Below are 144,179 nucleotides of genomic sequence, written 5' to 3'. Positions count from 1 at the left end.
TTTTTTTTTAATGGCTACGTTATTATTTCTTTGAATGATGTTGAAGGTGATGATTTGCCAACCGTTGAGTCTCTGCAATATGATCTAGCAACGCTTCAGTCTGCAACAAATAACTTCTCAGATGAAAATAAATTGGGTGAAGGTGGATTTGGTAGTGTTTATAAGGTAAAGAACAATATTTTCTCATTAGATGATTAGAGGTTGTTGGTACAATGTGATAATTAAATTTAGACATACCGTATACTATTTCTTAGTATTATCACCTACGAATTAAAATGTTGAAATCTAATGTTACCCACGTGTGACTTGTCCTATATTGGAGAAATTATAGAGAAAAGAAAATGCATGCTACCTCTGTTTCATAAAGATCTTTACGATTATTATTTGCAAAAATATTAAGACAAAAGTAGAAAAATTGTTTAAATACAATAAATTATGAATAAAGTAAGAGAAATGTGTAAAAAAGTGGGAGGGTGTAAGAAAACAAGTGAATTAATTAAGAGAAAGTGAATGAAAAATTGTAAATATTGTGGGGTAAGAAGGGTAAAGTAGTAAATTTTATGTCCAAAATAGTATAAAATAAAATGTAAAGAACATTATGAAACGGACTAAAACGGAAAGTGTAAAAATCACTTTAAAACGGAGGTAGTACCAAATTACTTCCTTTGTTTAGAACTAAAATGCTATTAGATCCCATGTCTGTTGGGCCTTTCAAAGTTGGGTATTGAATTTGGATGTCCATTCTGAATGACGGATTATAATACTTTCTGGTGTGATCTAATTTGAGGAGACTCAAACTACTCTCACTATTGTCAATTGATTTTAACGTGAAACAACGTACAATTCATTAAGAAAATGACCGATTTAAATTTCTACGTATTTTCAACAGGGTACACTATCAAACGGGCAAGAGATAGCAGTCAAGAGGTTGTCTAAGAACTCTACTCAAGGAGTACAAGAATTCAAAAATGAGGTCTTAGTAGTAGCCAAACTTCAACACCGGAATTTAGTGAAGCTATTGGGATTTTGTATTGAAGGGAAAGAAAAGTTACTGGTGTATGAATATTTGCCCAACAAGAGCCTTGACTGTTTTCTTTTTGGTACAATATACTTCCTTCATTCCTTCATTATCATAAAGATTCGTCTAAAACTTTCGATAAGTCATACTGTGGTACGCGTAATGTGCAGATCTTGAAAATGAAGGAATACTTGACTGGGGTACGCGTTACAAAATTATAAGAGGCATAGCTCGGGGAATGCTTTATCTCCATCACGATTCTCAACTAAAAATTATACATCGAGATCTTAAGGCAAGTAATGTCTTGTTGGATGCCGACATGAATGCCAAAGTTTCAGATTTTGGCATGGCAAGGATTTTTGTTGTGGATCAAACCCAAGACAACACCAACAGGGTTGTTGGAACACAGTGAGTACAGTTCCATATTAGAAAGTACGAAGAAAAAATACTTTTACTACAAGAATTTGTATCTTTAATGAAAAATCCCTTCGCAGAAGGCAAGCCTTTTGCGATGGGATAACAACAAAACAAAGACGGGAACAACCGTCGCAAATTTCTTTAACGGCGGGTTAACGACGGAATTTCCAATTGATGGCGGCCCCATTTTATGACGGGTCCGCGACAGGAAATATTGTCGTTAAACAACGATTATTGCCCTTTAGCGACCGTATTTCCCGTCGTTAATGGTACAATTTCTTGTAGTGTTTCCGTTAATTTCTAAAGGCACTCCTATAAAACGATGTCTCTTGCAGTGGCTATATGGCTCCAGAGTATGCAATGCACGGACAAATCTCTAACAAATCCGATGTATATAGTTTTGGCGTCTTAGTGTTGGAAATAATTAGTGGCAAGAAGATTACTTCATTTTATCTATCAGGCGAAGAACAAGACCTAATAAGCTATGTAAGTATTTTTCTTTTTCTTTTTCTTTTCTGATCGAAACAACGAAATAAAATGTGATTTGGCCTAATTTTATAACAAAATCTGCAGGCATGGAGACAATGGAGAGATGGCTTGTCTACGGTATTTGTTGATCCAACCATAAGAGATTCGTGCTCAATGGACGAAGTAATGAGATGCATGCATCTAGGATTGCTATGTGTTCAAGAATCTGCAGATGATAGACCGACTATGGCAACAGTAGTCCTTACTCTAGACAGTTATTCGATTACTCTTCCGGTGCCTGAAGTACCAAGTTTCTTCACTAAGAGTAGTGTTTCGAATAAGGAGATTGGTTATGATCAATCATCAGGCAAATCAGCACCGTGGTCGGCAAATGACGACTCAATCACTGAATTTGAACCTAGATAGATAAAAATATATATCTTTAACGACAACCTAATCCTCGGGCAATGCCTGTGATGATATTGTAGCGTGTAGGCCAGTCCAGTTCTCCTTGTTTTCTAGAATCCGAGGCACATATAATAATAAGTTACGTAGTACTACCTCCGTTTTAAAATGATCTTTATACTTTTCGTTTTAGTCCATTTCATGCACTCCCAGAATTTGTATCTTTAATGACAACTTAATAATGACGGGTCAAATATCCGGTCGGAAAAGACTTTCGCGACGGGGAGAATAACCAAACCAACACAGGAACAACCGTTGCAAATGTCTTTTACAACGGGTTAACGACGGGATTAACCATTAAAGACGGACCCCTTTTGTGACGGGTTAATTCGCGACACCAAATTCCGTCGTTAATCAACGATTATTAGCGTTTAACGACGGGATTTCAACGCTTATTGGCGTACTCGGTACGGTCCCATTTTAAATTAAACTTTTGACTTTTCAAAGTCAAATTTATAAAATTTCACTTTACTATTTAGTTACAGTAATTACTTACGAAATACATGAAATTATATAAATCTACATTAAATTAAAATTAATAAAACCTCTATATAATCTTGTTGAAATAAATATGATACTTTAGATAGAGTCTAGAGCACATAGGTTTGTCCTCAACACCGTTTATTGACTTATATAATGCTCAATCTCCATCATACATTCATACTTCTGCAGATTATGTATTAAAAATACGAAGTGAGTATAATGACAAAAAGTGTTATTGGGAAAAGAAATAAAAAAGTTTTATACTCCCTTAATACTTGCACCGCTTTCTTTTTCGGGGCGTCCCTTAATACTTGCACCGCTTCTATAAATGGAAATCTTTACCAATATTATATTATTTCTCACACTTACCTACTACCCCACCTACACCCCTATTTCCTACAAAAAATCATTTAAAAATCAACACCCCTCACTCACCACTCCTCACCCCTTACACATTTCCCACTAACTATATTAAAAAAAATACCACACTATCAACAAACACCCGTTAAATTAATAAGTCAATTCAAATGTCTTAAGCTCCGGATCGGTCAAACCGGTACGAGTATTAAGGGACGGAGGGAGTATTTATTTACCTCTTGGCAAGTTACGCCTAAGTCTGGGATTGCAAAGCATGTTTCTAGCGTTGAGCAGCTCACTCAAAGCCTCAGTTATCTTCATTCGGTCGTGTGGCATATGACTTGAGCAAGCAACTCCAATATTTACCACCAACATCATGCACTCCTCTTTTTTTTGCAGCATTGCTTGGATCCTTGGTTCTGTTTCGCCAGCTACGTCGTCACTTACATCCTCCATAAGTGTAGAGTCAACAATTTGCAACACCTGGTCAGGCAATGCTACCTTTGCATACATATGGAGGTTGAAGTCTTCCTTGAACATATTATCAGTCGGTCTTTTTCTTGTCATAAGCTCAAGCAATAGAATTCCATAACTGTATAAATCAGCCTCGGGGGATGCTTCACCTCCCAAGCCATACTCTAGGACAAAGAAATTCTATCGAAAGTTAAAACTTAAGAATAAACAAAACAACATCGTGAACCGTTTATGTTTGAATGTAACTTTTAAATATGGTCTGCATATCACGGAGTATTTTTGTAATAATAATTAGATTAGTTATTTCAATTACTTCAAGCATGTATTTAAAAATTCTAGTTTTAGTTAGCATTTCTTTACTTGCATATAATTTGTTAGTTTCTATCTTTGAGTCCTTGTTTACCCTACAAGAAATTGTATCATTAACGACGTGAAATCTCGTCACTAAAAGCTAATAATCGTTGATTAACGACGGGATTTTCTGTCGCGAACCCGTCATAAAAGAGGGTCGTCATTAGTGTAAAATCCCGTCCTTAACCCGTCGTAAAATAAATTTACAACAATTATTCTCGTCTTTATTTGGTTGTTATCCCCGTCGCAAAAAAAATTTGCGACGAGAATTTTAACATATTGTTATTAGGTTGTCATTAAAAATATACACAATTTTCTTTTGAAATTCGATTTGACAAAGCAAGGAATCAATTGTGATTATGTTCGGGAGCTTTAACTTTTAAGTAATCCAAGTATCTAACAAAAGAAACTATTTATTTAATGACAAAAAAGTTTCAAGCTATATCCTAGAATTCTAAACAAAACGTTTCAGGTACAGAAAGAGAATAAAATATATTTTGGTTATCTAATGCGCTAATTAATTAATTAAGATAAAGTTACATGGTAGATAAAGCGCAATTTAGAAGGTGAACCATGGTGCACATAGAGCATGGTGCACCTTAAGAACATTAGTATATAATTAAAAGAACATCTGGTTACGTAAAAAGAACATCGACATATATTTTTTTTATATTTTTAATAAATTGTGATTTTTTATAACAAAAAAGTAAAACATTATATTGCATGTTCTTTTGTCGTAGTGTCATGTTCTTTTATTTATGCACATGTGTTCTTTTGGTGCACATGGTGCACCATGCTCTATGTGCACCATGGTTCATAGTCCACGGATTGATAGATAAAGTTATATTGGAGTGGTATATTACGATGTGAAAGGGTATATTTCCTCTGTTCTTATTTACATGATACAATGGAGTTTTAGACACTATTTACACAAGCTCTTTTGACTTCCTTTTGTGATTTAAACATAAGAAAAAACGTAGTTGTGTGAGGTCTTATTAGATTCGTCTGAATAAATATTTTTAAAATATCAACTTTTTATAATTTTTTTTGATCCATAATTAGAGATATTAATGTTTGAAATCGTGCATTGACAAACGTGCCTAAATAATTGTGTCATTTAAAAAAGAACGGAGGAAGTATATAGTTACCTGGAGCAACATAGCCAAGAGTTCCCCTGACTCCACTTAAACTTGAACTGCTTTGTTTTGGGTGGAGGGGTTGACCAAGAACCTTTGCTAACCCAAAATCTGCTACATAGGCGACCATGTCATTATCAAGCAATATGTTACTTGGTTTAAGGTCGCAGTGCACTATCGAGGTTTCACACTCACATTGAAGATAGTTGAGTGCCTGAGCCACGTCAATGGCTATACTCACCCTTTGGAGAAGGCTGGGGTTACCTCTTTCATATAACCATTTATCAAGACTTCCATTGGGCATGAACTCATAGACAAGAGCTTTGAAATCATTTCTTTGATAATCTTGACTTGAGCAAACTGTTAGTATCCCAACCAGATTACGGTGACGAATATATCTCAATGCCTCACACTCTGCCATGAAACTCTTAGATCCACCTCGTTGTTGCAAGTTGAGAACTTTAACAGCAACTGTCCTTTCATCAAGCATCCCTTTAAACACGGACCCAAAAGTACCTGATCCAAGTACATTCGCTGGAGAAAACCCATCAGTTGCTTTGAATAGCATGCCGTAAGACACTTTCAAAAATGGCTCCTTTACTAATGCGGCCGAAGAGGTAGATTTTCGTTTCTTGATACGACTTTTCAAGTACAACCATATGCATGTGACCATAGAAAATACTCCAATAAATGAACAAATTATTGGAATTATTATTTTCGCCTTGAAAGAACGGGACATGCTTTTGTTTCTCCTAGCTTTCTCCACACATTTTGGTAGATTTAGCTCAGGGATTCCTCCGCAAAGCCTACTATTGTCAGCAAGAAATATTGCACTTGCATTTGCAAATATTCCTTTTGTTGGAACTCTTCCCTCAAAATTGTTGTGAGATAAGTCAAGATATGTTAATGGAAATGTAGACAAATATTCTAGAACAGGGCCTGAAAGATTATTATGGGAAACATCAACTATCAAAAGGCTTTTTAAAGAGGCAACTGATGGAGGAATTGGACCATGAAAAAAATTATGACCCATGTATAAATATTCAAGAGAGGCTAAGTTGCTAAAGACATCTGGAATTTCTCCGGATAAATTATTTTTAAAAATACCAAAAAGTACTAAATTTATTTGTTTGCTAATCTCCAAAGGAAGTGACCCTTCAAAACTATTATAAGACAAATCTAATTGAATAAAATTGGTATTCACAAAGAGGTCACTAGGCAAAGATCCATTTAATTTATTTTGGGATAGATCCATAACTAATAAGTTTACACAATTACCAAGGCTTGGCGGTATGTTGCCTTGCAATTGGTTATTGTCTGAGTAGAGCCGTCCCAAACGCGTTAAATTACCAAATGAATTGGGAATTTCACCTGTTAGTTTGTTCGACTGGATAACTAAATTCTCTAGCTTCTGAAGCCTCCCAAAGTCACGAGGAATGGTTCCTGTGAGTCCACAAAACCCCATATCTAAATATTTGAGGTTTATGAGATGACTAATACCTGGAGGAATTACTCCGGTTGTTGGATTGTTCCCAATTGCGAGCCCGGTTAAGGTAGTGGAAAAATTGGCCATAACTTTGGGTACTATTCCTGTAAAATGATTCCCTCGCACGTCTAGGGTTTCCAATATACTACAATTAACAAGTGTACTAATAAAGTTGATGTCACCTATAAGATTATTGTAAGAAATATCGAGCAAATTGAGGTATTTGAGGTGTCCAAGATGAAATGGGATGCTTCCTCTGAAGTTATTTTTTGACAGGTTAATATATTCAAGACTTGTGAGGTTTAGCATGGAGATTGGAAAGGGTCCCGAGAAAGAGTTACCCCCTAAATCAAGACAATACAGTTGAGGAAGTGTGAAGCCTACATTTTCTGGTATGGTTCCTTGCAACTGGTTATCAGTCAACTGCAAAAGTTGAAGGGAGGAAATGTTGAATATGGACCGAGGTAGAATACCTGACAGTTTATTTTCTGCAATTGTAACAACAGCTAGGCTTCTCATTCTAGAAATATTGTCAGGAATAGTTTCCTTGAAAGCGTTATAGAAGCCAACTAAGAATTCCAAGGAGGTAAGATTAGCTACTACCTTGAAGAGAGGTCCCATGAAATTGTTGGAGTAAACATATACTCCCTCCGTCCCTTAATACTCGCACCGGTTTGATCGGTGCGGAGTTTAAGACATTTAAATTGACTTATTAATTTAATGAGTGTTAGTTGATAGTGGGATATTTTTTATATAGTTAGTGGGAAATGTGTAAGAGGTGGAGAGTGGTGAGTTGAGGTATGAATTTTTAAATGATTTTTTGTAGGGAATAGGGGTGTAGGTGGGGTTAGTAAGTAAGTGTGAGAAATAATATAATATTGGTATAAGTTTCCATTTATAGAAGCGGTGCAAGTATTATGGGACGGCCCGAAAAGGAAAGCGGTGCGAGTATTAAGGGACGGAGGGAGTAGCCCTTTAAGGCCAGACACCGCTCCTAGTCCCATTGGTAACCTTCCTTGTAATTTATTGCGGCTTACATAAAGATATTGGAGGTTGATGCAACCCGATATGTTGGCTGGAATTTCTCCAGTGAGGCTGTTGTAGGCTGTTGTTGTGGAGATCTAGTTCTTCTAGTCTAAACAGACGACCAATCTCAGGTGGGATTCCGCCATGCAAATTGTTGTCTTGTAGAACAATCCCCCTCAGGAAACTCAGATTTCCAATGAAGGGAGATAAGGTTCCAGCCAAACCTCTTGCTGGAAGAAATAACACATTCACCCTCTTATCTTTAGCCCCGCAAATCACTCCCTCCCAAAAACAATGGTGACGAGAGCGATTCCAAGATCTCAAAACTCCCTCAGGATGATCCATTAGTCCACTTCTGATTGCTAACATTGCCATATGCTCCGTCTCATTTTGTCGATAACCAATACTACGGAAATGCAAGGCACTAGTTTCTGTAAGATGTTGCGTAACAATTATAGAAAGAAAGAGGGCAAGGGCTGGTAGTTTGGAAGATGGGATGGGTGGTTTTATCTTAAATGTTTTCATTTTTCTATGTGTTTGTATAACTTTAGAGTGTGTTTTCGAGCTTCTATTCTCATTCCCTTTTTATATGTAATTCACTACAAGTATTAGCGTATCTTTTTTCTCTATATCAATTATGCACCGCGATTTGCTCATGGCGGATTGAGGACAAGTCTTTGACAGGTACGACATACGGGAGACTTCCCTAACGTATTTCATCTATATATTACGGAGTATACTAAAAGAGAGGAAATCAATGCAGTGATGACAAATGTCATTACATGATTCGCCTCTCTTTTAATATAAATAATTAAGTTTAATAAAAAATTAAAGCAACAAAATTTTCAAATACCAATAATATCACGTAATTTGTGAATAACTTCCCAAAAAATAGGACTGAGATTTACATATACATAAAAAAAAAATCTATTACATAATCTGTAAATTGATTGCGAAAATGAGTCAAACTTATTATGGAAAATTACAAATGAAATGATATTGTTTTATCTTAGCCATAAGTAGCCGCTAATCTTTAACATTGTTTAAAATTGCAACAACATTTGCCAAAAAAATAGTTTATGAAACTTGATTAAAATAAGAAAACTTTTATATACTCATATACTTCATCTCTTTTCCATGTTATGAAGTATAAGGAGTACAGTATATGCTAATCTACTTGTACACTTGCGATAACCTTTGAGATAAAAATATTCCATGTTCCAATAATCCTTTTCATAAAATATTATAAAAAATGTATATAAAATATCTCATGTATTACATGTATATTCACTATATATGCTGTCCCTGAGATCACCCCTTGCAAAATTTTAGAAATTAAAGCCGGAGATTGTGAGACTTTGATTGTTGACAAAAGTTAGATAAAATTAATGCTTATTACATTTTTGTTTTCTTCTAAAACTTGATAATACTAATGCTTTAAGAGTCAAAATTACAGTTTAAATAATTAAGGGAATAAAATTCTTAATTTATCTCTTAAATTCCGCAATTTAGAACGAAAAATAAATTTCAAATGACATGCAATCTGACAAAAAACAAAAAAAATGCAAGAACCTAATATGTATGCATTCAAGTAAATTTTGAATTGACTATTAATTATAATTGACTGTGAATGAAGCTAATTAAGAAAATAATTGATTATAAATTTCATTCAATAAAATTGTCATCTAAAACAAAATCATATTGTTAAGAAAGTAATTATTTATTTAAGGAATAGACTTAAAAAAAAAACAAAGTAAATAAGTTAAATTGAAAATTTAGAAAAATAAGAAATTAAGGAAATAATCAATAAATATAACTTATGATAAAATTTTCTAAAAAAATTTAGATTAAAATTAATGTTGAGATTCATCTCAAACTAAAAAAAATAGTTAAAATTGTGCAACTATTTAAAAATGGTGGTAGTATTGTAATAAAAATTAATATGTATTAATATGTTTGCAACAACATAAATATTTTGAATATGCTAATGTAAAGGATTTCAATATCACTTATATATAAATTTTCGTGCAAATTTAACATTTTGATATGTAAACCGTGCATCACACTTTATGATCGGACGATTTTGGTTTTAGGTTGGGCTAACGACGAAGATAGACATTGATGATTGATTAATAAATAGAGATTTTGTGTTGATGAGCGGGTTTAAGGATATCATGTACCCACCCTGGTGATGGAGCGAGTTTATATTTATTGGATTTGAAGACACTCAATAAATCCAAATTATGTATGTCACTTTTTAAAATTATTTTATCAACATAATCAGTTTTAATACCCTGAAATCAGCATATGTCAATTTATTCAAAAGTTAGGTGAAAAATAAAGTAAATTATCTACCGAATATAGGGATGTTAGATTGTTAGCGGGCGGGTTCTTTGGGAGATCCCTCACGGATTCGTCTCATGGCCTAGCGGGGATGGAGGATAGTTTTGGTGGGTAATGGGGTTAAAAAAATGTACTCTACACGGGCGATAAGGCGGTGATGAATTTTAGATTGGACCTGCCTTCCTTGATTATCCTTCATCTTATTCATTATAAATATATCAATATTTTTTTTTACTACTGATTCTATTCTAATTTAATCGTCACACTTTCTAATTCTTTTTTCGATCGCCCAATTTAATTTCCATTCTCCACTTCTTTTATGGTATGAACTCACTAATATATTACCTCTCTCTTCTCACTATTAAAAATTAAGGTTATCACTTATTCTCTCATTCAATTAAAATACTTTTGCCTTTGAATATAATAGATAAGCCAAAATCTACTTATCGTATAAAACTTCGTGAAAACTTAATGTGACAATTAAATTGAGACGGATAGAATACTATCCTACATATTATGTACTATAAATTTTGTTTATTTACTCAATTACTCTAATCAGATAACCGAATTGTCGAATACTCTAGAAAAAAGATTTAAAATTCAAACTCTCTTACCGAAAGTATAGGTGAGTCTAGGGGAGGGTTTGAGGTGGGTGTGGATGCGCTGGTGGGTGGTGGAGCAGGGATGAATTTTGTTTTCCTCCTCGAGACGGGGATTGGGAGGGGTGGCTATTGTTCCTATCACTGGTGGTGGGACGGGGATGAAATTTTTAGGCGGGTACGATGTAAAGGTCGCGCCTCGCCTCAAAGTGATCTCTAGCTAAATAAAGTAAATGGTGAGGTTACGTGTTAAGTGGTCGAATAATGTGGCAGATGAGGCGAGTATTAAGTAGATATGACTATCGAAGGGAATGGTGGATGTTTTTGTTTTATTTTTTAGACAAGTGATGAATTAAGATGAATATAATTTTGTCCATGTACCCTTTTTTGTTTTATTTTTTTAACAAGTAAGACGACTAATAAGGCAATAACGAAATTATCCATCATTAATTTTAATTAGGAGAATATTTATAACCTCTATTTTGATTATTATTGTATACCATTATAGTTTAGACTTCATATAAATTTATATTTAGATTACAAACCGTGATTTGCCTCTTTTGCATTATCTCAATAAGATTTGTTGATGATAATTGTTTATAGCTATAGTTTAGTAAAAGTTTAGATATGCAAATTTAATATTCATATCATAAATCGTGCATCGCACGGGTACTATACTAGTTTCTCACTAATCAAGTGGACGAGGTCATTGTCTATTATTAAGGACTATCTTTTCATGTTTGTCGAAATTTCTGGTCAATTTTTTCAGCTCAAATAATTTTCAACTTGATTTTTTCATTGCCATTGATGATTACATTACTTCCGAGATTTAGTGATAAAATATATTTATTGATAGAAAAATATAATGTTGTGTTGTTTGTTATTTGTGTGCATACGCCTCTATTTATAATAAAACTACCATAAAAATAGGCCAAAAGACCGTTAAGATCGAAAACTCCCTTTGAACAACATAACGGGTCTCTTTAGTATAAGAGATCTAATATTAATAACTAATCTTATATGCACGCGATGCGTGCATGAGTATAAAAACTATAATTATATTGTAATATTTAATTACCACAAACAGTAGGCAAGAAAACTAATATTATTTTTTTTGGTAAATTTTAACTTTCATGAACCAAATTGAGAACAAGGCTAAAACGCCAGTACAACTTAAACACTCCATGGGTTTAACATGTTGAGCCTAACATCCCCTCTAGGAGGGCACCCTAGGACAAAAACTCAATCAAGGCAAGCTATATTCCACATTTTGGAGTTTCATAAACAAAGAGACTCGTGCTCAATGGACGAAGTAATGAGATGCATGCATCTAGGATTGCTATGTGTTCAAGAATCTGCAGATGATAGACCGACTATGGCAACAGTAGTCCTTACTCTAGACAGTTATTCGATTACTCTTCCGGTGCCTGAAGTACCAAGTTTCTTCACTAAGAGTAGTGTTTCGAATAAGGAGATTGGTTATGATCAATCATCAGGCAAATCAGCACCGTGGTCGGCAAATGACGACTCAGTCACTGAACATTAACCTAGGTAGAGAAAAACTAGATCCAAAATTGCCCTCAAGAATCATTGACGCCACAATGCACGTTTGAGACACGTTTTAAAGATACTAAGTTGCGACCTTTATCACTTTCACATTACAAGAATTTGTATCTTAATGACAACTTAATTACGACGGGTTAAAAATTCCGTCGCAAAAGCCTTTTGCGATTTGCGAAGGGGATAACAACCAAACAAAGACGGGAACAACCGTCGCAAATGTGTTTTACGACAGGTTAACGACGAGATTTTCCATTAATGACGTCTCCTTTTATGACGGGTTCGCGACAGAAAATCCCATCATTAATCGGCGACTATTGACCTTTAGTGATGGGATTTCCCATCGTTAATAGTACAATTTCTTGTAGTGTCATTTTGAGAAAATTCTAATTCCGTTTCAGGTCTACGAGGCTTAATATAACTGTGTTTCCCAATTAACCACCAATTTTCTATTCCTGGACTATTTGTTCAAAATCCTATGTAAGTTTATAATGTACATTCCTATTAACGCAATAAAATAGTTCGTATATAGTTACGCCGCGACCAAGCTTGTTATCATTCAATCTTTTCAGCAAAAAAGGAGACCCAGCTCAAAAGAAAATGAACATATATTGTCTTTCTCCTCCCTCCATACATACAATACTTGTTCAATCTAGTTTTTTTACTTACGCATTCACCATAAAAAACTAATACGAAGGAGTACTTGCGCGCAATAAGAAAAGGTTAATTTCGTAAATATATATATAGTTATCGGATTACTATCTCCCTCTTATAAAGATTTTTACGGTTACTATTTGAACAAATATTAAGACAAAAATGGAAAAATTGATTGAATATAATAAAATATGGATACAGAAAAATGCGTAAAAAAGTGTGTGGATGTAAAAAAAGTTGAATAACGTAAGAGAAAGTGAGTGGAAAATTGTAAATATTGTGGCGTAAGAAGGATAAGGTAGTAAACTTTCATATCCAAAAATAAAATAAAACAAAGTGTAAGAAACAATATGAAACGGATTAAAATTAAAAGTGTAAAGATTGATCATTATGAAATGGATGTAGTACTGCTTGAAACCCTATGTCCCTAAAAAATTTCCCAGTTGTAATTTTTTGAGTCAAACTTTACAAACTTTTACTATGAATTCTCTTTAGCCTATAAGAAATAATATAGTCATGTGGACGTTGTTAGATTTGTTTCAACTTTTTATATTTTTTACGTTGTAAAATTAGAGTTATTTACGTTTTAAGTCTTGTCTTAGAGACCACGAGAAATCAAATAGACAATCTTTTTACGGACGGTGGGAGTACAATGAAATACGAAGTATATAAATACAAAGGAGTTGTTGAAGCAGGTGTACACTCAGGCTGAGTGCACTTCTACTACTCAACATTTTTTGAAGGCAGTGTATGGAAAACTCACAGGTCCTAAGGCCCTGGTTCATTGGGATAGTATGGTATGAAATAGGCTAAATACCCCTAGACCTAGATTCATATGTTGGATATCAGTTCAAGCTAGGTTGCAAACTACAGCAAAACTAGCTAAAATTGGTGTTTGTACTTCTGCAGCATGTTTATTGTGTGGTCAGCATGATGAAGATCACAATCACATGTTTTTGGCTTACCCTTAAAATAGTAGATACATCATATCTCATTGGTTAGGGGTATCTACTGCATCTTTGTAATCTGCATCAACTTATTAGAGGAATTGGTCACAGTAACCAGTCCAAATTTAGGAAGCAAGTGTGGTGTACAACCTTGGAAGCTGCAATCTATTTCATTGGGATCGGAATAGCAGTAATGGTAGTTTATGGGATGCTGCAATACCAACTGTTCAGAATGTGTTTTGCTAGCTCTTAGGTGAAGGGGTCCACCCTAGTTAGTTCGTTTCCCTTTAAGTTAGTCTAGGTTTTAATTGGTTTGTGTTTAATATTATTCTTACTTAGAAATAAAAAAAATGCAAGAAAAAGAATTTACGTAATTAGCATATGCGTCACTAGCATCGTAGCACGTTACTAAGGATCTTATGGTGCTAGTGACACATATGGCCATTGTTCATTAGGGTGCTAAGGGGAAGTTCATCCTCTCCTTTACTTAAAGCACTACTACAAAAAGTGGCTAAGAAACCATACCAAATAGGCCTAAAAGACCAAAAAATATATGGTTTATATCTCAATGGTCTCTTTGTCTAAGAAACCATGATTTTGGTGTGGTTACTTATCCTTGATAAAAAAAACCATACTTGTAATATATGTGGTTTCTTTGATACAGTTTTTTATTCACAATTTAAGAAGGCAAAGTAACCATTTTTTTCACAAAAAAGGTTTCTTTGATGAAAGGAAAGTCACCATTGTTGTATGAAATCTGGTTTCTTTGAACTATATTTTTTTCAAAAAAAAAAATTAATTCATGAAACATTGCAGAAAAGAAAACTAAAACCACCAAACACAGCAGAATCCTGAAACAGGGACAGGAGAAACAAAAACCCTCAATTAAAATAAAGTTCAAAATTTGAACAAGAATTATGCATGATTGATCCACCAATCAGTGCAATTACATAGTTTTTTTTTACAAAGGCAATTACATTGTTGGGCAGTACAAAAAAACATCAAATTCCAAAGTTATATCACTGTTCCTAAAAATAAATTAATTGGTTCCAAATCATTTAACTTGTAGAATTTCAACACTGGCCAACTTCCGGATCTTATTTATCACCATTGGATTCTTCATTGGTCGTCTATCAAAATCGAACTTGACGCCATTTTCACTTAATTGGCTGGTTTTCTTGCTATTAACCACTGAAGAAGAGCCGAGAATGACACAATTATCAAAATTAGACCCAAAATCGGCCCTCCATTTGAGTAAAACGTAACCCCATCACAATACCCAATTCACCACTAGGCAACTCGATCCTTAGAAAACGAATCTCCATGAGTTCTTTAATACTTGAGTTGGGGAATGGTGAGTAACACCACCCTGTTCCCCCTCTTCATCATCAACCCCATTACCCATCAACAAGGATGACGAGGCCGGCGACGACAATGACGAAGGGCCAATACCTAACACAACGAAAGACCCAGATCTTTTAGGGCTCAACAATTGGCCCAAAGCTTGTATGGGCTTAAAAATATTACCAAAAATGAGACGAAGTCGATTAGAGAATAGAGAAAGGGGAGCGCGACTTATCTACGGCGGTAGCTGCGGCGGAGGAATCTGTTAGGTTATGATACATATGACCATTCATAAATCATGCGGAAAAACCATTTAGCCAGGAATACATATTATTTACACATAATCATATAGCATAGTTTAGATGCATACTCTTTGTTGCGTGCCTTCCCTAGCTGCGCCCGAACCGAACAAGAACAAGTCTTTAGGACTCCAAGTGTCGTCCCTCCGTAGATAGTCCACAGCACGTCCGGATCCGCCTTAAGATTGACCAACTAGAATCGCCCTTAAGGTACTAAAGATTTTCGGCACTTTTTAGTCAAGGAATGTGTCTGAATTTTCTCTCAAAAACTCACTTTGAATACTTGAATTAATCTATAAAATATGTGACCCTAGGCACCTATTTATAGAGTTATGGAAAGGGTTTTGGAATCCTATTAGGATACTAATTTATTTAATTATAACCCTACTAGGACTCTAATTAAATAATCATTATCTAATAGTTTTAGGATTTAATCACACTTCGAATCCCGATTGCTTCAGGATTCCCGCACAAGCATTGCACGAGCACCGTACACCCGCGCAAGCCTTGCGGCCCACGCTAGGCGCACAGCACTCGGCCCACTGCTGTGCTCCGCGCGCGCGCCCAAGGCCTTGGCTGGGCCTGGCCTTGCGCTGGGCCTGGTCGAGCCTTGGCGTGCGCTGGTGTGCGTTGGCTCGTTGGGCGACGGCCTGGCTTCGTGCTGGGCCTTCGTCTAGCGGGCCTCGTCCGATGCTAATTCGTACGATACGCTTCCGATTAAATTCCGGATTCCGGAATTCATTTCCGATACGAACAATATTTAATATTTCCGATTCCGGAATTAATTTCCGTTTCGAACAAATATTTAATATTTCCGTTTCCGAAATTATTTTCCGATTCCGATAATATTTCCGATTCTGACAATATTTCCGTTTCCGGCAATATTTCCGATTCTGGCAATATTTCCATTTCCGATAATATTTTCCGATACGTACCATGTTTATGTTTCTGGCAACATCTACGACTTGGATAATATTTATATTTCCGATACGATCCATATTTCCGTTTCCGGCAATATCATCGTTTCCGGAGTATTCATTTCTTGCCTGTGACGATCTCAGCTCCCACTGAAACCAAGATCCGTCGATTCCGAATATCCATAGATGGAGTATTTAATGCCATTAAATACTTGATCCGTTTACGTACTATTTGTGTGACCCTACGGGTTCAGTCAAGAGTAAGCTATGGATTAATATCATTAATTCCACTTGAACTGAAGCGGCCTCTAGCTAGGCATTCAGCTCACTTGATCTCACTGAATTATTAACTTGTTAATTAATACTGAACCGCATTTATTAGACTTAACATAGAATGCATACTTGGACCAAGGGCATTATTTCCTTCAGTCTCCCACTTGTCCTTAGGGACAAGTGTGCATTTCCTAATTCCTTTGTCGCTCGATGCTTGCTCTTGAACATAAGGTAAGAGTTGTCATCCTTATTATGTCCAGAGGTGTTCCTCGGTTTCAGAGTTCAACTGATCAAATAAACAGATAATCATAGCCTATGATTCATCCGAGCACGGCCATGCATTTCACAGTTTCTAGCTCTCCGAGTGGCCTTGTACAACTTTTAAGCATCTCATCCCGATTTATGGGAGGACAATCCCAATCTTGCGATCTTGAGATTAGACTTCGTTTGATAGGTGATTACCTGAGCGTTGCCTTTATAGCCTCCTTTTACGGTGCGACGGTTGGTCAACGTCAAAGCAACCAGTTCTCAAACAAGTAATCTCAAATCACTCAGGTATTGAGGATTTAGTGTCTAATAATTTTAATGAAATTTACTTATGACAGATTTTCATCTCTTACAGTAAAGTTTCATAGGTCTTGTCCGATACTAGTCTTCCCAAAGTAAGTATCTATGCAAATGATTATGACATTGCCATGTCCACATAGTTCAAGAAACAGAACTACTAGTCATCTTGCATTCTAATCGTCTAACGTTTTCTATGCGTCCAATTTTATAGAAAACTCCGACTAGGGACCATTTTCAACCTTTGACATTCAAGTTCACTTGATAGACATTTCTTAGTCACATGACTGGTCCTGACAGTCTATCTTGAATATATCGTCAAATTTGAAGGGACTCATTATTTAATACTAAACCAAGATTAAATGGAATATGAAAATACATTTCATATATGATAAATGTTCAACCCCAATGTTTTATAACCATGGGCCTCAAACCCATCTTCTAAAACAATTCATGGAATTCAAAGCTATGCTTGATTTCCAGTGCTACAACGTGAGTGTTGCTTCTCACTTGTTGCATAGGTTTAGTTATCATGCTTTGCCAATCTTAATATCCTTTTCATCGAATGTTCTTCGAGATATGATGATAAGATCTTTTCGAGTTTGTTTATTATGTGATCTAGTCTTTCTTACTTCGATGGTGGTTTTACTCATTTTGCAATGAAGAACCATCAAGTTAGCAGACGTTTTTCTTGCTTCAAGAGTGGTTCTACGCATTTTTCAATGAAGAACCATCAAGCCAGCAGATAGGTGATCTACCCAAGTTCAGTGAAGAACTTTAAACAACCCTGTTTTATTGCTTCTTAGGCAATAATTACTTTTACTTCAACTGTATAGGTTGCTAGTGATGCTTTGTTTGGATTTACCTATCCAGGCAGTTCATAGATATGTGGAAGATTCTCCAACTATATCTTAGAACATAGAAATTATTATTTTAATTTCCCACGCAACAACTCATGGTCTCCAACCCATGTTGCCATTTTCAAAACACGATGCTCTATAGCTCGTCCTTATCAATGGTTAACTCCAAAGGGTCTTGCTTGATCCTTTGCCAGTGTTTATGCGTGTAGCATCAATATTTAGCATATCTTTATTTCCTTGAATCAAGAACTATTCCTATGTACCTTTTCAAGTACCATAAGTATTCTTGATCTCAATCTAGTTGATCTTTACTTAGATCAATAGAGATTGGTATATGTTCGTCATGGCTAAAGTCATACGATACGTTTTTGGCGATCCTCATATTATATCATACATGATAAATTCTTTTGCAGAATAATTCCCAATTGAATTCTATTCATGTAACTTTAGCTTATCTAGTTTCAGTAGATACTAAATTCAGCTAAATTCTTTGACATATAATATAGGTTAAGAATCTTATTTAGATCCTTTGATGTTTAACTTAGTAAATGCTTATACATAGTTCAAACATCCTTTACTTAGATTTATTCACATGGGTCCAATATCTCCAATGAAGACTTTCGTGTTTGATTTAGTAAATGCCATTACTTAATCCAAAACAATATCATAAGATCTTTGTAAATAGATCTTAATACCCAGTATGTACTAAGTTTCGCCATGGTCCATCATTGATGAATAATTTCAAATCTAAGTCATTAGCATTTGAATGTTATTTCACAATAGAGAGATATGTGTGTAATACACATAGGACCAATTAAGTTTTAAGTACTCCCACTAAACTTCTTATATATCTATAAGAATCATGTATATTTTATGAAACTAAAATGCTTATTAGCTTCACTTAAAATACAGTTCCAATTCCCAATTGCTTGCTTAAATCTGTACTTAGATTTTATAAGCTAGCTTTCCTTTTCAAGCATTTATTTGGATCCACAAATTCTATGACATACCATGTACATATTATATTCCAACATTTGATTGAGGAATACGTTTTGTCATCCAATTGCCATATGTACCAATATGCAATCATTGCTTGAATTATAGACTTAAGCATTACGATTTTGCATGAGGTTTCAACACAATCCATGCCATGAATTTGCTTTTAACCTTTAGCAACTAATCTAGCTTTGTGTGTGAACACAATTCCATGTTTGATGGTTTTTATCCTTAAAACAAACTTGCAACCAATAGGTGTGAAACTATTCTTGCAAATCAACAAAATTTCAATTTTGTCATCAAAACATTGAGTATGTTTTATGGCCTTTAACCAATTAAACATATAGTCTATATATGGCCTCTAACCATTTTAGGGAATCTGGGTTTCGTCATAGCTTTCTTACAAGTCACTTCTTTTAGTTTGACTGCAAGTTGTAGGTTTCTTTACTATCTAATAGAAGAATTGCATAGTTTCAGTGACTTGAATTCTATGCCTACTTGGGTATAGAACATCAAACAATAGAATATCAATAGCCACTTGAAAGTCCTTTGAATATTCTGTTCTCCTTGAAGCACTTGTAAAGTCTTCTAAGAGATGTCTATTCTTTAAAGCCACTTCTAAAGTCCTTAAAGAATAAGTTCGGTTTTTTTTTTTTGAAGCACTTCGAAAAGCCTCCGGAATGTCTGTTTATGTTTGTTGTTCGCCTCGAAGACTTTCGAGGTCTATTTTCTCCCACTTGTCATTTTGGAAACGAATCTCCAAAAGGACATTATTTCGAGCAAACAAACATTATGTTCTCAAAAATTCGTGGTAGAAACAATACCCTTGTGTCTCATTTGAATAAATCACAATGAAACATATATCTAGACTTGGGCCTTAGTTTGTTGAATAACAAACACTAAGCTCCCACTGAGTTTAGCAACTCTTTAGATATATATAATTGAAAAGATATCCTGAAATTACTTTTCAATAGCTTTGACGAATTTGGTTTAGTTTGGTGGTAGTTGAGCATTTTGTTTTAGAAATTATAGGAAAAGTCTTTATGATTCATCATTGATCGAATCAAGTACTAATTGACTTCGATTATTCCAACTACGATATGCCATATCTTATGGACCTAGATTGTGAAATTACAACACACAATCATTGATGATCATATTTGGTCTCAAGTAATCATCAACATGATCTAACCTAGATCTTTATGATTTCTTGCCAAGTGGATTTTATACTTCTGAATCTTGGAACTACCCAAACAGATTCAACTTATATCACATTTGAGTCAATAAACCTATATTCACTCAAATCCATAAAGTCATAAAATCTTTCTTTAGCTTTGAACTCTATCGTCTAGGCGTTCTAACAATAGTTCATATCTTTTGTTACTTTCAACAAGTAAGACTAGCTTGTCTTAAGTTGATCTAGAAATCAACCAACTTTCAAAAGTCCATTAAAATAGAGCTTTTGAATGTTAACTTGTTGATATGGTCTAAGCAACAATGCCAAAGATTAGTGGAACTCAAATCAAGGGGTTGATTTGAACCTAGTAAAGTTCTTTAAAGAGTTGTTTGTTTTAATCAAGCATATTGACTCATTCTGTAAATGACCATTTCATTCAAATAAACAAACAAACAAGCATTGTTTTTGTTCTTCTGAATGTGAGTCTTTCTGTGTTTGAAGCAGAAATTTAGGTATGCTGATTATGGAACAAAATAGCCATTTAGTTCCAGCCTTTGAAAGGACTTAAAACAAACTAGATGACCCTACAACTAATGTAGCATTGCCATGCTTCATTTCCACTTGTAGGTCATTAGTGTATCCTAGCTTCCATTGTTTGAGTTATTACCGAAGTAAGAACCTCAAGCGGTATATGATACCAAGGAAGTTTGATTGCTAGGTCACTTCTCTTTAAACATAAATTTATAGGTAGAAACGGAATCGTAAATTCCTTTCATTTGTTCCTCGTTTTCCTATTTCTTGTACCCTTTCTTATAGTCTTAAGAATTGAATTCTTTAGTGTTGACTTTTATACTTTGTTAGACATGTCCAATGTCACCAACAAGGTTCTTTACCATTTTAATTTATGTTGAATATTTTGTTTCAACTAGATGATCTTACCAGAAGCTTCTAAAGTTCTCTAAGCATCGATCTATTCGAATGTCTAGGGACTAGACTCATTCGAGAATTAAATGGACAAAGATATTAGGTTGTTAACCATTGGTAAAGCTGAGCGTATTAAACTCAATGCTTTATGATCTCAAAACTACATTGTATTTTGAATTCACAAGCACCAATCGGTTTGCCATTCGATTTTGATTCTCGAAAACAACCATAAAAGTCGATATAAGAAACGTACATTTTAAATTGCTCATTTTCTCTCATTTCCGTGAATCGTTCTTGGATTCACTACCAATCGAGGAAATTTACTGTTACCTTTCTAAAAGGATTTATTGCAGTGCAAGATATTTAATTATAAACAATAATTAAAACATAATTGAAGCATGCAAAGTCTAAACATTTATCATGAGTAATAACTTGAAAAGCAATCATGCAATTTAAACAAGTTATTAGCATTTTATTCGAATTTATTGTTCCGGCAGGTGTGAATAAAATGATTCCAAGATCCTAAAATCATTGAAGAACTAAGCACAGTTTGTCGACTTAATCCTAAAACATCTTAGGTAAGCAAAAGCCTTTTGCTAATAGTCTAGAAACTATTCTTGGTTGATAGGTACGTCTAAGAACTTATTAGGTAAACCTATCGATTTTGCCACGACATAAAAGGACTCCTTACTTATATCGTTGAGTTTCACCAAAACTAACATGTACTCACAATTATTTGTGTACCTTGCCCCTTTAGGACCAATAAGTAACACCTCGCTGAGCGAAAACTATTACTAGATTGATGTAAAGGATATCCAAGCAAGTGTATATTTTGGCATGGCACCTTATAACTCAATTTTTAAGTTTGGAACTTAAGGCTCTTACTATGTTGGTTAGATTTTAAGTGAACTAAAATCCTTAATCATGCAACATAATCAAGCTCTTGATCTCATGCATTTTAAGACATATTTAAAAGCAATAAATAACTTAAAACATGCATAAGATAAATGTGATCTAGTATGGCCCGACTTCATCTTGAAGCTTTAACTTCAAAGTCCGTCTTGAAAATCTCCGTGGGAGGCACCATTTTCTTCAAATAGGATAAGCTATAATTAAAACTAATTACAACTATTTGATGGTACGCAGACCATATTTGAATTGAAAAACGACTTTGGTACTTTAGACCAATTACATTCAAATTAATGGTGCGCAGACCATATTTTCTAACCTATTTGGGCCATACTAGTCACCTCATAACCTGCAAAACAGTACATATACAATATATACCATTCACCCATTCATTATCATGAATGGCCCACATAGCTGGTTAGTAAAACACATTATGCATCACGTAAACATTTGCAGCAATTAATCAAGGGCACCAATAATCTACCAATTATTCAGTCCTTATTAATTCTAATCAAGTTGTTTTAACCTTAAGGATTTGTAGACCTAATCAAGAGTTTATGACTAAAAGCGCTCCCACTTAAACCAATAAATTCATATGCTTTACTAATTTTAAACATAAAAATGTATTTCAAGTCTAACCGGAAACATACAAATTTAATTAAAATTTAAAGCCCATATAAATTTATAATTGAATCCAAAAAATTTTAATTTAATTTCAGTCGAATTTTAAATTAATTCATGATTTTAATTTTAGTAAAATAATTAGAATAAATAAAATTTATTATAATTACAATATTCAAAATTAAAATCCAAGAAAATAATTTAAATTATTAATTTTAAAATTAATTAAAATTACGTGAACTGAAAATTTCAAATTAAACATTCAAAACGATCTAATCGTAACGCAAACACCCTACGCATCGCACGCCCATGGGCCACACGCACACAGCCATCGCTGGCCATGTGCGCGCATCCCATGCGCTCGTCGCATAGCTGCTGCATCTTCCCATCGCAAGCCATCGCACAAGTGGTGCTCGCTGCGCGCGCGCCAGCGCTCGACGCACGCGAGCCATCGCTCGTTGTGCGCGCTCGCCAGCGCTTGCTGCGCGCGCTCCAGCGCTTGATGCACGCGAGCCATCGCTCGCTGTGCGCGAGCAATTGCGCGCGATCAACGCTGGGCGCAGCGCTCGTGGCACGCGAGCTTGGGCTCGCTGCGCGCGCTTGCGCGAGGCAATGCGCGTTGTGGCGCAGCTCGCTTGCTGCCCACACGCGACTGCCATGCCTTGCCTTCGCCCATGCCCATTCATCCATAGCTCGTGGCCCACGACACAAGGCAGGGCTGCTGCCTTGTGCTCGTGCACCATGCCCTTGCTCATTGCATTCGTGCCGCACGGGCGACGAGCTCCCTTGCTCGTCGTCGCATGCCCGCACTATACAACACCCCTTAAGGGTAACACGAAGAGTCCATTGCTTTGTGCGTGCAAGTTATGTGAACGAATCGCATAAAAAATTTAAAATTGATATTTAAAATTAATGACAAATTAATAAATAATATTAATTTCATAATTTTAGGGCGAAAAATCGAAAATTTATTATTCAATTGATTTCCGATTGTTATGGATTCAAGCCTAGGTCATAAAAATTTAAAATTTATCATAAATTTACAATTTTTATGGTGGTTTTTAATCATAGGTTTCTAATTAAATTATAATTAATTATGAAAATCAAATTAATTCTAAATTATTCTAATTTTCAACTAATTAATCATAATTACAAATTAGATTGCATAATTAACAAGGCTAGGCATTCAAACTTGGTAAACATATACAGTAGGTCAATCAAAAATTCAAGATTTATCAACAAGAATCGCAAATATTTAATTTAACATCTTAAATTTACGAAATTTTGCATTCGAAAAACTAAAACCTTCGAAAATTCATAGTTAGGCTTCGAATTTGAGAATTCTGGGTTCGGCAGAAAAAAACTATTTTTGTCAAAATTTTAGAATGCCTTTTACCTGCGGAATTGACACAAAAATCACTCGATTTGAGTAACGAAGAAACTGCCGAAAAACTGCGTACGTATAATTAAATAAACGCAATTTGCAATTAATTAACAATTACGAAAATTAATCACCCCTTTTAATTCTTGCAAATTTGTAATATTTAACCATGTTCATGCAATTTAGATTATGAAAATAATAAGAGGCTCGTGATACCACTGTTAGGTTATGATACATATGACAATTCATATATCATGCGGAAAAACCATTTAGCCAGGAATACATATTATTTACACATAATCATATAGCATAGTTTAGATGCATACTCTTTGTTGCGTGCCTTCCCTAGCTGCGCCCGAACCGAACAAGAACAAGTCTTTAGGACTCCAAGTGTCGTCCCTCCGTAGATAGTCCATAGCACGTCCGGATCCGCCTTAAGATTGACCAACTAGAATCGCCCTTAAGGTACTAAAGATTTTCGGCACTTTTTAGTCAAGGAATGTGTCTGAATTTTCTCTCAAAAACTCACTTTGAATACTTGAATTAATCTATAAAATATGTGACCCTAGGCACCTATTTATATAGTTATGGAAAGGGTTTTGGAATCCTATTAGGATACTAATTTATTTAATTATAACCCTACTAGGACTCTAATTAAATAATCATTATCTAATAGTTTTAGGATTTAATCACACTTCGAATCCCGATTGCTTCAGGATTCCCGCACAAGCATTGCACGAGCACCGTACACCCGCGCAAGCCTTGCGGCCCACGCTAGGCGCACAGCGCTCGGCCCACTGCTTTGCTCCGCGCGCGCGCCCAAGGCCTTGGTTGGGCCTGGCCTTGCGCTGGGCCTGGTCGAGGCTTGGCGTGCGCTGGTGTGCGTTGGCTCGTTGGGCGACGGCCTGGCTTCGTGCTGGGCCTTCGTCTAGCGGGCCTCGTCCGATGCTAATTCGTACGATACGCTTCCGATTAAATTCCCGATTCCGGAATTCATTTCCGATACGAACAATATTTAATATTTCCGATTCCGGAATTAATTTCCGTTTCGAACAAATATTTAATATTTCCGTTTCCGGAATTATTTTCCGATTCCGATAATATTTCCGATTCTGACAATATTTCCGTTTCCGGCAATATTTCCGATTCTGGCAATATTTCCATTTCCGATAATATTTTCCGATACGTACCATGTTTCCGTTTCCGGCAACATCTACGACTTGGATAATATTTATATTTCCGATACGATCCATATTTCCGTTTCCGGCAATATCATCGTTTCCGGAGTATTCATTTCTTGCCTGTGACGATCTCAGCTCCCACTGAAACCAAGATCCGTCGATTCCGAATATCCATAGATGGAGTATTTAATGCCATTAAATACTTGATCCGTTTACGTACTATTTGTGTGACCCTACGGGTTCAGTCAAGAGTAAGCTGTGGATTAATATCATTAATTCCACTTGAACTGAAGCGGCCTCTAGCTAGGCATTCAGCTCACTTGATATCACTGAATTATTAACTTGTTAATTAATACTGAACCGCATTTATTAGACTTAACATAGAATGCATACTTGGACCAAGGGCATTATTTCCTTCAGAATCATCATCGGAGATCACATTTCTACCGTGAGAGTGATTACATTTCTCAATCAACCCCTTCTTCGTCATCGTCGTCATCTCTATCGTAAGAGTGATTACATTTCTCAATCAACGGCTCCGATTGAATCCTGGGTTTCATACCCAGATCTGGTAACCTACCAAAACTATCAAACCCTTGTTCTTCGACAAAACCGTTCTCATCGTGAGAGTGATTCTTAGCCCTAGGTAGCAAGGACTTATTCTTCTTCTCAGAAGGCCTTATCAAATGACCCATAAATTGAATCTAGCTTGTTGAAAATAAAAATATGTCTAGAGATAGGTGTTGTTGACATGTTATTATTGTTCTTTAATATTGTGCGTAAATAAGGAGAAAAGGAGGAGTTTAGGGTTTAAAATATGAAAATTATAAAGGTTAGGCAGTTTATTAAGGAGATCAATAAGCCCATGAACTTGCAGTTACGGCAATTAAGAAAAAGGATTTTACTTCAAAAGTAGATTAATTCTAATAATTATTATTTTGAAAAAACCCTATAAAAAATATTAAAAAGTTCCCTAAAATAATTGAATTACGACAAAGAGGGTGACCATGTTTGTCTTGGATGTGGTTTCTTTAATGTCATCCATTATTTATTTAACTTAATTTAGATATAAGATACCATATTTCTTTAATTTATGGTTTCTTATTAATATTCCAAGAAACCATATTTCATAATTGTATGGTTTCTTAACCTAAGAGACCTATTAAGTAACTTATTTGGTTTCTTATTTGTGGTTTCTTAGCCTATTTTTGTAGTAGTGAAGGGTCAATAACTAAGGATCATAGGGTTCTCTTGCCTGACTAGTCATCATTCCATGGATTGATATGATTGTCATCCTATACACAATACAGTAAGTCTGTTGTATAGATCCCACCCTCTTCCTACATTCTGTCAGATATGGGAGCCAGTTTTTAATTAAGAAGGGTACAATCTATTCAAGACATACTTTTCCTTAACCATGCTGGTAGCTAGATTGAATTGAATTTCCAACACATTTTGGTCATAGCTACCTGATTCATAATCATTGCAGATCTGATGTTTAAGCCTCCAGCATTAGGTTCACTACAAATCTTAAGAAAGACTATTAAATTCACTTTCTTGTTCTCAGAGCCAGACTCCTATAGAAATTGGGCACAAGTTTGGTCTATTTCACGGAGGGTCTTTTTAGGAAGAGATAGGACTAGTAGCTTGCGATAGCAGTCGAGGTGGATTTGATCAACACTAACCAAGTTTCCCTTTCCTAGACTTCATAGAGTGCAGAATCTCCGAGGCTGCTATGTAATTTACATCACAACCCTTCCCTGGGAGGAAACTATTCTGATTTGGTGAAATAAGGTCCTTAAGGTAAGGTCTTATTCTATTCACCAGGAGCCTGGAGACTATCTTATACATGATATTGCATATACTGATGGGTCTAAGTTATTTGATTGTCTCTGGATTCTCAGTCTTAGGGATGATACAGATGGTAGTGTCATTCACTAAATTTGAGAACCTCTTACTTAGCAGGATCTTATCTACAAAGTTATATAAGTCCTTCCACATCACTCGCCAATGCCGCTGGTATTAATGGGCATGGAGTCCATCAATTCTTGGGGCTTTGAGGGGGCCTAGGTCAAAAATTGCCTTTCCTACCTCCTCTATTGTGGTTGGTTGATCTATTTTGATGGTGTTCAAATAATGATGATTGGCACACAAAGGTATAGTAGGTTCTGATGTAAACAAGTTTGAAAAATACTTCACTATGTGTAGGACTATAGCTCCTCACCTTTAATAGAATGACCCACTTATGAGTTTAGGGAGGTAATTTTGTTTCTTCTTCTCCTATCAGTGACAGATTTTTGGAAATAACTAGTGTTTTGGTCCCCACACTTTATCCAGTTTGTTCTTGCTCTAGTCATCCAGTATTCTTCTTCTTGTTCAGAAATGAGATACATCACCTTAGAGAGTTCCTCATTTAGATCAAGAAGATGCTTAGAAGTTGGTCTAGATTAAGACCTTTTTGGATCCAATTTAATCTAGCAAACATATGTTTTCTCTTTTTAAAAATGTTGCCAATGCTTTCCTTAACCCAAACAGACATAATTTTGGTTCAATGACTAAGTTTATCCACAAACTCAATGTTATCAGTGTTCCAATTTAAATCCACCATGTTTGAAAAGCCAGGCTGGGAGTATTACATGGGCTCCATTTTAAAAACATTTTGAATATCTATTGGGGCTACTGAAACTGGTTTGGACACCAGTTTGATGGGTTATGGTCAGATGTGTCTTTGTGAAGAGTATGGACATCAGTAGATGGAAAAACATCAAGCCAATGCATATTAACCCAAGCTCTATCTAACCTTTGGAAAATTGGTTTATCTTTTCTCTTATTATGCCAAGTGAATTTTTTTTCCAGCACAACCAACATCAACAAGACCACACCTATCCATGGATTCATTAAAATTTTCCACCCTTTTTTTGTTTAATTGGTCACCTTCTAATTTTTTAGACTGACAAGTTACTTCATTAAAATCCCCCATAACAACCCAGAGGATTAATATGTAAGCAGACATTTCAATCAAATCATTATAAGTTTCTAATCTAGCCTTAAACTTAGTACTAGCATAGATAGGAGATAAAAAGAATTGAAATTTTTTAGCCTCCACAATGCCATGAATAGCATGTATGTCTAACCCTATCATCTGAAAATTGATGAAGAGAGGATTCCACATGACTATTATTCCTCCTGCCAGCCCATAGGGTTCCGCCAAAACGTACTTCTCGAGTGGAGTGGATCTTTGTTTCAGAATGTGCTTAGTGTGGGCTTTATTGGTCTTGGTTTTAGTAAGTATGATGATGTCTGGTTGGTGTTCATTATACAAGTGATAGAGAATATCATGAAAACCTCGATTAGCAATCCCCTGCAATTCCAAGCCACTATAACCATTGGATCAGAGCTTTTGTGAGTCTTGGAGAACTCTTTGTACTTCCTTTTAGTTAGTGGATCTATCCTGTCCATGAACTCCTTGCTTCTCTTGCTCCACAGTTCTTGCTTCCGAGCCACAAACTCCAACTCGACTACCCAAGTCTCCTCCTCAATCTCCTTGACTAGCATTGCAGTTATCTCTACTTGGGGAAAACTCTCTGTTGTCGAGATCACCATTAGGCAATTTAAGGTGTCCCCAAACGTCCCCCTCAGGGGAGACTTGGATGACAATTGACAGGTCCTTCTCAATTGAGGTAAGACCGGTATGGGATCGCTCACAAAGTCTAACTCCGGTGGAAGATCAGCTTCCCCCTCCTTGCCTCTTGGCTAAACATCCACCAAGCTTCTCCAAAACAAGGCATAGCTCTTTGAGTGTGTTCAAATCTGGGAGGTGCACTGGATACATCGTACCTCCGCTTTTTGGAGACATACTCATTCTCAACCATACCCTTAGTGCACCTACTGTCTCCCACCATAGACAAAGAAATTCCACAAAACGCCAGCCTCGTCCTATCAACCACAAACACAGACAGCTGGACCAAACCCATTCTCGACTACCTCACACACGAAACCCTTCCCAACCAAAAGCTCGAAGCCAGAAATATCTTCACGATATGTTATTTTGCAGGACGTCTTATTTAAAAAATCAGCCAACGGGATGATGATGAGATGCGCAGAAAAGACAGAATGGGAAGGACTGCTCCACCAATACCAGAAAGGAGAATGCAGAGGACACGATGGAGGACGAAGCTTATCAACCAGGATTTAGAGGAACGAATATTACTGGCCAACGATGTTCAAAGACGCCATGAGGTACGTCTCCAAGTGCGACAAATGCCAAAGGCACGCAGGTATGACACATAAACCATCTGAATTCTTACATCCTACTTTAACACCTTGGCCTTTCATGAAATGGGGTATGGACACGTAAATTACCTGTCGCCCCAGGACAAAAGGTCTTTATGTTAGCACTAACAGATTACTTTTCTAAGTGGATAGAAGCAGGTGCGTTCCGACAAGTAAGGGACAAAGAAGTATGCTCGTTTATTTGGACTAACATAATATGCAGGTTCGGAGTACCCTCAGAGATCATATGGGACAATAGATCGCAGTTCATAAGCGACAAGACGAGAGCCTTCTGCAAAACGTGGAATATTGAGCTAAAGACGTCGACGCCAAGATACCCCCAAGAAAATGGCCAAGCAAAATCTAGCAAAAAGACGATAATCGGGTCGTTGAAGAAACATCTAGACGACAAGAAGGGACGGTGGACAGAAGAACTGCCTTCCATCTTATGGGCCAATAGGACGACGCCTAGGACGGCGACGGGGCATACACCTTTCTCACTCATCTATGGGTGTGAAGCCGTACTGCCCCCAGAAGTGAAACTGCCTAGTGCACGATATATACGGTCTCATGACACCAGTAGAACTAAGTGAGAACCTCGACAATACAAAAGATTTAAGGGAAGCAGCGTTGATAAGGATGGCATCGCAACAACAGATCGTCGCAAAGTGTTTCAACAAGAACGTTAAGGTGAAGATGTTCAAGGAGGGTGACTGGGTGTTGCACAAGGTATTTCAAAACACCAAAGATTTAAATGCAAGTAAATTGGCACCAGCTTGGGAAGGACCGTACTTGATCGATAAGATCATTGGAAAGGGGCCATACAGAATCGTCATAAAGTACGGCAAGTCGGTCCCCCGAAGTTGGAACGCCGCCCACCTTAAAATTTATCACTTTTGAACCTTCTTCGTTCGCAATTTTAACAGTTTTTACACTTTCTTTCCATTTTTCGTTTTTTATTGTTTTCTTTCGATTCATAACCTTTACTGACTTAGGCATCTGAGGGCCGTTGGAACCACCAATGGCCTATTTTCCTAGAGACCCATGTTCGTTTCGCAGGTCAAACAGTCTACGAAGTTAAAAAACAAAAAAGGGACAACGACGCATCCAGCAGGCAGCGGTGGACGACGTCGCTCCCAAAGGTCATGACCCTTAAACCAAATTGGATCCCAACAACGACACATCGCTCCTAAACGCGACGACTATAGACGACACAGGTACTATTTATGTGCACATAACTTCGTCTTTTGAGTACCTATTTTTGTGACATCTAAACAAACTATGCACAACAGTGACATCGAAAAACAAATCCATACAACATAAGTTACCACGTGTCCAGATATAAAACACACTCAAACAAACAAACACATTCATCATACACAAAGCAAAATGCGCGACCTCCAGGGCCACGACTTTCAAATCCAGTCTGGCACCTCAAAGGAGCGACAAAAACACACATTATCCAAACACCTCATCGCCGCCATCGACGACGAGTAAAAACATCCACAAAATAAACACAAAATAAAATAAGTTTAAAACTACACTATTACATTCACTCCTGGAAGGGGACAAGGCCTTCGTCCACGCATTCTAGGGGCGTCGGTGTCGACAGAAACCACCACTTCTGTCGTCTCTCTTTCTAGTACTTCCTCACTGTGAGGGGGTCAAAAAAGCACGAGGCTAATGCGTGACCTTGTCCCTCGTGGGTGTGAAGTTTCTTTTTTGTCAAATCAAGTGTAATTGGATTTCCTGTGAGTTTACAACCAATTGACTAGTAGTATAGGAGTCGCCATTCAGTTTTTAACGACAATGAGAAAAACTGACAAAACCCGGTTATTGTGACATAAAGGGAGTGCAATTATGTTTTACCACGACGGCCGTAGGTTCCCTTGTGATCCCTGGTGTGGGGATCTCTCAACATACACCCGCAAGGTAGAGATTGAGGGTTCGGGGGACTGTAACTACCGAGAGGAGTACTCGCTCTTCGATAACTCCAGAGGCAGGATATCCTTACTAGCTCAGCATAAATAATTGAAGGGACATGCGTTGACTATTAAACTAATCTGAGTTGATTTTAACAATATGCAACATATAATACTAGATCGATCGCGATTATCTGATTTAGATTGTTTTAAGGGACCTAGCATGATAATCCAATTTCCCAACATATTATCTTTATTAGGTGTGATAGAACAATCAGATTTAATTAGTTTAACAGTTCATAAAAGGGCGAGGAAAGCAATTAAACCATGGAAGAGGGACACATTACGACGCACCCTTGAGAGGTGCGTCACGGTTCTCAGAAAACTAACCACTTTGACTTTGCTATTTCTCCTTTTATTTAACGAATCTCAAATTATAGGACAGGATACGTTCTGTTCGATTTTTGGATCGAATGCGACAGAACGCGTGATCAGTTTTGCAGCGTGAGGCTTAGGCTTAGGGGTTTAGAGTCAATACTCAGAATAATAATTGTGTGTTGTTTTTTTCACGTCGAACTTGGGCTATATTTATAGAAAAGAGTTTGTGGAAAGATAATAAAGTAGAGCTCTAATCCACGAGGAATTAGGAAAGAATACGTCCCAGGTAATTTCAACGCCCAGGCCTGGGCGCCGAAGATTTCGGCGCCCAGAGCCAGGCGTTGAAAATAGGATCTGGGCTGCTTTCTTAGTCAGATTCGGATTCCTAGAATCCGAAGTGTTTGAGACTTAATCGAGTCTTTTAGTGCGTATTAACCTTGTGACGGAATGCGTCTGGGCCCGTTACGAACTCTAGGCTCGTTAGGATTTTAATTAATACGTGACTCTTATTTTCGAATCATATTAGGAATAGGATTCTCTCGTAATCTCCATCTCATTTAGGATTTATGTTGGAGTGCAACACCTAATTCTGACAGGTTTCTATCTTTTATGACTTGCCACTTTTAACAACTACCCATTACGGCAGTTACTATTTTTAGCAGGTTTCCATAAATAGCAGGTTTCTATAAATAGCAGGTTTCGGGTGAAATGAAAAGGGGTGATCGAGATTCGTTATTTTATAGGAGATGCGTTGTCAAGTGGAGATTTATGCTTTCATCATCGAACCTTCCCTTTCGGGAATGGGGACAAAAGTAGGTGTCTACAGTTAGCCCCCACTTTGACTGAGTCTTGGAGTAAGACGATGGTCAAAGTATTAGACGGAGTGCATCGCACAAGCCATGGTGACCTGTTTTTGCGAGGGTCTCACGAGCCCCCGAGTGATAACATTTGACTTAAGGGTCATCACTTGGAGTGTTGACATATCCCTCACGTGTCATTGGGATTTGTCAACGGATAGTATAGAATACTCCATCACTTTGTCATTGGAAGTATCTAAAGAGGCGTAGGAACTCCCTCACTTTGTCATTGGGAGTAGCTACAGATGTTTTCGAAATCAAAGATATAAAGTGTAATTGGGCCTGGACAAGCCCAATCACGAGGTAAAAAATGTTTTTAAAGATTCTCATTTTCAGGGTTAGCTAAATGAGAAAACCCCCTTGTTTTTATGGGACGTAAAACGAAGGAAAATCCAGCACATATTTCTTTTTTGGAAAAACGGAAAACCAATCTTTGGAAAAAGGGAAAGCTACTCACATCGTCCTTTTTTGGAAAAACGGAAAACCAGAAAAAGTTATCGCTGCAGCGGCTAAGGACCTGCGCGGTTAGTGACGCAGACCCCACCGGCTAAAGATGGCGAGCCTGTCCGCTAAGGGTGGACACCCTGTCCGATAGAAGTGGACGAATCTGTTTTTGAAATTTGAAAATAAGGACCTACGCGGTTTGTGACGTAGACCCTGCCGGCTGAAGATGGCGAACCTGTCCGCTAAGGGTGGACACGCCGTCCGATAGAAGTGGACGAATCTATTTTGAAATTTGTTTTGTGTTTTTTTGAAAATAAGAACCTACCTGGTTTGCGCCGTAGACCCCGCCGGCTGAAGATGGCGAACCTGTTTCATTTTGTTTTTTTTTTTTTTTTTTTTTTGAAGACTCTATTTTTCGAAAACTGAGGATCTGCGCGGCTAGTGACGCAGACCCCGCCCGCTGAAGGTGGGCGAGCCCTGTCCGCTAAGGGTAGACGCCCCGTCCGAAAGAAGTGGACGAATCTGTTTTGAAGTTTGTTTGCTTTTTTTTTTTGAAAATAAGGACCTATGCGGTTTGTGACGTAGACCCAGCCGGCTAAAGATGGCGAGCCTGTCCGCTAAGGGTGGACACCCCGTCCGATAGAAGTGGACGAATCTGTTTTGATGTTTTTTGAAAATAAGGACCTACGCGGTTTGTGACGTAGACCCCGCCGGCTGAAGATGGCGAGCCTGTTTTTGTGTTTTGAAGAATTTCGTTTTCTTTCGAGGGATGCTCGGATTTAGTTACAACCTGAATGTGGGTTGACAACGTGCTTAGACGGACCATTGTCTTGTGGTCATCATCTTTCATGGTTTTGAGCTAGTCTTTACGGCTCAATTTTGCCACTACCAGGGTCCTTGATTAGGGGACTATGTGTAAGTATCAACGGCGACCTTTGTCTTTGAGGTCGTAATCCGGTTTTAGTTTTTGAGTTTATCCAAACACGGGACTTCGTATAGCGTAGTCTGGGAATATTGTTTTAATTTTGCATACTCTCTTTTGAAATATATATTTTCCTTCGAGCCCCCAAGCACTCGTGCTTGACGGTCAGTTCTTGTCAAAGAGGTTCTTTGGAGATACGCATTTTGTAATGTCCTTGATCATGTTTGGGATTATGCTCGTAAGTGCGAGCGATCTTTGTAGTGGTGTGCTACACTTGACAAAGTCGTGAGGTGCGACTTTCAGAAATCGGTAATTTTCGAGTCGAACAGATACGGCAGGGCCCTATAGAAGTCAGGGGCCTTTTTGGGTCTGAGATCGTTTTCGGCGCCCATGCCTGGGCGTTAAAGATTTCGGCGCCCAGCACTGGGCGCTGAAAATTTTTTCTGGCGAGTTTTCCTGATGATACAGTTGGCCTCTTGTTCGTTCGTTCGTCTTCTTCACTTGGAAATTCTACGTATTCTCTTCTTTTTTTATTTTTTTCTTTATTTTTTGGAACGTAGAATTTTATTAGAGATTATAATGAGTTGAATGATCGTGATGATTTCTCGAAAAGCCGTAGCCGATTGGTGGACTACGGTGTTTGTCGCTTTGGGGCGATTATTTAAAGGAACTGTCGCTCTTTAAGGTGTACAGTTATTGCAATAGCTGGGCGAGTCTACATGGCTCGAGGAACATACCTTGAGGCGTATATTTTGATCGCTCGTATATATTTTTCTTCTGAACGCGTTCGTGAATGTTCGATGTATGTGCAAACGGGCGTTCATAGAATGGCCGTTGTGTGCGGTCCATTAATCAGTTCGCTTGAATCATTTTTTTTTTTTGAGCAATGACTGATTTTGAATAGTTTGTTTAGAAGCTTGATAGGGTTCAGGCCCATTCATGAAGTGGGCTCAAACATCGTGCCCTTTCGATTGTTCAAACATTTGCTTCGAGATTTTTTATTTTGCTATGATCGTTTCGTAGCTTGGAGCCCCCAAGTATGCATGTTGGGATGCTTCCTTTTGGCGTACGATTTTTGTAGGTTCTTTTCGAGAGAGATGCCTTGGGGTTCCGCTCGTGTAGGTGCGAGCTATCCCTTCCGTGGTAGGTAATATTTTGCTACCTTTAATCCTTAATGTAGAAGTCGTGTGGCTTGCATTTTGAATATGGGCGATAAGTAGTCTTTGCCTCTTTTACACATGCTCTTGGTCGTGCCCGCATTAGTGCAATATGCCTTACTCTTTTTTTTTTAGACTTGTACCGTGGGATGGTTGAACTTATGGTGCGACGTAGGCTTGTGTGGCCTAACAGCGTGTCTTAGAGCATTCCTCCAGGTGTTGGGATATCATTATTATTTTTTGCATTGGAGTACTTCATCACGCCTCGTTCAGGTCCTCGAACAAGCGTAGCACCTTCTGCGTGGGTTTGCACGGCTTATTACTTCGTTCGATGCGAGGATTCATAGGTGTTTCTTTCTTATTTTTATATCTGGGCAAAACTTGTTTAGCAGAAAGATTCAGCGCCCAGGCTGGGGCATTAAAGATATCGGCGCCCAGCTCTGGGCGTTGAAAATGATTTCTGGGTATATTTTGACAGTTCTTATCCTTGATTTTTTTTCTTTCTCTTTTGCTTTGGAACGAGGTAGACTGTGTAACGGGCGCTTGTAGGGCGAGCGTTATGTGCAGTAGTTTGATCGGAGTTTTGGTGACTCGCGATTTTCAGTTACCCTTGTTAGTGGGGTGACTTTATATATTCTAAGTAGTGCTTAGAATTTGGGAGGGGTTGTAGCCATTCTAAGGTTCGTTTTACACGATCAAACCTTAGGATTGTGCCCTTATGACGTGTGTATAGTATTAGCGTCGAGAATTTGCGATAAAATCGTCATTTCGAGCATTTTTAGAGTGTTTTTCTCAAGCCTCCAACTGTAGCTACGGGATGGGCTTGGTGCTATGATGTTTTGCATACGTCTTTATGCATTCATGGTGACATGGATCATGAATAGTTTGAACCAGACTCGTTTAGTGCGAGGTACATACGTTTGAGTAGTGATTTGCTACTTCTCTTGTAAATGTCGTATTGTGCGACATTGCCATGGTCAAGGTAGTCACATGTTGAAGTGTGCCCTGTCCAAAAGCTAGGTGCCTTTCTTTACCCATAATCATATTTAGAAATCTTTCTGACTCACTTGCAACATCGAGATAAATGCATATTTAGATTAAACCAACGACACTTTATTATGTTCGAAGAAATTATTTGAAAATTATTTGAAATCCGAGTCCTACTGTGTACAACCCGAGGTGTCCTAAGTAAGTTGATTTATAGAAGGGTTCGTACAGGATTACATGAGTGAATCAAAATACTGTTACGATTTTTGGAATGTTGTCTAAGGATTTGCTGGCAGCCAGGGTGCAGGCGTCAAGATAAACTTGTGCCCGTTTGGCATATGCTTTAGGCTTTTAAGGCCATCTTTTCCAGAATTGCGGGAATATAAACCGTTTTCAAATAGACTTAGATTTACTTGGTGTATGTCTGCACAAAAGGTCAAGGTATACTTAGTTCTTTCCCTAGCTCTTTCATTTCAATTTTTAGCCCCCAGTTGCTGTTATGTCTTCCCATTAACGATGCTTTCAGATTTCGATTTTAGATGCCCGTGTCATATGTCTGAGTAGGGTGAGCCTTGGTTAAATGCCAAGTCCTATTGACAATGTCTGATCTTTTTTCAAAGGGGATTAGCAAGCATTTGAATTACCATGAACGGGTGCCCTGAATTTGAAGGAACGATGGGGCGATGCCGTAGAACAATCCTCTTTATTGGAAGCTTACTGCCTTTACTACTTGTTGGCGATTATGACTGTGTCTAGTGGTGAAAGAAGGTCTTTAAGTGAGCGGCTATGTCTAATGGTGAAAGAAACTCTTTAAGTGAGTTAGTTCGCTTTAGGGAGGGTCAAGTCGAGTACTTTAGAGGTCATGGACGCTTGAGCTAGCCCCCATTCAATTGAGGCAAAGCGATCTTTTGAATCTTGGCTAAGTGCCTAGGAGTGTGAGTGCTCCTCCTGGCTAGGGTACGTGCCCTTATTATTTTTCGATGTATGCTCATTTTGGCATCTTGATGACTTGGATTCTTCTTTTGACTTAAATTTTTCTTTCGACTTGGATTGCAAGTAATTAAATTTCAATAAAGGTGTTATTCTTGTTATTCTGTAGGCTTTAACATTTTTGCAAATTGGTTGGACCGAATCATGGATTGCCTACGTATCCGCCTTAAATAGATTTAATTTGGAATCAGGTCTTGCGTAGTTCTTAGCCTAGAAAATGGTTTCTTAGAATGCTGATTTTAAACACGTACGTTCGAGTGGAATCGTAATGTTTGAAATAGGGTGAAATAAGTGAAGTTTATTATTTATTTTAATCTGCCGCTTTGCCGTAAGCCAAAATTTTGTTTTATTTTTTTAAGTACATGTATTTGCACAAAAATCTTTTCATGTGTTCTTTGGTACGTATATCTGAATACGTGTTGTACCCCTCCAAGTGTTCATTATTTTTCCGTGCATGTGCGGATAAAATGACGAGCACTTCTGGACAAAGTTTGGCAAGCAGAGAGATTCAGCGCCCGGGCTGGGGCGCTAAAGATTCCGGCGCCCAGCTCTGGGCGCTGAAAGTGATTTCTGGGCGGATCTTTTTTGGTGCGCTAAATGCTCCTTTTCTCTTTTTTTGTGCGCTTTGCAAAGTTTTATTTTTTTCTTTTTTTTTTTACGTTAAGTGTAGAATGTACTTTTCATTTGTCTTCTTTTTCTTTATTCGTGACTCAAGACGTCTTGATAGATGGGTTGAATGAGTTGTATAGGTATTAGTCAAGCACGAGGATTACATCAACCAAGGCCAATGAATAGCATGGGCACGGCTCAAGGGTATATCAACTGGATGTATCCAAATAAGTTATATGGTCATTATACTAATGGTGGTGTAATAATGGGTATGACGCACGTGTCAATGGCCGTACGTGGTTTGCAGTTGATAACAAGTTCAAGAACAAGAGTCGAGTTAATGGTTTCTTGGGTTATGGCGATGAGAACATGGATGGGTTAAATGAGCTGAACAGGGGCCCCAGAGCGAAGGCGTCTAAGAACATAAGGATTGGGAAGGGTAGACATCGTAGAACTTTATGTAGTTTTTGTGACATGATTTGGATTGGTTGAGTCAATTCTTTTCCTTCGTTTACTTGGGTAAATTTCGCACTTTGGGAGGTATGGGCTAAGTATTTCATGGCTGGCTCTCTTCGCTCTCCCTTTTCTTTTTCTATTTTCTCTTTTTGCTTGGGGTTTCTCCCCAACATAAATTTTTTATTTGGGCTAAAAGGTAGAGGGTTGTGGTCTTTGAGTCACGAGGCGAGACTGAGTGAGCCTCGTTTGGTAGGCCTATAGTGGACCTTTAATTTTAGCAGGCCTAGGGTGGACCTTTAATTTTAGCAGGCCTAGGGTGGACCTTTAAATTGTCTTACTTTGCAAGCGTATTTAGTCGTTTCTTAAAATGTGCGAATAGCGTAGATTCAAAATGTTGTTTTTACCTTATTGAAATTTAACGAAAGAATTACATCGAAAATATTATTTTACAGTTTTCGGGATTTAATTGGAAGTTGTGATTTAGACTCGAACTTTCATTAATCTTTCTGATTATAACCCGTGTATGAATACAAGGAGGTGGCCTAGACTCAAAATAATGACGTGGCGTAAGCCTATAATACTTGACCAAGAAACTCTCAGACTTAGGCTAATTGGACCATAACTTTCGTTGGTTGACACTTTAGATTTTAACCCTTGGGTGTTCATTTGTCATGCGCCATTTTGCTTAATGTTGGCAAGGTAGTTAGTTGGGGAGATCGAATTTTTATTTTTGCAAGACTAGAATCATTAGTGCGGCTTCCCTCTTAGTGTGTATTGCTTTACCCCAATGGTAGCCTTATGGTATGCCGATTTGGGTATTTTCATGGTTCGTCATGTTGCATTCATGGAAAATCTTTTAGTCCGTACTTAGGAGTATTTCAAGGAGCGAGTGGCTCGAGAGGACTATGATGGTCGTGACCCAATGTGATCATAAGCCTTGAGGCCATTAATTTTTCTTGCCAATGGTATTGACACCTTAGGTTCACTTTGGGGGTTGTGCGACTATGGGGGAATGATTTTCAGAATGTGACTGTTTCCATTTTGCAAATACTATAATATATTCTTTTTATTGGTGAGAGAGAGTATTGAGGCCGTAGATTCTTAGCAAGGGATGACAATTACGTATGGTTGCTTATTGATTTAAATGTTAGGAAGGGAGACTCGATATGGTTTAACCTTTTAACTTGCAGAACGACACCAAGCATTAGGACCGATTCTATGGATAAGACAACTAAGACTTAGGATTTAGATTGTACTTCGGCATAGCCTAGTCTAGACTCGGATTTACTTATTTTTTATTCGAACATTTGAAAACTTTATTTGAACATCATTTTTCGAATTTTTTTTCCCATTGTGACATTCAAGGTTATATTAATTAGCATGCTCGGTTTTGATGCCGAACATTGTCGTCATAGGAGGCCTAACGACGACACAAAGAGTTATTTATATTTTATTTTATTTAGTCGCTTTTAGAATCGAGTGCCTTTCATACGCCCTTGCAGCAATCTTTACGAATGGGTTTTTTTTTGCTATGTGTTTTTCGCGCGACCAAAAGGCCAGGCAGCAACTTCAGCGCCCAGCGTAGGGCGTGAGAAATTTTGGCGCCCAGCCAGGGGCGTTGAAAATGCGTCCCTGGCTGGTTCTCGTTTTCTGTTTGCGTATACTCTTGTTTTTGCGACTTTAATTTTGTGTGCTTGCCTTATAACGTCCTTTACGCGTTGTGCAACGTTTGTGGGATTCGTTACAGGCCATCCCGAGCGTCGCTTATTTTTGTGGAGATCATTCGGGTTTGTGGAACACGTATTTTGGTATAACTCTTTGGCCAATTGGTTTATGAATGTTTGGGCAATTTTTTAAGGTCGTTGGTTTTCTAGGATTGTTTTTCACACACAATCATACATTTCGCTACACATAACTAACATTACATCATGAGGCAATAATAATATGTCATGTAGTTTATGATAGGCTTCTATGGGTAGTATTTGCGCCTGGCTTGGTACCGCTTCTATCGCAGATCCAACACATGCCCCGGTCGAGGTAGTGCCTTCAACAGACGAATTTCGCCTAAGAGGCCAATCACGATGTAAGCCAAGGGGGCATGCACCAATGAGAGGGACTTAATGGGCGAGCGATTGGGTTTGGGACGAGTGTACTACTATCAAAAGTGCCGAGTGGACAACATTCGAAGCGTATGCACCCCCCGGTTGGCGATGGGTATCCTTAGTCCCAACTCCCGGGATGAAATATCCAAGGGAGCCAAGATTCGTTATGCGGTTCTGTCCGTTCACATTAATATGCTGATTTTCAGGTCGTCCCAACTTGATGGGGAAATAAACGCGGGGTAGGATCGTTTCACCCTTCGGCTATTTTGATTACCTACAAGCACGAGTATTTCCTTCACTATCCCCAGTTGAGTCGCCACTGTGAGGGGGTCGAAAAAGCACGAGGCTAATGCGTGACCTTGTCCCTCGTGGGTGTGACGTTTCTTTTTTGTCAAATCAAGTGTAATTGGATTTCCTGTGAGTTTACACCCAATTGACTAGTAATATAGGAGTCGTCATTCAGTTTTTAACGACAATGAGAAAAACTGACAAAACCCGGTTATCGTGACATAAAGGGAGTGCAATTATGTTTGACCACGACGGCCGTAGGTTCCTTTGTGATCCCTGGTGTGGGGATCTCTCAACATACACCCGCAAGGTAGAGATTGAGGGTTCGGGGGACTGTAAATACCGAGAGGATTACTCGCTCTTTGATAACTCCAGAGGCAGGATATCCTTACTAGCTCAGCATAAATAATTGAAGGGACATGCGTTGACTATTAAACTAATCTGAGTTGATTTTAACAATATGCAACATATAATACTAGATCGATCGCAATTATCTGATTTAGATTGTTTTAAGGGACCTAGCATGATAATCCAATTTCCCAACATATTATCTTTATTAGGCGTGATAGAACAATCAGATTTAATTAGTTTAACAGTTCATAAAAGGGCGAGGAAAGCAATTAAACCATGGAAGAGGGACACATTACGACGCACCCTTGAGAGGTGCGTCACGGTTCTCAGAAAACTAACCACTTTGACTTTGCTATTTCTCCTTTTATTTAACGAATCTCAAATTATAGGACAGGATACGTTCTGTTCGATTTTTGGATCGATTGCGACAGAACGCGTGATCAATTTTGCAGCGTGAGGCTTAGGCTTAGGGGTTTAGAGTCAATACTCAGAATAATAATTGTGTGTTGTTTTTTTCACGTCGAACTTGGGCTATATTTATAGAAAAGAGTTCGTAGAAAGATAGAATTGTAGAGCTCTAATCCACGAGGAATTAGGAAAGAATACGTCCCAGGTAATTTCAGCACCCAGGCCTGGGCGCCGAAGATTTCGGCGCCCAGAGCCAGGCGTTGAAAATAGGATCTGGGCTGTTTTCTTAGTCAGATTCGGATTCCTAGAATGCGAAGTGTTTGAGACTTAATCAAGTCTTTTAGTGCGTATTAACCTTGTGACGGAATGCGTCTGGGCCCGTTACGAACTCTAGGCTCGTTAGGATTTTAATTAATACGTGACTCTTATTTTCGAATCATATTAGGAATAGGATTCTCTCGTAATCTCCATCTCATTTAGGATTTATGTTTGAGTGCAACACCTAATTCTGACAGGTTTCTATCTTATGACTTGCCACTTTTAACAACTACCCATTACGGCAGTTACTATTTTTAGCAGGTTTCCATAAATAGCAGGTTTCTATAAATAGCAGGTTTCGGGTGAAATGAAAAGGGGTGATCGAGATTCGTTATTTTATAGGAGATGCGTTGTCAAGTGGAGATTTATGCTTTCATCATCGAACCTTCCCTTTCGGCAATGGGGACAAAAGTAGGTGTCTACACTCACGTGGGGCAACGACAGGGACTCCCTCTCCTTCGTGAGCAGCGGGGTAAACAGGAGCATTGTCAGCCAACTGGTCGACGACTGCTTCATTAACCTCCGTACTCGCAGTGTCGTCGACCTCCCCCCCCCCCCCTCCCCAAATCCACCACCGGCAATGCCAACTCCTCCACGGTACCACAACAAGCCAGATAGTTGTCCACCTCCTTCCGACATGGCTAGATGCTCGTTTCCCCAATCAAATGGGAATACATCATATGTGCCCTTGTCCTCATGACAGCCAACGCTTCGCAATCCTTAAACTCCTCTTGCAAAGCGCCGTATAAGCTCCTTAGCCCCTCCATTTCTGTCGCCTTCAAAGCCAGCTCCTCTTTCACATCCCCGATCTCCTTCGTCATGTTAATAATCTGATCGTCTTTAGCCTTCAATCGCTCGTCCCTTGCCTTTACGATCGCCGTTAGATCAGTCACCTTCTTTTCAGCAACCTTCCACTTCGACTCCCAAGACATGGATGCCTTCTTCGTAGACGCGACCAACTTGAGAGCATCAGCCAATTCGTCTTATAACTGCGCGTAATACTTGCGAGCAGCCAACGAGGCTTGATACACCTGCACATAGAGATGTCACGACAATCAGCGACACACGACCGTCATGCGCGTAATACAAACGACACACGACGATCGATAAACAATGTAAATACCATAAAACAAACTTACCCGTAATCTCAGTTTAGCAGAGTCCGACGCAACAGATACCGGCGTCGCCTCGCGATAGCGCCGGTACGTCGAAGGCAATATCAAACGACCCGCGTACGGCCAGACGACAGCAGTATCACCGTCTCCCAAAAAGTTCGGGGGCAGAGAGATATTTATATTCTCGACAGAACTTTTTTCAGCGGGACACTTCTTGGCCGACGCAGCAGGAGCCTTGCCAAGAGTAACAGAAGTAGACGACGCCTTGAATGGCCTAGGAGGCGACGACGAGGCGATAGGATTAAAGCCTTCGCCACCTATAACGACAGGATTCTCAGGCGACGCACCTATCTTGGAGTGACGAGGGACAATAGACAGACTTTTCCCACCAGAAGCACCAGACGACCTCAACCTCAACCTCTTCCTCGCACGCTCCATCATCTCACTCTGCGACATCCTAGCCACAGGCTTAGATGACAGAGTATGTTCTGTACCAGAAAAATAGCATGTCATTAAAAAACCTATACCAATTAAACACAAACACGACAAACACAATCTAAAAACACAATACCTGAAGTATCTGCCATATCAGCCTTCTCCTCTTCGTCAGACGACGAGTACGCAACGACCTCCTCAAGCAAGTCTAACCTCTTTCGTTGACGAGTCAGACGACCCGACTGCTCTTCCACTTCCTCCTCGTCGACGTCGCCTACCTGCTCCCCTTCTTAACCTTCTAAGCGACCCCCGTCATGACGAAATGACCTCTCCTCGACAGAATATCCCAAGAACTTAAGAGTCTTCTCGTGAGAATCCGAGTTTAAATCATCCAACGACGTCTTGAAAACTGCAAAACAACGCCAAGTAAGGCGACGTTCAGTAAAATAGCAAAAACCAAACTAAAAAACAAAATTACCTTCCGTCGTCCACCCTTCAACCAAGAAATTACCCAACTCTCCCAGAGAATCCTTATTCACAAAAACAAAATGACTCTGACAGCCTCTGTCATTTACACTCAAACCAACGCCCAAATTCTTCATCCCTTTCTTCATGACCAAAGTATAACGACAACACTCCTTCAACGCCAGGTCATAGGTACACAACAGATCGGCCAGATCGAACAGTACCTGCCAGTCTGAAGTGGTACTGTATGAGTAGACCCGCATCATCTTTCTCTTTGACCTCCATGGACTTGATAAACTCCTCTGAGCTTTCAACCGTAGAGTAAATCGGATTGAGCAAGCTAACCCGACTAGACCCGGCATCATCTTTCTCTTTGACCTCCATGGACTTAGATCTAACCATTATCTCTAAGAAATTCAACAGGAAAAACGAAGAAAAATGATCGAAAGTTACCTAAGTATAGGCGAAATCGAACAGGGAAACGATTCTACTTCTCTTTTTCTCTTTCTTTCTCTCTCTTGTTTTCAGATCTAGAAATTTTTCGAAGTTTTCTCCGTGAAATACTTATTGCATGCGTGGATTTCTATTAATTTGCCTTTAATTCATAGCGGTTCCCCACGACCAAAGCAGTTGAGAAGTGGCTTTTTTGAAATTTGAATTGTTTCTTTTACTTCGTGAACCTTCGCAAAATCACAATTTGGGGAAAACTGTTATCCCACATTTTGGACTAACGACTTAATTGTTTTGACGTTTGATCATGTCGTGTCGACCAGGTACTGTCGTGACACAGGTTGCGACGTGTCCGGTGAACAGATCGGACGTAACATCAGGCGACGAGGTATAGGCGACAAGCGACCAGCAACGAGAGAAAGGCGACAAGCGACCAGCGACGAAAGACAGGCGACAAGCGACAGAAGATAAGAAGAGAATAGGTTAAACCCTAAGCCCAAGGCCCAAGACTTGAAGCGCCGTCAGACAAGTAGAACAGGTCAAAGGAGCATCCGAGATCTTATGGGTCGTTGGAGATTAGCAAGGAACGTGGGGATAACGATAACTAACCGGTTCCTACTTTCTGGGGATCTCCTCAACGAACTGTGCCGTTGGAGCCAAGCTATATAAGCGACAAGCAGTAGCCCTCAAATCACAAGTTAACTAAAGCATTCAAGCAATACAACAACATTATATTTTCTAGCCATTAAACAACTATTGTACTCGTTTACTTATTCGCAAAGCACACTTATTTACTTAGTTTTCTTAGGATTACATAGTGGATTGATAGTCTTATAGCTATCCGCGATTTTTCTCCCTATTCATAGGTTTTCCGCGTCAACATCTCCTTGTGTCGTCTCTCCTTTTATCATTTTCTGCATTTATTACTTAGTTAGTGTCGACCGAAGTGAAGTATCGCCCCTAGACGAAATTTGACATACACAGTTATCTCAGTGAACTTTTTAATGGCGGCTATTGGTTTGAAAATTCTATTCAAGTAATTCCAAATGAAGACTAGTCAAACATGTAATAGTCATAAGTGAACAATGACTTGAATAAAACGTTAGAAAAGTTTGAAACCACACAAAACGTTGACGGCTTAACATTTTCTTTGTAGGACCAAACCCACAAATTGATCATTATTGTTTTTATTCGGAATTAAGATTATGTTTGCTATAGTGTGTTTTGCCGATAGAAATGGAACTATTTAAATATTTTCATTACCTAATGTTTGTTATAAGAGGTCTGGTAATACAATCTTTTTTTTAGAGGTGATCGATCGGCCATTACCATAATTTGTTACATCTTATAAATCTATGGTAATAAAATTGTTACCTTTATGAATCTCTATTTGTTAAAAGTGATTTCTTTCCCATTGTATATGAATCGACTTATTTTTTATTTTTGAGGGAATTGTTAAACAACTTGTAATGACAATATTTAACATTATTCTTTCTCCTTCTTATATATTTCTTTTCCATTTTCTTTCCTAAATTTATATTAAACCTACTCTAAGTTTGATCATGAAGGTATTGCTTTGAGTTGTAACGTTGACTAAACTATAAATTTTAATCATATACTCCCTCCGTCCCGGAATACTTTCAACGGTTTGACTTGACACGCTTGCCAATGCACAACTTTGCCCATTAATATCTTCAATTATATATTACAGAAACTTATAAAATATTAATATTTTGAAAATATATATTAAGATGAAGCCAACAATATATTATATGCTAACACTTATTTTCATATACTATAAATAAAGTAGGGTCAAAGTGAATTATGTGAATAGTGTAAAAAGTCAAACCGTTGCGAGTTTTCCGGGACGGAGGGTGTAACACCCCCAATTTCCATACTTGTTTAAGACTTATAGCGGAAGCATAAAATAATAAATTAAGGGTATTACCGCCACATTTAGGCTACAACCCAAATGTAAGGCTATATTATCCATCAATAATCCAACCTTTATAACACTACAAGAATTTGTATCTTTAACGACAACCTAATTACGACGGGTCAAAAATCCCGTCGCAAAAGCCTTTTGCGACGGGGCTAACAACCAAACAATGACGGGAATAACCGTCACAAAATGTCTTTTACGACGGGTTAACGACGGGATTTTCTATTAACGACGGCCCCCTTTTATGACGGTTCCGCGACAGGAAATCCCGTCGTTAATCAACGATTATTGGCCTTTCGCGACGGGATTTCCCGTCGTTAATAGTAAAATTTCTTGTAGTGTAAATAAACCCACATTGTCATAATTAAATAACTTAAACCAACTACCCAAAATATCGTCACAAACTGAATTAAATAAAACCAACTGATTGTCTTTAGGTGATCTACGTTCTTAATAACTTGCTACTAGTTGTTGTGAAACGGTCGCTCAGGACGTGCCACGCATACCTGTAAATTGGAAAAACATATACAGAAGGGAAACCACAAATCAGTGGAAATTGAGTAAGTACTACTTCACCCTGTAAAACATTTTCGAAAACCTTTTTCTTACTTTGGAAAACATTTTATCTTAAAAACATTTCATGCACAAATAGCACGTAACAAGCACACGCACTCAGTCCATAATTAACAGTTAATTAATTACTTAGAGGTAAGAGAACAAGATAATTCCACCATAAATGTAGTTCAAGACTACCACCCTAATGGGTGTAACCACCAAAATAGGTCTTAGTCCTTAAGTGTGCACACCCCCCAGTGAGTATTTTTAACTCAAAGGAGTAGAATAAGCCTAAGTCGTGCTAGTTAGCTCCGACTAAAATATTAAGACACGTTGTGTCGTACCACCAAATTGTTCCTCATCTTAGGGGATCCTGCCTAAGATGTCTTACCAACAAGTATGTTTTGCATCAAGAGATTAGTGTTTTATCACAACCAAAATCATTATATTGTTCATTAACAAGCTTAATTATACTTGTATTTAAACAAGTAGAACGTTATTCTTATATTTAACATTATTTAAACAAGTAGTTAAATAATATGAGTTCATACGGTAACACGAACTCAAAGAAACCAAGTAGTCAAATACATATATTTAACACCATTTAACATTATTAACATTATTCATACGCTAGCTCAAGGAAACCAAAGTTCCACATTATCACATGCATCCACAGTAATAAACATGAGTTCCATTTCACTGTTACTCGAACAATAGACAAAAGCGTAAAATATTAACCAGCTATAAAGACTAACTCTTAATCCAAATCACCTACTGTCTTCATGGATACATGAACATAAATTATCCAACAATTACCATACATGTATAGAAAACACGTTGCCATGTCAACTTATTTTTACAGGATTTAGTAAGACAGTGGACATAGTAACTTACCTTATTAAGTTTAGTCTTACAAATCACTGCACAAAACAAACACTAGTAAGTCTCTTCACGTTCTACGTACTCTACATACAAGTGTAAAATAATTTGTATTAATATATGCACGATCCGGGTATAGGCTATACCTATATATAACAAAATTCATATATTACATATATGTGATCGGTTATATTGATTTCTTACAATAATAGTTAGACTAACCGAGTAAATAAAGATCCTCTTCCAATCTTGTATTATTAGTATATCAGAATAGTGTGGTTAATAAATTATACTATCATTAAGTCTAAAAACCAATAAAATTAATTTATTTAAAACTATTTGGTTGAATAAGATAAGAAGAGTCCAAGTTGAATCTTCAAACTCACGTGACCCTTGAAGGGAAGCTAAAGAAAATGGTTTACTTTCCAAAAAATCAAGTAATAAAGAAGTAAGAAATCGAGTAGTTACGAAGGCATAAGGCTATCTTTGAGATGATATATTACCTTTGTTTATGATCGGTTTTTAGAGGTCGAAGATTGTAGTTGTAGAGGGACGTGAGGGCTATGAGCTGGTGTTTTTCGCGGTGGTTTCCGGTATAGTTTGATGGTGATTCGGTTGTGCCGAACGTAGCTGGAACCCAACTTCGGCAATTAACTCTATTTTCTCTGGTGTTCACACGAGTGTTTGAGGATTTTCCCAAAACTTGAGTTATGAGATATATGCTTTGTATTTATAGGAAGGGAATACCCTAGGGTTATCAATTTGAGTAGTTAAAGATTCTAATGAGATAAGGATGAGATTTCACGGTTGAGATTATACGGGTTGACTACGAAATCCTATAATCATGGTAAATTAGTTAGGATATTGTGCTTAGAGGTATATTCCTCCTAGATTTTTGCTCGATACGGGTAGGACGCTGCAATTGACGAGGATGATGATATTTTTTACTATATGATTTATTTATTTATTTGATTGGTAGAACTATACGTGGATATTAACAAAAGTATAAGTTAGGGCTAAGGCTATAGCTAGAACCAATGTATAATAGGCTAAGACTCATCAGTGCAGAGTTGTTTAGAGTTTACTTTCTAGCTAGTTAGTGTTATAAAAGTACTACTTAGATAGTTAGTGTTATAAAAATATTCCACAAAGTAAAAGCTAAGTTTATAAATTATACTATTATATATTATAAATCTATATTATTATATGACTAAGGATATAAATCTAAGGTTGTATATAGTATTTTCCTTAGTGAAATATGGGATATTACAGAGGGAGTACCTATTTAACATGAGGGTGTTTAATTAAAAGAAGAAACTAGTTATCAACTAGATTAATTTGATAATTGTTGGTAAACTCTTAAATGAACCTGGTCCACACAAAATTACTGTGGACCAAGCCCAAAAGAAGAAGCTTCCTCCCTTTACTTCTTATCTCGCACGTGTGAAGCATTTTAATTTTTACCAAAATCTCCTCTTCCCTGATTTCACAGAAGCATTTTCTTTTCTCTCTTCTCACATTTGCTTCTGCAATTCCTCTCTCTTCAATTTCAAAAGTAATGTTCCTCATCTCTTTGCAATGCAGCCGAAAGCTAGAGGAAGTATAACGATTTGAGCTCGAATAAGCCTCCCGAAGTTCAGAATTTCAGATGTTTGCAAGGAAAATTGAGGTCTATTTTCATCTTAATTTTTCTTAATTTTGCATTTGTTTTAGTTAAATTCGCTAACTTTAGTCAAAATTTCACTCCTGTTGTTGATATCAATGAGTTTCCGTGTTTAAAGTTTTTCCATTGATGTTTTAGTTGATTTTAATAATGTTTTTTTTGTTTGACTTCATGTCCTAGCCACGATTTAGGGGTTGATTTACTGATTCACAAAATAAGGGTTTAGATGTATAATAACAACTTTCATATTTTGTTGCGTTTTGCTAATTTTGATTTTGCGATTTTGTAGTGTGCTATAATGCTACTATTTTAATTGAATTGATGAAATTGTAATTGTTCATAATTATAAGGGTAGTTATCCCATCCATAGTTATGCAGAAAAGGACAATATGCTAAAATTTTAGTTACTAATGTAAAATGATTTCACTATAATTATTATTGACATTTCATTTTTCGTAGAGGTTACTATGATGCCAATTACAATTACTATGTCTACGGTTTTGAACTTTTAAACAAATTTTCAGTTTTAAGGGTGACTATTCAAACAAAATGGTCACTATATATATTGTAATATATTGAATCTTGTGTTTTCTTTTTAAGGTTACTTTTCTTGTTTATGATACATTTTTTTGATGAGTCAGTGAATTAGTTTGTCTTAGCTCTAAATCTTGATTGCAACTTGATGGTTTGAACTTAAGAGGGAAGGTGAAGTTTTTTTTTCCTGAACATAGACACATAGTTGACCATAGAATACCGTTTTGCTGCCTGTTTAAGCAAGTTTTTCAGTTGGTTGTATGGTTGAGTATTCATTTGAGCTGAGGTGATTTGTAATGAGAGGGATGTCTCGGTTTTGTAAAGCCTATTAGCTCAATTGGTAGAGCCAAGTGCAAGTGCACTATGATGTAGGTTCGAATCCTACATAGGCTAATTAATGGGTAACTCATATAAATATGGGTCACTATATATAAAATAAAGGTAAATACTATACCAATAGTTAGCGGTTGGGTCAATATGTGTGAAAACTCGGTAACTATTACAATAGTGACTATTTTATAAATAGGAGTTACTATATGTCAAAATTCCAAAGTATTTTTCCAAACTCAAATCCTTACAACAACTCAATGTTAAGGAATGTGTGAACCTGGGTAGAAGACATCAGCAACCTGATGGCGAAGATTGGCCTCTTATTCGGCACAAATATAAAGTATCACCTTGGATGAATTGCTTAAACTTGTAAAGTTTTTTTTCCCTTAATTGTTTCAGTTAATAATTCTAAAAGCTCGTAATCAGCAATGAATGTAGTCATCAGTTTCTAAGCATGAGATGTCAGCATACTGGATTAATGGATCATTACTTGTTCTGTGCAAACAAACAAAACATCGTTGAAGCTAGCAAAACCAAGAAGAGAATGAAACAGGGTGATTGGTGTAATAAAACTCAATATAATGGACTGACGTTGATCTTTCTTGACCTCATTGGTATCAATGTCCATTAGTAACCTGTGCGGCTGTGCGTGATTGCTTCTCTTAATCTCTAGTTTATATATGTATCAGCTCTCATGTTTTCTTGATTGGTATTTCTACCATTTTACTCTCTTTGATTAGCTTCCAAGATGCAAATATTCTTTTGCTTTCTGTTTTCCTTCTATGATGTTATCCAAGTCGTAGCAGTATGGTTGACCTATAACAAAATTACTTAGGGGCCAATCTCCATATCTGACATTGTGGGTAGGGTTATCTTCAGGTACCGAGCACTTGACGATCTCGGTTTTTTGGTAAACAAGTAAGCCTCTCTACTAACTTAGGTGTTTTTTCCCTCTGCAGACAAGCACTAGTACCTGACTCTCTTCTCTCCTGAATCTTGCAGTGAAGTCAATATGCAGAGTGACCGGCTAGTCGTCTTCATGGAATCTGTGGAGTTGATACTCCACAATGATAAAGAAAGTAAAGGCTATAAACCTGAGAGAAAATGCTACATACAGGTGTTTTCTTTTATATTCCCGTCGTAATTTCGTTTTACTATACTCCAATTCTCTTACAATAGTGATTATTTTTAAAATAGGAGTTACTATATGTTAAAAAAAAAGTGATTATATTTAAATAGGGGTCGCTATAATCAGGAGTATGTAAAAGAAAGGTCACTATTTGTTAAAAATGATCACTATACGTTAGCCTATGTAGGACTTGAACCTACATCCTCCGTGCCAACGAAAGTACACAGTGCTCGACCAATTGAGCTAATAGGCTTACAATTAACACAACAAAAAAAGTGACTGACTACCTTACTAATACAATCACATATTGTGCAACTTGATAATCTGATAGGAAGACAATAAAAGTACGTTTTCCTTCTTTTGTTAAGGCATACCTGGTACATATAGAGTGATTAAATGATGTTATCAAAATATGTGACACCAATTTGCTAGTCTTTAAGTCGGTTTGTAGCAGATAATTTCGGGTTCGGGTCTTATCGAGTCGGGTTTAAGTCGGTTTGCAACACAGTTATTTTCGGGTTCGGGTCTTAGTTTGGATCGGATAATAATTAGATCAAATAGAATTCAGGTCGGGTCACTCTCAGGGACAGGTCAAACTCGGGTCTGATAATTAACCTATACATTTTAATTATTTTATATTCTAAAAAATTTTGTTTAACTTATTTTAGAGTTAAATTTTTCAATATCTAGCAATAAATAATTAAAATAGATTTATCAATGAAGTTAATATTTGGTCGTGTCATTGATAACTCGGGTAAATCGGGTAGCGCGGGTTGTCACAGGTCGGGTCAATAGCAGGTTTCATCGAGTTACAATCGGTTTCTGGTTGACATCGGGTCGGGTATCGAATCGAGTTCGGGTCATGGTTCGGTCGGGTCAGTTCGGTTATCGGTCATTTTCGGATCGGGTGTCGGGTCCGGGTTCGGGTGTTACAACATCGGGTTAAAATCGGTTATCGGTTTTTTCGGGTCGGGTACAGGTCAGGTTTCGGGTTTCCTGTTTTACCGTAATTTCGGGTCATGGTCGGTTACGGGTTCGTGTTAGATTATGATACATATGACATTACATAGATCATGCGGAAACAACCATTAACCCAGGAAACATATTATTTACACATAATCATTTAGCATAGTTTAGATGCATACTCTTTGTTGCGTGCCTTCCCTAGCTGCGCCCGAACCGAACAAGAACAAGTCTTTTAGGACTCCAAGTGTCGTCCCTCCGTAGAAAGTCCACAGCACGTCCGGATCCGCCTTAAGATTGACCAACTAGAATCGCCCTTAAGGTACTCAGAAAATTCGGCACTTTTGGGGCAAGATGGGTGTTTGAATTTTCTCTCAAAAACTCACTTTTGAATACTTTGAAACTTGTGTATAAATTATGACCCCTAGGCCTTTATTTATAGAGTTATGGAAAAGGAATCGTAATCCTAGTAGGATGCGAATTAATTGGAATTAGAATTCTACATGAATTCTACTTAATCAATTTATCCAATAGGAATAGACATTTAATCATACACTGACTCTTGCAGATTCAGGAATCTCGCATGAGCTCAAACTCACACACACACGGCAGCCACAAGGGCTGCCCACGCATGCGAGCAGCAGCCCACGCAGCGCGGCCCACGCATGCGTGGCTTTGTGCGCGCTGGGCTGTGGCGTGCGTGCTTGCTGGGCGATGGCCTGGCTTCGTGCTGGGCCTTCGTCCGGCAGGCCTCGTCCGATGCTAATTCGTACGATACGCTTCCGATTAAAATTCCATTTCCGGAATCTATTTCCGATACGAACAATATTCAATATTTCCGATTCCGGAATTAATTTCCGTTTCGAACAAATATTTAATATTTCCGTTTCCGGAATTATTTTCCGATTCCGGTAATATTTCCGATTCTGACAATATTTCCGTTTCCGGCAATATTTCCGATTCTGGTAATATTTCCATTTCCAACAATATTTTCCGATACGTACCATGTTTCCGTTTCCGGCAACATCTACGACTTGGATAATATTCATATTTCTGATACGATCCATATTTCCGTTTCCGGCAATATCATCGTTTCCGGAGTATTCATTTCTTGCCTGTGACGATCTTAGCTCCCACTGAAACCAAGATCCGTCGGTTCCGAATATTCATAGATGGAGTATTTAATGCCATTAAATACTTGATCCGTTTACGTACTATTTGTGTGACCCTACGGGTTCAGTCAAGAGTAAGCTGTGGATTAATATCATTAATTCCACTTGAACTGAAGCGGCCTCTAGCTAGGCATTCAGCTCACTTGATCTCACTGAATTATTAACTTGTTAATTAATACTGAACCGCATTTATTAGACTTAACATAGAATGCATACTTGGACCAAGGGCATTATTTCCTTCAGTTCGGTCGGTTCAGGTCGGGTTTTCAGGTCGGGTCAGTTTTTGACAGCTCTACTTTGTAGCATTCAAAGTTCATGTCGTTGTTTATAAAAGGTTACAATCTTAAAGGCATTTACTTTCAAACTATTTGTATTACTAAGATAATCCAAACAATTAATTTCTGTATGACCAAAAAAAGCAAAGCAAACTGTAATACACTTGCAAGAGAAACAATGAAGATTCTATTTTCATCAACGACCATTGAAACAGGGTAGATATAAACAGAGTTGAAGGAACAGTTTGAACTCTTGAATTGCTCAAATACAAGATAAAAGGACAATAATTATGTTATTCTGAGTGCATTCAACAAGAAGTCAATAATCACAAGCCAAAATGTAAAATTAATCAGGTTATTAGCAATAGTGACTCTCATAAGCTTATAGTGACCTTTATTGGCTATATTAGGCAATATAGGTAATCTGTAATTACTCAAAGACTACTATCTAAGGTATTGTCATAAAGTTAGAGAAACAACAAATTTTAAACTACAAGCAAAACTCTCTTTCAATCCTCTCCTAACCAAACGCTTCCAATTAGCTTTTTCTAAAGGTCAAACCTCTAATTCACCCCAAAAAGCTCTTTTTCCCTCAAACCTCTCCTAACCAAACACCCCCATAACTTTAATGGGTCACAAATTTCTCCATTCCAAAGAACTGAAATGGAAGAGGAAGTTATACATGAGATAATAAGATTTATAATTAAATCCAAAAACTATGAATTTAATCGACGAAACCCTGGAAATTGAAGAACAAACCATGAATCAAATTATGAATGATTCGAGAAAAGATGAGAGATATTATACCTTATGATCGAAGAATCGGAGGTTAGGGTTTAGGATCTCTGAATTTCTCAAAAATCTACCTTGACTTAGCGATTAGATTTTGCATTTACAGGAGAGAGGAGAAAGGAAAGTAAGAAGGGAGAGTGACGAGAGGCGTGAGAAGTGAAAACAGAGAAGGTAAGGAGAGAGATGAGAAATAGCGAAAGAAGATAGAAGGACAATTTCCGCGGGTTGCACACTTGCACGTGTGGACTTCAGGTCCACACAAATTTATTGTGGACCAGGTCCACACAAGAATTTTCCTAAATGTTTGGGGTTAAAATATATGAGATCAATCTCCGTTTATTTTATTTTCCCATGTGACAGTACGTTTTGTACACCACAATATTACTTTGTGTAGTAGAAGATAAAGCTAGTCATAACCTAATTTCTTAATTATGCTTAGGATATTTTGGTATTTACTACCTTAAAATTACACCACTTTTTTATTAATTATTTTATGCAAATTTATTGTAATTTACTATACTTTAAAGTATATTTTTGTTTTGGAAGCACTACCACTTTACACGTTTCTTATTTTTATAGGTAAGATATCTCTTTTATTTCTTAATCATTTAAAGTGATTAAAGTCAATGCTCCTGCTTTATATACAAGGATACCGTGGATACCATGCTTTCGAAAATTTGTAAAAGATCAAACAAATTAAAAAATATTTGTTGACTTCAAAAATATGTGTGAAGTATCAAACGAGTTATTGTGAAATGTTATTCTCTACGAAATACTTATCGAAAAAGGAGAAAAATAAATTTTGAATCATAGAAACAAGACGGAATATATGGAGTGTAAGTTTAGTGGAGTCCAAGACAGAGAGACGGGGGCAATTTCCTTAGATTGGAAAATTGTCCAAGGCTCTGAAATGTTCCCTTATTTAGGATCTATTATCTAAAAGGATGGAGAATTGGATGGCGATGTGGCTCATAGAATCAAAGCAGGTGGGTTGAAGTGGAAAGGTGTCATGGGGTTTCAATGTGATCTAGGCATGCCCCAAAGATTAAAGGGAAAATTTTACCGCACGACAATTCGACCGGCTTTGTTATACGGCACGGAAGGTTCGGCAGTGAAACAATGTCGCGTGCATAAGATGAATGTGGCGGAGATGCCCATGTTACGTTGGATGTGTGGGCATATAAGAAAGGATCGTTTGAGGAATGAGATTATTAGGAAGAACGTAGGGGTTGCACCGATTGAGTTTAAGATGATGGAAAATCGTTTAAGATTGTTTGGACATGTAAGTAGAAGATCAAGTGATGCACCGATTAGGAGGATAGAAGGGTGACAAAGTGATAGAATTGCAAGAGGTAGGGGAACATCTAAGAAAACTTGGAGGAAAGTGATTGAGCACGATATGAGCTTTCTTGGGATTGAGGAAAATATGGTGTTGGATAGGATAGAGTGGAGGGAGAGAATATACATTGATGATATTCATTGCTGTGTGGAAAACATGTATGGATGGTGGCCACAAAAAAGGAGAATGTATGATTGAGGTGGGTTCACTCTGTGTACTTAAAAGGCAAACCCTGGTGGGATTATTCCCCTAAGAATAGTGATAGTTGGTACTGGAAAGCCATATGCCAGGTTAAGGAATTAATGAAGTCACACTTGTCTGAGAACCAACTTTGTTCAATTTCTAACTACTCCATTAAAAAGCCTTACTGTCAGTTGGTTCCTGCTGCTGCTAGGGTATACTGGACTACTACAGTTTGGGGTCGTCTAACTCAGTCAAAACATAGATTCATCACTTTGCTAGCTGTTCTAGAGAGGTTGATTACTAAAGATAGATTGATGCAGTTTGGAGTCACTACTGATGATCTGTGCTTGCTGTGTGGATTAGAAGTTGAGAACCACAGCCATTTGTTTTTTGGATGTCAGTACAACTCAAGATGTTGGCAGCAGATTGCTGCTTGCTTACACATCAGCAAAACTATAAGAAGCTTGCCTAATCTGATCAGATGGATACATATGAAGAAGATTACAAAACTCAGAAAAGGGGTGTTTTACACTTTTGTTTGGTGTACAGTATATCACATATGGAGTGAGAGAAATAATTCCTTGTGGAATACACTACTACAAAAACACCTTTTCGTGTCGCCTCTAAATTGCCTTTAGTGTCGCCTATGGTGTGACTCTGAAGCTAGGGACTCTAAAACTTTTTGGTGTTTTGTTGTCGCCCCTTTGAGGCGACACGAATATTATTATACATGTCGCCTGTTATGGAAGAAGTGACACTGAAGATATATTTTTCAAAAAAATTAATTTATTAATTAATCATTCGGAGTCACACCATAGGCGACACGAAAGGTACTTTTTAATTATTATAAAAGAATTAATTAACCTTTAATGTCGCCTCTAATCTCTATAGGCGACACGGAAAATATTTTTCGGAATTAATTTTATAATTTTTTAAATTATACGAGTTGCCTCTAAAGTTTGTAGGCGACACGAAAAATATTTTTCCGAACTTTTTTATTGAATTTATTTAATAATCGAGTCGCCTAACATACTAAGAGGCGACACGAAAGATGTTTTGCAAATTTATTTTTATTAAACTAATTACCTTTAGAGTCGCCTCTTAAGTTTCCAAGCGACACGAAAATTATTTTCCAAATTATTTTTTAAATGTTTTACCCATTTTGAGTCGCCTATTATACCAAAAGGCGACAAGGAAAGTATTCTTTTATATTTTAAAAAAAAAGTTAATTAACCATTAGGACTCAGGAGTCGCATGTAGTTATTGGAGGCGACGCCTAAAGTGTGTTTTTTGTTTTTTTAGTTCTCACTTAATTAAACTAGTTCTACGTACGTAATATAATAAATAATAAATTCACAAAATACATAAATAGAGAGTTGTAGAATTGCGAAAAGAATTTTCATTGATTCAAACAAGAAAGTTGGTTTAACAAGTATAAATAATGTATTCCAAAAAATTAACCTACAATTTGTTATAGTTTTCTATCTCTGAAACGAGACAATGACTGCAAACAACTACTAAAAAATATCTGCTCCATTTTTCTCGAACATCATCAATCTCCTCTTGAGTGTACGAGTTTGTAGAAAATATCTGTACTTCAACAAAATAATGTATAATTAGTAAAGTTAGGATAAAAGTTAGCGCATAGTAAAAAAATGAGATACACCTATAATAACAAAAATACACGTACCTCTTCCAGATTACCAATACTTTGTAATTCAAGTAAAACTATTTGATACATGTACTTCATGACGTAATAGCCACATTCAAGCATTTTCGGTTGGCGAGAACACTAAGACACTAACATAATACACATTAAATTAAAGATTAACACATATATGAATAAAATTACGATAAAAATAATGATCAAACTAATTAAATCTTACTATAATTTATTTCCATCTTAGATACTTGAAAAAACCTTTGTTGTTGGCTTGCCAAGTTCGATAAGTCCTAAACTTGAGAACAATTAATTTGTCACCGACAATAGTCGAGCATGTAACTCAGTAAGCCATAATCGTTGATTATAATCTAGGATCAATTCAACCTTTAAGAAGCAGAACAGAGAGAAGTTTATTCTATTACTTACACAGATATATGTCCTTTTACTTGCACGCTATCTAATCCACCACCTGCTGAAGCGAACAAGATTTTTCTGATACTGAATCCTTGATTCCTATATATATGATACAGAGTACTAATTTACTAATAATAGTAAATACTTCGTAGCAGTTTACTAATAATAGTAAATACTCCGTACCAGTTAAAACGCTATCTACATGGCCAATTTAATGTTGATACATATTTCAGCAATGCCAATAAGAGGTTAACCCATTGTTGTTGAGAAAAGAAGCTGTTTCCATCAAGTAAAAGAACCTTTCAATTATGTGGTAATCAGAGATACAGGATTCAGACCTGTTGCAGTGTACAAGCTGAACCTACGTACTGTTCAGTCACATCAATCTATATCAAATTGAGTCACATCAGGGAGAACACGAGAATCGTTAATACAAGATTCAAAGTAACTAGAACAGGTGGATCATAAATAATTAAACTATATAGGAGTCACATACATAGCAAACAGGCGACAACTATTTCATGGCTTCTCAGCAAAAACTTACTAATAATTGGACCAATCTGTAACATTACTGAAGGCATTGGGTTTTTAGTAAAAAAAAATGGTACAAAGCACTACAGATCTTACACATCAAGTCCTGATCTACTTTGGAGAATTAAGACAACAAAGCACTACAGATCTTACACATCAAGTCCTGATCTACTATAGAGAGTTAAGACAAAATCAAGAGTTATCAACACAATTCTTGATAGAGTCTGTTGTTATGCATCGATTGGCACTTGGGCAGTATAGCAGGGTATACAATTCCTACTATAAGGGTAAAACCAACTACATGCTTCGTTAACTTGTAAAGGTGTCTAATTATCTTAGCAAAATCTGACATACTCTTCCAAGGAAAGATATCGATGCTGCATGTAAAAAGCCAAATTTAGAGAATTTGATTACTGCATAGCCCTTGTCCAAAATTAATACTGAAGTTCAGAGTTTTGAGTTATAAACCATCTCAGTTAGTCATATCGCATTCACAAACTAAATATATGAGACATCATACTTTGAATTTTTTGTAATGTAAAGATAATCTTACTTGATCCTGTTTTGAGATAATTCTATATTTTGTGCTTTCAGACATTTTTTATCAGTACCATATACAGTTTTGGCTGCAGCTCCTTCAGTTGTGTTCTGGAAGATACTCTGATACTACATGGTTGTTGTCATTACCAAATTAGTTCAGCTCCTGAAGGGAAAATTCTTTCCTGTGATCAATAGTGTACAGATAAGAAGATTTAGAGGTTTAGTCCTACACAAAAAACATTGCTCTTATTTTTTTTTTAATAATTTTGAAGAACATTCAAGGAAAATATCAACGTGAGAAAGCAAAATTTTAGACATCAATTACAAAAGCTTTGTCACCTCTGTTAGATATAAACATCCGTTGAGGTTAACACAATAAGCTAACAGTGTAGAAATTCTGTTGTAATACTCTTCATGTCATTGTATTAAGTAAATTACTTATGCTCCACTACCAGCCACCCCGAAAATATGTAATCTTCATCTTCAGCGTCTAACGAATACCAGCCTCCTTAAAAGCCAATATCATACTAGGCACTACCATAACTCTTCTAACCTCGTCAAACTGTCTACATTCTAGGCACTACCATAACTCTTCTAACCTCGTCAATCTGTCTACATTCTAAGGACTACCATAACTCTTCTAACCTCGTCAAACTTTCTACATTCTCAAGCAATGTACAACTAGCACTTACACAAATCTTCCCCTAAAAATGAGCATTTTTTAACCCAAATCTATTCTTTAGATACCAATCCTATTACTACAACATCTGAAAGTTTTGATGGAAATGTTATTACTCTTACTATCCAAAATTAGTTGCTGAAGGAAATAATGCCCTTGGTCCAAGTATGCATTCTATGTTAAGTCTAATAAATGCGGTTCAGTATTAATTAACAAGTTAATAATTCAGTGAGATCAAGTGAGCTGAATGCCTAGCTAGAGGCCGCTTCAGTTCAAGTGGAATTAATGATATTAATCCACAGCTTACTCTTGACTGAACCCGTAGGGTCACACAAATAGTACGTAAACGGATCAAGTATTTAATGGCATTAAATACTCCATCTATGAATATTCGGAACCGACGGATCTTGGTTTCAGTGGGAGCTAAGATCGTCACAGGCAAGAAATGAATACTCCGGAAACGATGATATTGCCGGAAACGGAAATATGGATCGTATCGGAAATATGAATATTATCCAAGTCGTAGATGTTGCCGGAAACGGAAACATGGTACGTATCGGAAAATATTGTTGGAAATGGAAATATTACCAGAATCGGAAATATTGCCGGAAACGGAAATATTGTCAGAATCGGAAATATTACCGGAATCGGAAAATAATTCCGGAAACGGAAATATTAAATATTTGTTCGAAACGGAAATTAATTCCGGAATCGGAAATATTGAATATTGTTCGTATCGGAAATAGATTCCGGAAATGGAATTTTAATCGGAAGCATATCGTACGAATTAGCATCGGACGAGGCCTGCCGGACGAAGGCCCAGCACGAAGCCAGGCCATCGCCCAGCAAGCACGCACGCCACAGCCCAGCGCGCACAAGGCCACGCATGCGTGGGCCGCGCTGCGTGGGCTGCTGCTCGCATGCGTGGGCAGCCCTTGTAGCTGCCGTGTGTGTGTGAGTTTGAGCTCATGCGAGATTCCTGAATCTGCAAGAGTCAGTGTATGATTAAATGTCTATTCCTATTGGATAAATTGATTAAGTAGAATTCATGTAGAATTCTAATTCCAATTAATTCGCATCCTACTAGGATTACGATTCCTTTTCCATAACTCTATAAATAAAGGCCTAGGGGTCATAATTTATACACAAGTTTCAAAGTATTCAAAAGTGAGTTTTTGAGAGAAAATTCAAACACCCATCTTGCCCCAAAAGTGCCGAATTTTCTGAGTACCTTAAGGGCGATTCTAGTTGGTCAATCTTAAGGCGGATCCGGACGTGCTGTGGACTTTCTACGGAGGGACGACACTTGGAGTCCTAAAAGACTTGTTCTTGTTCGGTTCGGGCGCAGCTAGGGAAGGCACGCAACAAAGAGTATGCATCTAAACTATGCTAAATGATTATGTGTAAATAATATGTTTCCTGGGTTAATGGTTGTTTCCGCATGATCTATGTAATGTCATATGTATCATAACCTAACAGTGGTATCACGAGCCCCTTATTATTTTCATAATCTAAATTGCATGAACATGGTTAAATATTACAAATTTGCAAGAATTAAAAGGGGTGATTAATTTTCGTAATTGTTAATTAGTTGCAAATTGCGTTTATTTAATTATACGTACGCAGTTTTTCGGCAGTTTCTTCATTACTCATCCGAATTGAGTGATTTTTGTGTCAATTCCGCATGTAAAAGGCATTCTAAAATTTTGACAAAAATAATATTTTTCTGCCGAACCCAGAATTCTCAAATTCGAAGCCTAACTATGACTTTTCGAAGGTTTTAGTTTTTCGAATGCAAAATTTCGTAAATTTAAGATGTTAAATTAAATATTTGCGATTCTTGTTGATAAATCTTGAATTTTTGATTGACCTATTGCATATGTTTAACAAGTTTGAATGCCTAGTCTTGTTAATTATGCAATCTAATTTGTAATTATGATTAATTTGTTGAAAATTAGAATAATTTAGAATTAATTTGATTTTCATAATTAATTGTAATTTAATTAGAAACCTATGATTAAAAACCACCATAAAAATTGTAAATTTACGATAAATTTTAAATTTTTATGACCTAGACTTGAATCCATATCAATCGGAAATCAATTGGATAATAAATTTTCGATTTTTCGCCCTAAAATTATGAAATTAATATTATTTATTAATTTGTCATTAATTTTAAATATAAATTTTAAATTTTATGCGATTCGTTCAAATAACTTGCACGCGCGAAGCAATGGACGCTTCGTGTTACCCTTAAGGGGTGTTGTATAATGCGGGCATGCGACGACGAGCAAGGGAGCTCGTCGCCCGTGCGGCACGAATGCAATGAGCAAGGCCGTAGTGCACGAGCACAAGGCAGCAGCCCTGCCTTGTGTCGTGTGCCACGAGCAATGAACGTATGGGCATGGGCGAGGGGCGAGCCAAGGCAGTCGCGTGTGGGCAGCAAGCGAGCTGCGCCACAGCGCGCGCTGCCTCGCACAACAGCGCGCAGCCTCGTGCGCAGCGAGCGCAAGCTCGCGTGCCACGAGCGCTGCGCCCAGCATCACTCGCGCGCACCAGCGAGCGATCTCGCGCGCCAGCGCGCGATCTCGCGCGCCAGCGAGCGATGCAGCGCCCCAGCGAGCGATGGCTCGCACGCACCAGCGAGCGATCTCGCGCGCCAGCGCGCGATCTCGCGCGCCAGCGAGCGATGCAGCGCCCCAGCGAGCGATGGCTCGCGCGCACCAGCGAGCGATCTCGCGCACCAGCGAGCGCGGTAACGCGCGCGCGCTGCGAGCGATAGCTCGCGTGCGGTGGGCGCTGTGCGGAGGCTTGCGTATGGGACAGCAGCAGCTATGCTACGAGCGCATGGGCTGCGCGCACATGGCCAGCAATGGCTGTGTGCGTACGGCCCATGGGCGTGCAACGCGTAGGGTGTTTGCGTTTCGATTAGATCGTTTTGAATGTTTAATTTGAAAATTTCAGTTCACGTAATTTTAATTAATTTTAAAATTAATAATTTGAATTAATTTCTTGGATTTTAATTTTGAATATTATAATTATAATAAATGGAATTTATTCTAATTATTTTACTAAAATTAAAATCATGAATTAATTTAAATGCGACTGAAATTAAATTAAATTTTTGGATTCAATTATAAATTTATATGAGCTTTAAATTTTAATTAAATTTGTATGTTTCCGGTTAGACTAGAAATACAATTTTATGTTTAAAATTAGTAAAGCATATGAATTTATTGGTTTGAGTGGGAGTGCTTTTAGTCATAAACTCTTGATTAGGTCTACAAATCCTTAAGGTTAAAACAACTCGATTAGAATTAATAAGGACTGAATAATTGGTAGATTATTGGTGCCCTTGATTAATTGCTGCAAATGTTTACGTGATGCATAATGTGTTTAACTAACCAGCTATGTGGGCCATTCATGATAATGAATGGGTGAATGGTATATATTGTATATGTACTGTTTTGCAGGTTATGAAGTGACTAGTATGGCCCAAATAGGATAGAAAATATGGTCTGCGTACCATTAATTTGAATGTAATTGGTCTAAAGTACCAAAGTTGTTTTTCAATTCAAATATGGTCTGCGTACCATCAAATAGTTGTAATTAGTTATAACTTATCCTATTTGAAGAAAATGGTGCCTCCCACGGAGATTTTCAAGACGGACTTTGAAGTCAAAGCTTCAAGATGAAGTCGGGCCATACTAGATCACAAATATCTTATGCATGTTTTAAGTTATTTATTGCTTTAAATATGTCTTAAAATGCATGAGATCAAAAGCTTGATTATGTTGCATGATTAAGGATTTTAGTTCACTTAAAATCTAACCAACATAGTAAGAGCCTTAAGTTCCAAACTTAAAAATTGAGTTAAAAGGTGCCATGCCAAAATATACACTTGCTTGGATATCCTTTACATCAATCTAGTAATAGTTTTCGCTCAGCGAGGTGTTACTTATTGGTCCTAAAGGGGCAAGGTACACAAATAATTGTGAGTACATGTTAGTTTTGGTGAAACTCAACGATATAAGTAAGGAGTCCTTTTATGTCGTGGCAAATTCGATAGGTTTACCTAATAAGTTCTTAGACGTACCTATCAACCAAGAATAGTTTCTAGACTATTAGCAAAAGGCTTTTGCTTACCTAAGATGTTCTAGGATTAAGTCGACAAACTGTGCTTAGTTCTTCAATGATTTTAGGATCTTGGAATCATTTTATTCACACCTGCCGGAACACATAACTTGAATAAAATGCTTAATAAACATTGAATTATGCATGAATGCTAGAATTTAAGTTTATTAAGAGAAACTGTGAATGGTTATTTATTTGTTTATTCTTTTCAATTGTAGTTTTTAATATGGCAAACAACAATTCATTCAACATTCGATCAATTCTCGAAAAGGAGAAGTTGAACGGGAAAAACTTCCTTGACTGGCAAAGGAACTTGCAAATAGTTCTTATGCAGGAAGAAAAGGAGTATGTCCTAGATGAGGCGATGCCCGAAGCTCCAGGCGACGGGATCACTCAGGCAGCCCTCAATCGTTGGATTGATGCCAACAAGGATGTGAAATGTCTAATGCTCGCCACCATGAGTGCGGATCTGCAGAAAACGTTCATCAACTCAGATGCTTTCACAATCATCAGTGAGTTGAAGAACATGTTCCAAGATCTGGCTCGAGTCGAAAGATTGGAGACTCATAGGCAAATTCTTGAGACCAAGCTTAAGAAAGGCGAGCCCGTAAGTCCACATGTTCTCAAAATGATTGGACTCATTGAGAATATGAGTCGGCTGGATCAGCAATTTTCTCAGGAAATGGCTATAGACACCATCCTCCATTCTCTTCATAGCGGGTATGATCAGTTCAAACTGAACTACAGTATGAATAGTCTGGACAAAACGCTCACTGAGCTTCACGGTATGCTGAAGACCGCTGAAAAGACGCTCAAAAGTGATAAGCAGGATGTGCTTATGGTGCGTGGGGGCAAGTTCAAGAAATCTGGAAAGAAGAGGAATGCTAAGAAAGGTGGCAACAAGGCCAGCCCAACTAAGCAAACTGGCGCCAAATCTGCAAAGAGGAAGGTCAGTCAACCCACTTCTGAATCCGAATGCTTCTACTGCAAGAAGAAGGGGCATTGGAAGAGAGATTGCTTGAAGCTAAAGGAAGATCAGAAGAACGGAACAGTCGTTCCATCTTCAGGTATTTTCGTTATAGACTGTATACTTGCTAATTCAACTTCTTGGGTATTAGATACAGGTTGTGGCTCACACTTATGTTCCAATCCACAGGGACTAAGAAGAAGTAGAAAGTTAAGCAAGGGTGAAGTCGACCTACGAGTGGGAAATGGAGCACGGATTGCTGCATTAGCCGTAGGAACTTACTATTTGTCGTTGCCCTCCGGGCTAGTTTTGGAAGAATGTTTCCATGTTCCAAGTCTTACTAAAAACATCATTTCAGTTTCTTGCTTAGATGCTAAGGGATTTTCCTTTATAATAAAAGACAATAGTTGTTCGTTTTATTTTAAAGAGATGTTTTATGGATCTGCTAGATTAGTCAATGGACTTTATTTATTAGATCACGACAAACAAGTATATAACATAAATACCAAAAAGGCCAAAAAGGATGATTCAGATCTCACCTATCTGTGGCATTGTCGATTAGGCCATATAAACTTGAAACGCTTAGAAAGACTTCAAAGGGAAGGAATTCTAGAACCATTTGACTTAGAGGATTATGGTAAATGCGAATCATGTTTACTTGGCAAAATGACAAAGCAACCTTTCTCTAAAGTTGGAGAAAGAGCAAATGAACTATTGGGTTTAATCCATACAGATGTATGTGGACCAATGAGTACAAATGCTAGAGGTGGTTTCAGCTACTTTATCACTTTCACTGATGACTTCAGTAGGTATGGTTATGTCTACCTAATGAAGCATAAGTCTGAATCCTTTGACAAATTCAAGGAATTTCAGAGTGAAGTAGAGAATCAATTAGGCAAGAAGATTAAGGCACTGCGGTCTGATAGAGGCGGTGAATATCTGAGCTATGAATTTGATGACCATCTGAAAGAATGTGGAATTCTATCAGAATTGACTCCTCCTGGAACACCACAATGGAACGGTGTGTCAGAACGGAGGAACAGAACCTTGCTAGACATGGTCAGGTCAATGATGGGTCAGGCCGAACTTCCATTAGAATTTTGGGGACATGCACTAAATACAGCTGCATTTACTATAAATAGAGCTCCGTCTAAAGCTGTCGAAAAGACTCCATACGAATTATGGTTTGGAAAGCCTCCAAATGTGTCTTTTCTTAAGATTTGGGGATGTGAAGTATACGTCAAACGATTAATTTCAGACAAACTTCATCCAAAATCTGACAAATGTATCCTTGTGGGCTATCCAAAGGAAACAAAGGGGTATTACTTCTACAATACATCTGAGAACAAAGTGTTTGTTGCTCGAGATGGTGTCTTTTTGGAGAAGGATCATATTTCCAAAATGACAAGTGGGAGAAAAGTAGACCTCGAAGAAATTCGAGTCGAACAACAAACTCTAGAGAATGCTCAAGATGACATTCAGGATGAAACTCAGAGATCTTTAGAAGAATCTGGTGAGAATCATGGTCAATCTAGAAATGTTACCCCGCGTAGATCGCAAAGATATAGATCTCAACCGGAAAGGTACTTAGGTATTTTGACGAACGAGAGCTATGACGTTCTATTACTTGAAAGTGATGAACCTGCGACTTACAAGCAAGCTATGACGAGCCCTAGCTCCAAGCAATGGCAAGAAGCCATGCAATCTGAATTAGACTCCATGTCTGAAAACCAAGTATGGGATTTGGTCGATTTGCCAGATGGCTACCAAGCCATTGGAAGCAAATGGGTTTTCAAACTGAAAAAGGACAAGGATGGGAAACTTGAAGTTTTCAAAGCTAGATTGGTTGCGAAAGGTTACAGGCAAGTCCACGGTGTGGATTACGATGAAACCTTTTCACCAGTTGCAATGCTAAAGTCTATTCGAATAATGTTAGCAATCGCTGCATATTACGATTACGAAATATGGCAGATGGATGTCAAAACTGCTTTCTTAAACGGCGTTTTAACAGAAACTGTGTTTATGACACAGCCTGAAGGTTTTGAGGATCCAAAGAATGCTAAAAAGGTATGCAAGCTAAAGAAATCAATCTACGGATTGAAGCAGGCATCCAGGAGCTGGAATATACGTTTTGATGAAGCGGTCAGTGACTTTGGTTTCATCAAGAACGCAGACGAATCTTGTGTATACAAGAAGGTCAGTGGGAGCAAAATTGCTTTCCTAGTATTATATGTCGACGACATATTGCTTATCGGAAATGACATTCCTATGTTAAACTCTGTCAAGATTTGGCTTGGGAAATGTTTTTCGATGAAGGATCTAGGAGAAGCACAGTACATATTGGGCATCAAGATTTACAGAGATAGATCTAAAAGGATGATTGGACTTAGTCAAAGCACTTATATCAATAAGGTGCTTGATAGGTTCAAGATGGCGGACTCCAAACGAGGCTACCTACCCATGTCTCATGGAATGACTCTAAGCAAGACTCAGTGCCCAAAAACACTTGATGAGCGTAGACGAATGAATGGGATTCCATATGCATCATTGATTGGTTCAATAATGTATGCTATGATATGTACACGCCCGGATGTTGCGTACGCACTCAGTGCTACGAGCAGATACCAGTCAGACCCAGGAGAGGCGCATTGGACTGCTGCCAAGAATATTCTGAAGTACCTGAAAAGGCACAAAGATGACTTCCTGGTCTATGGTGGAGATGATGAATTAATTGTTAAAGGCTATACGGACGCAAGTTTCCAAACCGACAAAGATGATTTCAGATCACAGTCTGGGTTTGTCTTCTGCCTCAACGGAGGAGCAGTAAGCTGGAAAAGTGCTAAGCAAAGCACCATTGCGGATTCTACAACTGAAGCGGAGTACATTGCTGCACATGAAGCAGCAAAGGAAGCTATATGGCTAAGGAAGTTCATAGGAGAACTTGGTGTAGTCCCCTCCATTAAAGGACCAATAGCCCTGTATTGTGATAATAACGGAGCTATTGCACAGGCAAAAGAGCCTAGACACCACCAGAGAGTCAAGCATGTACTTCGTAGATTTCACCTTCTACGAGAGTTCGTTGAAAGAAAAGAAGTCGAGATAAGCAAAATTGGAACTGATGACAACATATCAGATCCATTAACTAAACCTCTGCCGCAAGCGAAGCACAACTCGCACACTGCAGCTATGGGAATCAAGCATATTGGAGAATGGCTTTGATGTCTCTGTTTAATGTTTTAAAGTTTTAGAGTTTAAACCTTTGTAAAACATTATTGGTTAATCATTCACAATAAATGAAAGGAATTCATTTTTCCATTTAATTTGTGGTTTATTAAATGATGAGTCCCTTCAACTTGACGATATATTCAAGATAGACTGTCAGGACCAGTCCTGTGACTAAGAAATGTCTATCAAGTGAACTTGAATGTCAAAGGTTGAAAATGGTCCCTAGTCGGAGTTTTCTATAAAATTGGACGCATAGAAAACGTTAGACGATTAGAATGCAAGATGACTAGTAGTTCTGTTTCTTGAACTATGTGGACATGGCAATGTCATAATCATTTGCATAGATACTTACTTTGGGAAGACTAGTATCGGACAAGACCTATGAAACTTTACTGTAAGAGATGAAAGTCTGTCATAAGTAAATTTCATTAAATTATTAGACACTAAATCCTCAATACCTGAGTGATTTGAGATTACTTGTTTGAGAACTGGTTGCTTTGACGTTGACCAACCGTCGCACCGTAAAAGGAGGCTATAAAGGCAACGCTCAGGTAATCACCTATCAAACGAAGTCTAATCTCAAGATCGCAAGATTGGGATTGTCCTCCCATAAATCGGGATGAGATGCTTAAAAGTTGTACAAGGCCACTCGGAGAGCTAGAAACTGTGAAATGCATGGCCGTGCTCGGATGAATCATAGGCTATGATTATCTGTTTATTTGATCAGTTGAACTCTGAAACCGAGGAACACCTCTGGACATAATAAGGATGACAACTCTTACCTTATGTTCAAGAGCAAGCATCGAGCGACAAAGGAATTAGGAAATGCACACTTGTCCCTAAGGACAAGTGGGAGACTGAAGGAAATAATGCCCTTGGTCCAAGTATGCATTCTATGTTAAGTCTAATAAATGCGGTTCAGTATTAATTAACAAGTTAATAATTCAGTGAGATCAAGTGAGCTGAATGCCTAGCTAGAGGCCGCTTCAGTTCAAGTGGAATTAATGATATTAATCCACAGCTTACTCTTGACTGAACCCGTAGGGTCACACAAATAGTACGTAAACGGATCAAGTATTTAATGGCATTAAATACTCCATCTATGAATATTCGGAACCGACGGATCTTGGTTTCAGTGGGAGCTAAGATCGTCACAGGCAAGAAATGAATACTCCGGAAACGATGATATTGCCGGAAACGGAAATATGGATCGTATCGGAAATATGAATATTATCCAAGTCGTAGATGTTGCCGGAAACGGAAACATGGTACGTATCGGAAAATATTGTTGGAAATGGAAATATTACCAGAATCGGAAATATTGCCGGAAACGAAAATATTGTCAGAATCGGAAATATTACCGGAATCGGAAAATAATTCCGGAAACGGAAATATTAAATATTTGTTCGAAACGGAAATTAATTCCGGAATCGGAAATGTTGAATATTGTTCGTATCGGAAATAGATTCCGGAAATGGAATTTTAATCGGAAGCATATCGTACGAATTAGCATCGGACGAGGCCTGCCGGACGAAGGCCCAGCACGAAGCCAGGCCATCGCCCAGCAAGCACGCACGCCACAGCCCAGCGCGCACAAGGCCACGCATGCGTGGGCCGCGCTGCGTGGGCTGCTGCTCGCATGCGTGGGCAGCCCTTGTAGCTGCCGTGTGTGTGTGAGTTTGAGCTCATGCGAGATTCCTGAATCTGCAAGAGTCAGTGTATGATTAAATGTCTATTCCTATTGGATAAATTGATTAAGTAGAATTCATGTAGAATTCTAATTCCAATTAATTCGCATCCTACTAGGATTACGATTCCTTTTCCATAACTCTATAAATAAAGGCCTAGGGGTCATAATTTATACACAAGTTTCAAAGTATTCAAAAGTGAGTTTTTGAGAGAAAATTCAAACACCCATCTTGCCCCAAAAGTGCCGAATTTTCTGAGTACCTTAAGGGCGATTCTAGTTGGTCAATCTTAAGGCGGATCCGGACGTGCTGTGGACTTTCTACGGAGGGACGACACTTGGAGTCCTAAAAGACTTGTTCTTGTTCGGTTCGGGCGCAGCTAGGGAAGGCACGCAACAAAGAGTATGCATCTAAACTATGCTAAATGATTATGTGTAAATAATATGTTTCCTGGGTTAATGGTTGTTTCCGCATGATCTATGTAATGTCATATGTATCATAACCTAACAGTTGCCACCAACGCTTTTTCAAGGTCGCCAAGACACAAAATTTGGGCATTAATTATAGAACAAATCAATGCTATACAAACTTTCACAGGACAATTATCTCAACAACAACAACAAAAAACACAACAACCTCTCACAAGCATTTCATCAAACACCTTATGAACAACAAACAGAATAAAAAAGAAGGCCAATTCTTCACCTCTTAAGGGTCTCAATTGGCTCATCCACCATCGACTCATCAACATTTATACACCCATCGTATACAAGATTATTCTAATCTAACACTTAATTCAATCATATCAATTCAATAAGTTTTAGATAAAAACGCCTAATCTTATAAGAGAGAAAAAAATAAGAATAACAGAAACACAAAATATTAAGATTAACACTTAAGTTCACGAATCAAAGAAATGCCTTAACTTTTTTTGTTGTGTTCGCTTTGCGTAGAAAACCAGCAGTTATTGTGCGTTTGTGAGATGATGAATTGCTGGAGATGATGAGCGTACTGCTCGAATAGATCTTGAGAGAGGATGACTGATTGTGACTTGTGAGAATTGCAGGATTACTTAGAGGTTTTAGGGGAGGAAATTGTTATGAGATGATGAATTACGGGAGAAAGATTGTTGAGGGAAGGAAGATGAAGACTGGGTTGTGTGAGAACCGCATGATTACGAGAAGCTTGAGGGATTGAGAGTAGGTTACGGCCGGTTCAATTCCTTGGAAATCTTTAGAAATTTTTTAGTTTTGTTATGGGAAGATTGTTAGGAAATATTCGTTCCTCAAATTTATTTTTTTAATTAGTTTTTCGGGTTTTAATCTCGTAATTTTATTTTTTAATTATTTTTTCTGATGAAATGTATGTTAGTAAATAGTAATTATAATATAGTCTCGCTTATATTTCAAAATATAATTAACAGGCGACACTAAAACTATTTCGTATGACTTTTAAGAAAAAAAATATCGAGGGATAGGTGTCGCCTATTTTGATGTGCGACACCTACGCTTTTAGAGTCCCATTTTATATCACAGACGACACTAATATTATTTCATTTTAATTTTTAAAACAAAAATAGGTGTCGTTTGTTATCAATGTGCGACACCAAAACTTTTAGAGTCTAATTTTTTAACACATGCGACACTGAAAGTATTTAATTTGATTTTTTTTTAAAATAATGAAAAGAAAATTCAGAAGAAATAGGTGTCGCCTGTTACTAATGTGCGACACCAAACCTTTTAGAGTCCCATTTTAAAACACAGGCGACACCCTAGTCTCTTTGAAATATCTGCTAGCAACTTTATGGGTCGCCTGTTTTATAAAATGAGACACTAGATGTTTTGGTGTCGCACATTAATTTGAGGCGACTCTAAAAGGACGACTTATATAGGTGTTTTTGTAGTAGTGATAGTCAAATTAGGTGCATTGATAAAGTGTGCATCCTTGTAAAGCAGAATGCTAGTGCTAGGATTAATTCAGTCTTGCCTAGAGAAATTAGCTCAAGTGATCATAGTTGGTTTCTCACCCTGTTAGATGGGTAGTTTTGTTGGCTTTGTGCCTTCTTTTGTGGCAGCAGTGGAGTTTGTTCCACTTGATGCTTAAACTGTAAATGATGCTGCATATATATACAATATTTGCTTATAAAAAAAAAACGTCCATTTCCTGTTTTTTAATTTTTTTTAATTTTTTTAATTTTACATGCTATTTTGAAATGTACTTATTTTACTTATTCATTTATTTTAAACTTTACTTATTTTTATTATCTCTTATAATATTTTTTCTGTAATATATATATATATACATGCATTTTCCTCTTATCTTAGTTTCATTGATTCCACTTTCTCTTCCTTGTTTTTTATTTTTTGACTTCCCGCTTCTTTTCTGGTTTGATTGGTGACAATGACGATCTCCTATGACGATTCATGTTAGCTGATCCCAAAACATTTTGGGACTAAGGATTTGCTATTGTTGTTGTTGTTGTTGTTAAAAGATTAATAAACGAAAGAGACATCTTAATTTTAAAATGAGAAAACCATAAAGTGATAGTGATTCCGAACTAAAAACATACTTTAATTAAGGTATTAAATTATAATAAAATTTCCAAATGGTAATTAATACAAAATTAGTGTATTTTTTCAAGTCAGTAAATACCAAAATTTTCCTATACTAAGATGGTATCAAGAGGCACAAAAATTCCAAAATCATACGGAGGATAAGGCTAGAATCCATCATCTTATTTATTGCGTCAACTATTAAACCAACACAAGTTGGTGAATTTGGTGGTCGGAAAATTAATCTTGTGACTTAGAGGTCACATAATCGAGCCACATCAGCTACAAATGTTAGAAACCCTGTGATAGTTGCTACACTTATCTTAGTTTCTAGGACTTTTTATATCCATACGTTGTAGTATAATTATCATGCTTTTGTGAATTTGTTATTTCAAGCCAGAAAATTAAAAAAAAATATGACTCCAAAAAAAAGTTGGTCTTCTGTATTGTTTTCATTATGTATGGCACTTACTCTATTGATGATTTCCACATCAACAAACGCTCAAACAGGGTTTAACCGTGTCTGCTCAAACAACACCTTGTTCACCAACAACAGCCAATATCAAGCCAATCTCAACACCCTCTTTCGTTACCTCTCCTCCAACGCCACCAACCCCTCCGGCTACTATCACGCCGTTTCAAATAACGGCACCTCCGCAAACGAGCCTGTTTACGGCCATTTCCTCTGTCAAGGGGACGTGAACGCCAGCGCGTGCCACGACTGCGTTACAACGGCCACCATCGACCTCCGAACATACTGCCCAATCCAAAAAGTTGCCGTCATATGGTACGACTATTGTATGGTAAGGTATTCAAACCAGTCATTTTACGGTACAATGGATGACACTATAGCGGTGATGGCTCCAAATATGTATAATATAACGGGTAATACAACCCGATTTAAGGAAATTCGGGATAATTTGCTGATCAATGATATTTCAGTTCGGGCTGCCTCTGGAGGGTCACAAAAGAAATTTGCAACAGATTTTGCAAATTATACAATTTTTCAAACAATATATGGTTTGGGGCAATGTACACCAGACTTGGGCAACGATGATTGTTATAGATGCTTGGAAAATGGTATTGCGCAGTTTAGGATGACTCAGGGTGCACGAGTTTTGCTGCCTAGCTGTGTTGTACGTTATGAGTTTTATCCTTTCTTTAACTTATCGTCGCTGCCACCAGCACCGCCAGCAGCAGCGCCACCAGCACCGCAACCTTCTAGTGATTCAACCAACTCTAGTGGTACGTCAATTTTTACCTAAATTTCGAACTTACAGCAGGTAGATGGCGTTTAGTTCATCCAATGTAAGCCGCCAATATTTAATTTTCCAAATATAAATGTTCCATTGTCCGAATAACACACATACTCCCTCCGTCCCAGATTAGTTATTACACTTATCTTTGCATAAAGATTTAAGTGATAAGTGGTTGTTTGGTTATCAATTGTTATTTTATTGAAAAAGTAGATGGGTTAGGAATTAGTAGGTATTTTCTTTTTAATTGAATGAGAGATGGTGTGGTGATAATAAAAAGTTTAGTGGGAAGAGAGACAATATAATAATTGTGGGCTCATTCCTAATTTAGAAATATAACAACTAATCTGGGACGAACGAAAAAAAAATGTAACAACTAATGTGTGACGGATAGTATAATGTTACATTGTCTGAATAAGACAAATATAAATGTTACATTGTCCGAATAAGACAAAAACGTAAGTAATATTTAATCTGACCAACAATTATATACGGAGCAATTTTTTTGGTAAGCAAGCAAGAATAATGTTAACCACCAAAACAATTACAACCATGGAGGGAGGCTACATCGCTGGTAACCAGCGGCACAATTACTCCATACCCGGGGCAAAATGTTAATTTCATCTCATGAGTTGAAAAGTCAAACAAAGTACTACATATGAGCAAAAATGACAGTAATTAGTACAACAATGACAGTATTTTAATACAACAATGACAATATTTATGCAAACGATGACAAAACTTATATAACACTTGTATACATACTTTTTTACCCATTCATTTAATATGCAACAATTTTATCCATTCATTTAAATGGTCTCTTTACTTTTTATATTTCATTACAGTTGTATACATAATTTCCTTTTTTTGGGTGATTGTGACAGGATTTTAATACAACAATGACAGTATATATACAACAATGACAATATTTATATTAGAAATGACAGTATATAACAAGTTCACAACACTTTTACACATTTATTTGAAGGTGGGCCATGTTTCCAATTTTTTTTTATTTTTTAAAGTGGGTATGGGGTGCTTATTTCGCTGGTCCTCTACAACCATGTTAACTCAACTAGAGACGAATCAACTATGTTGGACCCTCTCAAAAAAAGAGAAGACAAGAAACTACTTACAAATTCATAAACCACAATTGATCTTTCCTACTAACTGTCTTAGACATCAGAACCAAAATTCTAATGGTACGTCAATTTTTACATAAACTTCGAATTTACAGGTAGATGGCGGTCAGTTCATCCAATGTAAGCCGCCAATATTTAATTTTCCAAATATAAATGTTCCATTGTCCGAATAACACAAATATAAATGTTACATTGTCCGAAAAAGACAAAAACGTAACTAATATTCGGCATGTCCAACAATAAAGTTACTACCCACAATCCCACATAATATTCGATCTGTATGAATTAAGTATATCAGTGTATAGTTCAACGGTATGAATCGAGTATATCAGTGTATAATTCAACCTTTATTTTAGTGTATCGTTATTTAATGTCCGCATATTTTAAAAACGCCAATATTTAAAGGAGGAAAATACGATTTTTCCCTTTTTATTATTCCCCTCCATTGATAATGATAATAATACTAAATAATAATACTTGGTAATAATAATAATAACAGTAATAATAGTAATAACAATAATAATAATAATAATTATTATTATTATTGTTGTGTAAACGTGTTATATAAAGTTGGATGGGAATTAAAATAAAAAAAATAAAAACAACCACCATAGTAATAACAAATAATATTAATAATAATAAATAACAAAAAAAACTAAAAAAAACATATAGAAGAACATACGTGGCCACACACGGACATTGCGCCGACGACACAGCCTCCGCGGAGATCTTGTGCGCGCAATTGCTATGCACGGTGTTCTTAGCGGTTCTTGCCCTGTTTGTCGAAATTCTTTGTTACCTACGCTTGTTCCTACGTCGTTAGCCCTTTCCTAGGACCCTGATAATCTTCTTCTTTTTTTGACATCAACAGTACTGTTAATATTAAACCCAATATGGCAATGAGTTTCAGTTGTATTATATTACTAGATATTTATTTAGGAGATATATTATTGTATTTCTATTTTACGAGTTATATTTTAGGGATATATTTGTTAGTATATTGGTTTCTCCTAAATTGTAATATTCTAGTAATATTGTGTTTCCTAATACTAGAACTAGGGTTAGGAAGTTGGGGTATATAAGTAGGGACTTATATACCATTATAATTGATATGCTTGTGATCATAAGCTTGATCATAGTTTGAGAGAAACACCTGTGAGCTTGATTGATTGTATTATTAATAACGGTTTTGATTAATAATATAAGTTGGGACGTGGGTATACCACGTTATTTATATTGTGTGTGCTTTGTCTAGATTGTTATTTGTACTATTCCTAACAAGTAGTATCAAGAGCTAAGGTTCGTCATGGAGAAATTTGGTGGAAGGTTCGAGATTCAATTGTTCAATGGAAGGAACAATTTTGCCTTGTGGCAGAGCACGGTGAAAGATCTCCTAATCCAACAAGGGTTGTATGGAACCCTTGAAGACAAGAAGCCTACCGAAGTAGAAATGGCAAAGCGAGAAGACATGAAGTTACGTGCGGCATCGACAATCTAGTTGGCCCTTCCACCGGAAATTAAGTATGATGTTCTTGAGGAAGATAACCCTAAAAGTTTGTGGGAGAAGTTGACAAAGACATACCAGTCCAAGTCTTTGGCCAACAAGTTATTTCTCAAGAAAGATTTGTTTGGACTGGAGATGGAAGAAGATGGAGTTTGAGAGATCATCTGAATCGTTTCAATGGCTTGATCAACCAAATGAATAATTTGGATGAAAAATTAAAGGATGAGGACAAAGCTATATTTCTACTTGTGTCTCTACCAAAGAAGTATAATACTCTGATTACTTCATTGTTGGTGGGGAAAACGAAGTTGGCTTTGGAAGAGATTATTGTTGTTTTTCTAGAGAACGAAAAATTGATCAAGCAAGGACCGGGTGACTCATCGGATGGAGGACCATTCGTGGTAGATGCACGTGACAAGAGAAATAAATTTGGTAAGAAACATAACCCTAATATTAAGTGTTTCGATTGTGGAAAGTTGGGTCATATACAAACTATGTGTCGTAAAGAAAAAGAATACTTGAAGGATTTGAAGAAAACTTGCGAGAAGAGACGTGTTTCATATGCGGAAGGAGATGATAATGATGTTGGTGATGCTCTTTTGGTTCAAGAAGATAAGGGGCCAAAAAACGGTTGGGTGCTTCACTCAGGAAGTTCTCATCACATATGTGCTAGGAGGGAATGGTTCTCATCTTATGAAGAGTGTGAAGGGGAGATGGTTACTTTACCGGATGGTAAGAAGTTAAAATTTTACGGCATTGGTGAGGTTGTGGTAAAACTTTGCAATGGTCGTGTTCAGAAGTTAGGTGAAGTGAGGTACGTACCAAAGCTAGAAAGGAATCTAATTTCATTTGGTGGATTAGATGGTTTGGGTTATACTGTTATGGTGAACAACAGTAGTCTCTAGGTCACTAAAAAAAGGTTCGGTGATACTGAAAGGTTGGAAGAATAAAAGAAATCTATTTGTGTTAGATGGAGATGTTCTTGTTCGAGGGGAGGCATTATCGGATGGACAACGGTAATGGTGACCGCTAAATCAGTTGTGCGATCATATTGGGATGAAGGGGAGGAATTATAAATATTAAACCCAATATGGCAATGAGTTTCAGTTGTATTATATTACTAGATATTTATTTAGGAGATATATTATTGTATTCCTATTTTACGAGTTTTATTTTAGGGATATATTTGTTAGTATATTGGTTTCTCCTAAATTGTAATATTCTAGTAATATTGTGTTTTCTAATACTAGAACTAGGGTTAGGAAGTTGGGGTATATAAGTAGGGACTTATATACCATTATAATTGATATGCTTGTGATCATAAGCTTGATCATAGTTTGAGAGAAACACCTGTGAGCTTGATTGATTGTATTATTAATAACGGTTTTGATTAATAATATAAGTTGGGACGTGGGTATACCACGTTATTTATATTGTGTGTGCTTTGTCTAGATTGTTATTTGTACTATTCCTAACAAGTAGTATCAAGAGCTAAGGTTCGTCATGGAGAAATTTGGTGGAAGGTTCGAGATTCAATTGTTCAATGGAAGGAACAATTTTGCCTTGTGGCAGAGCACGGTGAAAGATCTCCTAATCCAACAAGGGTTGTATGGAACCCTTGAAGACAAGAAGCCTACCGAAGTAGAAATGGCAAAGCGAGAAGACATGAAGTTACGTGCGGCATCGACAATCTAGTTGGCCCTTCCACCGGAAATTAAGTATGATGTTCTTGAGGAAGATAACTCTAAAAGTTTGTGGGAGAAGTTGACAAAGACATACCAGTCCAAGTCTTTGGCCAACAAGTTATTTCTCAAGAAAGATTTGTTTGGACTGGAGATGGAAGAAGATGGAGTTTGAGAGATCATCTGAATCGTTTCAATGGCTTGATCAACCAAATGAATAATTTGGATGAAAAATTAAAGGATGAGGACAAAGCTATATTTCTACTTGTGTCTCTACCAAAGAAGTATAATACTCTGATTACTTCATTGTTGGTGGGGAAAACGAAGTTGGCTTTGGAAGAGATTATTGTTGTTTTTCTAGAGAACGAAAAATTGATCAAGCAAGGACCGGGTGACTCATCGGATGGAGGACCATTCGTGGTAGATGCACGTGACAAGAGAAATAAATTTGGTAAGAAACATAACCCTAATATTAAGTGTTTCGATTGTGGAAAGTTGGGTCATATACAAACTATGTGTCGTAAAGAAAAAGAATACTTGAAGGATTTGAAGAAAACTTGCGAGAAGAGACGTGTTTCATATGCGGAAGGAGATGATAATGATGTTGGTGATGCTCTTTTGGTTCAAGAAGATAAGGGGCCAAAAAACGGTTGGGTGCTTCACTCAGGAAGTTCTCATCACATATGTGCTAGGAGGGAATGGTTCTCATCTTATGAAGAGTGTGAAGGGGAGATGGTTACTTTACCGGATGGTAAGAAGTTAAAATTTTACGGCATTGGTGAGGTTGTGGTAAAACTTTGCAATGGTCGTGTTCAGAAGTTAGGTGAAGTGAGGTACGTACCAAAGCTAGAAAGGAATCTAATTTCATTTGGTGGATTAGATGGTTTGGGTTATACTGTTATGGTGAACAACAGTAGTCTCTAGGTCACTAAAAAAAGGTTCGGTGATACTGAAAGGTTGGAAGAATAAAAGAAATCTATTTGTGTTAGATGGAGATGTTCTTGTTCGAGGGGAGGCATTATCGGATGGACAACGGTAATGGTGACCGCTAAATCAGTTGTGCGATCATATTGGGATGAAGGGGAGGAATTATAAATATTAAACCCAATATGGCAATGAGTTTCAGTTGTATTATATTACTAGATATTTATTTAGGAGATATATTATTGTATTCCTATTTTACGAGTTTTATTTTAGGGATATATTTGTTAGTATATTGGTTTCTCCTAAATTGTAATATTCTAGTAATATTGTGTTTTCTAATACTAGAACTAGGGTTAGGAAGTTGGGGTATATAAGTAGGGACTTATATACCATTATAATTGATATGCTTGTGATCCTAAGGTTGATCATAGTTTGAGAGAAACACTTGTGAGCTTGATTGATTGTATTATTAATAACGGTTTTGATTAATAATATAAGTTGGGACGTGTGTATACCACGTTATTTATATTGTGTGTGCTTTGTCTAGATTGTTATTTGTACTATTCCTAACAAGTAGTATCAAGAGCTAAGGTTCGTCATGGAGAAATTTGGTGGAAGGTTCGAGATTCAATTGTTCAATGGAAGGAACAATTTTGCCTTGTGGCAGAGCACGGTGAAATATCTCCTAATCCAACAAGGGTTGTATGGAACCCTTGAAGACAAGAAGCCTACCGAAGTAGAAATGGTAAAGCGAGAAGACATAAAGTTACGTGCGGTATCGACAATCCAGTTGGCCCTTGCACCGGAAATTAAGTATGATGCTCTTGAGGAAGATAACCCTAAAAGTTTGTGGGAGAAGTTGACAAAGACATACCAGTCCAAGTCTGTGGCCAACAAGTTATTTCTCAAGAAAGATTTGTTTGGACTGGAGATGGAAGAAGATGGAGTTTGAGAGATCATCTGAATCGTTTCAATGGCTTGATCAACCAACTGAATAATTTGGATGAAAAATTAAAGGATGAGGACAAAGCTATATTTCTACTTGTGTCTCTACCAAACAAGTATAATACTCTGATTACTTCATTGTTGGTGGGGAAAACGAAGTTGGCTTTGGAAGAGATTATTGTTGTTCTTCTAGAGAACGAAAAATTGATGAAGCAAGGACCGGGTGACTCATCGGATGGAGGACCATTCGTGGTAGATGCACGTGACAAGAGAAATAAATTTGGTAAGAAACATAACCCTAATATTAAGTGTTTCAATTGTGGAAAGTTGGGTCATATACAAACTATGTGTCCTAAAGAAAAAGAATACTTGAAGGATTTGAAGAAAACTCGCGAGAAGAGACGTGTTTCATATGCGGAAGGAGATGATAATGATGTTGGTGATGCTCTTTTGGTTCAAGAAGATAAGGGGCCAAAAAACGGTTGGGTGCTTCACTCAGGAAGTTCTCATCACATATGTGCTAGGAGGGAATGGTTCTCATCTTATGAAGAGTGTGAAGGGGAGATGGTTACTTTACCTGATGGTAAGAAGTTAAAATTTTACGGCATTGGTGAGGTTGTGGTAAAACTTTGCAATGGTCGTGTTCAGAAGTTAGGTGAAGTGAGGTACGTACCAAAGCTAGAAAGGAATCTAATTTCATTTGGTGGATTAGATGGTTTGGGTTATACTGTTATGGTGAACAACAGTAGTCTCTAGGTCACTAAAAAAGGTTCGGTGATACTGAAAGGTTGGAAGAATAAAAGAAATCTATTTGTGTTAGATGGAGATGTTCTTGTTCGAGGGGAGGCATTATCGGATGGACAATGGTAATGGTGACCGCTAAATAAGTTGTGCGATCCTATTGGGATGAAGGGGAGGAATTGTAAATATTAAACCCAATATGGCAATGAGTTTCAGTTCTATTATATTACTAGATATTTATTTAGGAGATATATTATTGTATTCCTATTTTACGAGTTTTATTTTAGAGATATATTTGTTAGTATATTTGTTTCTCCTAAATTGTAATATTCTAGTAATATTGTGTTTCCTAATACTAGAACTAGGGTTAGGAAGTTGGGGTATATAAGTAGGGACTTATATACCATTATAATTGATATGCTTGTGATCCTAAGCTTGATCATAGTTTGAGAGAAACACCTGTGAGCTTGATTGATTGTATTATTAATAACGGTTTTGATTAATAATATAAGTTGGGACGTGGGTATACCACGTTATTTATATTGTGTGTGCTTTGTCTAGATTGTTATTTGTACTATTCCTAACAAGTATTATCAAGAGCTAAGGTTCGTGATGGAGAAATTTGGTGGAAGGTTCGAGATTCAATTGTTCAATGGAAGGAACAATTTTGCCTTGTGGCAGAGCACGGTGAAAGATCTCCTAATCCAACAAGGGTTGTATGGAACCCTTGAAGACAAGAAGCCTACCGAAGTAGAAATGGCAAAGCGAGAAGACATAAAGTTACCTGTGGCATCGACAATCCAGTTGGCCTTTGCACCGGAAATTAAGTATGATGTTCTTGAGGAAGATAACCCTAAAAGTTTGTGGGAGAAGTTGACAAAGACATACCAGTCCAAGTCTTTGGCCAACAAGTTATTTCTCAAGAAAGATTTGTTTGGACTGGAGATGGAAGAAGATGGAGTTTGAGAGATCATCTGAATCGTTTCAATGGCTTGATCAACCACCTGAATAATTTGGATGAAAAATTAAAGGATGAGGACAAAGCTATATTTCTACTTGTGTCTCTACCAAAGAAGTATAATACTCTGATTACTTCATTGTTGGTGGGGAAAACGAAGTTGGCTTTGGAAGAGATTATTGTTGTTCTTCTAGAGAACGAAAAATTGATGAAGCAAGGACCGGGTGACTCATCGGATGGAGGACCATTCGTGGTAGATGCACGTGACAAGAGAAAAAAATTTGGTAAGAAACATAACCCTAATATTAAGTGTTTCGATTGTGGAAAGTTGGGTCATATACAAACTATGTGTCCTAAAGAAAAAGAATACTTGAAGGATTTGAAGAAAACTCGCGAGAAGAGACGTGTTTCATATGCGGAAGGAGATGATAATGATGTTGGTGATGCTCTTTTGGCTCAAGAAGATAAGGGGCCAAAAAACGGTTGGGTGCTTCACTCAGGAAGTTCTCATCACATATGTGCTAGGAGGGAATGGTTCTCATCTTATGAAGAGTGTAAAGGGGAGATGGTTACTTTACCTGATGGTAAGAAGTTAAAATTTGACGGCATTGGTGAGGTTGTGGTAAAACTTTGCAATGGTCGTGTTCAGAAGTTAGGTGAAGTGAGGTACGTACCAAAGCTAGAAAGGAATCTAATTTCATTTGGTGGATTAGATGGTTTGGGTTATACTGTTATGGTGAACAACAGTAGTCTCTAGGTCACTAAAAAAGGTTCGGTGATACTCAAAGGTTGGAAGAATAAAAGAAATCTATTTGTGTTAAATGGAGATGTTCTTGTTCGAGGGGAGATCGGATGGACAAAGGTAATGGTGACCGCTAAATCAGTTGTGGGATCATATTAGGTTGAAGGGGAGGAATTGTAAATATTAAACCCAATATGGCAATGAGTTTCAGTTGTATTATATTACTAGATATTTATTTAGGAGATATATTATTGTATTCCTATTTTACGAGTTATATTTTAGGGATATATTTGTTAGTATATTTGTTTCTCTTAAATTGTAATATTCTAGTAATATTGTGTTTTCTAATACTATGACTAGGGTTATGAAGTTGGGGTATATAAGTAGGGACTTATATACCATTATAATTGATATGCTTGTGATCATGAGCTTGAGCATAGTTTGAGAGAAACACCTGTGAGGTTGATTGATTGTATTATTAATAACGGTTTTGATTAATAATATAATACAAGTTGGCACGTGGGTATACCACGTTATTTATATTGTGTGTGCTTTGTCTAGATTGTTATCTAGTATTCCTAACAAGTACCCTGATAATCGTCGCAGGGTCTAATGTCGTTTCGTTTCTTTCTCTTAATTTGTACTACTCAATTTTTTAGGTCTTAATTGTTCGTCTTTGTTTTTGCCTCTTGTTTAGTGATTGACTAGATTTTAGCCTGTGCGATGCACGGATCCTATTAAATTGTGAAGTTAAATTAATACTCTTATATATACCAACTAATTTATCTATATATTAGATTATATTAGTTTTTGATATTGGAATGAATTTCATTTTAGATTAATTTTTTATTATTAGAGTGTTTGATTTTGGATGAAGTTGTATATGTGTAATATTAGTAATTAATTAATAAAAATATCTACGTGGCACCTAATTATTTATCTACGTGACACTCAACTTTTTTATATCAAAAACAATTTTGAAATCCATTAGATTTCCTACGTGCCGCTCTAATATTGGATTAGTGTTTGATTTTGGATTGAATTTTATTTTAAATTAGTGTTTGATTTTGGATGAATTTTATTTTTTATTTATTCTTTAATTATTAAAGCGTTTGATGTTGGATTGAGTTTGTATATTTTAGTTAATATATCTATGTGGCACCTAGTTAATTATCTACATGGCACTTGATTTTTTTAATTCAAAAATATATTAGAAATCTTATTTTTCATTAGCTGAAACTATTAGGTTTCTTACGTGATGTTCTAATTTTGGATTAATGTTTGACTTTAGGTTGAATTTTATTTTAGGTTAGTGTTAGATTTTGGATTAATTTTATTTTACGATTTTTTAAAAAAAAATTTAGAGTGTTTGATTTTGGATGGAGTTGTATATATTTGTAATTAATTAATTAAAATATCTATGTGGCGTCTAATTAATTATCTATGTCGCACTCAAGTTTGTTTATTTAAAAATAAATTAGAAATATTATTTTTCATTGGCGGAAACCGTTAGATTTATTATGTGACGCTCTACTATTTCAGCAAATATTATATATATATATATATATATATATATATATATATATATATATATATATATATATATATATATATATATATATATATATATATATATATATATATATATATATATATGATGTGATCCAAAGAAGGGCAGATGTAAACACAAATTGAATTTACAGGTTCTTTTATTTTATTTATTTTCATAATTCATGCTATTATTATTATTATTAATTTTATTTTATTTTATTTTATTTTATTTTATTTTGTTTTATTTTATTATTATTATTATTATTATTATTATTATTATTATTATTATTATTATTATTATTATTATTATTATTATTATTATTATTATTATTATTATAAAGAAGCGATTACACAAAGTTGGATGGGAGCCTAGCCACTACTTGGGCTCCGACACCCTTATTCAAAGCAAAACACAAACGATGAAAAAGAAAGAACGAATGTTAGCAGCAGCCGTGTTACTCTGAGCAACCCGTGAGACCCTAGCCATGAACTCGAGGGCATCACTCCCTAGTTCTCCAAAGGTGGAGAAAGCAAAAGCGATAAAACCATATCCTTTGTCTATGCACTTCGCTTCATACTTCTTCTTCTCCATGGCAACAACATTAGCGACAGCAACCCCAGGAGGAAAAGCATTAACTCCTGGCCCGGTGAATGAAGAGATACCTATGACATCTAAGCATACATTTTTCCCTTTGTCCTAAGAGTAGACAAGAAGGTTTGCAGGACGGAGATCGATCTCTCCCTTCCTCTGACAGAAATCCCAAAGGCACCTCCTATTATAAATTTTTTTTTTTTAATTTTTAATTTTATTATTATTGTTGTTGTTGTTGTTGTTGTTTTGGAGGGGTTGAATATTAAAAGGACCAAATCGTAATTTCTTGCATTAAATGTGGGCGTTTTTAAGAAAACGCGGGCGTCGTTTAAGAACCCCCTTATGTTACTACGTACATAGTATTCGATCTGTCGAACACTTTTGTTATAATTCAACCGTATGAATCGAACATCTCAGTGTATAATGGCCGGTTAGTGGTTTCTTTAATTAGAAAAAATATTTTTTTTAAAAAAACTAAATTGATTTTAATATTATTTTTTTAAAAGGAAAAAATCCAGGTTAGACTCTTAGAAAGGACAAAAATAACTCATCCTTGTGGATGATGAGGGGTAAGGAGTACACTAAACAAAAGCTGGACTAGACGGGACCCGGTTTGAATCAAAACCGGGAAAAAGAAAATTTATGGACCGAAGTTCGGATCAAACTTTTTTAGGTCTAGGCCGAGCTAGACCGGTTTTATCCTATCCCGGTCGGATTTTGAACATCCCTAACAAATGGAAGGACAGAGTCAAAAGACGGAAACCAAATCGACATAGAAATAAATAAATAAATAAAAGCATTGTTTTTGCCGCCCAGAAGTCTGCCACTTGAATAAGCTCCCGGAAATAGTGATTGAATAGAATTAAAATTAATTAGATAAGTCCCTAGTGATCGTAATATTTGCTGGAAAATGGTAATTCGAAGTTGGAGGTGGGCCAGGAGGAAGTATTTTCACATATCTGGTTCGTGATTGCTAATTCAAGTGGAGGAACCACCACTAAAATGTTGTGTGACAACACACATATCAGAGCAAAAGAAAAATAGCTAAAACACAAAATAGGGAAAAAAGGAAGCACCATTCGTGTTAAAAAAAAGGTAACATTCTGAAAAAAAAAGTACCATTCAATTTTTTTTTCTTTTTCCTATTTTGTCTTTTGCTATGATATGCATTTGCATGCACATATCAGATATGCGAAAATACTTTCTCAGTGGGTCAGGGTTCAGGATATTGGCAAGCTAGTTGTGTTGTCCAGTAAGAGATATATCAAATCTTTGATTTTACATCGCTTTCGCCAATACCTCAGCCGTTGCCACCACCTCCACAACCGTCTTCCGCCAGTAATTCTATTTACACTAGAGGTAAGTTTTTTTTGGCTCTGTATTCCAGTTTCATTCAAGTAGCTATCATTGTAGTCAAATGCTTTCATGTCCAAGAAAAAAATGTTACATTGTCCTTCTAAGATATCCCTTCTTACACTAAAATGTGACGTACTAGTTCACCCGCTTCCTTTTTCATTAGCCAAGACAGTTTGCCTAAAAAATGGCCATTGTATTTGTTAGTAGACACTGTAAGCCACACTGATCCGCTGAGGCGATAATTTTCTAAAGATGGCTTCGGCCCGTAGTGTACTTCGGGTAGAGCCCACATATCTTGTTAGAATAAGGCCTTGAATCGGCCAAACCCCTTACTGCAACACCCCAACAAGGGAATCTTGCTGCCCTGTCAGCGAGTCGGAGTCTAGGGGTGAAGCCCCTGTTTAGGGGTTCGGGGACGCAACGTGGTCCCCGATGGGGGTTCGGCGTAAAATTTATGGTATCTGTTATTCTGAACTAGGGTTGGGCCTATTTTCTGGGCTTTTCCGCATCTATCTAGAGAGTACTATATAAACTCTCCAGGTCATAACCTAGTTGGTATTATGTAATTTGTACTCCTCAAGATCAATAAAACTTTCCTCCCCTCTGCCCGTGGACGTAGCTAACACATTGTTAGTGAACCACGTTAAATCTCTACGTTCTTTAATTACATTATTTGATCTTTCTTTGCATCCGTTATAACAAAATAGTATCAGAGCCGGATCTGTTCTAGGATTTGAAATTTCATGGAGAAAGATGTCTGGTATTAACGTGAAGGTCTAGAAATTTGCCGGGAGTAATAGTTTCAGTTTATGGTGAATCAAGATGCAAACGTTGTTGAAACAACAAGGGATGTGGGCGCCGCTTGCTAGGACGCCGGCAGATCCAATCACCAATGAGATGGCCGTTATGGAGGAGAAGGCACACTTGACGATTTTGTTGTGCCTTGCTGAAGATATCATCACATAGGTCGAGGAGGAGGAAGCCGAGCAAGGTTTGTGGGTTAAGCTCGAGAGTCTGTATATGAAAAAGTCTTTAACTAATAAGTTGCTTTTGAAGCAACATATGTTCATTCTGCGAATGCAGGAAGGTACGCCTCTCCGAGATCACTTAGATCAATTAAACATAATTTTATTAGAATTGCGTAATATTAATGTTAAAATTGAAGATGAGGATGTTGCTTTAATTCTATTATTTTCTTACCATTATCGTATGAAAATTTCGTGCAATCGTTTATCGTTGGTAGAGATAGTATTTCTCTAGAGGAGGTTAGATAGTCCCTCCACACTAGAGAGCTGCGCCATAGGGTGAGGTACACATAATCAGGCTGCTGGGTTACTAGCGAGTGCGAGTTATGGGCATGGAAATTCGGGGAAAAAGAAATTTAAGAAACCAGTTTCTAAGGGTCCTTAACCTAATGATGTTTATAATTACTGTAAGGAAAAGGAACACTAGAAATCTGATTGTCCCAAGAAGAAGAGGCAACAGGATAAATCGCCAGGTACTACTGTAGTAGCTGATGCCAATTCTGAAGAGGATATTGCTTTAGTTGCTGATGAGCACACACTTCACAATGATGTGTGTATCCTTGATTCTGGAGAGTCTTACCATATATGTCCGCGCAGGGAGTGATTTACAACCTACGAGCAAGTAGACAGTGGCAATATTTCTATGGCTAATAGTTCTGTTTGTAAGGCGGTTGGAGTAGGCTCGATGAAAATTTGGATACATGATGATAAATTCTGCACATTGAATGATGTTAGGCATGTTCCACTTATGACATAGAATCTTATTTCTTTGAGTATGTTAGACAACAAGGGTTTCAGTTTTCAAGGTGAAGGTGGAGTTCTACATGTCTGCAAGGTTCAAATGTGGTTCTGAAAGGTGTAAAACGTGGTACCTTGTATTTTCTTCAAGGTTCTACGTTATCATGTTCTGTTGCTGTTGCATCCTCGGAAATTGATAAGGAAAATATGACCAAGTTATGACATATGAGGCTTGGTCACATGGGTGCAAGAGGGATGCAAATTCTGTCAAAAGAGGATATTTTTTGTGGTCAAAAGGTCACAGATCTTGTATTTTGTGAACATTGTATTTTTGGGAAGTTACATCGAGCAAGTTTCCTAAAGGTATACACAGAACAAAGGCACACTTGATTACATCCATTCTGATTGTTGGGGAGCTTCCTGGGTGAAGTCTTTAGGGGGTTACATACATTTTGTGGCAATGATTAATGATTTCTCAAGGATGACTTGGGTGTTCATTATGAAGCATAAAAGTGAAGCCTTTAAGAATTTCAAGCAGTGGAAGGTATTAGTGGAGAATCAAACAGGGAAGAAGATCAAAAGGCTGCAAACTGATAATAGTCTGGAATTTTGCCGGTCTGAGTTCGATGAGTTTTGCAAGAATGAAGGGAATTCAAGACATCATACAGTCAGGGATACACCCCAGCAGAATGGTGTAGCAGAAAGTATGAATCAGACACTTCTGGAGAGAGCTAGATGCATGATTTCTAATGCTGGACTAACTAGAAGATTCTGGGCAGAAGTAATCAGTACAACATGTTATCTGATAAATCGTGGACCTCACACAGGTATACATCTCAAAACTCCTATTGAGGTGTGGTCTGGTAAGCCGGCTGATTACGCTAATTTAAGAACTTTTGGTTGTACAGTTTATTATCATGTAAATGAGGGTAAATTAGAGCCACAAGATAAAAAGGGAGTATTTGTAGGTTATGGGGATGGGGTTAAAGGGTATAGAATCTGGTCCCCATCAGAAAAGAGGGCTATACTAAGTAGAAATGTAGTCTTTGATGAAAATTCTATGTTTAACCCTACTATGAAGTATATTGTTGTGTCAGAAAGTGGTAGTGTTGATAAACAGGTGGAGGAGCAAGTCACTCTAGATGTGTGTGAACTACAACAACCATAGTCAGAATAAGAACCATCAGGTTCTTCATTACCAGTAGCGAATCAGCACAGTTTGGCTCTTGATCGATCAAAGATATCTAATTATGGGATGCCTCCCATGAGATATGGTTTTGAAGATATGGTGGCCTATGCACTACAGGTTGCTGAAGAGGTGGACCCTGACTTTGATGAGCCATCCACCTAAAAAGAAGCAGTTACATGTAATGAGTCTACCTAATGGCTTGCTGCAATGGGAGATGAGATGAAATCACTTCATAAGAACCAGACTTGGAATTAACCAAGTGACCTCAAGATAGAAAGATCGTCACTTGTAAATGGGTCTACAAGAAGAAGGAAGGAGAAACATCTGTCAAGGGTATCAAGTATAAAGCTCGAGTAGTAGCTAGAGGTTTCACTCAGAGAGATGAAGTAGACTATAATGAGATTTTTTCACCAGTTGTCAGACACACTTCCATCAGGGTGCTACTAGCAATAGTTGCACATAAGGATCTGGAGCTTGAATAACTAGGTGTGAAGACAACTTTTCTGCATGGAGAGCTGGAAGAGGAGATATAAATGACTCAACCAGATGGTTTTCAGGTTCCTGGTTAGGAAGATTATGTTTGCAAGTTGGAGAAGTCCTTGTATGGACTAAAGCAGTCTCCGAGGCAGTGGTATAAGAGATTCGACAGCTATATGACAGAGATTGGCTAAACTAGGAGTCCGTATGATTGTTGTGTCTACTATAGCAAGGCAACAAATGGTTCATTGATCTATTTGGTCTTGTATGTAGATGATATGTTGTTAGCTGCAGAGAACAAGTCTGATGTTCGGAATTTGAAGGATCTCCTTAGTGCTGAGTTTGAGATGAAAGATTTGGGTGCGGCTTGAAAAATAATGGGATGGAGATTTATAGGGATAGAAGCAAAAAGAAGCTCTTCTTATCACATAAGGGATACATTCAGAAGATTTTGTCAAGATTTGGCAAATCTACAGCAAAGCCCATAGATACTCCTAGTGCTGCAAATGCACATCTGTCTATTGCTTTTGCACCTAAGTCTGATGAGGAGAATGAGTACATGTCTCGAGTTCCCTATGCTAGTGCAGTAGGAAGCTTGATGTATGCAATAGTCTGCACTAGACCTGATTTGGCACAGTCTGTTAGTGTTGTTAGTAGGTTTATGGGTGCACCTGAAAAGGAGCATTGGCAAGCTGTGAAGAGGATTTTTCGGTACCTAAAAGGTACATCTGATGTTGGTCTCATTTATGGAGGTGATACAGAGTGTTTAGTGACTGGGTTTTCAGACTCTGATTATGCTGGACATGTTGACAGTAGAAGATTTATGTCTAGTTATGATTTCATTCTTACTGGTTCACTTGTTAGTGGGAAAGCGACTTTGCAACTTACGGTGACTTTGTCTACTATAGAAGCAGAGTACATGGCATTGACAGAAGCAGCAAAAGATGGAATATGGTTGAAAGGTTTGGTTAGTGATTTGGGTCTACATCATGATGAGGCTATAGTGTACTGTGATAGCATCATTGCAATCTGTTTAGCTAAGGATCAAGTCCATCATGAGAGGACTAAGCACATTTATGCAAGGTATCATTTTCTGAGAAGTGAGAAGAGAATTAAGGTGAAAAAAGTGGGTACTGCTGATAATCTAGCCGATATATTCACTAAGCCGGTTCCACATATCAAGTTTCAACACTGTTTGAACTTGCTAAATGTTAGGAGTTTTTTATTGCCCTTTTGAGGGAAAAATATGAGGCATATGAGTTTCTGGTACATCTGGCATTATAATGGTGCATCTGGTATATCTTTTATTTGTGAGAGGATTCAAGTGAAGGCGGAGATTTGATAGAATAATGCCTTGAATCGGTCAAACCCCTTACTGCAACGCCCCATCACGGGGATCTCACTTACCGGTCAACGAGTCGGGGTCTAGGGGCGACCCCCCTGGTTTAGGGGTCCAGGGACGCAATGAAGGAAATAATTCCCTTGGTCCAAGTATGTATTTAATGTTAAGTCTAATAAATGCGGTTCAGTATTAATTAACAAGTTAATAATTCAGTGAGATCAAGTGAGCTGAATGCCTAGCTAGAGGCCGCTTCAGTTTAAGTGGAATTAATGATATTAATCCACAGCTTACTCTTGACTGATCCCGTAGGGTCACACAAATAGTACGTAAACGGATCAAGTATTTAATGGAATTAAATACTCCATCTATGGATATTCGGAATCGACGGATCTTGGTTTCAGTGGGAGCTAAGATCGTCAAAGGCAAGTAAATAAATACTCCGGAAACGATGATATTGCCGAAAACGGAAATATGGATCGTATCGGAAATATAAATATTATCCAAGTCGTAGATGTTGCTTGAAACGGAAACATGGTACGTATCGGAAAATATTATCGGAAATGAAAATATTGCCGAAATCGGAAATATTGCCGGAAACGGAAATATTGTCAAAATCGGAAATATTATCGGAATCAGAAAATAATTCCGAAAACGAAATTAATTCCGGAATCAGAAATATTAAATAATGTTCGTATCGGAAATAAATTCCGGAATCAAGAATTTAATCGGAAGCGTATCGTACGAATTAGCATCGGACGAGGCCTGCCAGACGAAGGCCCAGCACGAAGTCGGGCCATCGCCCTGCAAGCCAAAGCGCAACAACCACACGCCAAGCCTCGACCAGGCCCAGCGCAAAGCCAAGGCCCAGCCAAGGCCTGGGCGCGCATGCGGAGCAAAGGGGCTGCGAGGAGTTGGGCTCAGCGCTGTGCGCTCGGCGTGGGCCGTGAGGCCTACGTGCGGGTGTGCGGTGGTTGTGCACCGCTCGTGTGTGTTACTCGAATCCTAATTCAATCGGGATTGGTCATATGATTAAATCTAATCCTAATAGATAAAGTTTATTTAATAAGAGTCCTAGTAGGATTCTAAATTAATCTAAATTAGTATTCTAATAGGATTATAAGTCCTTTCCATAAACTCTATAAATAGGTGCCTAGGGTCACAGATTTATACACAATAATATTGAAGTATTCAAAGGTAAGATTTTGAAGCAAAAAATCAGCGAAACACTTGCAGCCATTTAGGCGAAATTCCTAGTAACCTTAAGGGCGATTCTAGTTGGCCAATCTTAAGGCGGATCCGGACGTGCTGTGGACTATCTACGGAGGGACGACACTTGGAGTCCTAAAGACTTGTTCTTGTTCTTGTTCGGGTTGGGCGCATCTTGGGAGGGCACGCTACAAAGTGTATGCACCTAAATTATGCTAAATGATTATGTGTAAATAATATGTTTTCTGGAATTAAGGTTTTCCGCATGATTTATGTTTTGTCATATGTATCAAACAATAGAAGCTAGGCTACACTAACGACCTACAAGTGGGAAATGAAGCATGGCAATGCTACATTAGTTGTAGGGTCATCTAGTTTGTTTTATGTCCTTTCAAGGCTGGAACTTAATGGCTATTTTGTTCCATAATCAGCATACCTAAGTTTCTGTTTTCAAACACAGAAAGACTCACATTCAAGAAAGAAAAAAACAATGTTTGTTTGTTTATTTGGATAAAATGGTCATTTACGGGTAGAGTCAATATGCTTGATAAAAACAAACAACTCTTTAACAATAAGAACTTTACTAGGTTCAAATTAATCTCTTGATATGAGTTCTACTAATCTTTGGCATTGTTACTTAGACCATGTCAACAAGTTAACATTCAAAAGCTCTATTTTGATGGACTTTTGAAGGTTGATTGATTTCTAGATCATTCAAGACAAGCTAGTCTTACTTGTTGAAAGTTACAAAAGATATGAACTATTGTTAGAACGCCTAGACAATAGAGTTCAAAGCTAAAGAAAGATTTTATGACTTTATTATATCACCTAGATTTGAGTCAATATTGGTTTATTTACTCAATGTGATATTAGTTTGAATCTGTTTGGCTAATTCAAAGATTCAGAAGTATATAAAATCCACTTGGCAAGAAATCATAAAGATCTAGGTTAGATCATGTTGATGATTACTTGAGACCGAAAATGATCATCAATGATTGTGTGTTGTAATTTCACGATCTAGCTCCATAAGATATGGCATATCTAAGTTGGAATGATCGAAGTCAATTGGTACTTGATTCGATCAATGATGAATCATAAAGACTTTTCCTATAATTTCTAAAACAAAATGCTCAACTACCACCTAACTAAACCAAATCCGTCAAAGCTATTTGAAAAGTAATTTCAGAATATCTTTTCATAATATATATCTAAACAGTTGCTAAACTCAGTGGGAGCTTAGTGTTTGTTATTCGACAAACTAAGGCCCAAGTATAGATATATGTTTCATTGTGATTTATTCAAATGATACACAAGGGTATTATTTCTACCACGAATTTTTGAGAACATAATGTTTGTTTGCTCGAAATAATGTCCTTTTGGAGATTCATTTCCAAAATGACAAGTGGGAGAAAATAGACCTCGAAATTCTTCGAGGCGAACAACAAACATAAACGGACATTCCGGAGGCTTTTCGAAGTGCTTTAGAAAATCCGAACACGTATTCTTTAAGGACTTTAGAAGTGGCTTTTAAAGAATGGACATCTCTTAGAAGACTTTACAAGTGCTTCAAGGAGAACAGAATATTCAAAGGACTTTCAAGTGGATGTTGATATTCTATTGTTTGATGTTCTATACCCAAGTAGGCATAGAGTTCAAGTCACTGAAACTATGAGATTCTTCTATTAGATATGAAGAAACATGGAGTTCAGGTCACTGGAGCTATGAGATTCTTCTATTAGATAGTGAAGAAACCTACAACTTGCAGTCAAACCTGAAATTGTGTTCACACACTAAGCTAGATTAGTTGCTAAAGGTTACAAGCAAATTCACGGCGTGGATTGTGTTGAAACCTCATGCATAATCGTAATGCTCAAGTCTATAAATCAAGCAACAATTGCATATTGGTACATATGACAATTGGATGACAAAACATCTTCCTCAATCAAATGTTGAAAGAAACTATGTACATAGCATGTCATAGGAATTGTGGATCCAAATAAATGCTTGAAAAGGAAATCTAGCTTATGAAATCTAAGTACAGATTTAAGCAAGCAATTGGGAATTGGAAATGTATTTTAGTGAAACTAATAAGTATTTTAGTTTCATAAAATGTACATGATTCTTATAGATGTATAAGAAGTTTAGTGGGAGTACATAAAACTTAATTGGTCCTATGTGTATCACACACATATCTCTCTATTGTGAAATAACATTCAAATGCTAATGACTTAGATTTGAAATTATTCATCAATAATGGACCATGGCGAAACTTAGTACATACTGGGTATTAAGATCTATTTACAAAAATCTTATAATATTGTTTTGGATTAAGTAATGGCATTTACTAAATCAAACACGAAATACTCCATTGGAGATATTCGACCCATGTGAATAAATCTAAGTAAAAGAATGTTTGAACTATGTATAAGCATTTACTAAGTTAAACATAAAAGGATCTAGATGAGATTCTTTACCTATATTATATGTCAAAGAATTTAGCTGGATTTAGTATCTACTGAAACTAGATGAGCTAAAGTTACATGAATAGAATTCAATTGGGAATTATTCTGCGAAAGAATTTATCATCTATAATATAATATGAGGATCGCCAAAAATGTATCGTATGGCTTTAGGCATGACGAACATATACCAATCTCTATTGGTCTAAGCAAAAGATCAAGTAGATTGAGATCAAGAAAACTTATGGTACTTGAAAAGGTACATAGGAATAGTTCTTGATTCAAGGAAATAAAGATATGCTAAAGATTGATGCTACACTAATAAACACTGGCAAAGGATCAAGCAAGATCCCTTTGGAGTTAACCATTGGCAAGGACGAGCTATACGCATCGTGGTTTGAAATGACAACATGAGTTGTTGCGTGGGAAATTAAAATATTAATTTCTATGTTCTAAGATACAGCTGGAAAGTCTTCCACATATCTGTGAACTGCTTGGATAAGTAAATCCAAACAAAGCATCACTAGCAACCTAAACAGTTGAAGTTTAAGTACTTATTGCCTAAGAAGCAATAAAACAGGGTTGTTTATGTTAAAGAGTTCTTCACTGAACTTGGGTGGATCATAGGTCTGCTGACTTGATGGTTCTTCATTACAAAATGCGTAGAACCACTATCGAAGTAAGAAAGACTAGATCACATAATAAACAAACTCAAAAGATCTTATCATCCTATCTCGAAGAACATTCGACGAAAAGGATATTAAGATTGGCAAAGCATGATAACTAAACCTATGCAACAAGTGAGAAGCAACACTCGCATTGTAGCATTGGAAATTAAGCATAGCTTTGAATTCCATGAACTGTTTTAAAGATGGGTTTGAGGCCCATGGTTGTAAAACATTGGGGTTGAACACTTATCATATATGAAATGTATTTTCATATTCCATTTAATCTTGGTTTAGTATTAAATGATGAGTCCCTTCAATTTGACGATATATTCAAGATAGACTGTCAGGACCAGTCCTGTGACTAAGAAATTTCTATCAAGTGAACTTTAATGTCAAAAGTTGAAAATGGTCCCTGGTCGGAGTTTTCTATAAAGATGGACGCATAGAAAACGTTAGACGACTAGAATGCAAGATGACTAGTAGTTCTGTTTCTTGAACTATGTGGACATGGCAATGTCGTAATCATTTGCATAGATACTTACTTTGGGAAGACTAGTATCGGACAGACCTATGAAACTTTACTGTAAGAGATAAAAATCTGTCATAAGTAAATTTCATTAAAATTATTAGACACTAATCCTCAATACCTGATAGATTTGAGATTACTTGTTTGAGAACTGCTTACTTTGACGTTGTCAACCGTCGCACCGTAAAAGGAGGCTATAAAGGCAACGCTCAGGTAATCACCTATCAAACGAAGTCCAATCTCAAGATCGCAAGATTGGGATTGTCCTCCCATAAATCGGGATGAGATGCTAAAAGTTGTACAAGGCCACTCGGAGAGCTAGAAACTGTAAAATGCATGGCCGTGCTCAGATGAATCATAGGCTATGATTATCTGTTTATTTGATCAGTTGAACTCTGAAACCGAGAAACACCTCTGGACGTAATAAGGATGACATCTCTTACCTTATGTTCAAGAGCAAGCATCGAGCGACAAAGGAATTAGGAAATGCACACTTGTCCCTAAGGACAAGTGGGAGACTGAAGGAAATAATGCCCTTGGTGCAAGTATGCATTTAATGTTAAGTCTAATAAATGCGGTTCGGTATTAATTAACAAGTTAATAATTCAGTGAGATCAAGTGAGCTGAATGCCTAGCTAGAGGCCGCTTCAGTTTAAGTGGAATTAACGATATTAATCCACAGCTTACTCTTGACTAAACTCGTAGGGTCACACAAATAGTACGTAAACGGATCAAGTATTTAATGGAATTAAATACTCCATCTATTGATATTCGGAATCGACGGATCATGGTTTCAGTGGGAGCTAAGATCGTCAAAGGCAAGTAAATGAATACTCCGGAAACGATGATATTGCCGGAAACGGAAATATGGATCGTATCAGAAATATAAATATTATCCAAGTCGTAGATGTTGCCGGAAACGGAAACATGGTACGTATCGGAAAATATTATCGGAAATGGAAATATTGCCGGAATGAGAAATATTGTCAGAATCGGAAATATTATCGGAATCGAAAAATAATTCCGGAAACGGAAATATTAAATATTTGTTCGAAACGGAAATTAATTCCGGAATCGGAAATATTAAATATTGTTCGTATCGGAAATAAATTCCGGAATCTAGAATTTAATCGGAAGCGTATCGTACGAATTAGCATCGGACGAGGCCTGCCAGACGAAGGCCCAACACGAAGCCGGGCCATCGCCCAGCAAGCCAAAGCGCAACAACCACACGCCAAGCCTCGACCAGGTCCAGCGCAAAGCCAAGGCCCAGCCAAGGCCTGGGCGCGCATGCAGAGCAAAGGGGCTGCGAGGAGTTGGGCTCAGCGCTATGCGCTCGGCGTGGGCCGTGAGGCCTACGTGCGGGTGTGCGTTGCTTGTGCGCCACTCGTGTGTGTTACTCGAATCCTAATTCAATCGGGATTCGTCATATGATTAAATCTAATCCTAATAGATAAAGTTGATTTAATAAGAGTCCTAGTAGGATTCTAAATTAAACTAAACTAGTATTCTAATAGGATTATAAGTCCTTTCCATAAACTCTTTAAATAGGTGCCTAGGGTCACAGATTTATACACAATAATATTGAAGTATTCAAATGTAAGATTTTGAAGCAAAAAATCAGCCAAACACTTGCAACCATTTAGCCGAAATTCCTAGTAACCTTAAGGGCGATTCTAGTTGGCCAATCTTAAGGCGGATCCGGACGTGCTGTGGACTATCTACGGAGGGACGACACTTGGAGTCCTAAAGAATTGTTCTTGTTATTGTTCGGTTCGGACGCAGCTAGGGAGGGCACGCTACAAAGTGTATGCACCTAAATTATGCTAAATGATTATGTGTAAATAATATGTTTCCTAGCATTAAGGTTTTCCGCATGATTTATGTTTTGTCATATGTATCATAACCTAACACGCAACGTGGTCCCCAATGGGGTGGTCAGGGAAAATTTACGGTATCTGTTATTTTGGACTAGGGTTATCTATTTTGGGCCTATTTTCTGGGCTTTTCCGGATCTGTCAAGAGAGTACCATATAAACTCTCCAGGCCATAACCTAGTTAATTAGTATTCTATAATCTGTACTCCTCAAGATCAATAAAACTTTCCTCCCCTCTACTTGTGGACGTATCTAACACATTTTTAGTGAACCACGTTAAATCTCTGCGTTCTTTAATTACATTATTTAATCTTTCTTTGCATCCGTTATAACATGTCTGTTCCCGAATGAGTCCAATCCAGGCAAAGCCCACTAATTATGGGTCAAACTGAGTTAAAATTCAAAAAGTGCATCTCAGGCACGACCTAAGCCCATGTGACCTGATCTCGAGCTGGGCCATCGTGTCTAAGCCTAATTTCACTCAATTTAACGTGTTTTTTCGTGTTAGGTCAAACTGTGTTTTGCGTTTTCGTGCTTTACCTAAAAAATACGGTCTAACACACCCCAGGACTTTGTGCATACCGACCCAGTGCCATTAATTTATCTTTCCTGGTTCATTTATTGGCCTGCCAACTATCGACCCGTTCTTGAACCATGACCTGCTTTTTTCCAGATATCGAACTTTAGAGTAACCCTTTTATGACATGATTGTCCCAATCATTACAAAATACGACGTAGAATTTTTAAAGAGATGAGGACTTTCGTCACTAAATAGTCCAAATCCGTCTCAAAATGAAGAGTGGAGACGGAAAAAGGGAGTCAATATAGAAGGGGTCTCAGAAATTCGGAGACGTAGTTTTTGAAATTCGATCCATTATAAAAATTGAAATAAAAATTTAGAAACTCCATATACAATTACATCTCAATACTCCGATCTCTCTGTATGTAATTAACATATACACTTTCTATAATCAACCGTTTTTTATTAAAAGATACGCTTTCCTTTTTTGGCATGTCATGGTCTCCATTTCTAATTAAATTAATATTTTCCTCTTTCTTGTGTTCCCCACAATTACTCACATCATCTTTATACTACAATAAATAATTTAACCATTATCTTACTTTTATCTTATTTTAATAAATTCAACTCAATCTCCTAAAACTACGTGTCGATCAGAATGTATCTTTTAATTAAACACGGATAGAGTATTTATTTAGAGACAATTTTTTAGTAATATGTCTCAAGTTTGAGATGGTTTTATAATATTCATCCCAAAATCCACATCTAATAATGCATAATTTTGTAGTGAATAACCAGATCTAGTAATTGAGCAGAGTGACCTTCACAGATTTACTTTGACCTCCGATTTTTACGTAAATATTGATGTTTATCATTTAGTGCAAAATGTATCTGTGCAGGGCAAACAATCTCAGCGAAGGTGATTGTTGCCGTTGTCGTCCCGTCACTGGCCGTCATAGTGGCAATACTTGTTATAGGCATTTGTTGCACCAAATACAAGAAAACTAAGAAGTATCACGACATTCCTAAAACTGGTAATTAAGCTGATTAAATTCTCTATAAATTCACCCATGAGTCCTTTTATAATGGCTAAGTTATTATTTATTTGAAGGCAAATTTGTTGGAAACTACCTTATAAAATTCATTTTTTGTGAAAAACTACCTTATAAAAAATATGTTGTAAGAAACTACCTTATAAAACATAAAATGTTGTAATATAGTACCTTATGCCGGATTGTAACCGTTGACCCGTATCTCCGGCGTTGACTTTTCCACTTGAAAGTCACGTGACCTTCCATGACTAATTTCCCTCCTTTTTTTGCGCCAGGTGTACTCAATCTAGTAGTAGCCAAACTTCAACATAGGAATTTAGTGAGGCTATTGGGATTTTGTATTGAAGGGAAAGAAAAGTTACTGGTGTATGAATATTTGCCCAACAAGAGCCTTGACTATTTTCTTTTTGGTATAATATACTTCCTTCGTTTCTTTTTATCATGCAGATTCGTCTAAAACTTTCGACCAGTCATATCAATATTTATAAATTATAATGTGCAGATCCTGAAAATGAAGGAATACTTGACTGGCGTACACGTTACAAGATTATAAGAGGCATAGCTCGGGGAATGCTTTATCTCCATCACGATTCTCAACTAAAAATTATACATCGAGATCTTAAGGCAAGTAATGTCTTGTTGGATGCTGACATGAATGCCAAAGTTTCAGATTTTGGCATGGCAAGAATTTTTGTTGTGGATCAAACCCAAGATAACACAAACAGGATTGTTGGAACATAGTGAGTATAATTCTAATGTTTTTCCTTAATTAGGATCTATTAGACCTTGCAATTTGAAAGTTGAAATTTTTTCTGAATCAAATGTGAATGTCCTATGTAACAATTATGGCTCTTGCAGTGGCTATATGGCTCCCGAGTATGCAATGTGCGGACAAATCTCTAACAAATCAGATGTATACAGTTTTGGCGTGTTAGTGTTGGAAATAATTAGTGGCAAGAAAAATAGTTCATTTTATCTATCCGGAGAAGCACAAGACCTAATAAGCTATGTAAGTATTTTTCTTTTTTGATCGAAGTAAAGGTGATTTTGGCCTAATTTTATATCAAAATATACAGGCATGGAAACAGTGGAGAAACGACTTGTCCTCAGTATTCGTAGATCCAACCATAAGAGACTCGTGCTCAATGGCCGAAGTAACGAGATGTATACATCTCGGATTGCTATGTGTTCAAGAATCTGTAGATGATAGACTAACTATGGAAACAGTAGTCCTCACACTAGATAGTTATTCAGTTAGTCTTCCGTTGCCTGAAGCTCCGGGTTTATTCATAAAGAGTAGAGTTTCAAATAAGGAGATCGGTTCTGATCAATCATCAGCACCGTGGTCGACGAATGATGACTCAATCACTGAACTCGAGCCTAGGTAAAGAAAAACTAGATCAAGAAATGGTCTTCAAGAATCATTGACCCCACAATGCAATTTTTCTTCAAATGCTTTGGGTTTTTCAGATACATTCCAAAGAACGCAAATTGCGACCTTTATCACTTTTGTTTTTGAGAAACTTCTAATTCCATTTCATGTCTATGAGGCCTAATATAATTGTGTTTCCCAAATGATCACCAATATATTTTTGATTTCTGGACTATTTATTTTTCTCAAAATCCTATTTAAAAAGTAGATGACTTGGAGGTTTCTGGTAGCTAGCCTGCGATACGATCTGCTCCGACCTGCAAAATAAGAATATTCCTCTCGGAATATTCCCCCCGATGCCTAAGTAAGTAAGTGTTTGTAGAGAGAGAAAGTAAAGAGAAGGCAAATCAATTAATATATCTGGTTGTGTTGTGATTGTAACCCTTTTTTCTTGGGAATTGAGGTTTTATATAGTACTAGGTTTTGGGGAGAATAACCTAATATCCCATCATATGATTGGCTGAGGTAGGAGGAGAGGACTAGTGTCCTTTTCCCTTATGCAGTTTTTGGCCTTTTAGGACATAAGTGGGCTTTTTGGGCTTTTGTGCCATCATAAGGTATTTTCCAAGTATGCCATTTAGGTATGGACATGAATACATACATTTATCCGTATATGAATACAAATACGTATACTATGTTCATACTTAGAAAAGTACCTACACTACTGATAATCAGACGTACGGTTTGTTTTACGGGGCATAATACGTGCCACGCATCGTATCTTTATTGGTACAAGCTTGTAACACCCTAATAATTCCTTGCTTTTATAAAACCATTTTCCAACTTAAAATAAAAGAATTACTAAAGCATTACCGCCACCGTGATAACGGTTAAGGCTATTACCAGAATTACGCAGCGGAATTAAATGTCAACTAACTTTTAAAAACCATAATTAATGAAATATTGAGGCCTCCTACAATTTGGAACCATAATGGCCCAAAACCCAAAGTATAAATAATTCAAACATTTCAAACATAATTAAAACCTTAAATAAAATAGTTTCAAAGAACGAAAGCATGCAACTCTCTCAATCATCCCAAGCCACATGATTTCGATCGTACTTGATCTACCAACCTGCTATATTATTATACTCCCCAACAATGCAAGTGCAAATGATGAATCACCATAGGGTCATTAAGGAAAAGGCCATGACCAAAAACACACAAAGCACGTAGTCAGCAAAAGCTGAGTACTTACAAGCATAGAGTAAATGAAACTAAAACATGCATCACTCACTAAGTACTAATCAACATGCAAAAGCCATATAATACTTAACAAACAATCATGAGACACAAGACTCGACTCTTGACTCAAAATTTAATTGGAATAAGCTTCGAACGGGCCAAAAGAATAATCCACAAAGGGAAAAGGTGATGGGAGCCAACCATACACCAAATATAATAATAATAAAATCGGGCCATACCGAGTGTCGGGCCATACCGACGGAATTCCTGCGCATAATATAAATGAAACAACGTCTTGTAACATTAGTAGGAGTACGAGCTTTCCGGCAAGACTCCCCCCATTGTTCATACTCAAGGTATATACGTTCCAAGAGTTTTGAAGCTTGTTCCGGTTGCACTTTACGTTTATTAATATTTTAATAAAGGCGAACTCAAGACTCGACAACATGCATACATACAATTAATAAACAACAACCAAAACAATTTTATTTTAATTCTTTAAGACTTGTGATCAACCAAGCAAGACACTTGTGATATTACTACCATGTTCCTCCTCACCATCACTACACCACAATAAGCTTTTAATAGCGCTTTTTTCAATTAAAGATAGCGCTTTTAAAGCGCTGTTAATTAGCCCCGCTGTTAAAAGAATAATAGCGCTTTTAAAAAGCGCTATTAATATTGCCTCATTTAGCAGCATTCAATATATAAGCGCTAGTAAAGCTCTGGTTATGGCGGGAAATTTTGTGCACTGAACAACTAATTTAATTTAAATTAATTAGTAGTTTTTTAATTAAAAAGCTTGGCTATTCGCTTTTAATTTTTGACGGGCTATTTTTTAGTTTTAATTTTTAATTAATAATTATTAAATACCCGTAACACAAAAATAAAAAACCATTTTAGAGCCAAAAAAATAATAAAAGATTGAATATATATAACATCTAATTTCATTTCTATCATATCAAATAAACATCTCAATGTCTCATAGCTTAAAAATCATATGCAATATTGTCAACACACTAGAAAAAATAACAATAGAAATTGAAAGAAGCATGCCATGGCTGGATTGCTTGAGCTTCCATTGATGGTACTAACAACAACTGTTTCTGATGGGCATCTCCAGGCACCTGACATGGAGATACACACTGCATCTGATGCCTTTGGGGCGATGGAACAAATAGAGGAGCCTGATTCTGCTGCTGATTTCGTTCTAAATTTTATTGATACAACCTAGTAGTTGCCACAGGTAACTACATAGGGACTTGACTAGGTGATAGCTGATGTTGTAGAGAATATGCACGCAATATCTCATCTGGTGTCATCTCTAATCGGGCTTTTTGAACTTCATGTAAGGAGGAACTGATGCCTGGTGTGCTGGTAACATCATCTGTGGAGAAAAACTTGGACCGGGAAGCTGGTCACCTTGTCTTCCACACCACCTTGGGTGAAGTTGGTCTGCTTGGAAGGTCTGCTTGGAAGGAAAATGATCTCTAAAAGTACCTGAAGTTCTTGCTCTGTTTGATGCAAGTGAATCTATATTGCTACTGCCATTGCCTGACAAATAAGGAACCCCGGATAATGAAGAATTAGCAGAAGAAATCAAAGAGCTTCCCATCAATAATTACTCTTGAGCTTTCCCCATGCAAAAGTTGCACATCTTGCTATGGAATCTGAGTGACAGAAGGGGAAAAGTTTATTGAAGAGCCCCACATATCAGAGGAGCATCCATTATGGGAAAGGTAATTGTCATCGTATGAGATGGACCTCATTAACTGTGCATACTCCTCAGTATCAGAAGTATGGTTCAGAAGTTGGTGTTTTGTACCCATTATCCTAGTAGGGATCTAAAACCATTTAAGATGAGACTGCAAGATAAATGCCACTATATTAAAACGATAAGCCAGAAGCATTGCCTAGGGTGCACTATACAGTCGGAGCAAAGGCATGTGAGACGTAAAATTATTAGAATCTATGACATGCTTTTGAGTCCTAACTTAAATGGGAAATGTTAAACTAGTAACATTAGCATATGACATGATACAATCTCATTACCAGGTTGATTACTCGTGCATAAAAAGGAGGCCATATGAAGAACATGAGAAAAGATGGCTATGTCATGGCTATGTCATGGCTATGTCTGAGTGAAAAAGGAGGAAATCCGAAGAACATGAGAAAAGATGCAGAAAATAGAGTTTAGTGCTGGGATACACCGAAAATAGAGGAACAACAAATAAACCTATGATTTAAGTAATACACATACATTACAGAATGTACCCCAGCACTAAACTCAATTCATATAAAACCTTGGGAATTGCTTCAAGTACCTCATGCAACTGTTTCTGTAGTTCTATTGGTGAAACACCACAAAACTCTGGGCTGTCAACATACTGGGGAAAGAACTACATCGCTTCAAAACCTGATTTCCCCTCTCTCAGTCAAACTTAACCCCTCTGACATTGATGTAGTCTTTCAGCCATTCAATTGATTTATCAGCAGGCTTGACCCTCAGTTGAACTTGTTTAAACTCCAGCCTTTGAACAACCATTTTCACCCTCACAACTCGATGTTTAGTGCATTAACCATTCAATTCATTCTGAATAACAAGAACGGAGACTAAAAGTACGGAGACAAATCAAATTTTATGAACATAAGAGCAAAAGATACAAGAACACATATTGTATAAACAAATTACAAACAACAGTAATACATTTGATCCATACAATCTCAGACCCTGTCAATGTCTCAACTCTCTCTCTCTCTCTCTCTCTCTCTCTCTCTCTCTCTCTCTCCTTACGTCTTCTGAAAATGTACTTCTCAATCTTTTTTTCTAATTGTTTTTTTATTTGAATAATTTATGTTACTCCAGCCTCCTCCTATTAATATGAACCTGATGTTTAAAGTCTCACGCTTAACCTGAGCAGTGACTAGATACATGACATATACTATACACATATTTGGGAGGGGAAAAATCTGTGTTTCATACAGGACATATACTATACACAAAAACTGCACATAACCTCAATCTTTCAAGATCAAGACAGTAGACACTCTATTCTTCATTGTTATGGGGCAATCAAGTTTAACAAACTAGAATCATTTGTAAATGAATACCTTGGTTGAAATCTTGCACCGAGGAAGCAAAAAATAGCTCATGCTCCAACTCCTCATTATAATAATCCAATGGTTGTGTAGTGCAACAATTGAGACCCGTGGTTCATGCTGAGGATTAGCATACACTCGGTGTTCTACACTCGTGTACTTTTTATTCGAGAGGAGCTGAAAATAAAATAGGACCAATCAACTTTAATAAACTGAAAACTGAAACTAGTTATATAAGAGAAAATATAAGAATATGTCTTTGATACCTGAAGCAAGTCGCCAACATTGATAAGAAGTGCACCTTGAATTTCTTGACGTTAACCCATTTCTGAAGGAAATAATGCCCTTGGTCCAAGTATGCATTCTATGTTAAGTCTAATAAATGCGGTTCAGTATTAATTAACAAGTTAATAATTCAGTGAGATCAAGTGAGCTGAATGCCTAGCTAGAGGCCGCTTCAGTTCAAGTGGAATTAATGATATTAATCCACAGCTTACTCTTGACTGAACCCGTACGGTCACACAAATAGTACGTAAACGGATCAAGTATTTAATGGCATTAAATACTCCATCTATGAATATTCGGAACCGACGGATCTTGGTTTCAGTGGGAGCTAAGATCGTCACAGGCAAGAAATGAATACTCCGGAAACGATGATATTGCCGGAAACGGAAATATGGATCGTATCGGAAATATAAATATTATCCAAGTCGTAGATGTTGCCGGAAACGGAAACATGGTACGTATCGGAAAATATTATCGGAAATGGAAATATTGCCGGAATCGGAAATATTGCCGGAAACGGAAATATTGTCAGAATCGGAAATATTACCGGAATCGGAAAATAATTCCGGAAACGGAAATATTAAATATTTGTTCGAAACGGAAATTAATTCCGGAATCGGAAATATTAAATATTGTTCGTATCGGAAATAAATTCCGGAATCGGAAAATTTAATCGGAAGCGCATCGTACGAATAAGCATCGGACGAGGCCTGCCGGACGAGGCCCAGCACGAAGCCAGGCCATCGCCCAGCAAGCCAAGCGCGCCGCACAAACAGCCACGCCAGGCCCAGTGCAAGGCTAGGCCCAGCAGGCTGCGCAGCGCGCACAGCGCGCACAGCACGCGCAGCGCGCAGCGCGCGCCGGCGCTGCGTGGGCTGCTGCTCGCGCGCACGCATGGGGGCCCATCGTGGCTGCCGTGCGTGTGTGTGCAAGTGTTTGTGTTCGTGCACGTTTCCTAAAACATGCAGAGTTCGGTTAATGATTAAATTCCTAATTCTATTTGATAAATTTATTAAATTAGAGTTCTTGTAGGATTCTAGGTTTAATTAATTTGTATCTGAGTAGGATTTCGATTCCCTTTCCATACCCCTATAAATATGAGGCTAGGGCTCACAATTTATAACAAGTTTAAAAGTATTCAAAGTGAGTTTTTGAGAGAAAAATTCAGTCACACATTTGCCTATAAAGTGCCGAAAATAATAGTACCTTAAGGGCGATTCTAGTTGGTCAATCTTAAGGCGGATCCGGACGTGCTGTGGACTATCTACGGAGGGACGACACTTGGAGTCCTAAAGACTTGTTCTTGTTCGGTTCGGGCGCAGCTAGGGAAGGCACGCAACAAAGAGTATGCATCTAAACTATGCTAAATGATTATGTGTAAATAATATGTTTTCCTGGCTTTATGGTTTTTCCGCATGATTTATGAATTGTCATATGTATCATAACCTAACAGTGGTATCACGAGCCCCTTATTATTTTCATAATCTAAATTGCATGAACATGGTTAAATATTACAAATTTGCAAGAATTAAAAGGGGTGATTAATTTTCGTAATTGTTAATTAATTGCAAATTGCGTTTATTTAATTATACGTACGCAGTTTTTCGGCAGTTTCTTCGTTACTCATCCGAATTGAGTGATTTTTGTGTCAATTCCGCATGTAAAAGGCATTCTAAAATTTTGACAAAAAAAGTTTTTTTCTGCCGAACCCAGAATTCTCAAATTCGAAGCCTAACTATGACTTTTCGAAGGTTTTAGTTTTTCGAATGCAAAATTTCGTAAATTTAAGATGTTAAATTAAATATTTGCGATTCTTGTTGATAAATCTTGAATTTTTGATTGACCTACTGCATATGTTTAACAAGTTTGAATGCCTAGTCTTGTTAATTATGCAATCTAATTTGTAATTATGATTAATTTGTTGAAAATTAGAATAATTTAGAATTAATTTAATTTTCATAATTAATTGTAATTTAATTAGAAACCTATGATTAAAAACCACCATAAAAATTGTAAATTTATGATAAATTTTAAATTTTTATGACCTAGACTTGAATCCATAACAATCGGAAATCAATTGGATAATAAATTTTCGATTTTTCGCCCTAAAATTATGAAATTAATATTATTTATTAATTTGTCATTAATTTTAATTATAAATTTTAAATTTTATGCGATTCGTTCATAAAACTTGCACGCACAAAGCAATGGACGCTTCGTGTTACCCTTAAGGGGTGTTGTATAATGCGGGCATGCGACGACGAGCAAGGGAGCTCGTCGCCCGTGCGGCACGAATGCAATGAGCAAGGGCGTAGTGCACGAGCACAAGGCAGCAGCCCTGCCTTGTGTCGTGTGCCACGAGCAATGGACGAATGGGCATGGGCGAAGGGCGAGCCAAGGCAGTCGCGTGTGGGCAGCAAGCGAGCTGCGCCACAACGCGCGCTGCCTCGCACAAGAGCGCGTAGCCTCGCGCGCAGCGAGCGCAAGCTCGCGTGCCACGAGCGCTGCGCCCAGCATTGCTCGCACGCACAGCGAGCGACGTCGCGCGCCCAGCGAGCGATGTCGCGCGCACAGCGAGCGATGGCTCGCGCGCCCAGCGAGCGATGTCGCGCGCCCAACGAGCGATGGCTCGCGCGCCCAGCGAGCGATGTCGCGCGCGCACTGCGAGCGATAGCTCGCGTGCGATGAGCGCTGGCGCGCGCAGCGAGCACCAATGCGTGCGGAGGCTTGCGATGGGGATGCAGCAGCTATGCGACGAGCGCATGGGCTGCGCGCACATGGCCAGCAATGGCTGTGTGCGTGCGGCCCATGGGCGTGCAACGCGTAGGGTGTTTGCGTTACGATTAAAGATCGTTTTGAATGTTTAATTTGAAAATTCCAGTTCACGTAATTTTAATTAATTTTAAAATTAATAATTTAAATTATTTTCTTGGATTTTAATTTTGAATATTGTAATTATAATAAATTTTATTTATTCTAATTATTTTACTAAAATTAAAATCATGAATTAATTTAAATACGACTGAAATTAAATTAAACTTTTTTGGATTCAATTATAAGTTTATATGAGCTTTAAATTTTAATTAAATTTGTATGTTTCCGGTTAGACTAGAAATACATTTTTATGTTTAAAATTAGTAAAGCATATGAATTTATTGGTTTAAGTGGGAGCGTATTTTAGTCATAAACTCTTGATTAGGTCTACAAATCCTTAAGGTTAAAACAACTTGATTAGAATTAATAAGGACTGAATAATTGGTAGATTATTGGTGCCCTTGATTAATTGCTGCAAATGTTTACGTGATGCATAATGTGTTTTACTAACCAGCTATGTGGGCCATTCATGATAATGAATGGGTGAATGGTATATATTGTATATGTACTGTTTTGCAGGTTATGAAGTGACTAGTATGGCCCAAATAGGATAGAAAATATGGTCTGCGTACCATTAATTTGAATGTAATTGGTCTAAAGTACCAAAGTTATTTTTCAATTCAAATATGGTCTGCGAACCATCAAATAGTTGTAATTAGTTATAGCTTATCCTATTTGAAGAAAATGGTGCCTCCCACGGAGATTTTCAAGACGGACTTTGAAGTCAAAGCTTCAAGATGAAGTCGGGCCATACTAGATCACAAATATCTTATGCATGTTTTAAGTTATTTATTGTTTTAAATATGTCTTAAAATGCATGAGATCAAAAGCTTGATTATGTTGCATGATTAAGGATTTTAGTTCACTTAAAATCTAACCAACATAGTAAGAGCCTTAAGTTCCAAACTTAAAAATTGAGTTAAAAGGTGCCATGCCAAAATATACACTTGCTTGGATATCCTTTACATCAATCTAGTAATAGTTTTCGCTCAGCGAGGTGTTACTTATTGGTCCTAAAGGGGCAAGGTACACAAATAATTGTGAGTACATGTTAGTTTTGGTGAAACTCAACGATATAAGTAAGGAGTCCTTTTATGTCGTGGCAAATTCGATAGGTTTACCTAATAAGTTCTTAGACGAACCTATCAACCAAGAATAGTTTCTAGACTATTAGCAAAAGGCTTTTGCTTACCTAAGATGTTCTAGGATTAAGTCGACAAACTGTGCTTAGTTCTTCAATGATTTTAGGATCTTGGAATCATTTTATTCACACCTGCCGGAACACATAATTTGAATAAAATGCTTAATAAACATTGAATTATGCATGTATGCTAGAATTTAAGTTTATTAAGAGAAACTGTGAATGGTTATTTATTTGTTTATTCTTTTCAATTGTAGTTTTTAATATGGCAAACAACAATTCATTCAACATTCGATCAATTCTCGAAAAGGAGAAGTTGAACGGGAAAAACTTCCTTGACTGGCAAAGGAACTTGCAAATAGTTCTTATGCAGGAAGAAAAGGAGTATGTCCTAGATGAGGCGATGCCCGAAGCTGCAGGCGACGGGGTCACTCAGGCAGCCCTCAATCGTTGGATTGATGCCAACAAGGATGTGAAATGTCTAATGCTCGCCACCATGAGTGCAGATCTGCAGAAAACGTTCATCAACTCAGATGCTTTCACAATCATCAGTGAGTTGAAGAACATGTTCCAAGATCTGGCTCGAGTCGAAAGATTCGAGACTCATAGGCAAATTCTTGAGACCAAGCTTAAGAAAGGCGAGCCCGTAAGTCCACATGTTCTCAAAATGATTGGACTCATTGAGAATATGAGTCGGCTGGATCAGCAATTTTCTCAGGAAATGGCTATAGACACCATCCTCCATTCTCTTCATAGCGGGTATGATCAGTTCAAACTGAACTACAGTATGAATAGTCTGGACAAAACGCTCACTGAGCTTCACGGTATGCTGAAGACCGCTGAAAAGACGCTCAAAAGTGATAAGCAGGATGTGCTTATGGTGCGTGGGGGCAAGTTCAAGAAATCTGGAAAGAAGAATGCTAAGAAAGGTGGCAACAAGGCCAGCCCAACTAAGCAAACTGGCGCCAAATCTGCAAAGAGGAAGGTCAGTCAACCCACTTCTGAATCCGAATGCTTCTACTGCAAGAAGAAGGGGCATTGGAAGAGAGATTGCTTGAAGCTAAAGGAAGATCAGAAGAACGGAACAGTCGTTCCATCTTCAGGTATTTTCGTTATAGACTGTATACTTGCTAATTCAACTTCTTGGGTATTAGATACAGGTTGTGGCTCACACTTATGTTCCAATCCACAGGGACTAAGAAGAAGTAGAAAGTTAAGCAAGGGTGAAGTCGACCTACGAGTGGGAAATGGAGCACGGATTGCTGCATTAGCTGTAGGAACTTACTATTTGTCGTTGCCCTCCGGGCTAGTTTTGGAACTGGAAGAATGTTTCCATGTTCCAAGTCTTACTAAAAACATCATTTCAGTTTCTTGCTTAGATGCTAAGGGATTTTCCTTTTTAATAAAAGACAATAGTTGTTCGTTTTATTTTAAAGAGATGTTTTATGGATCTGCTAGATTAGTCAATGGACTTTATTTATTAGATCACGACAAACAAGTATATAACATAAATACCAAAAAGGCCAAAAAGGATGATTCAGATCTCACCTATCTGTGGCATTGTCGATTAGGCCATATAAACTTGAAACGCTTAGAAAGACTTCAAAAGGAAGGAATTCTAGAACCATTTAACTTAGAGGATTATGGTAAATGCGAATCATGTTTACTTGGCAAAATGACAAAGCAACCTTTCTCTAAAGTTGGAGAAAGAGCAAATGAACTATTGGGTTTAATCCATACAGATGTATATGGACCAATGAGTACAAATGCTAGAGGTGGTTTCAGCTACTTTATCACTTTCACTGATGACTTCAGTAGGTATGGTTATGTCTACCTAATGAAGCATAAGTCTGAATCCTTTGACAAATTCAAGGAATTTCAGAGTGAAGTAGAGAATCAATTAGGCAAGAAGATTAAGGCACTGCGGTCTGATAGAGGCGGTGAATATCTGAGCTATGAATTTGATGACCATCTGAAAGAATGTGGAATTCTATCAGAATTGACTCCTCCTGGAACACCATAATGGAACGGTGTGTCGGAACGGAGGAACAGAACCTTGCTAGACATGGTCAGGTCAATGATGGGTCAGGCCGAACTTCCATTAGAATTTTGGGGACATGCACTAAATACAGCTGCACTCACTATAAATAGAGCTCCGTCTAAAGCTGTCGAAAAGACTCCATACGAATTATGGTTTGGAAAGCCTCCAAATGTGTCTTTTCTTAAGATTTGGGGATGTGAAGTATACGTCAAACGATTAATTTCAGACAAACTTCATCCAAAATCTGACAAATGTATCCTTGTGGGCTATCCAAAGGAAACAAAGGGGTATTACTTCTACAATACATCTGAGAACAAAGTGTTTGTTGCTCGAGATGGTGTCTTTTTGGAGAAGGATCACATTTCCAAAATGACAAGTGGGAGAAAAGTAGACCTCGAAGAAATTCGAGTCGAACAACAAACTCTAGAGAATGCTCAAGATGACATTCAGGATGAAACTCAGAGATCTTTAGAAGAATCTGGTGAGAATCATGGTCAATTTAGAAATGTTACCCCGCGTAGATCGCAAAGATATAGATCTCAACCGGAAAGATACTTAGGTATTTTGACGAACGAGAGCTATGACGTTCTATTACTTGAAAGTGATGAACCTGCGACTTACAAGCAAGCTATGACGAGCCCTAGCTCCAAGCAGTGGCAAGAAGCCATGCAATCTGAATTAGACTCCATGTCTGAAAACCAAGTATGGGATTTGGTCGATTTGCCAGATGGCTACCAAGCCATTGGAAGCAAATGGGTTTTCAAACTGAAAAAGGACAAGGATGGGAAACTTGAAGTTTTCAAAGCTAGATTGGTCGCAAAAGGTTACAGGCAAGTCCACGGTGTGGATTACGATGAAACCTTTTCACCAGTTGCAATGCTAAAGTCTATTCGGATAATGTTAGCAATCGCTGCATATTACGATTACGAAATATGGCAGATGGATGTCAAAACTGCTTTCTTAAACGGCGTTTTAACAGAAACTGTGTTTATGACACAGCCTGAAGGTTTTGAGGATCCAAAGAATGCTAAAAAGGTATGCAAGCTAAAGAAGTCAATCTACGGATTGAAGCAGGCATCCAGGAGCTGGAATATACGTTTTGATGAAGCAGTCAGTGACTTTGGTTTTATCAAGAACGCGGACGAATCTTGTGTATACAAGAAGGTCAGTGGGAGCAAAATTGCTTTCCTAGTATTATATGTCGACGACATATTGCTTATCGGAAATGATATTCCTATGTTGAACTCTGTCAAGATTTGGCTTGGGAAATGTTTTTCGATGAAGGATCTAGGAGAAGCACAGTACATATTGGGCATCAAGATTTACAGAGATAGATCTAAAAAGATGATTGGACTTAGTCAAAGCACTTATATCAATAAGGTGCTTGATAGGTTCAAGATGGCGGACTCCAAGCGAGGCTACCTACCCATGTCTCATGGAATGACTCTAAGCAAGACTCAGTGCCCAAAAACACTTGATGAGCGTAGACGAATGAATGGGATTCCATATGCATCATTGATTGGTTCAATAATGTATGCTATGATATGTACACGCCCGGATGTTGCGTACGCACTCAGTGCTACGAGCAGATACCAGTCAGACCCAGGAGAGGCGCATTGGACTGCTGCCAAGAATATTCTGAAGTACCTGAAAAGGCACAAAGATGACTTCCTGGTCTATGGTGGAGATGATGAATTAATTGTTAAAGGCTATACGGACGCAAGTTTCCAAACCGACAAAGATGATTTTAGATCACAGTCTGGGTTTGTCTTCTGCCTCAACGGAGGAGCAGTAAGCTGGAAAAGTGCTAAGCAAAGCACCATTGCGGATTCTACAACTGAAGCGGAGTACATTGCTGCACATGAAGCAGCAAAGGAAGCTATATGGCTAAGGAAGTTCATAGGAGAACTTGGTGTAGTCCCCTCCATTAAAGGATCAATAGCCCTGTATTGTGATAATAACGGAGCTATTGCACAGGCAAAAGAGCCTAGACACCACCAGAGAGTCAAGCATGTACTTCGTAGATTTCACCTTCTACGAGAGTTCGTTGAAAGAAAAGAAGTCGAGATAAGCAAAATTGGAACTGATGACAACATATCAGATCCATTAACTAAACCTCTGCCGCAGGCGAAGCACAACTCGCACACTGCAGCTATGGGAATCAAGCATATTGGAGAATGGCTTTGATGTCTCTGTTTAATGTTTTAAAGTTTTAGAGTTTAAATCTTTGTAAAACATTATTGGTTAATCATTCACAATAAATGAAATGAATTCATTTTTCCATTTAATTTATGGTTTATTAAATGATGAGTCCCTTCAATTTGACGATATATTCAAGATAGACTGTCAGGACCAGTTCTGTGACTAAGAAATGTCTATCAAGTGAACTTGAATGTCAAAGGTTGAAAATGGTCCCTAATCAGAGTTTTCTATAAAATTGGACGCATAGAAAACGTTAGACGATTAGAATGCAAGATGACTAGTAGTTCTGTTTCTTGAACTATGTGGACATGGCAATGTCATAATCATTTGCATAGATACTTACTTTGGGAAGACTAGTATCGGACAAGACCTATGAAACTTTACTGTAAGAGATGAAAATCTGTCATAAGTAAATTTCATTAAATTATTAGACACTAAATCCTCAATACCTGAGTGATTTGAGATTACTTGTTTGAGAACTGGTTGCTTTGACGTTGACCAACCGTCGCACCGTAAAAGGAGGCTATAAAGGCAACGCTCAGGTAATCACCTATCAAACGAAGTCTAATCTCAAGATCGCAAGATTGGGATTGTCCTCCCATAAATCGGGATGAGATGCTTAAAAGTTGTACAAGGCCACTCGGAGAGCTAGAAACTGTGAAATGCATGGCCGTGCTCGGATGAATCATAGGCTATGATTATCTGTTTATTTGATCAGTTGAACTCTGAAACCGAGGAACACCTCTGGACGTAATAAGGATGACAACTCTTACCTTATGTTCAAGAGCAAGCATCGAGCGACAAAGGAATTAGGGAATGCACACTTGTCCCTAAGGACAAGTGGGAGACTGAAGGAAATAATGCGCTTGGTCCAAGTATGCATTCTATGTTAAGTCTAATAAATGCGGTTCAGTATTAATTAACGAGTTAATAATTCAGTGAGATCAAGTGAGCTGAATGCCTAGCTAGAGGCCGCTTCAGTTCAAGTGGAATTAATGATATTAATCCACAGCTTACTCTTGACTGAACCCGTAGGGTCACACAAATAGTACGTAAACGGATCAAGTATTTAATGGCATTAAATACTCCATCTATGAATATTCGGAACCGACGGATCTTGGTTTCAGTGGGAGCTAAGATCGTCACAGGCAAGAAATGAATACTCCGGAAACGATGATATTGCCGGAAACGGAAATATGGATCGTATCGGAAATATAAATATTATCCAAGTCGTAGATGTTGCCGGAAACGGAAACATGGTACGTATCGGAAAATATTATCGGAAATGGAAATATTGCCAGAATCGGAAATATTGCCGGAAACGGAAATATTGTCAGAATCGGAAATATTACCGGAATCGGAAAATAATTCCGGAAACGGAAATATTAAATATTTGTTCGAAACGGAAATTAATTTCGGAATCGGAAATATTAAATATTGTTCGTATCGGAAATGAATTCCGGAATCGGAAAATTTAATCGGAAGCGCATCGTACGAATAAGCATCGGACGAGGCCTGCCGGACGAGGCCCAGCACGAAGCCAGGCCATCGCCCAGCAAGCCAAGCGCGCCGCACAAACAGCCACGCCAGGCCCAGCGCAAGGCCATGCCCAGCAGGCTGCGCAGCGCGCACAGCACGCGCAGCGCGCAGCACGCGCAGCGCGCAGCGCGCGCCGGCGCTGCGTGGGCTGCTGCTCGCGCGCACGCATGGGGGCCCATCGTGGCTGCCGTGCGTGTGTGTGCAAGTGTTTGTGTTCGTGCACGTTTCCTAAAACATGCAGAGTTCGGTTAATGATTAAATTCCTAATTCTATTTGATAAATTAATTAAATTAGAGTTCTTGTAGGATTCTAGGTTTAATTAATTTGTATCTGAGTAGGATTTCGATTCCCTTTCCATACCCCTATAAATATGAGGCTAGGGCTCACAATTTATAACAAGTTTAAAAGTATTCAAAGTGAGTTTTTGAGAGAAAAATTCAGTCACACATTTGCCTATAAAGTGCCGAAAATAATAGTACCTTAAGGGCGATTCTAGTTGGTCAATCTTAAGGCGGATCCGGACGTGCTGTGGACTATCTACGGAGGGACGACACTTGGAGTCCTAAAGACTTGTTCTTGTTCGGTTCGGGCGCAGCTAGGGAAGGCACGCAACAAAGAGTATGCATCTAAACTATGCTAAATGATTATGTGTAACTAATATGTTTTCCTGGCTTTATGGTTTTTCCGCATGATTTATGAATTGTCATATGTATCATAACCTAACAATTTCCCCTCATGTTTAACTTGCAACCGACCAACTGGATCCTACAGCAACACTGTGAGAACGCCAGGTTCAGTATGGGAAGCGATCCCAAATGTCTTGTTGGTCTCTGGACAATATGGATAATAGTAGCCAACCATAACTCTGCCTCCTGAACATGAAATCTCTTTCAACTTATCATCCTCCACTCCATATCCTTGAGCGAGTAGCCCTATGATTGTATCACCTAACTGTTTAACTTCCTTATCCCACTCAATAATCTCTGCCAAAATATAAAATTGGAAACAACATCATCTATCAGAATTATTCTCTCTAGAGGATTAATCAGATCAGCTTGTAATTAAGGTTTGAACGTGACTGCGTGACAATATGAACAAACAGACTCAGGACTTGCGATAATAAGAGAAAAAACCGTGGAAAAAGTTCATGAAAGACATGTTTACACGGTAGCTTAATAGTTAAATATACAAACAGTGATACACTGGTTAATAACATTAATTCTACACCAAAACTAACCTATCCAACCTCACTAAGCGATGCATACACATTCACCTTCACTACAAAATCAGGTAGAGCACACCAAGGACGAGGACCCTAATTAGTACAAGGAACCACTAGAGAGTAGAGACCATAAATTTGGAAACTATATCCCAACATTATCAGTAATGCAAGCAATTATGAAGTATATATTAATTTTTTAATCAACTATAGGATTAAATCGTAATCAAATTCACAGCTTCCATAAAAACTCTATTTTGCAAGATTGTTAATGTATTATACCATCAGTTTGAGAAGTAGGAGGATCTTTCTCCTTGATCTCCTTCAAAATCCTCTTATACTGCATCCCCTTAAGACCAAAAACCAAAATAGATCAAGTTAGATCTTCAGCTAAAATCATCGAGTAAACTTGTCAAAATCTATAAATTAATGGGAAAACACACCAAATTCAACAAAAGAAAACCAGTATATCGCAATAAATCTGCAATTCAGACATTCAAATCGAAAATTCCTAATTAATAAACCTGTAAAACACAAATTTCATCCCAACTTAACAAGGAGAAGAACCTCGAAACCGCAAAACCGCAAATGAACTCGACAAATTTCGAATTGAAGGGAACTCCGCGATTTTGGATTGAATTAGGAATGAGAAGTTTAGTTTAGCGTCCTTGGGGAGATGAGATATGATGAACCGCATACATCGTGGATTCGTGGGTGGGGTAATTGGTAAATGGGTTTTTGACTTTTTGTTTTTGTGTTAGTCTTTTTTTTCTTTTCGGGTGAGATATGATGAACCGCATACTCCATATGTTTCAACAGCACATTAATTAAAAAAAAATGTTGTATTATACTAATCTAGAATTAAAACGTAACTAAATAGCAACTTTAGCAGCAGTAAAAAATAATGCGCTGTTATTTGATTATAACAACATCGTTTTTTTATAAACGCTATAAATTAGGTGCTGTTAATTACTCATTTGAGGGTTGTGCTCATGCACGACAAATCCTAATTCATTTCATACATAATATTCCCAACTGAACCCTTCACATGTGGTAAAATAAATAGTACAACGAGGTACAAATAAATGGCTCAAAGTATGCTAGACATCCCGTACAATAGCGTACAAATAAATAATCCATCCCTTACATGTGAAATAAACCATACATGCATAAATATTGAACAACATGATTAACAATGAAATCCATACTCATAATAAGTTCAACATGCTTGTTCAACAATTAATCCAATAAATCCAACATCACAAATCACATGCTCGTTCACCAAAATAAACATGATTCCACATAATGTAATTCACATCATCAACAATCATGTAATGTCATTGACAAAAAGGTGTGGTCGCCCTAGACTTGTACGTACCTTGAATACCTAAGCGTAGGGGCCACTTTGCAATAACGAGCATTCAACTAGAAATCACCTCCTATCATCAAAATAATGAAACTTAAATTATTTCCATGTTCATTAAATTTCCAGCAACTTTATAAAAATTAAAACCTCCTTTAGACTTTAGAATTCAATCGTTTTTCAATAATAAAATCGTCTCAATTTGCAAAATCAATCCCTAGTACAAAAACATACTTTTTCGGCCTTTAAAATCAATAAAAATCGACATTTTAAACCTTTATTCAAATCTGAAAATATAATTGATTATCATAATTAAAATCATCACCTAATTATGCTAATCAATTGACTCATTAGGTCTAGGTTAAAACCCTAACTTGAAAATCCCAATAACACTAGTTTAATATCATAAAACGAATCTGAAAATTCATCCTTTGATAATTAAAACAAACCTAATGAATCACAACACACAAATCCTCAAACCACGGTATTCATAACCGGTTCCCAGCATTTTAATTACTCAAAACAATATTAATATAATAATTTAAAATACGGAATTTAAATAGAATAGGTAAGGAAGAAGAGAATTATACCAATCCGGCCTATAGCACGGAACAACCACGAATTAATGTGATTAGGCGAAAAAGAAATCGAATACGAACGAATAACTCACACACACGACCGTGTGTGTGCGCAGCAAGGGCGACGAGCAGTAGGGCGCGAGCGGGGAGAGGGGGCGCGCGCGTGCTGGACGCGAAGGAGAGCGAGAGGGCGAGCGGGTGCAGCGCTGTGCGCGAGGGCCCGAGCGAGAGAGAGGGGCAGCAGGGGTGTGCACGAGCACACGAGCAAGGGACAGCAGGTGTGCACGAGTGCACGAGCAAGGGACAGTAGCAGCGCACGAGGCTCGCTGCGGCTGCGGGCAAGAGAGGAGGGGCGAGAGCGAGCGAGCACGGGCGAGCACGAAGGCTTGAGGCCGAGGCCGTGCTGGTGCCGAGCAAAGAGAGGAGAGGAGTGAGGTGCAAGAAATCAAAAAGGGGCTTTATGAAATTTTAGGGATTCATTTAATGATGGGGGAGTCTATTTATAGGCTCCCTAATCCCTTGATGGGCTAGGCTTAGGATATTTGAGTTGGGCTTAGGAATTAAATGAATTAGGCTAGATTAGGATTTAAATTAAACTGTTTGGATTGGGCTTGATTAATAAAACGAATTGGACTTTTTATTTAAAACCCGAAGCTTTAAAAATCATTTGCCACTCATTTAATTTCCCGACTCATGCAAGAATTAAATTCGTTTCGTAATTAATTAAAATAATAAGTATTTTAATTAATTAAAATATATTAAATGCAATGCGTTTAAATATTATTTAAACGATAATAAATAGTAAAATTCTTTATAAATATAATAAAATATATTTATAAATATTATAAAAATACGAGGTATTACAAAGCTGGCATGGTAATTTTGCCCACAGCATTTGCCCATCGGGAAGGGCATTTCCGGAAACAATCTTTCAGATATCGCTTCTTGACCCTTGATATTCAGATACATTTTTGGACATGTGTTGAGTTGGTGACAAGTGTCACTTTTTTCTCATTTTTGCCCCTCTCTATATATAGGGGAGGTAAATTCTCATTTTTACGTTTCATTTTCACAGAGCTCCAGACATGCATTTTCCGGCGAAGATCAACCACCAGTAGGCAATTTCCGACCTCCGCAAGATTCAACCTGTTCTTCATCAGACTCAATCTATTCTTCGTCAGACTCAATCTGTTCTTCACTAATCTCTTCTCAGATCTTCTAAGGTTAGTTTTTTACCTATTTTACATGTTTTTTGTCAAATGGTCGTCACTTGTTATTTTCGTTTGATGAATGGGCAGCACCTTAATACTAGATAAGTTTTTGCCGGGTTAAAGAGGCGTTCGGGCCGCCCGTCGTTGCTTGGTCGGACGCCCAGTCGCGTCTTTTACTTCATTGTTAGTCACCCCTAAGTTGTGCTCCGTTAAATATGCAGAAGGCATGGCAAGAACAAAGCAGACGGCAGACCCTACTCGCCTGCGTTTGCGAGAGGAGGCGGCTACACCTCCTATGGAGAGATATTCTTCCACTAACCCGGCGGTAGACGAAGAATATGCCGATCTCTTTCAAGAGATCGATGAATATGCCGAGGTAGAGGAAGCACAAACCGCAAGCTCGTGTGAGCGTACAGCGAGCCGGGCAGTCGGGGAGTCGAGCGTAGCTCCATTGCCTTTGGTTGTTGAGGAGCAGGGGGCTGCTCCAGTGCAAGTTAGGCCAAGGGGCCGGGAAGAAGCTCAGCTTCTTCCTTCGGAGATCCATCCAGATATTGGCTGGATGAGATGGCTGGATAGGCATAGGGCCAATATGAGAGACGGCCTCTGCGTGGGTGAAGGATATTAGATGCGAGTGCCGGCTGGCTTGGACTCGACGATCAGTCTGCTGGCCGAGGGAGAGTTTCCCGTTTATGCCGCCGCCATTAAGCTTGGCATGAGGTTCCCTCCACATCCCTTTGTTGTGGAGGTTCTGGATGGGTTCAACATTGGGGTGGCTCAACTGACCCCCAATTCCTGGGCAGATGTATTCGGCTATATCGCCAAATATGCGCTGAACAACGTGCAACCATCCTTCAATGCATTCTTGCATCTGATTTCCATCTCCCGTTCCCCTAATGCCGCCAATGGGTGTTTCAATCTGAGTAGCCGAGGCACGTACAAAACTGTGGTGGGTAAGCTCAGCAAATGGCACATGTGGAGGAAGAGATGGGTCGTGGCGGAAATACAAACGCTCCAAGACCAACTTCGAGAATATCCTCAAATCAAGGAAGCAGCCGGCCAAGGTGAGCGACTTCAAGGAGAGCTGGAAACTACTAGGTCGCAGGTTCTCACCTTGAGAGAGCGTCTCCACGAGTCCTATGACCAAGGGGAGCAGGCTGTGAAGGATACCGTCAAGCACGCCTGGGAGAACCACATGGAGGAGTATGACCTCGTGTGGTTTCAGCGGCGTTTAGAGCACAGTGCTGCTGTGTTGGCTGCTGAGCGTCTTGGTCAGCCGCCCCCGGAGTTTGTGCCTTCTGATGACAAGGACGATGTTGCCGCCCCCTGATTTGCTGCCTCCTGCTTTTATAAACAGTTCTATTTTTAGTGTTCTTATGCCTGAGGGAAAAAACAGTTTCTATTTCTTTATTTTGCGTCGCTGGCGTGTGTACTATTGTGCCTGCTGAGCACACAAAAATTTCATTTTTTGCTACTTTTGCACGCCTAACTATGGTCGTTGTTTTATGAATGGTGTTGCTCGTTGCCTCTTTATCTCGTGTTTAACTGTTTTTCGCACTTTGGTTTTTCTTATCAACGGTGCTTCCAATCAATAGGTATGGGCGTCACTTTTTCTAACGAACAAGTTAAAGTGGAATTGGTTTACGCAAGCTAATCAACAGGTATAACCTGCTCGTCAGATGAAGTTGGCGGCCAATTAATGAACGACATGAAATGCTGCCGCAGATAACCTTTGTTCTAAGGTTATTCTTGCCGCAGGCAACTAAGTATGCGCTAGGCAATTTTGCGGCCGTCACGTTCTTTGACGAGCGTGTCTACAATGAAATTGATTGACGCAAGTCAATCAATAAGTATAATTTCCACTAGACAGGCTCGTCAGATGAAGTGGACGGCCAAGGAATGGACACAAACAACCCTTGTTCCAATGTTTTTCTTGCCGTACGCAACTAAGTATGCGCTAGGAAATTTCGTGGTCGTCACGTTCTTTGACGAGCGTGGCTACAATGGAATTGATTGACGCAAGTCAATCAATAGGTATGATTGCCGCTAAACAGGCTCGCCAGATGAAGTGGACGACCAAGGAATGGACACAAACAACCCTTGTTCCAATGTTTTTCTTGCCGCAGAGCTTTTGGGCAAACAACCTTTGTTCCAAGGTCATTCTTGCCGCAGGAAACTAATTATGCGCTTGCCGCAGAGCTTTTGGGCAAACAACCTTTGTTCCAAGGTCATTCTTGCCACAAGCAACTAATTATGCGCTTGGCAATTTTGTGGCGGTCACGTTCTTTGACGAGCGTTTCTACAGTGAAATTGATTGACGCAAGTCAATCAATAGGTATGATTGCCGCTAGTTAGGCTCGTCAGATGAAGTGGACGACCAATGAATGGACACAAACAACCCTTGTTCCAATGTTTTTCTTGCCGCAGGCAACTAACTATGCGCTAGGCAATTTTGTGGTCGTCACGTTCTTTGAAGATCGTGTCTACAATGGAATTGATTGACGCAAGTCAATCAATAGGTATGATTGCCGCTAAACAGGCTCGTCAGATGAAGTGGACGACCAAGGAATGGACACAAACAACCCTTGTTCCAATGTTTTTCTTGTCGCTGAGATTTTGGGCAAACAACCTTTGTTCCAAGGTCATTCTTGTCGCAGGAAACTAATTATGCGCTTGCTGCAGAGATTTTGGGCAAACAACCTTTGTTCCAAGGTCATTCTTGCCGCAGGTAACTAATTATGCGCTAGGCAATTTTGTGGTCGTCACGTTCTTTGACGAGCGTGTCTATAATGAAATTGAGTGACGCTAGTCAATCAATAGGTATGATTGCGGCTAGACATGCTCGTCAGATGAAGTAGACGACCAAGGAATGGGCACAAATAACCTTTGTTCCAATGTCATTCTTGCCGCAGAGCTTTTGGGCAAACCACCTTTGTTCCAAGGTCATTCGTGCCGCCGAACTTTTGGGCAAACAACCTTTGTTCCAATGTCATATGTGCCGCCGAAATTTTGGGCAAACAACCTTTGTTCCAAGGTCATATGTGCCGCCGAACTTTTGGGCAAACAGCCCTTGTTCCAAGGTCATATGTGCCGCAGGCAAGTAAGCATGCCGTATGTGAATTAGAGACTTATTATGCATGCTAGTGTGCCGCTAGGCGGTTAGCAGGAAAAAACCTTGCTTTTGCATATAGGTTAGCCAGCGGGATGTTGTGCCGTTGAGGTGAAAGTTGGATAGGTGATCAGCCTAAAACTCAGTGCTAATCTAGGCCACTTCTTAGGCTTTAAACAATTAGTCTTGTTATGAATAGGTGCTAATCTGGGCCACTTCTCAGGCCTTCTTTCAATTAGGCTTTGGAGTGTATGTGTTGAATAAATTTGTATTCGACGTGCGAGTAATAAATAATATGAAACAGGTAGAGTAGTATTATTTATAACTTTGCAAAGCAAATTTATCCGGTTTTAAGAGTGATTACTACCCTATCAGGACCATTATAAGTCGTCCCTTAAGCAACAGATCCTTCTATGTAAGACGAAGCTAGCACTCATCTAGAAGAAATATTTCTTGAGATTGTCGGCATTCCAAGTGCGCAGAATAGGTCGGCCTTGCATGTCTTGAATGCGGTAAATTCCATCCCTGACTTCATCATAGATCTCATAAGGTCCTTCCCAGGTAGGCGTCAACTTACCCTGCACATTGGCTCGGCCTATGGATTCCGTTTTTCGGAGGACAAAATCTCCCACTTTGAGCACTCTGTTAGAGACTTTCTTGTTGTATTCCCTCGCCATCCTTATCTTGTACAGCTGTTGTCTTAGTGCCGCATTTCCTCTAACCTCAGGCAAGAAATCCAAGGCCACCTTCATCATCTCCCAATTAGCATTTTCGTCGTATAGCATGACCCTGAAGGTCGGTTCACACATCTCTATGGGTAGGACAGCCTCGACACCATAATCTAGTAAGAAGGTGAATGAAATAATGCCCTTGGTCCAAGTATGCATTCAATGTTAAGTCTAATAAATGCGGTTCAGTATTAATTAACAAGTTAATAATTCAGTGAGATCAAGTGAGCTGAATGCCTAGCTAGAGGCCGCTTCAGTTCAAGTGGAATTAATGATATTAATCCACAGCTTACTCTTGACTGAACCCGTAGGGTCACACAAATAGTACGTAAACGGATCAAGTATTTAATGGCATTAAATACTCCATCTATGGATATTCGGAATCGACGGATCTTGGTTTCAGTGGGAGCTGAGATCGTCACAGGCAAGAAATGAATACTCCGGAAACGATGATATTGCCGGAAACGGAAATATGGATCGTATCGGAAATATAAATATTATCCAAGTCGTAGATGTTGCCGGAAACGGAAACATGGTACGTATCGGAAAATATTATCGGAAATGGAAATATTGCCGGAATCGGAAATATTGCCGGAAACGGAAATATTGTCAGAGTCGGAAATATTATCGGAATCGGAAAATAATTCTGGAAACGGAAATATTAAATATTTGTTCGAAACGGAAATTGATTCCGGAATCGGAAATGTTAAATATTGTTCGTATCGGAAATGAATTCCGGAATCGGGAAATTAATCGGAAGCGTATCGTACGAATTAGCATCGGACGAGGCCTGCCAGACGAAAGCCCAGCACGAAGCCGGGCCCTCGCCCAGCAAGCCAGCGCGCCACAAACGCACCAGCCAAGGCTGCGCCAGGCCTACCGCAATGCAGGCCCAGCGCGCGCCAAGGCTACGGCAGCGTGTGGGCTTGCGGCAGTGGGCTGCGAGCTCGCGGGCTGCGCGCGCGCGCATGGCGCCCCTCGTGGGCTGCTGTGCGTGCGTGTGTGTTTGTGTGCTACTCGAATCCTAAAGCTACCGGGATTTGTCATATGATTAAATCTAATCCTAAAAGATTTAGTTTATTTAATTAGAGTCCTAGTAGGATTATAATTAAATAAATTAGTATCCTAATAGGATTCCAAATCCTTTTCCATAACTCTATAAATAGGTGCCTAGGGTCACATATTTACATCGAGTATTCAAGTATTCAAAGTGAGTTTTTGAGAGCAAAATTCAGTCATACAATTGCCTATAAAGTGCCGAAAATTCAGAGTACCTTAAGGGCGATTCTAGTTGGTCAATCTTAAGGCGGATCCGGACGTGCTGTGGACTATCTACGGAGGGACGACACTTGGAGTCCTAAAGACTTGTTCTTGTTCGGTTCGGGCGCAGCTAGGGAAGGCACGCAACAAAGAGTATGCATCTAAACTATGCTAAATGATTATGTGTAAATAATATGTATTCCTGGCTTAATGGTTTTTCCGCATGATTTATGAATTGTCATATCCACGAATTTTTGAGAACATAATGTTTGTTTGCTCGAAAGTCTTCGAGGCGAACAACAAACATAAACGGACATTCCGGAGGCTTTTCGAAGTGCTTCAGAAAATCCGAACTTATTTTGTAAGGACTTTACAAGTGGCTTTAAAGAATAGACATCTCTTAGAAGACTTTACAAATGCTTCAAGGAGAACAGAATATTCAAAGGACTTTTAAGTGGCTATTGACATTCTGTTGTTTGATGTTCTATACCCTTGTAGGCATAGAGTTCAAGTCACTGAAACTATGAGATTCTTCTATTAGATAGTGAAGAAACATGGAGTTCAGGTCACTGAAACTATGCAATTCCTCTATTAGATAGTGAAGAAACCTACAACTTGCAGTCAAACTATTATCATGTAGATTAATGAGTTTGTGACCTGTAAGAAAGCTATGACGAAACCCAGATTCCCTAAAATGGTTAGAGGCCATATATAGACTCAAATGTTTTAAATGGTTAGAGGCCATAAAACATACTCAATGTTTTGATGACAAAATTGAAATTTTGTTGATTTGCAAGAATAGTTTCACACCTATTGGTTGCAAGGATAAAAACCATCAAACCTGAAATTGTGTTCACACACTAAGCTAGATTAGTTGCTAAAGGTTACAAGCAAATTCACGGCGTGGATTGTGTTGAAACCTCATGCATAATCATAATGCTCAAGTCTATAAATCAAGCAATGATTGCATATTGGTACATATGGCAATTGGATGACAAAACATCTTCCTCAGTCAAATGTTGGAAGAAACTATGTACATGGTATGTCATAGGATTTGTGGATCCAAATAAATGCTTGAAAAGGAATGCTAGCTTATGAAATATAAGTACAGATTTAAGCAAGCAATTGGGAATTGGAACTGTATTTTAGTGAAGCTAATAAGTACTTTAGTTTCATAAAATGTACATGATTCTTATAGATATATAAGAAGTTTAGTGGGAGTACATAAAACTTAATTGGTCCTATGTGTATCACACACATATCTCTCTATTGTGAAATAACATTCAAATGCTAATGACTTAGATTTGAAATTATTCATCAATAATGGACCATGGCGAAACTTAGTACATAATGGGTATTAAGATCTATTTACAAAGATCTTATGATATTGTTTTGGATTAAGTAATGGCATTTACTAAATCAAACACGAAAGACTCCATTGGAGATATTCGATCCATATGAATAAATCTAAGTAAAGGATGTTTGAACTATGTATAAGCATTTACTAAGTTAAACATCAAAGAGTCTAAATGAGATTCTTAACCTATATTATATGTCAAAGAATTTAGCTGGATTTAGTATCTACTGAAACTAGATGAGCTAAAGTTACATGAATAGAATTCAATTGGGAATTATTCTGCAAAAGAATTTATCATGTATGATATAATATGAGGATCGCCAAAAACTTATCGTATGACTTTAGGCATGACGAACATATACCAATCTCTATTGATCTAAGTGAAGATCAACTAGATTGAGATCAAGAATACTTATGGTACTTGAAAAGGTACATAGGAATAGTTCTTGATTCAAGGAAATAAAGATATGCTAAATATTGATGCTACACGCATAAACACTGGCAAAGGATCAAGCAAAGACCCTTTGGAGTTAACCATTGACAAGGACGAGCTAAAGAGCATTGTGTTTCGAAATGGCAACATGGATTGGAGACCATGAGTTGTTGCGTGGGAAATTAAATATTAATTTCTATGTTCTAAGATACAACTGGAAAGTCTTCCACATATCTGTGAACTGCTTGGATAAGTAAATCCAAACAAAGCATCACTAGCAACCTAAACAGTTGAAGTAAAAGTACTTATTGCCTAAGAAGCAATAAAACAGGGTTGTTTGTTTATGTTAAAGAGTTGTTCACTGAACTTGGGAAGATCACCTATCTGCTTGGCTTGATGGTTCTTCATTGAAAAATGCGTAGAACCACTCTTGAAGCAAGAAAAAGGTCTGCTAACTTGATGGTTCTTCATTGAGAAATGCGTAGAACCACCATTGTAGCGAGAAAGACTAGATCACAAAATAAACATACTCAAAAGATCTTCTCATCTATCTCGAAGAACATTCGATGAAAAAGATTGGCAAAGCATGATAACTAAACCTATGCAACAAGTGAGAAGCAACACTTACATTGTAGCACTGGAAATCAAGCATAGCTTTGAAATTCCATGAACTGTTTTAGAAGATGGGTTTGAGGCCCATGGTTGTAAAACACTGGGGTTGAAACATTTATCATATATGAAAAGTATTTTCATATTCCATTTAATCTTGGTTTAGTATTAAATGATGAGTCCCTTCAAATTTGACGATATATTCAAGATAGACTGTTAGGACCAGTCATGTGACTAAGAAATGTCTATCAAGTGAACTTGAATGTCAAAGGTTGAAAATGGTCCCTAGTCGGAGTTTTCTATAAAATTGGACGCATAGAAAACGTTAGACGATTAGAATGCAAGATGACTAGTAGTTCTGTTTCTTGAACTATGTGGACATGGCAATGTCATAATCATTTGCATAGATACTTACTTTGGGAAGACTAGTATCGGACAAGACCTATGAAACTTTACTGTAAGAGATGAAAATCTGTCATAAGTAAATTTCATTAAAATTATTAGACACTAAATCCTCAATACCTGAGTGATTTGAGATTACTTGTTTGAGAACTGGTTGCTTTGACGTTGACCAACCGTCGCACCGTAAAAGGAGGCTATAAAGGCAACGCTCAGGTAATCACCTATCAAACGAAGTCTAATCTCAAGATCGCAAGATTGGGATTGTCCTCCCATAAATCGGGATGAGATGCTTAAAAGTTGTACAAGGCCACTCGGAGAGCTAGAAACTGTGAAATGCATGGCCGTGCTCGGATGAATCATAGGCTATAATTATCTGTTTATTTGATCAGTTGAACTCTGAAACCGAGGAACACCTCTGGACATAATAAGGATGACATCTCTTACCTTATGTTCAAGAGCAAGCATCGAGCGACAAAGGAATTAGGAAATGCACACTTGTCCCTAAGGACAAGTGGGAGACTGAAGGAAACAATGCCCTTGGTCCAAGTATGCATTCAATGTTAAGTCTAATAAATGCGGTTCAGTATTAATTAACAAGTTAATAATTCAGTGAGATCAAGTGAGCTGAATGCCTAGCTAGAGGCCGCTTCAGTTCAAGTGGAATTAATGATATTAATCCACAACTTCTCTTGACTGAACCTGTAGGGTCACACAAATAGTACGTAAACGGATCAAGTATTTAATGGCATTAAATACTCCATCTATGGATATTCGGAATCGACGGATCTTGGTTTCAGTGGGAGCTGAGATCGTCACAGGCAAGAAATGAATACTCCGGAAACGATGATATTGCCGGAAACGGAAATATGGATCGTATCGGAAATATAAATATTATCCAAGTCGTAGATGTTGCCGGAAACGGAAACATGGTACGTATCGGAAAATATTATCGGAAATGGAAATATTGCCGGAAACGGAAATATTGTCAGAATCGGAAATATTATCGGAATCGGAAAATAATTCCGGAAACGGAAATATTAAATATTTGTTCGAAACGGAAATTGATTCCGGAATCGGAAATGTTGAATATTGTTCGTATCGGAAATGAATTCCGGAATCGGGAAATTAATCGGAAGCGTATCGTACGAATTAGCATCGGACGAGGCCTGCCAGACGAAGGCTCAGCACGAAGCCAGGCCCTCGCCCAGCAAGCCAGCGCACCACATACGCACCAGCCAAGGCTGCGCCAGGCCTACCGCAAGGCAGGCCCAGCGCGCGCCAAAGCTACGGCAGCGTGTGGGCTTGCGGCAGTGGGCTGCGAGCTCGCGGGCTGCGCGCGCGCGCATGGCGCCCCTCGTGGGCTGCTGTGCGTGCGTGTGTGTTTGTGTGCTACTCGAATCCTAAAGCTACCGGGATTTGTCATATGATTAAATCTAATCCTAAAAGATTTAGTTTATTTAATTAGAGTCCTAGTAGGATTATAATTAAATAAATTAGTATCCTAATAGGATTCCAAATCCTTTTCCATAACTCTATAAATAGGTACCTAGGGTCACATATTTACATCGAGTATTCAAGTATTCAAAGTGAGTTTTTGAGAGCAAAATTCAGTCATACAATTGCCTATAAAGTGCCGAAAATTTAGAGTACCTTAAGGGCGATTCTAGTTGGTTAATCTTAAGGCGGATCCGGACGTGCTGTGGACTATCTACGGAGGGACGACACTTAGAGTCCTAAAGACTTGTTCTTGTTCGGTTCGGGCGCAGCTAGGGAAGGCACGCAACAAAGAGTATGCATCTAAACTATGCTAAATGATTATGTGTAAATAATATGTATTCCTGGCTTAATGGTTTTTCCGTATGATTTATGAATTGTCAAATGTATCATAACCTAACAGAAGGGGGTTTCGCCGGTGGAGTTCTTAGCCATGGTGCGGATTGACCACAAGACATTCGGCAATTCATCTGCCCACAAACCCTTGGCTTCGTCCAGCTTCTTTTTAATCCCTTCAGAGATTATTTTGTTGAATGCCTCAACATGGCCATTGGCTTGGGGACTTCCGACAGAGGCAAAACAGCTGTGTATGACATGGTCTGGTAACCATTCTTTCAGCTTAGGCGTCTCAAACTGAGGCCCATTATCAAAGACGATGGCCTGTGGAATTCCAAAACGAGTCATGATATTTTTCCAAATAAACGCTCTTACATCACTGGTTCTTATATTCTTAAGTGCTTCCGCCTCCACCCGCTTGGTGAAGTAATCTACAACAACAATGACATAACGCCTCCCTCCGGGAGCGGCAGTATACGGGCCTAGGAGTCCATTCCCCACTTAGCAAAAGGAATTGGACTCGTGATGGGTGTCAGAACTCGAGCCGGTCGATGTATTAGGTGAGCAAAGCGTTGACGTTTGTCAAACTTCTTGACTAAGGAGATTGCATCATCCTTAAGGGTCGGCCAGTAATAGCCGGTTAGAAGCGCCTTTTCTGCCAAATCTCTTCCCCCAATATGCGAGCTACATAGTCCCAGGTGAAGGTCTTCTAGAATTTCCTGCCCCTTCTTAGGCGTCACACATCTCAACAAAGGGCGGGAATAGGCCTTTCTGTAAAGTGTGTCGTTCCACATTTCAAACCAGGTGCATTTTTTCTGAAGTTTTTCCGCCTGCCTTGAGTCTTCTGGCAAGACTCCATTCATTTTGAAGTTAATTATGTCATCCATCCATGTGGAGGTCCTGTGCAGAGTTGCTACTTCCAGTTGTTCAACCCTTTTATGCTCCTTTACTTCCCAGAACACGTGACGAGGGGTATCACAGGATGCAGAACTGGCCAATTTTGACAATGCATCGGCTTGGTTGTTTTCAGAGTGAGGGACTTGCCTTACTTCAAAGCTTTTAAGTTGCTCCACCTCTTGGTGGACGACCTGCATATACTTAATCATCATCGGATCCCTAGCCTCGTATGTTCCATTGACTTGGCTTACAATCAGTTGAGAGTCACATAGGGGTAAGATCTCCTCGGCGCCAGCCGCTTTACACATTTTAATGCCACAGAGCAGGGCCTCATACTCGGCCTCATTGTTGGACGCCTGAAAGTTAAACCGCATAGCTTACTCAAAAGTATCCCCTTCTGGCGATTGACAGATTATCCCAGCTCCACATCCGTTCTGCGTGGACGAACCGTCCATGTACAGTGTCCACACCGTCCTGGTATTCTCGGCAAAGACAGGCCTCGTCATTTCAACAATAAAATCTGCACAAGCTTGCCCCTTGACGGCTTTCCTAGGTTCATAAGTGATGTCGAAGGCATTCAGCTCAATAGCCCAATTCAACATTCGGTCTGACTCCTCCAGCTTCGTGAAAGGTAGTTTAAGTGGTTGTTCAGTGTAAACCACTAATATGTGGGCTAGGAAATAAGGACAGAGCTTTTTACTGGCCATGAACAAGGCTAGACCAAACTTTTCCACTGTTGGGTATCTAATTTCAGCATTTTGAAGTACATGACTGACAAAGTACACCAACATCTGTATTCCTTCCCTTTCTGTCAGCAGAACAACACTCAGCGAGTGTTCAGATACAACAAGATACATGTATAAAGTCTCTCCTTGCAAAGGGCTAACAAGACGAGGTAAGGTGTGCAAATGATCTTTTAATTTTACCAGTGCCGCTTCAGCCTCATCCGACCATTCAAACTTGGCCTTCTTTCTGATTGCTCTAAAAAAGTAGTGCCATTTGTCTCCGGCTCTGGAGAGGAACCTGCCCAGGGCGGCCAGGCAACCTGTAAGCCGCTGGACTTCTTTTACCGTCTTTAGTGAGCTCATATCAATTACTGACTCGATCATGTATGGGTTGGCTTCAATTCCTCTTTCGTCAATTAAGAAACCTAAGAATTTGCCCGACGTTACCCCAAACACACACTTCTTAGGATTCAGCCTCATGTTGTAAGCTCGAATAGTCTCAAATGTTTCCCTTACATCTACTATATGTGCCGCCCGCTGCTTACTTTTTACTATCATATCATCAATATAAGCTTCAATATTTCTGCCGAGCTGTTTGCCTAACACAGTGTTAATGAGACGCTGAAAGGTGGCTAGCGCGTTCTTTAACCCAAACGGCATTACTTTGTAGCAGTATAAACCTTGTTCTAGAACAACTGACATTTTTTCCTGGTCGTCAGGCCATAGAGGAATTAGATGAAACCCCGAGTATGCATCCATGAAGCTCATCATGGCATGCCCCACCGTGGAGTCGACAAGCCGGTCGATCTTTGGCAATGGGAAGATGTCTTTAGGACATGCCCTGTTGAGGTTGGTGTAGTCAACACACATCCTCCAGGTGCCGTTTGGTTTTGAGACGAGGACTACATTAGAAACCCAGTCCGGATATTTGCTAGGTCGAACAAACCCTATATCCATCAACTTCTTTACTTCTGCCGTTGCCGCCCGATTTCTATCTTCCCCATGGTTCCTTTTCTCCTCACGGACCGGTTTGAAATTTGGGTCCACATTTAGCTTATGGACAGCCAACGCAGGGTCAATGCCGGGCATTTCTTCAACAGTAAAAGCAAAGATATCTTCAAATTCTCTCAATAGCTGGACCAACTCTGCCGCCAACGGGTCGTCAGGAGGAATTTCAATGGGCACTACTCTATCTGGCTTGTCCATATTCAACACCACATTGTAATGAGCCCCAACAAGCTCTGGTCGTCGTTCTTCCATGTGCGCCGCTGATATAGCTAGTGTTTCTTTCAGGGATTTGTATTGTGTGCCGCCGCACTTTCGTTTGTTACCTAACACATCTTTCTCTTCACCTGACCCCCATGCCTCTGGACTCAAGGTGGTTAAATAGCAGTCTCTAGCTTGCTGCTGATCACCATGTATGGTGTTGACGCTCCCATCATCACAGATAAACTTTAGAAGCATCAAGTGAGTAACAATAACAGCCTTTGCCCTGTTCAAAGTAGGACGCCCCAAAATAATATTATAGGCAGTCAGATCTTTCACTATGAGGAAACAGACGTCCATTTAACGAGATTCTTTCTTATTTCCCATCCGTAGAGGGAGAGAAATAATGTCGACTGGGTGGATGACACTACCTCCGAAGCCTATAATGGGATAGTTAATTTTCTCTATTTTTGAGGTATCATGTTGCAGTCGGTTTAAACACTCAAGGCTAATTATATCTGACGAACTCCCTGTATCAACCAGGATACGCCTAACCCTCAGATTAGCGACCTTCAACTCAATTACCAGTGGATCGTCATGTGGGGTGGCTATTTTTCCCCGGTCGGCCTCGCCGATCTCTACTTTTGGAAACGGGTCGGCTGTGGCCTTTCCTGACAACATCACTTGCCCCAGCCGCTTGGCATAATATTTCCGACCTCTCATGGTTGGCCCTCCGGCGGCCAACCCTCCTGATATGACAGCCACACACTCTGGATCAGTACGGTTTCCATCCTCCTCCGAGGGAGGTGATTTGTTCTTTTTGTAGAACGGTTTTCCAGAACCTCTAGTGTTAATGCTGATATAACTCTTTAGGAACCCCTTAGCGGCTAGGCCGTCCAGTGCCCTTTTCAGGCTCTTACACTCTTTGGTGTCATGTCCAATGTCACTATGAAAGTGACAATGCAGCTTGAGGTCGCTACTTTCTGGCGGCGACTTCATAGGAAACGGCCGATCAATCTCATACTTGGACCCAACATCCATCAGGATTGTGTACATATCTTTGTTATACTCAAATCTCTCCCGGTCATAAGTTCTGGACCTCTTCTAACCTGCCGCCCCGGGAGCCCTGTCTAACTCTTTTGCAATAGCCCAAGTCCCATTAGGCCGGCTCTTCTTCTCAAATTTTTCTTTCTTAGCTGCCGGCTCAGCGATATCACTTCCTCGAGGTTCTTTTGGGACGCTGCAAATTTTTGTCGCGTGGATAAAGGCCTCGGCCTCATCTAGCACCTCTGCCATGGTTCGCACAATTTTCTTTACCAAGTCAAACTTGAATGAGCCTTTCTTAAGCTTTCTAATAAAGTTATCAAACGCAACCCCATCCGGCAAATTTGGGATTCGCACTGCTTCTAAGTTGAATCTTTTCACATAACTCCTCAGAGACTCGCCTTTCCCTTGCTGAATTCGACTCAAATGCATGCTCGTCTTCTTTTCTTCCTTGTGAGCCATGAACCTAGTAGAAAAAAATAACTCGAGCTCAGAAAAAGAGCGAATGGTTCCAGCCGGAAGCCTCTCAAACCACTTAGACGCTACTCCTTTCAGCGTACCCGAGAAATATTTGCACCAAGTTGAGTCAGTTGTTCCTTGAACATACATATGATGCCGGTAAACTAGGAGATGCATGTCTGGATCTGTAGTTCCGTCATAGGCGTCACTGTTGGGCGGCTTAACCTTAGGTTCCCTCGGTGTTCTCATGATATTATCTGCAAAAAGAGTTTAATGTCCTAGGGCCATGTTGGACACTCCCTCTTCGATGTGATACAAAGGATCCTGGTACCTTGAGTACGACTCCCGCCGAGAGGACTCACGACAGCGAGTTTGAAGACTTGGTCGGGTGGCCCGTGGGCGCGCTTGACTCAAGTGCGTGTAAGTTGGGTGAGGTAGAGGTATATCCTGCATGACGAGGGTTGAACCTGTTGTAGACACCTACTTTTGTCCCCATTCCCGAAAGGGAAGGTTCGATGATGAAAACGTAAATCTCCACTTGACAACGCATCTCCTATAAAATAACGAATCTCAATTCCCCTTTTCATTTCACCCGAAACCTGCTATTTATAGAAACCTGCTATTTATGGAAACCTACTAAAAATAGTAACTGCTGTAATGGGTAGTTGTTAAAAGTGGCAAGTCATAAAAGATAGAAACCTGTCAGAATTAGGTGTTTCACTCCAACATAAATCTTAAATGAGATAGAAATTGCGAGAGAATCCTATTCCTAATACGATTCGCAAATAAGAGTTACGTATTAATTAAAATCCTAACGAACCTAGAGTTCGTAACGGGCCCAGACGCATCTCGTCATAAAATTAATACGCACTAAAAGACTCGATTAAAGTCTCATACACTCTGGATTCCAAAAGTCCGAATCTGACAAAGAAACGGCCCAAACATCAATTTCAACACCCAGCCCTGGGCGCTGAAATTGCCTGGATCCTATTTTCAACGCCCAGAGCTGGGCTCCGAAATCTTTGACGCCCAGCCCTGGGCGCTGAAAATACTTGGGACGTATTCTTTCCTAATTCCTCGTGGATTAGAGTTCTACAATTCTATCTTTCCACGAACTCTTTTCTATAAATATAGCCCATGTTTGACGTGAAAAAAAAACACACAATTATTATTCTGACTATTGACTCTAAACCCCTAAGCCTAAGCCTCACGCTGAGAAATTGATCACGCGTTCTGTCGCAATCGATCCATAAATCGAACAAAACGTATCCCGTCCCATAATTTGAGATTCGTTAAATAAAAGGAGAAATAGCAAAGTCAAAGTGGTTATTTTTCTGAGAACCGTGACGCACCTCTCAAGGGTGCGTCGTAATGTGTCCCTTTTCCATGGTTTAATTGCTTTCCTCGCCCTTTTATGAACTGTTAAACTAATTAAATCTGATTGTTCTATCACGCCTAATAAAGATAATATGTTTGGAAATTGGATTATCATGCTAGGTCCCTTAAAATAATCTAAATCAGATAATCGCGATCGATCTAGTACTATATGTTGCATATGGTTAAAATCAACTCAGATTAGTTTAATAGTTAACGCATGTCCCTTCAATTATTTATGCTGAGCTAGTAAGGATATCCTGCCTCTGGAGTTATCTAAGAGCGAGTACTCCTCTCGGTAGTTACAGTCCCCCGAACCCTCAATCTCTACCTTGCGGGTGTATGTTGAGAGATCCCCACACCAGGGATCACAAGGGAACCTACGACCGTCGTGGTCAAACATAATTGCACTCCCTTTATGTCACGATAACCGGGTTTTGTCAGTTTTTCTCATTGTCGTTAAAAACTGAATGACGACTCCTATATTACTAGTCAATTGGGTGTAAACTCACAGGAAATCCAATTACACTTGATTTGACAAAAAGAAACGTCACACCCACGAGGGACAAGGTCACGCATTAGCCTCGCGCTTTTTCGACCCCCTCACAGTGGCGACTCTACTGGGGATAGTGAAGGAAATACTCGTGCTTGTAGGTAATCAAAATAGCCGAAGGGTGAAACGATCCTACCCCGCGTTTATTTCCCCATTAAGTTGGGACGACCTGAAAATCAGCATATTAATGTGAACGGACAGAACCGCATAACAAATCTTGGCTTCCTTGATGTTTCATCTCGGGAGTTGGGACTAAGGATACCCATCGCCAACCGGGGGGTGCATACGCTTCGAATATTGTCCACTCGGCACTTTAGCTAGTAGTACACCCGTCCCAAACCCAATCGCTCGCCCACTAGGTCCCTCTCATTGGTGCATGCCCCCTTGGCTTACATCGTGATTGGCCTCTTGGGCGAAATTCGTCTGTTGAAGGAACTACCTCGACCGGGGCATGTGTTGGATCTGCGATAGAAGCGGTACCAAGCCGGCGTAAATACTACCCATAGAAGCCTATCATAAACTACATGATATATTATTATTTTGCCTCATGATGTAATGTTAGTTATGTGTAGGGAATTGTGTGTGACAAATAAATGCTAGAAAACCAACGACCTTAAAAATTGCCCAAACATTCATAAACCAATTTGCCAAAGAGTTATACCGAAATACGTGTTCCGCAAACCCGAACGATCGCCACAATAATAAGCGACGCTCGGGATGGCCTGTAACGAATCCCACAAACGCTGCACAACGCGTAAAAGACGTTATTAGGCAAGCACGCGAAATCAAAGTCGCATAAACAAAAGTAGACGCAAACAGAAAACGAGAACCAGTCAGGGACGCATTTTCAACGCCCCTGGCTGGGCGCCAGAATTTCTCACGCCCTACGCTGGGCGCTAAAGTTTCTGCTTGGCCTTCTGGTCAGGCGCAGCAGCCTCGGTGCCCGCGCAAAAGGAAAATACGTAGCACAAAAAACCGTTCGTTAAAAAAAAATTGCTACGAGGGCGTAAGAAAAAGCACTCGATTCTAAAAGCGACTCATAAAAAATAAATAACTCTTTGTGTCGTTGTTAGGCCTCCTACGACGAAAATGCTCGGCACCAAAACCGAGCATGCTGATTAAATGACCTTGAATGTCACATGGGCAAAGTATTCAAAAAATAATGTTCAAATAGAGTCTTCAAGGAAAAATAATGTTCGAATAAAAAAATAAATCCGAGTCTAGACTAGGCTATGCCAAAGTACAATCTAAATCCCAAGTCTTAGTTGTCTTATCCATAGAATCGGTCCTAATGCTTGGTGTCGTTCTGCAAGTTAAAAGGTTAAACCATATTGGGTCTCCCTTCCTAACATTTAAATCAATAAGCACCCATATGTAATTGTCATCCCTTGCTAAGAATCCATGGCCTCAATACTCTCTCTCACCAACAAGAAGAATATATTCTAGTATTTGCAAAGTGGAAACAGTCACATTCTGAAAATCATTCCTCCATAGTCGCACAACCCCCAAAGTGAACCTAAGGTGTCAATACCATTGGCAAAAAATTAATGGCCTCAAGGTTTATGATCACACTGGGTCACGACTATCATAGTTCTCTCGAGCCACTCGCCCCTTGAAGTATTCCTAAGTACGGACTAAAAGATTTTCAATGAATGCAACATGACAAACCATGAAAATACCCAAATCGGCATGCCATAAGGCTACCATTGGGGTAAAGCAATACTCACTAAGAGAGAAGCCGCACTAATGATTCTAGTCTTGCAAAAATAAAAATTCGATCTTCCCAATTAACTACCTTGCCAACATTAAGCAAAATGGCACATGACAAATGAACACCCAAGGGTTAAAATCTAAAGTGTCAACCAACAAAAGTTATGGTCCAATTAGCCTAAGTCTGAAAGTTGCTTGGTCAAGTATTATAGGCTTACGCCACGTCATTATTTTGAGACAAGGCCACCTCCTTGTATTCATACATGGGTTATAATCAGAAAAATTAATGAAAGTTCGATTCTAAATCACTACTTCCAGTTTAATCCAGGAAACTGGAATCTGAAAAGAAGCAAAAAAAAATTATTTTCGATGTAATTCTTTCGTTAAATTTCAATAAGGTAAAAATAACATTTTGAATCTACGCTATTTGCACATTTTAAGAAACGACTAAATACGCTTGCAAAGTAAGACAATTAAAAGGTCCACCCTAGGCCTATTAAAGCTAAAGGTCCACCCTAGGCCTACTAAAATTAAAGGTCCTCTGTAAGCCTACCAAACGAGGCTCACTCAGTCTCACCTCGTGACTCAAAGACCACAACCATCTACCTTTTAGCCCAAATACAAAAAAAAATTTGAAGGATTTACTCTAAATAACAAAACAAATCTAATAGGATTAGGATTTTAATCTTTGCACAAATCCTAATAGGATTAGGATTTCCTGCACAAGCATTGCACAAGCCGTGCACCCGCGCAAGCCTTGCGGCCCACGACAGGCGCACAGCCCACACTGATGTGCTGCGCGCGCGCGCCCTTGGCTGGGCCTGGCTTTGCGCTGGGCCTGGTCGAGGCGTGCATTGGTGCGTGCGGCTCGCTGGGCGATGGCCTGGCTTCGTGCTGGGCCTTCGTCTAGCGGGCCTCGTCAGATGCTAATTCGTACGATACGCTTCCGATTAAATTCCCGATTCCGGAATTCATTTCCGATACGAACAATATTTAATATTTCCGATTGTGGAATTAATTTCCGTTTCGAACAAATATTTAATATTTCCGTTTCCGGAATTATTTTCCTATTCCGATAATATTTCCGATTCTGACAATATTTCCGTTTCCGGCAATATTTCCGATTCCGGCAATATTTCCGTTTCCGATAATATTTTCCGATACGTACCATGTTTCCGTTTCCGGCAACATCTACGACTTGGATAATATTTATATTTCCGATACGATCCATATTTCCGTTTCCGGCAATATCATCGTTTCCGGAGTATTCATTTCTTGCTTGTGACGATCTCAGCTCCCACTGAAACCAAGATCCGTTGATTCCGAATATCCATAGATAGAGTATTTAATGCCATTAAATACTTGATCCGTTTACGTACTATTTGTGTAACCCTACGGGTTCAGTCAAGAGTAAGCTGTGGATTAATATCATCAATTCCACTTGAACTGAAGCGGCCTCTAGCTAGGCATTCAGCTCACTTGATCTCACTGAATTATTAACTTGTTAATTAATACTAAACCGCATTTATTAGACTTAACATAGAATGCATACTTGGACCAAGGGCATTATTTCCTTCAATGGTCCCCTAATCAAGGAACTAGGTAGTGGAAAAATTGAGCCGTAAAGACTAGCTCAAAACCATGAAAGATGATGACCACAAGACAATGGTCTGTCTAAGCACGTTGTCAACCCACATTCAGGTTGCAACTAAATCCGAGCATCCCTCGAAAGAAAATAAGTTCTTCAAAAAACAAAAACAGGCTTGCCCACCTTCAGCGGGCGGGGTCTGCGTCACTAACCGCGCAGGTCCTCAGTTTTCGAAAAAAAATCTTCAAAAAATATATGTTTACAGGCTCGCCATCTTTAGCCGGCGGGGTCTGCGCCACTAACCGCGTAGGTCCTTAGTCGCTGCAGCGATAACTTTTTTTTGGTTTTCCGTTTTTCCAAAAAAGAACGATGTGAGTAGCTTTTGGTTTTCCGTTTTTTCAAAAATGAACGATGTGAGTAGCTTTTGGTTTTCCGTTTTTCCAAAAAAGAACGATGTGAGTAGCTTTTGGTTTTCCGTTTTTTCAAAAAAGAACGATGTGAGTAGCTTTTGGTTTTCCGTTTTTCCAAAAAAGAACGATGTGAGTAGCTTTTGGTTTTCCGTTTTTTCAAAAAAGAACGATGTGAGTAGCTTTTGGTTTTCCGTTTTTCCAAAAAAAGAACGATGTGAGTAGCTTTTGGTTTTCCGTTTTTTCCAAAAAAGCAATGTGAGTAGTTTCCCTTTTTTCCAAAATTTAAAAGATTGGTTTTCCGTTTTTCCAAAAACAAGAACGATGTGCTGGATTTTCCTTCGTTTTACGTCCCATAAAAACAAGGGGGTTTTGTCGTTTAGCTAACCCTGAAAATGAGAATCTTTAAAAACATGTTTTGCCTCGTGATTGGGCTTGGCCAGGCCCAATTAAACTTTATAGCTTTGATTTCGAAAACATCTGTAGCTACTCCCAATGACAAAGTGAGGGAGTTCCTACGCCTCTTTAGATACTTCCAATGACAAAGTGAGGGAGTATTCTATACTATCCGTTGACAAATCCCAATGACACGTAAGGGATATGTCGACACTTCAAGTGATGACCCTTAAGTCAAATGTTATCACTCGGGGGCTCGTGACACCCTCGCAAAAACAGGTCACCATGGCTTGTGCGACGCACTCCGTCTAATACTTTGACCATCGTCTTACTCCAAGACTCAGTCAAAGTGGGGGCTAACTGTAGACACCTACTTTTGTCCCCATTCCCGAAAGGGAAGGTTCGATGATGAAAACGTAAATCTCCACTTGACAACGCATCTCCTATAAAATAACGAATCTCAATTCCCCTTTTCATTTCACCGAAACCTGCTATTTATAGAAACCTGCTATTTATGGGAACCTACTAAAAATAGTAATTGACGTAATGGGTAGTTGTTAAAACTGGCAAGTCATAAAAGATAGAAACCTGTCAGAATTAGGTGTTGCACTCCAACATAAATCCTAAATGAGATAGAAATTGCGAGAGAATCCTATTCCTAATACGATTCGCAAATAAGAGTTACGTATTAATTAAAATCCTAACGAGCCTAGAGTTCGTAACGGGCCCAGACGCATCTCGTCATAAAATAAATACGCACTAAAAAACTCAATTAAAGTCCCATACACTCCGGATTCCAAAAGTCCGAATCTGACAAAGAAACGGCCCAAACATCAATTTCAACGCCTAGCCCTGGGCGCTGAAATTGCATGGATCCTATTTTCAACGCCCAGAGCTGGGCACCGAAATCTTTGATGCCCAGCCCTGGGCGCTGAAAATACTTGGGACGTATTCTTTCCTAATTCCTCGTGGATTAGAGTTCTACAATTCTATCTTTCCACGAACTCTTTTCTATAAATATAGCCCAAGTTCAACGTGAAAAAACAACACAAAATTATTATTCTGAGTATTGACTCTAAACCCCTAAGCCTAAGCCTCACGCTGAGAAATTGATCACGCGTTCTGTCGCAATCGATCCATAAATCGAACAGAACGTATCCTGTCCCATAATATGAGATTCGTTAAATAAAAGGAGAAATAGCAAAGTGAAAGTGGTTAGTTTTCTGAGAACCGTGACGCACCTCTCAAGGGTGCGTCGTAATGTGTCCCTTTTCCATGGTTTAATTGCTTTCCTCGCCCTTTTATGAACTGTTAAACTAATTAAATCTGATTGTTCTATCACGCCTAATAAAGATAATACGTTGGGAAATTGGATTATCATGCTAGGTCCCTTAAAACAATCTAAATCAGATAATCGCGATCGATCTAGTACTATATGTTGCATATTGTTAAAATCAACTCAGATTAGTTTAATAGTTAACGCATGTCCCTTCAATTATTTATGCTGAGCTAGTAAGGATATCCTGCCTCTGGAGTTATCGAAGAGCGAGTACTCCTCTTGGTAGATACAGTCCCCCGAACCCTTAATCTCTACCTTGCGGGTGTATGTTGAGAGATCCCCACACCAAGGATCACAAGGGAACCTACGGCCGTCGTGGTCAAACATAACTGCACTCCCTTTATGTCACGATAACCGGGTTTTGTCAGTTTTTCTCATTGTCGTTAAAAACTGAATGGCGACTCCTATATTATTAGTTAATTGGGTGTAAACTCACAGGAAATCCAATTACACTTGATTTGACAAAAAGAAACGTCACACCCACGAGGGACAAGGTCACGCATTAGCCTCGCGCTTTTTCGACCCCCTCACACCTGTATTATAAAGTTCAGATTCGGAATCAGGTACCTGCTCTGCGTGTGGCTGCTCACGTCCTCAAGACGTTTCACCGATCTGCCGCTGAGGCAGTCGGCGCGGCAGGTAAGACAGGGTCTTGTTAGCTTGGTTCTCTGGCAACCGCCTCCTAACGTCCTCGCCTGTCTGCCTGGTCCAGACATTCGGGGGATGCATAAAAAGTGATGGTCTATTATCAGCCCGCCTCTCGTGATTGGCAGCCGCTCTGGTGGTGTAAATAAGCATGCTCTTCTGTACCTCAGCGTTAACTGTCTTGCCCATATACGCTTGAAACTCAGCCAAGATAGCGCGTAGGGCGCCCACAGACACGGGCATGTCAGGGTTCTCTTCCATTACTGTATCTGCCTGAGGATCCAGGTGTCCCCCAGGGGGTGTGCGGTTTTCCTGGTCGTCCTCCTCACTGAGCACCTCTACCTCGCCTGCATGACGAGGTGTGTGCCCTGCTGCAAAAACCCGGGCGACATCCCCTGTGATTCTTAGAGCCGGCGTCTGCTGCTGCTCAGTCGGTATTTCGCTTTCCAAGGGTGGCCTCTCCACTTGAATAGGCCGCCCAGTATCATTTTCCTGTCGTTGATCTTCCATGCTACCGTACCTCCCCACAGACGGCGCCAAATGTTGTGGGGTTTTTCCGGTAAGCTGATGACTTGGAGGTTTCCGGTAGCCTGCGATACGATCTCCGCTCCGACCTGCAAAACTAGAATATTCCTCTTAGAATATTCCCTCCGATGCCTAAGTAAGTAAGTGTTTGTAGAGAGAGAAAGTAGAGAGAAGGCAGAGCAATTAATATATCTGGTTGTGTTGTGATTGTAACCCTTTTTTCTTGGGAATTGAGGCTTTATATAATACTAGGTTTTGGGGAGAATAACCTAATATCCCATCATATGATTGGTTGAGGTAGGAGGAGAGGACAAGTGTCCTTTCCCTTTTGTAGTTTTTGGCCTTTTAGGACATAAGTGGGCTTTTTGGGCTTTTGTGCCATCATAAGGTATTTGCCAAGTATGCCATTTAGGTATGGACATGAATACATACATTTATCCGTATATGAATACAATACGTATAATCTGTTCATACTTAGATAAGTACCTACACTATTGATAATCAGACGTACGGTATTCTTACGGGGCATAATACATGCCACGTGTCGTATCTTTATTGGTACAAGCTGGCATGGTAATTTTGCGCACAACAGTTATCATCCATGCTTTTAAGAAAAAAAAATGACCTAGCTCGAAAGAAAATGAACATTGTCTTACTCCTCCCTCCATGCTTACAATACTTTTTCTATCCCTGGTATCTAGATTTTCACTTACAGATTAACCATACAAATCGACCCAGCTTCACCAATAAGTTCTCTCGGGAATATGGGTCAAGACATTTACCACTCGTTTTCACCACACAAGTTGGAGGGGTGCTTTCCCACGGCCTGTATTTCCTCGACCCATTTGGTGTCGGGCCAAGTAACTAGCAGTATCACGAAGAGGAGGGTCCACCCACGCCTCTAAGTAAGCCGGCTCGAAGCACCGACCCTGCCATTGGCTTGTCGGCGCCGTCTTTATCTGATTCATTTCCGACCGACATCGACACCGGCTTAGGATTCATCCTTTGCCGACTTTCAGTTCTACAGGTCTGACTCCATTGTCCTTCCTATTTGACTGGGTCCGAGGTCCTCCAGCCAGTCAACGAAGTTGATGCTTACAATGAAGCTTCCCCGATGGATTATTCTCCAATAACTGCTTCACCGGAGTCTTCGGTTTCCCTCGAGTCCACATTTTCCTTTGAATCACCTGTTGTGAAAACTGGGAAGGATTCATTGTCTTTCAAGCTTTCGAGGAAAGGAGACAAGGTGTGGAAGTTGAAGGAAATAATGCCCTTGGTCTAAGTATGCATTTAATGTTAAGTCTAATAAATGCGGTTCAGTATTAATTAAAAAGTTAATAATTTATTGAGATCAAGTGAGCTGAATGCCTAGCTAGAGGCCGCTTCAGTTCAAGTGGAATTAATGATATTAATCCACAACTTACTCTTGACTGAACCCGTAGGGTCACACAAATAGTACGTAAACGGATCAAGTATTTAATGGCATGAAATACTCCATCTATGGATATTCGGAATCGACGGATCTTGGTTTCAGTGGGAGCTAAGATCGTCAAAGGCAAACGATGAATACTCCGGAAACGATGATATTGCCGGAAACGGAAATATGGATCGTATCGGAAATATAAATATTATCCAAGTCGTAGATGTTGCCGGAAACGGAAACATGGTACGTATCGGAAAATATTACTGGAAATGGAAAATTTTGCCGGAATCGGAAATATTGCCGGAAACGGAAATATTGTCAGAATCAGAAATATTATCGAAATCGGAAAATAATTCCGGAAACGGAAATATTAACTATTTGTTCGAAACGGAAATTAATTCCGGAATCGGAAATATTAAATATTATTCGTATCGGAAATGAATTCCGGAATCGAGAATTTAATCGGAAGCGTATCGTACGAATTAGCATCGGACGAGGCATGCCAGACGAAGGCCTAGCACGAAGCCGGGCCATCGCCCAGCAAGCCACGGACAAGCAGCCGAAGCCTCGCCAAGCCCAGCGCGGAGGCCAGGCCCAGCAAGGCCGCGGAGCCACAGCTCGCGGGCTGTGCATTTCGCGTGGGCCGAGTGCTTGCACGGGGTGTGTGGCTCGGGCTTGGGCTCGTGTTCGTGCAATGCTTGTGTTCGTGTTGTGGACTATCTACGGAGGGACGACATTTGGAGTCCTAAAGACTTGTTCTTGTTCGGTTCGGGCGCAGCTAGGGAGGGCACGCTACAAAGTGTATGCATCTGAATTATGCTAAATGAATATGTGTTAATAATATGTTTCCTGTCTTTATGGTTTTTCCGCATGATTTATGTTTATTCATATGTATCATAACCTAACAGTGGTATCACGAGCCTCTTATTATTTTCATAATCTAAATTGCATGAACATGGTTAAATTTTACAAATTTGCAAGGAATTAAAGGGGTGATTAGTTTTCGTAATTAATTGCAAATTGCGTTTATTTAATTATATGTACGCAGTTTTTTCGCAGAATATTCGTTACTCAACCAAATCGAGTGATTTTTGTGTCAATTCCGCATGTAAAAGGTATTCTAAAATTTTGACTTTTCCCAAATTCGAAACCTAACTATGACTTTTCGGAGGTTTAAGTTTTTCGAACGCAAAAGTTTGTAAATTTAAGATGTTAAAT

At 38.4% G+C, this 144,179-nt stretch overlaps 3 protein-coding genes and 2 long non-coding RNA genes across 15 annotated transcripts in view; 2 read left to right on the top strand and 3 right to left on the bottom strand.

Moving 5' to 3' along the window:
* The window catches only part of LOC110797103 (cysteine-rich receptor-like protein kinase 6), a 5,174-nt gene extending 2,635 nt beyond the window's left edge, over nt 1-2,539 (top strand). The window contains exons 3-7 of the mRNA XM_022002198.2: nt 47-165; nt 890-1,100; nt 1,189-1,426; nt 1,771-1,921; nt 2,009-2,539. Coding sequence (XP_021857890.1) covers nt 47-165; nt 890-1,100; nt 1,189-1,426; nt 1,771-1,921; nt 2,009-2,329 — 1,040 coding nt within the window. The 3' untranslated portion in view covers nt 2,330-2,539. The remainder of the gene's footprint in view (nt 1-46; nt 166-889; nt 1,101-1,188; nt 1,427-1,770; nt 1,922-2,008) is intronic.
* An 897-nt stretch (nt 2,540-3,436) lies between these two features.
* On the bottom strand, nt 3,437-7,276 carry LOC110797090 (putative receptor-like protein kinase At3g47110). The gene is made up of 2 exons (XM_056831895.1): nt 5,182-7,276; nt 3,437-3,846 (listed from the first exon to the last, which is right to left on the bottom strand). Exons 1-2 carry the CDS (start codon nt 7,274-7,276, stop codon nt 3,437-3,439), a joined length of 2,505 nt encoding a protein of 834 aa, XP_056687873.1.
* Nucleotides 7,277-46,453: 39,177 nt separating this feature from the next.
* On the bottom strand, nt 46,454-54,646 carry LOC110797104 (uncharacterized). The gene is made up of 2 exons (XR_008924082.1): nt 54,406-54,646; nt 46,454-46,604 (listed from the first exon to the last, which is right to left on the bottom strand). It is a non-coding gene; the product is annotated as an uncharacterized lncRNA (long non-coding RNA).
* Nucleotides 54,647-57,296: 2,650 nt separating this feature from the next.
* Nucleotides 57,297-71,049, bottom strand: LOC110797106 (uncharacterized). 8 transcript variants are annotated; one of them, XR_008924079.1, is made up of 4 exons: nt 58,002-59,872; nt 57,799-57,865; nt 57,603-57,712; nt 57,297-57,502 (listed from the first exon to the last, which is right to left on the bottom strand). It is a non-coding gene; the product is annotated as an uncharacterized lncRNA (long non-coding RNA). The 8 variants fall into 8 exon arrangements; XR_002535755.2 differs by having other exon boundaries at nt 57,603-57,870; nt 58,002-58,088; nt 58,173-59,872; XR_002535754.2 differs by having other exon boundaries at nt 57,603-57,865; nt 58,002-58,088; nt 58,173-59,872.
* Nucleotides 71,050-72,613: 1,564 nt separating this feature from the next.
* On the top strand, nt 72,614-100,379 carry LOC110797105 (cysteine-rich receptor-like protein kinase 15). 4 transcript variants are annotated; one of them, XM_022002200.2, is made up of 6 exons: nt 72,614-73,550; nt 98,625-98,759; nt 99,053-99,187; nt 99,280-99,517; nt 99,636-99,786; nt 99,854-100,379. In XM_022002200.2, the coding sequence occupies exons 1-6, from the start codon at nt 72,722-72,724 to the stop codon at nt 100,163-100,165; spliced, it is 1,800 nt and encodes a 599-aa protein (XP_021857892.2). In that variant the 5' UTR covers nt 72,614-72,721; the 3' UTR covers nt 100,166-100,379. The 4 variants fall into 4 exon arrangements, with proteins under 4 accessions (XP_021857892.2, XP_056689145.1, XP_056689144.1 ...); XM_056833167.1 differs by lacking the exon at nt 99,053-99,187 and having other exon boundaries at nt 72,616-73,550; nt 99,854-100,373; XM_056833166.1 differs by lacking the exon at nt 98,625-98,759 and having other exon boundaries at nt 72,620-73,550.
* The last annotated feature ends 43,800 nt before the right edge of the window (nt 100,380-144,179 follow it).

Source organism: Spinacia oleracea, chromosome 6, assembly GCF_020520425.1.
Source record: "Spinacia oleracea cultivar Varoflay chromosome 6, BTI_SOV_V1, whole genome shotgun sequence".
Lineage (NCBI taxonomy): Eukaryota > Viridiplantae > Streptophyta > Magnoliopsida > Caryophyllales > Amaranthaceae > Spinacia > Spinacia oleracea.
This window is presented reverse-complemented; position numbering and strand designations above follow the sequence as displayed.

What these genes read in the sequence shown, in the direction of transcription:
- LOC110797090 (XM_056831895.1), bottom strand. Translation starts at nt 7,276, where the DNA reads ATGGGACCTCTCTTCAAGGTAGTAGCTAATCTTACCTCCTTGGAATTC. An exon ending in TCTTGGCTATGTTGCTCCAG is followed by an intron (nt 3,847 to 5,181) that starts GTAACTATATAC and finishes TCTTTGTCCTAG; the next exon opens with AGTATGGCTTGGGAGGTGAA.
- LOC110797105 (XM_022002200.2), top strand. Translation starts at nt 72,722, where the DNA reads ATGACTCCAAAAAAAAGTTGGTCTTCTGTATTGTTTTCATTATGTATG. An exon ending in TCACGACATTCCTAAAACTG is followed by an intron (nt 98,760 to 99,052) that starts GTAATTAAGCTG and finishes TTTTTGCGCCAG; the next exon opens with GTGTACTCAATCTAGTAGTA. An exon ending in CACAAGACCTAATAAGCTAT is followed by an intron (nt 99,787 to 99,853) that starts GTAAGTATTTTT and finishes CAAAATATACAG; the next exon opens with GCATGGAAACAGTGGAGAAA.